This window comes from Cyprinus carpio, chromosome B16, assembly GCF_018340385.1.
Source record: "Cyprinus carpio isolate SPL01 chromosome B16, ASM1834038v1, whole genome shotgun sequence".
In the NCBI taxonomy this organism is placed as follows: domain Eukaryota; kingdom Metazoa; phylum Chordata; class Actinopteri; order Cypriniformes; family Cyprinidae; genus Cyprinus; species Cyprinus carpio.
In genome coordinates this window covers 20917105-21034270 of record NC_056612.1, presented here as the reverse complement: position 1 = coordinate 21034270, position 117166 = coordinate 20917105, and the positions used below count along the sequence as shown (strand labels likewise).

The 117166-nt window shown below is 36.3% G+C and overlaps 1 protein-coding gene across 13 annotated transcripts; it reads left to right on the top strand.

Moving 5' to 3' along the window:
• The first annotated feature begins 16650 nt into the window (after window positions 1-16650).
• LOC109105974 (adhesion G protein-coupled receptor B1-like) lies at window positions 16651-103805 on the top strand. Of its 13 annotated transcripts, none has more exons than XM_042741457.1 (32): window positions 16651-17231; window positions 41796-42726; window positions 56089-56247; window positions 56483-56557; window positions 57030-57134; window positions 58486-58653; window positions 60010-60189; window positions 60547-60876; window positions 61997-62098; window positions 62307-62413; window positions 62501-62695; window positions 62791-62859; window positions 63298-63406; window positions 66765-66908; window positions 70326-70401; window positions 71179-71281; window positions 72130-72173; window positions 78500-78626; window positions 83745-83848; window positions 85039-85141; window positions 85295-85445; window positions 85648-85717; window positions 87203-87269; window positions 88109-88194; window positions 89333-89413; window positions 94193-94364; window positions 94465-94560; window positions 94648-94687; window positions 96444-97099; window positions 100914-100949; window positions 101048-101206; window positions 102184-103805. In XM_042741457.1, the coding sequence occupies exons 2-32, from the start codon at window positions 42009-42011 to the stop codon at window positions 102376-102378; spliced, it is 4827 nt and encodes a 1608-aa protein (XP_042597391.1). In that variant the 5' UTR covers window positions 16651-17231; window positions 41796-42008; the 3' UTR covers window positions 102379-103805. The 13 variants fall into 13 exon arrangements, with proteins under 13 accessions (XP_042597391.1, XP_042597390.1, XP_042597387.1 ...); XM_042741456.1 differs by lacking the exon at window positions 89333-89413 and adding an exon at window positions 91596-91694 and having other exon boundaries at window positions 16652-17231; window positions 60025-60189; window positions 102184-103804; XM_042741453.1 differs by lacking the exon at window positions 89333-89413 and adding an exon at window positions 91596-91694 and having other exon boundaries at window positions 16652-17231; window positions 102184-103804.
• Window positions 103806-117166: the final 13361 nt, after the last annotated feature.

Genomic DNA, 117166 nt, shown 5'->3' with positions numbered 1-117166 from the left:
ATGACACTTCCACTTAGTGAAACAGTCACACTCGATCTCATGGTGATTTGATTATAGTGCAAAGACACTGAATGTAATAACATTCTTGTTGTTTATGGCGCCTATATAATTAAACACTATTAAAAATAAACATACTAAAATGGGGAATTTGCAACAGAACATAGGTTTTTAACCCTGCTCCTGCAGACCCACTATCTTGCTAAGTGTAGTTCCAACCTGCTCCAACGCACCTGCCTGCATGAAGACCTTTGCAGTGAAAAAAAAAAAAAAATACTTCCCTACTATATTGTATGCGCTTCACATTATGCCAAAAGAGTAATATTATGAAATATGAAATCAAATATTTATGAAATCATAGTATATGAAAAAAATAAAAATAAATAAATTGATGGTCACAAAGTTCAAATTAAAATGTGTATGTGTACCCTATCAGTATGCAATTTCAGACGCACCACTTGAGTAACTGGTTCACCTTCCAGTGAACAGGTCATTTGTGTGTGTGTGTGTGTGTGTGTGTGTGTGTGTGTGTGTGTGTGTGTGTGTGTGTGTGTGTGAAAAGTCTTTTTTTCACTATAAAGAACCTTTTGTGGAATGGAATGGTTCCATGGATGTTAAAGGTTCTTTATGGAAGCATATATATGCAAATAAAACAACTTTATTTTTTAAGAGTGAAGCAACATTTAACTAATTTCCAGGTTTTCCATTTTTAGAAGAAATCTCTCATAGAAATTCCAGATCCAGAGTCACAGGGTATTTTTTTTTTTAAATGCCTAAAATAAGGACTGTGATTAGCACATGCTCAATAGCCTATAAGCCACTTGCTAACAAGAGGTTGTCAGAGACATTAGACATTATCCTCCTGACCAGGGGTGTGTTTCCCAAAAGCAACTATTGTTGCAAGTTCCATTGTTGCCAGTGGAGTTCACTAGTACACTTTTACAGCCTTGTATTATACATGTGCTCTTTTAACTATTCTTACTCAAACTTTTCAACTTGTAGATAAAAATAAATAAATAAATAAATAAATACACTTTCAGAAACTTAGTGATGGTGATGTTGAAGTCATGTGACTGAGTTGTAGTTTGTTTACAGACTAACTTCAGCTTTTTACTTCAGGCAATATATGCTTCCAAATTCATAAAAGTTGAGTTTATTTGTGAAGAATATCATGATGAACAAAACATGTAAGAACTATTTTAGTGTTCATGTAATGGCCAATTCACACTGCACAGACAAATGCCAGCAAACACATTTGTTGGGTTTTGTTGGGTCAGTGTGTTACTCCTGTTGGTGTATGTTGGCATTGGTCAGAGTTTGTTTTCACCTATACTGGACTGAACATGTTCAATCAGTGTTTGTTGTTGTTTTTTTTTTTTGTTTTTAACATTTTTGTTATTTTTCATAAAATCCTAAATCCAATGGCCAACTTGTTTCTTGGTGTTTTTTGGCATTTGTCTGTGTGATGTGAATTGGCCTTAAGAAACATTTGTTGGTGATAAAGCTTATTTCCTGCAGTAATCCAAAAGCAAGTGGAAAAATTCTATTGGCTTGTTGTCAGGGGAACCAGGGTCTACAAAAATACATCATCCCTGCAGCAGTCTATTAGATCCATTATCACTGCAATTTTTTTTTAAACTATGCAAGTTGGACACAATATGTACAGTACTGTTGCAAGAAGTCAAAAGAGTAGTTGAAAAAAATCAAGGAACAAGGAACCAAAATAAAAACAGGAATAAACACTGGAACAAAATAACATAATACAAACTAAAAGTTCATGGGAAAAACTTCAAACAAATCGTCCTTGAAAATGTGACATTACTATGTAAAGTCATGTGAAATCATCTTTGCACAATTTCTGTACAGTTGTGAAGCAAATCAATGACACATTACACACTTTAAATATTATATTATGTATGAAAAGAAACTATGTCATTTTTGGTCAGCTTGTGTCAACTCTATTTGTCATTAACTGTCACTAAAAATTAGTATTTAAAAAATGTAATCTTTCAAAAAAAATTATTTTGTATTGAATTTTAATTGTATTTTATTAGTCATATCTGACTTATAGTATGATATTGCATATACACAGTTGTTACATCAAATAACCTGCCTTTCATATCAGTTGTGCTTAGAAGACCGTTTTTCCTTTTTTTTTTCTTTTTTTCAACTTTGCTCAACTCTATCATTCTTCTGTTTTCACTGTGGTCATGTTTTATACATAAGTACTTTTTGAGAGACACAGACTAATTAAATTCTTCTCTGACTATCCCAATAATAATAATAATAATAATTTATAAATTCCTCGCCCAAAAGAATCACAAAGAAGGCCAAATCTTGCTCCACCCCCAATCTGCACCTCTCACATACAATGGTGTGTGTGTCTGCACAGGTGTGTGCATTTGCAGAGAACCTTTTGTGTATTGTGCTCATGTATATATCTGTACTTTAGGTTCAAGTGCATTAGCCTGATCAGTACGGTAATCATCCCATTTACACAAAGAGAAGTGAATAATTATGCAGATATCTCTTATTCTCTCATCAGTGGGACTGATGCTCAGCCTGCCAGTTCTTTCAAAGCATTCTTCTTTATTAGAGAGGGAGAATTCAGCATAATTATCCTGTATTAAGTAGTGAAAGATTTCAGGCTACAAGCAAAGAGGCTTTACTGACACGGTACATTAATTAGGCTGTGTGGATTTTTTCCTGCTTCTGTTCTGGCAAACCAGGTGCAATCGGTAACAAGAGGCCGTGCACATAAAACATGGTCAGCAAGTGAGACTATTGTGTGCACAACACAAAATCCATTTATGATAAATCCATATAATTGATACATCCCTCCCTCAGCTGTATTACATGTTAATGATAATGCTGCATCGTATTCAGTGCAACAGTCTCCCTGTCTACGGGTGTATGTGAGAGAGGGACAAATGTGTGTGTGTGTGTGTGTGTGTGTGTGTGTATGAAAATAAGCGTATATAATCATTTGGTACTGCTCCAGCTCCTGTGTGCCAGAGGCAGTGCTGGCGTGGTGGTGTGTGACTAACCGGGAGGGGGGTTGGCAAAGGAACGGGGGAAAATATATGTCATCTGGGCTGTTTTCTGCTTCCTGCTCGGCATGGAATCCGCCCGGGCGGGGGTACAGTCTTGAGTTAAACAAGATGACTTCATGATTCAGCCTAGGCAGTATGTGTTACTATTACAAAGATAATTTACCATTTAAGACAATTTAACATATATACTATGATAATTTAACATGAGCTTAACTATAAATAGTCTGGTCCCACTTTATATTAGGTGGCCTTAACTACGATGTGCTTACATTTTAATTAATCATTTGATACAACACACTTATTGTGTACATACATGTTTTTACATTGTAATTATATTGTATTTTTAAAAATACCTGTACTATAAAGTATTATACAAATACATTGTACTTATTTTGGATGCAAGTACATATAAGTTAAGGGCACCTTATATAAAGTGGGACCAATAGTCTTAACAAGGAAATAGAGTATAATCTGTGTTTAGTTTGTTTAACGTGGCTATTACCTTTTTAAAGGTGATATAAGTAATTATTTTCGATGATAAAAGCTTTTTCCTTTTTTCTTTCCAATTTAATATGCAGAAACAGCTATAAGCCAACTTGAAGTAAGCCATTTTTAGATTGATTCCCCTGAATAGTGTAAACACTGTGATACTATCAAATTGACTCAGTTTGGAACCACATGCCTCACTATGTCTCATCCTCAAAGTTAAATAAAATAATATTCAATAGGCTATAATTATTTATAATCATGCTTCAAAAATTACTGATATAATTTATTTATATTATTTATAATCATTTTGTTAGTCATTTTGTCTGATTTGTCTAATTTAAGGCCGGAGACACAAGAAAAATGTTTGATTCTCAGCTTCAAATTTAAATTGAATAAAATGTATTATTATAATTATTTACATACATAAAATAAATAAAATAGAATAAAATAATATATAAGTGTTTCTGAACAAACATTTACTGAATGATTCAATGACTCACTCATAAAGACTTGTTTCATTCCTGAATGAACCAGTTGACTGTCTTTATGAGTGTTCCTAAATGAATACGCATTTTTGAGTGAATGACTCAGTGACTCATTCATAAACAGAGTTACTTGTTTCATTCCGCAATAAATCATTGTGTTCAAATGAATCAGTTTATTCACTCATTCATAAAGACAGTCACTTGCCACTTCCTATTATTAGTGAAATGATGTAATCTGCAGAAAGAGTCATTGAACTCCAAACAATCTACACTGTTTCCAATTATTGCAATTATTGTAAAAACTTAGTTTGATCCAAAAGGATCATAAAAGCATCGTAAAATAAATTCATATGAAGAGTATTGTGAAGAGATACAATTGCTTTATATAATGAATAGATTAAAATTAGGCGTTTATTCACTTATAAACACACATACACACTCAAACGACATGAGGGTGAGTAAATGATGACAAAATTTTTATTTTTTTGTTGAACTGTATATTTGCTTCATGATTAAATAGCTTTAGACAGGCAAATTTAACCATAATATAATTAGCCAATATCACCACAGGGGCTGTAGGAGTGTGTCGTGTGCCAGTGAGTTACACAAGATTTTGAGTTCTTCCTTATAATTTAATTTTAATATGCACCCTTGACCAGATTGTGTGTGCGTGCATGATTGTTTAGAAACAGCTTATATTTATGTCTTCCTTGTGACAGTGAGGATACTGTATGTGGGTTTCTGTGTACAAATACAGTATGAGCACACTATTGTGAAGGTGTCACCGTGTTGCTGTGCTTCACTGAAAAACAATTGGATTGCCCCGTGAACCTGGCTGTCAGGGTATGGCCCACCTCAGTTCTTCCACGGCCTTGATGATAAATAAAAAAGGAGCTTTTTTTCACCGAATCAGCATGGCTGTAATTGCATGCGACAGAAATGGATTTCCTGTCACTCCTTGGCTTTATGAAGAGGCTCTGGGAATCCTGTCCAGGTTTTTTTTTTTTTTTTTTCACATCACAGCATGTGCCCATACACCACAATCTATGCACCTGATCAATCTGGATGGGCCTTTGTAATTATTATCACTAAACAAAGCACAAAACACCCATCTAATCAGTCCCAAGTCACAGTCCCACACACACATACACACTCATACACACACTTGCAAAGTAAAGTGAACTCAAAGGCTGAAATTACACATTGGCAGCCTTACACATAAATTGGCCAATAAAAACTTGAATAATAGTTATTCAATAATAATTCTGTTAGTTTTTGTGTGCAGAACGCACTATGTATGCCAATAATTTGTTTCCTTTGGACAGATTATAATGTAATTAGTTGCTAAATTAATGCAAGCCTTACCTCTCTTGGATCGGAGTGTTGATGAGCACAGCAATTATTAAGAAACATTAAAACATTAGTGAAGCGACCAAGCAAGGAAATGAGAACAAGCGAATATATCAATACAAATTGCAAATGACGCTCATGGGACAATTTTCATAAATACATTTGTGTGTATACAAACTCACAATTTTTTAGTGTTGCAGCACAAAAATTGGCCTTAAATTATATACAAAATGTAAAAAATAAATAAACTATGCAGTAACATTTTATGGGATAGTTCACCCAAAAATGAAAATTCTGTCATTAATTACTCGCCCTCATGTTGTTCCAAACTCGTAAAACCTTTGTTCATCTTTAGAACACAAATTGAGATATTTTTGATGAAATTCGAGAGCGTTCTGACCCTGCATAGACAGCAAAGCAACTACCACGTTCAAGGCCCAGAAGGGTAGTAAGGACATTCTTAGAATTATCCATGTAACATCAGTGGTTCAACCATAATTTTATGAAGCTATGAGAATACTTTTTGTGTGCAAAGAAAATAAAAATACAAATTTTATTCAACAATTCTTCTCTAGAATATATCCAGACCCCACCCCCCATCTTCGTTTAAACCACCACGACTTAAAACTTAACTACATCAATGCTCCTGTTAGTTCTATATTTTTCTGTGCCAACCTCTTATGCTGTGACACTATGAAGGAATCATCCTTTTCAGTTATATTTGGGAAGTCGTGGCCTAATGGTTAGAGAGTCGGACTCCCAATCGAAGGGTTGTGAGTTCGAGTCTCGGGCCGGCAGGAATTGTGGGTGGGGGGGAGTGCATGTATAGTTCTCTCTCCACCTTCAATACCATGACTTAGGGGCCCTTGAGCAAGGCATCGAACCCCCAACTGCTCCCCGGGCGCCGCAGCGTTAAATGGCTGCTCACTGCTCCGGGTGTGTGTTCACAGTGTGTGTGTGCACTTCGGATGGGTTAAATGCAGAGCACGAATTCTGAGTGTGGGGCACCATACTTGGCTGAATGTCACGTCACTTTCACTTTTTTTTTTTTTTTGGAACATTCTTGTTGGAAGTGTTTACTGAATCATGTCTATAAAATTAGAGTGCCTGTGATGTAGCAAAATGGCTTGCTGTGGAATTGCACAGGTAGATGATTTCATTAGTGTGAGGATCATTAGTGGGGGGGCTCTGATTGGCGTGTCAGGAAAGGGGAGGGGGTTGAGCTGCAGGCGAGGCATGTCTGATTTGTAGCTTATAAACATGGTCTGCTGAGCTGCCTGATTGGTTTGATGATGCCCAGGGCCACAAAGCCGAATCTTATGCATTTATGAATGGGACTCACTGCAGAGGTTTCGATTGGCTATTAGGATTATATGCTGTCTATTTCTCATAAAACATCCCTTTGATTCTAGCAGCAAGGATGCTACTAAAAAGATATTGATGTGTTTGTTTTATTGTGTTTTCTGTTTTTTATTTATCTATTTGTTTTTTATCGACTGCTGTGTTTCTAAAATCATGATCCTCCAACATTACCATGTAAGAAAAAAAAAATTCTCAATTGTTTCTTCTGGTTTAGTCATACTTTTCAGGTCTTATTTCTTATCAAATTCTCTATGTGAACTATGTTATGCAAATTTCATAATACTATACTTACTGTACTGTATGATCACAATTATATAATTTGTTTTTAACATATTTTTGAAGAAAAATCTCATATGCATTGACAGAACAACATTTAAGTGCTAAAATGGTCTTCTGAGTCTTTTCATACTAGGTAATCTGTGTTCCAAATCTAAGTCTACACTTTTCTTTTGACGTCACTCCTTTTTGTTTGCCTTCACAAAGACTCTATAAGCATTAATCTTTTATCAGTTTAGAGCATCTTGTGGTGAATTATGCAATGTGCAGTCCAATTCTCCCCAGGCGGCTTCACCTTGCCTGTATGGATGACATCTCAAACTGGCCCTACTCGTCATCTACCGAGAAGCAGAAAGTAGTGTGTGTGTGTGTGTGTGTGTGTGTGTGTGTGTGTGTGTGTGTGTGTGTGTGTGTGTGTGTGTGTGTGTGCGCGTTGGTTTTGTGTGTGTGTGTGTGTGCGCGTGCGTGTCATCCACTTTAGTGACATTGAGAAAGCAACAGTTCTAATCGTGACAAATTCATTTATAAGTATTAATGCTATTTCAGTTCACCTTGACAAAATTATGGTCTGTGTTTGTTCCACATAAAGCAAATAGTATTATTTATTTTAAAATAAAATGTTAATATTGATTTTATTGTAATATTAAAAATGTATATCTAAATATTATTTTGCTGAAAATGTGTTAACTTCTTAGGCAGTTCAGGGTGAGTTTGTTTCTTCATCAAAACAGATTTAGAGAAATTCAGCACTGCATAATTTGCTTAACAATGAATCCTCTGCTGTGAATGGGTGCCATCAGAATGAGAGTTCAAACAGCTGATTAAAACATCACAATAATCCACAATACACCAGGATAGAAATATACACAGTTCAAGCACTGTTTATGTGGGAAAACGGTCAAAAGCAGTTCTAAACTAATATGTTGGTGTATTTTGATGTGAGAGGAAAACAGGTCTTAGATTATGGACTCCAGAAGTGATGGTTTAAAGTTAAAAAGTATTAATGATGGATTTGTTTCTTACAAACACACAGTTTTTAATTAAACACACAGACTATAATTGATGGATAGTAGTTGTGTGGATTACTTGTGGATTATTGTGATGTTTTAATCAGTTGTTTGAACTCCCATGCTGACGGCACCCATTCACTGCAGAGGATACACTGACAAAAAAAGTGATGCAATGCTAATTTTCTCCAAATCTATTCCAATAAAGAAACAAACTCATCTTTATCTTGAATGGCCTGAGGGTGAGTCAATGTTAAGCAAATTTTCATTTTTCGGTTAAATATGTTTTATTTGAATCAATTATTAAGTATTCATTTATATGTAAAACCAATACATTTTTTAAACAGTGGATATCTTTTGGAGACCTGTTTAAAGTTATTGTTCTGTGTTGCAAACCCATAGATACCTGAACCAACTCATACTGCTCTCACATTGGACTCACTGGAGAGAGTGGCAGAGATACATCTGTACCTTTAACAGCTGATTTACCCTACCACAGTGTTGTAAGAAACCCTCCTGGAGATTTTTCCACCTGCTGCTATCAGACAACATTGCTTCCTTGTCTTCTTCCTCATCCTGCTGTGCACAACTGCTCGTAACCTCTGACTGTTGTCCTCATCAGGAGTGACTTGAATGCATTTGTTTTCCTCACTCATGAACCCAGTTAACCTGAATCAACAAAAACACAAAGTTCCAAAGTCAAATGTTTAAATCAATATGAAAGAATTCTCTTATGTTCAGCAATTAGGTAGCATGTATTTGATAACATTGTGACACACTGTGACAACATTGTGAAATATTATTACAGTTTAAAACTTCTATATTTTTATATTTTTAAATCTAATACATTTCTGTAATGGCTAATACTAATAACCCTGATACTTTAGGGATTTTTTTTTTTTTTTTTTTTTTTTTTTTTTTTTTTGAAGAAAAAAATGTAGTTCAAAGGGGCAGCATTTTTTTTTAAAATAGAAATATTTTACATGATACAGTTTAATACAAATTATTATAAATATTTACTGTTCACCTTTGATCAATTTAATTGAATAAAAAAAATTTTTTACTCCAAACATTTGAATGGTATATAAACATAAGGACTGTCAATTTATTTAATATGATTAATTTTAAGAAAACTGCTGAAAAACAGTGAAATATGACACAACTTGCAAACAATGACTATCTAACATGAGACAAATAAAGAGGTTTTTTTTTCCCACCATGTGGCTTCAGATGACTTAATAAAGTGCACAAATTGTAGGTGCTGTACTGTATGTAGGATTGACACCGTGGTTGAACTCGGTATTGCATTCCAAATTCAAAATATTAGAGAGGGTTTTTTCACCCGGCCCCTCCTCAGATTCAACACACGCAGGTTGCCAGATTGACGACACAAACAGGAACGAACGCACTTGACGAATAATGAAATGAAATATGCTGTGGTTTCTGCCAACTGGCAACCCGGGGTGCCGAAAAACAATTGGGTATACTGGCAGTGGGCGGTTTCACAAACCAACATTCTGGCCCAGAACGCACATTTTCAAAGGAGAATAACTGACTGTCACATTGTTTTTCAGATAAACAAGTATGTTAACTTAGCATGTTTCTTAAATATCTACAAACATATTATGGTATTTTAAGCTTTAGTAGAATCAAAATCTTACATACAGCACCTTTAATGATTCGATGTGAACTTTCCCTTCAATATGTTTTTTTTTTTTTTTTAATCCATTGATCTTTATTTCTCTTAATTTCTGTGCTTCTGGACAACAGCCTACTTAATTTCCCTTGGACTGCTGCATTAAAGCAGGATGAACCTGATATCATCACACAGTTTCACTCAGCTATATCTCTACCCAAATTCTCTCAATGAACAGACCAATTTCCATTAAGAGCTTGGAGAATTGCGGACTAGCTTCTCATTAGATAAAACGTCTACAGCTGTAAACCAAAAGCGCAGGTCACAGTAAAATAACCTTACACAGAGACACAAGAAATGATCAAATTTAGAAAAGCATGAAAAGTTCTCTTCTTTTACTGTGTGTCTGTAAGATTGAAGTGGATGTGAAAATGTGAGAGGTGCTAAAGCTTGTGTCTTGAAGCTTTAGGAATTGCACAGCAGCAAAATGGCAGTGTCCTGTGAATAAGCTTTGGCTGACTGATCCTGTTTAAGATCTGTTGTTAATTAAAGGTGTGGAAGGGTTCCGTACCAGCCTCTCACTGCATCCATCACTCACCCAACTCCAAGAATAGGAAAGAACAGGGCGAGAAAATCCCTCCTGAAGAGCTAAAGAGAGACAGAACAGATTTTTTTTAAAAAGAGTCTCCTTGTTCTCACATTTATCGAGCTGTTTTATAGTCAAATGAAACAGCAGTACTCTTCTCCATAAAAAAGTGGAATCAGTAATTAGATATTTTTAATGTTTCGTCTAAATGGCAGTGAGCTAAATGGAGACTTATTTAATGTAATAGTTAAGGCAAAAATTAAAATTCTGTCATTGTTTACTCATGCTATTCCAATTTGTGTCAAGTAGAACCCAATTACAGAGGCATAGCAAAAAAATATTTATACTGCATTAATTTATGCCACATAATTAAAATGCACAGAGACAGGTGCTGTTGAAAATGGCAAAAAGTTTTAATAAAAAAAGTCTTATTGACTCATGACTTAATGACTTCATTAAGCCTCATTAAGTTGTATTATTTTTATTTAGCAAGGATGCATCAAATTTATCAAGTGTCAGTAAAGACTTTTCAACTGCTAGAAAAAAAAAATCTATTTAAAATAAATGTTGTTCTTTTGAGCTGTATATTTATCAAAGAATCCTGAAAAAAAAATGGTTTCCACAAAAATATTATCCCGCACAAGTGTTTTCAACACTGATAAAAACAAGAAATGATACATGATTGGCAGCATTTTAGAATGATTTCTGGAAGATCATGTGATCATGTGACTGAAGACTTACATAATGCTGAAAATTAATCTTTTCAATCTGAATTGCATTTTAAAATATATTAAAAATATATTAAGTGGTTTTAAGCTGTACTAACATTTTACAATATTACTGCTTTCACTTAAAAAATATAGCCTTGGTGAGAAAAATCCATTCTAATTGAATAAATTTATAAATCACATATCAAATTAGTTCAACTAAACAGTATCTCTATTCTATTTACCAAAGCAAACCAATCAGCTGGTTTTACAGAAAAGGGTTAAAAATGAACTCCAAATCTCCTGCTTCCATCATGAAAGGCCAAAGGTACAGTACGCAGATGAGGAACAAGTCAATGAAGGAGATTAGAGACTCCAAATGAAAGGAGATAAAGTGAGCAAAGAGAGGAAACAATTATTAACATCAAGCACTGTTCCTCCCATCAGAGCTAAAGGTAGATGTGTCTACTTTCTGAATTTAGTGCCAACATATGGTTGCCATTTCAAGTCTGCAAGTTCATCTCATCTGGATTATTCTAATATTCAAAGCTATCAGATTGTTTCATGTGGAACTGATTCGTTGAGTCTGTTTAAATTGCAGGATGTCTTTCATGTGAAATATGCTAGCTTTTGACGTTTTCTTGTTGGGAATAGTAGATCAGCAAGATTAATAATATCCATCCATAAAAAGGAAGTCCGGTGGGTTTAACCCTGAGAACCGTCCATATGCATGGTGTGAAAGTGTTTGTTATTTTCAGCTGTGACAGCATATGCTCCGGCTGTTTGTTTATATCTGTGTGAATATATACAGGTTTTCCCTGAGAGCGAGGATTGTAATGACCTCCAGGCTTTCACAATCGCACACGAAATGCTTACTCTGTTTCCACATCCATGACCTTTCTAGCCTGAGGTCAAACTGTCTGACACTCATCCGAACAAGGAGATTCTCTTCTCTCGCTCTCTTTGGAGGGAAAACAGTCAGAAAGGGATGCTGAAGCAAATAGAGCAGAGCGAGCATTCAGCTGAATGACTAGCACAGCACATTTCAGCACAGGAACAGAGCTACACCCTGCCAAGTTGCATCTGACCCTTTCATAACGTGCTGGACTCTGAAAGAAGATTTTTTCCTCTTTAGAGATTATTTTTTCTTTTTTTGTTGCATCAGATCAGGGCTGCAGTCATCATTTCTTGGCCCCGGACAAAACCGTCATCACGACCCCCACTTAAATCTTGCCCTCTAGGTTGAACGAATCAGTTTGTTCAGTCAAATTGCTCAATCACTTTCTGAACCATATAAACCAGTTCAGTGAATCAGAGACTTGAACTTGGACTCTTGAACAAATCCATCCGTTCTACTGAATTGTTCAATCCAATTTGTGAACTAAATAAATGATTCATTGAGTCAGTGAGCTGATTTCTGATTCTTGAACAAATCCGATCATTTAATTGAGCTGTTGTATCCCAGTTGAAAGTGAAAAGAAAAAGTGGGAAAAAAAAACAACAACAACAAAAAACAGTTCATTGAATCAATTATAATTTTTTTAACAAATCCGTCCATTCATTTAAACAGTTTAATCCATTTTTAACCAAATCATTGATTCATCGAGACTAAAATTTGATTCTTGAACTAATTAACAAACCAAATCAACTGATTACATGAGCCAATGAGCTAAATTCTGATACTTGAACAAATGAGACAGTTCAATTGAGCTGTTCAATCCAATTTACAAACCAAATCAACCAATTCATTAGACAGTGAACTGAACTCAAAATTTACAAATCAGTCAGTTAAATGAATTGAATCAATCAATCCCATTTGTGAACCATTTCACTAGTCAGTAAGCTGAATTCTGATTCTTGAACAAATTCATTTGAACAGTACAATGCAGTCTGTAAACCAAATCATCTGATTCATTAAATCAGTGAGCTGAACTCTAAATCCTGAACAAATCAATCCATTCAAATTAACTTTTCAATCTAATTTGCAAACCAAATATTGGGTCAGTGAGCTGAACTATGATTTCTGAACTAATCATCACATTCAACTGAATAGTTTAATGCAATTCTTTAACCAAATCAAATGGTTTATTGAATCAGTGAACTGAACTCCGCTTCTTGAACAAATCAGTCAGTTCAATCCAATTTGTGAACTGGATCAATTTGTTTATTTGAAATAATGATTCACAAGGATGATTCATACAAGATACAAAACTGATTCAATAACCTGACTGTGTTTATAAGTGCAAATACTATTTTAATAAAGCTATTATGTGGCTTCAAGACTTAGCACTTTTTTTGTAGAACAAAATTTTTAAACTATTCTTTTAACTACTTCTCTAAGAATTTGTTCTTTTTTTGTAGAACACATCTGACGGTCCATATACGAGATGTGCATGCAAACACTCACAGGCAGAGGCAGATGGTTGCATTACTCATCTGAGACTCTAAAACTGACACATATTTTCATCCCCCTCTCCTTCTTCCTTTCTCAGCAGAAACGCAGCCCACAGTGCTGTGCGTTCACACGTCCAAACCTCCCCCGTATTCCAGCAAGACGAGACGCTTAGATAGAACAGGGACTGCTGTCCTAAAGCCTCACCATCTTTGCAACAGCCACACCAGTGAAAAAAACAAACACCTTGGGTATAAGACAAACAAACAAACATGCCAGCAAACCAACAAAGCCACTTGCTTCATAAATAAGGCATGATTAAAACACATTTTTGATAAAGACCGAGCCATGTTGTACATGAAGGTTGTGGTATTTTGACAGCATTTTGTGTTGCAGTTGTATTTTGTATTTGTTTATCCTCACGTATCACTGGAGTTTTTATGCACTCTAATCTGAATCCAAATGATTGAAAAACCTCAGGGTATGGCTGAGGGATTTTTATGCTAACAGATGTGCCTTTAATATCTATAATAGGATTTCTAACAGGATGTGAAAATGGCAAGTTAGATGGTAATAACACAGATAAGACATAATTCACAACTGATGCCCTTTCTACATTCCTGACTCATGCAGGCCTTAGTTATCTCTCTACTAGAGTATTGCAACTAACTCATTTCTGGTCGGTCTGCATCTGTCATTTGCCCCCTTGAGCACAACCGAAACACTAACTGCTGCCCGACTTGTATTCAATCTGCAGACATTTTCACATGCTATGCCTTTGTGGCAGGAATAAGACTCAAGACAGCTTTTCTGGCCTCTAGTGCTGCAGTCTCTTGTTGCCTGTAAGCTGTGATTCACTGAAAGTTGCTTTTCAATGTGAGAATGACCCCCAAAAACTACCCACTTTCAACTCACTGGCAAAAGGTCTGGGCTATCCTTTCAAAGCATACTGTTGAAAATAACAGCTAAAACAGAATTAATCTCTGCTGAAGCAGCACATGTTTTGGTTTTCGGAAGCTGGTATGCCACCAACAGGATTGTGTGTCATTCAGAATTGAATTGAGAAAGTTGAATTGAGGATGAGGAATTACATCTTGTATAATTCATATAACATGCAGAGTTTCGGTTTGAATTGAAAAAAAAAAAAAAGTATAATTTAGACAAACTGATATTCAAAGAAATGCATATAACCATATAGCAAGAGTTTTGAGAAAAGTATAAAAAAAAGTCTTGAATTAATTTCTAGATAGATAGATACTTGTCATCCAACATTAGATCCATTTACAGGCACAAGAAACCTTGCCAAAGTGTATGTTTTTCACAGTACACTTCTATTTTTAGCTCAGACTAAATAAGGAGCCACACAATAACTATCTGAAAGTGTTGGCATGATGCGAGGATAGAGGTTTATTGCGGAAGCACGACATCAGCAGCACCTTTTACTTTAAGCTATTTTAGGCATCGCTCATTCAGATGGACATTGTTTTTTCTTTCTATCTACAAATCAGAATATGCACATGAAAGAGTAAGACACTGACATAAGATGCTGTGTTTGGATTCATCTGCTTTGTTAAATATTTTAACAAAGACAAATTTATGGCAATATGGTGAATAAATCATAGCTATAAAGGTTGATAATGCAGATGCTGTAAGCTGAAAGTGTATATAGATTTGTGTGGGTTGGGGCAGGGGATTGAAGTTGACATTGCAAATGTATGCATTTCAGTGTATCTCTCTATTTCATGAAAAGATCTAGAAAACTTTACTCATGCTCCTGCTCACGGAAACACATTTTTCTCCTTCAGTCTCACATCAGAGGGTTTTCCCAGCTGTGATGTCCAAGCCAAGGGCGAAACTTAAATAAATAAAAAAAGTTATTTAAACATAAAGCAACACATTTGTACCTGACATCTGAACACAAGGTGGAAAAGTAGATAGCAGTGGAATAGATCTATATCTGAAACGTAAAGCAGATCAGTAAATCCCAAAGGGTTATTTGGGGGTGATCCCAAAGGGATTTGGGATTTGTATAAAATTATCCACCCCAAAATGAAAATTCTATCAATATTTAATCATCCTCATGCTATTCCAAACCGTTGTGACATTTCCTCTGTGAAACACAAAAAGAAGAATGCTCTAAACAGAGACAACTCTGAGTATTTTATTGTAGCTATACCACAAGAGAAAATAATAGCAAACCTTGTTTCCGCAAGCTGTTCTTTTCACATCAGAGTGCTTTCCCAGCTATGATGCTTTAACCCAGGGCGAAACTCAAATAAATAAGAGTTATTGGAATATGAAGACATGAAACGTTAATGTTGATGACTGGACAAAAAGACAACAGTGTTACATATAATCGCTTGTTTCTTTGAAAAACAAACTTGCAAGGTACTACAGAGCACGTGGTTTAGAAATGCACATAATTCATCATTTCTATATTGCACAATTTTGGTATTATACAGATTATTTTGCAAAGAGTTCACGCTTTACATTGCACAGGTTGTCCTGAATGCCAGCTGATCATTTGCATCCTTTGCATAACAGGAAAGCGGCGTCATGTTTTTGCGTAATATTGCTCTCCCCGCTTCTGTCAGATTCCGATCGGTTCCATGAGGAGCAGCTTTAGCATCAGAAGCCTCCCACTCCCCGCCCTCGAGATGGAGAACCCATAGTCTCCAGCTCGAGCGCGCGCGGTGAGCAGGTGGCCGCCCACGAGCCAAAAGCTGGAGAAACAGCGTTTTCCAAGCGCACCTCCGGTGGTTTGGCGCCAAAATATCTCTTGCGAACACAATTTACATTGAATTGACGTCGCATGTTGCTCACTATAATTTCATAAATATTCATAGAATTGCATTTTTGTAATTCTTAAGTGAGGTAGAACCCGTCTTCTTTAAAGGATGTCTCACATACTCACTCACTAAAACATAATAAATAAACGAATTGAAAATAAAAAATACTATATATATATATATAAATTTCAATAGAAATAAAAGTACTATATACATTATATATATATATATATATATATATATATATATATATATATATATATATATATATATATATATATATATATATATATATATATAGTATATAGTACTTTTATTTCTATTGAAATTTATATATACACACAAATGTATTCAATTTTTATCTAAATTTAATATATTTTCGAACTAAATATATAAATTATTTACATATAAATTATAGTAATTATTTTGATAATCGGTTCTGAATGGGTTAAACAACTGCCTCCGTGCGCTCTCTCTCCCTCTCTCCGTCTTTCTCTCCGTGCGCTTCATTTTCACTTTCTCATCGTTGTGTCTCCTTCATTCTGGCGTGACCCACGCAATGCTGTTGCTCCACAAGGGGGGGCTGCTGGATATATGCTTTAGTGCCCAACTGCCTGCCTTCAAACACTGAATTCAGTTTGTGTGGACAGAGCGGGCGAGTAGAGGAAGACTCCCACTGCCTCGACACGCACCGAGAGACCACCCGACCCGAGCCTGGGCTACGCTCACTGCACACCTCCCTGGAGCCTTCACACACCACTTCAGGACTTTTTATCCGGAAAACGGGACAACCATTACGACTTGCGGGCTGGATTAAATAATAAACATTTGGGAAACAGAGTAACATTATCAGAGGTGACAGAACAGAAACACACATTAACAGGATCCGCTGTGAATTTATGGGTGCTTGTTGCTTTTTTTTTTCGGTCTTGTGAGTACCTCTCTTCCACTGGAGCAAACAGACCTTCTTTTGTGTCATTGATCAAGCAGATATTGCCTGTTGAAAGAATGAATACACCGAACTTATTCTGAACAAGTTGGAGGAATAGTCGAAGGCTTTTTATGTGCAGCCAAACCGATGGGACATGCCAACTTTTTCGAGGTAAACCCTCATTATGATCTATTTAGAATGTGATTAGAGACCCTACGTTTGCCCCATTTCAGCCCCACTTGACATGGTAATTAAATGAAATGCTTTTGCTTACACGTAATAATATATTCAGTAATTTAATCACAGCCTCATATCAATTATGCCTTGTCTACAATAATTGAGTGATATCTGTTTTTACGCACGCTTTGATGTAGACTAGGGTCATTCTCATCAACTCAGTTGGATCTTTTGTACTCTTTATAAGTGTTACATCAGAGAATGACACGACAAATCTGTGTAGGCTAATTCAGTTTGTAGAGGATTCCTGAACTCATATTTGCATTTATCTGTGCTTGTCGTTCTCGTCAGACAGCTTTCGCTCTCCAAGGTACCAAACTGCGGTGTTGACCAGGCTAATGTCCAGTGGACAAAACAGTTTTGGCATAAGAACATGATCTCAGAACAAACATATTTGACAATTTTAGCTTCCCTGGATGCAGCTAAGCATGTGTTTTTTTTTTTTTTTTTTTTTTTTTACATTGGTTATACATTGTGCGCAATAGTTGCTGCTCGGATCTCCCTTGTGGAATGGGAATACACCTTCCCGTCTCGTGTCTCCTATCCTTCCCCGTCACAACATCAAATCCTAATACTCGCAAAACGGGTTGCAACATAAACCTGGAACAAAGTTTTTGTTGTTGTTGTTTTTTCACAACTTTTGTCTCCGTTTTTTATTCGTGTTTTTCACTTAAATCGATTTACCATACAACACGTTACCTATATCACAATGCCGATGAGATGGGAATCTTGTATTTGGGTATATTGATGCGTTTGGAGCATTTTTATGGGATATGACACACTTTAAATATTATTACAGAACCTGTCATTTGTTATTAAGAGCAAACCACTTGTGATGATGAGCCAGTGCAGCGTTCAGCAGCACATGGAAAGAAAGAAAAGGTTGAGAGCTCGTGTTTTGTCCGGTCCAGTGATGATGTCTTTCTTTAACAATGTGAATAAAAGGCAAACTCCCATTTCTCTTTCCCTCTTTCAGTTGCAAAGTACTTGATTTGCACGTTCTTAAATGCAAAATCACCATTAAACAAATACAAATAATTTAAATTAAAGTAAAAAATAAAATGAAATTAAAAAAAAAAAATCTATAAATGATAACATAGATGCCAGTATAATCTTACTAAAATTGTACTTGTCTTGCAGTATATGCAACATAAAATCATGAACAATGACTCCACTGCTGGCTCTCTTTTCGACTCTCTCTCTTTCTGTTAAACTGTCTTACCATATGCTGCTTGCAAAGTCTAAAGCAAGCTGCATGCGCCATTACACACCAACAGTATGGAAACTTCTCGTTTGGTAATAATAGATGTGGTTTGCTGGTGTTTGGCGGAGAGTTACTGATGGTGAGTGAGTAGAAGTTCCGTGTTTGTACAGTAGGGGGGACTGTGCCAGCGCTCAATTCCCTCCGTGGGAATAGGGGAATAAACAGCGATCACGGAGCAGGAGATGCCTCACTGCGCACTTTCATACTCACCAGAGCCTCTGACTGCAGCACACGCGACCTCAGCCCGTCTGAAGCGCACAGACGAGCTCCTCAACAACAGGTTATGATGCTGCTCGACCTGTGTGCTCTACTCAAAACCATATAAATACCTGAAAAAATATGTATAATATATATTCTCACAGCATTAATAATAGGAAAGATGAGCGGCATAATAATTATAATAATAAGGGATGAAATAATATTAGTGAAACTCGCTGCCAAAATGTCATCAAATGCCTTTCTATGGTATTGCCAGGGTCCACGGTTCATTGGCCCCAGTCAAAAGAGCCCACCTCATTGTCTCTGTGATATTCTGGTGCAAAGATATGGCTGTTGCTCATTGCTATATGGTTGCTAGGGTGTTCTGGCTGGTTGCTAGGGTGTGGTTGGTAAGTTGATAATGTGTTATGGAATGGCCTGAGTTAAAAGACCCACCTCTAAGTCTTTATGACGCTATGATCTGAAGATATGTCCCCTCTGACCTCCATTTTCGAATGTAAGTCTGGGATTTTTAGCCTTTTTTCTGATTCCTGATCACCTTCTTCCATAAGCCACATGATGTTAGCTAAAATTATATGATTTCAATAAAAAAAACGTTATCAACTTCAACAACAACAATAATATAAGCCATACAAGTTGAGCTCTCGATAACATTAATAATTTTAATAATAAAAAAAAAAACAATAAAATAAGCCATATGAATTGAGCACTCAAAATTCTTGCTATATATAGAAGTTTATTAACAAAAGCAACGTTTCGGTCCACTGACCTTCATCAGTGGACCGAAACATTGCTTTTGTTAATAAACTTCAATATTTTTTGTGGACCTTTTTTCCTATGCACCTATAGTTTTTTTCAGGTGTGCTGAGTTTGTGTTGATTTAATAATAAAAAACAAACAACAACAAAAAAAATATCATTTGAGCTCTCAATAATATTAATAATAGTAAATAATAAAATAAGCCATATGATTTGAGCTCTTAATAATTTTAATAATAAAACACAACAAGCCATATGATTTGAGTTCTCAATAACATTGATAATTTTAATAACAGAAACAAAAAACAGGATTTGAGGTCTCAATAATATTAATAATTTAAAACATAAAAATTATAAAATATGCCATTTGATTTGAGCTCTCAATAGTATTAATAATTTTTAGACATGTGGTATGAGCATTCAATAATAGTGATAATTTGGAAAAATAAGAAAAATAACAAAATAAACCATATAATTTGAGATCGCAATAATATTAATAATAATAAAAAGTAATACAAATATTATTTATATATTTATAATATTAAATATATATATATATATATATATATATATATATATATATATATATATATATATATATATATATATATATATAATATTTCTTTTTGTATAATCATCACAGAAAACAGGTCATGATTTTGACTGAATTCGGTGAAATATGCATGTCACAATCTTTGTGTTAAATCTAAATGGCACAGTCATATCAGTTCCGCCCGACTGCCTCTTTTAGATACACGCCTTCCGTGAGTCTCCAGGGAGTTTTGAGCTTAAAAGGCAAACATAGAATGCAGCGCTTGCCCTGTGGTCACAGATATTTGAACGCCTGTGTTTTCTTCATCTGAGGAAAGGAGTAGGGATGATACATTGAGAATAAAAATAGATCATGCCGGAGCAGGCTGACAGCATAGTTCTGAATCATGAGCTGGGGTGAAATTAGGCAAGCTGGCACTATTGGTTTTTGGAGGGCAGCCATCCATGCCTTTTAACCTAGATGTCCCCTTTTTGTCTTTCTCCTGTACATCCTTATTCTGTCATTCACTTCCTCTTCTCTTATAGGTTATGCCTTTCTCAACTACCATTCCTCGTCAAGCCAACATGCATCAGAAGTCACAAAGCACATTTCATTAAGCACAATCACAGAATGTTTATGCATGCATAAGTCTCTTGACTAGTCTGTTTGTGACAGGTTTCTGTTCCCAACATACACAGAAACATTTCACACGCTCTCTGCTTTGGTTTACACAACACCTCATGTACTGAAAATACTGTTTGCGGTTTTTGTATAGAGAAACTTGGAAGGGAATTCAATACACAGTTTGACGACAGTCAGTCAACAATGAAAAAATGCAATCATCACTGGCGTCTTCTGATGTCTCACTCATTAAGCTACAATAAACTTTTTTGGTCACACTTTATTTTAAAATTAACAAACCATTTACTACTACTTTTGTCTTGATAAACTCATAATTTGTTGCTTATTAATAGTTAGTAAGGTAGTTGATAAGTTTAGGTATTGGGTAGGATTAGGGATGTAGAATATGGTCATGCAGAATGTGTGCTTATTTGTACAAATAAACAGCCAATATGTTAATTATGGGCATGCTAATAAGCAACTATTTCATATCGTGAGAATTGGTCCATATACAAAAGTGTTACCACTTTTTTTTAATACACTACAAAAGTTGTAATTTTTTTTAAAGAAAAATATCTTGTGATCACCAAGGCTGGATTTCTTTGATCAAAAATACAGTAAAATATTGTGAAATATTAATACAATTTAACTATTTTCAGTTTGAATCTATTTTAACATTAAATTATTCCCATGATGGTGAAGCTGAATTTTCAACAGTCATTATTATAGTCATTGTCACATGATTCTTCGGAAATCCTTCTAATATGCTGATATGGTGCTCAAGAAAGATATTTGTTGTTATTATTATTTTTGATGCTGAAAAAAAATTTGTTGCCTAATATTAAGAATAAAATCTGTGATACACTACCATTGAATTGTTTGGGGCAAGTAAAGTTTTTTTTTTTTTTTTTTTTAAGTCCTTTCAACATTGAAAATAACAAGAACCATTAATAACTGAGCATTCATAAATGATAATAATTGAGCACCAAATCGGCATATTAGAATGATTTCTGAAGGATCATGTGATGCTGAAGACTGGAGTAATGGCTGCTGAAAATCTGTGAATAAATTACATTAACATTTAAAAAAATATATATATTTCACAATGTTACTGTTTTAACTGTATATTTGATCAAATAAATGCAGCCTTGGACCATAAAACCATAAATAATTCCAAACTTTTGACCAATGCAGGAGAGAACAGGAAATATTTGGAAAATGGGGAATAGAATTGGGACACTTTACAGGCCAAACTTGAACCTGCTCCACCCACATGAGCACCACACTCAATGCATCCAATGCTATGAGTCCAATCAAGGCTAGATCCCTTAAACTAGGATGCTGAATATTTTGAGCTCCTGTGATGGAGTTGGTTTGGAGAGGGGGACAGGTGTTGAGGGAATGAGGTCGGTATGTTTGCAAGGTGCTAAGCGATTAGTGATGTAATTGTGCACAGGAGCCTGTGGCCCCTGGCCATCCTCGTTGAGCACAATGATCAGGGTTGGAACATCGCGCATTTGACCAAGCACTCTCTAATTAGGGTCTAAATCAGAGCCTGTGCTCCTGCCTAATGAATCTTTGACAGAGAGCTGAGAGACAGCAAGAGCAGGCTTAGAATGAGGTGGCGAGAAGGACACAGTTCCCAGCATCCCATCTGAGGTCCATGCCATGAAAGTGTATTAATGGCTGGCTTTTCAAACGCTGCACAGATGGCTTTGCAAATGTGTGTGTTTGTTTTGGTGTGGGTGTGTCGCATGATGCAACTTTTGTCGCTTAAGAGTAAAAGAGTAATAGTGTGTTTACTATGGATGCAAAGTAAAGCCATTTTGTATTTATTGCCATTTTGTATTATTATGACAAAATGATCTTTATGAGATTTAGATATGAGCGAGGCTTCAACTGGAAGTGTGTCGAAAAAAAATTAAAAGAGAAATAATTCAGCCTCATTGGTCAAAAAATACATGCTGCATGCTAGACATTTATAATTTTACAAAAGATTTCTATTCAAATAAATGCTGTTCATTGAACTTCCTATTCATAAAACAAACAAATAAATAAATAAAAATGCATCACAATTTTACTTTTTTATTTGATCAAATGTTACCATTTTACTTTTCACAATATTCATAAATTACTGTTTTACTGTATTTTAATCAAATAAACAAAAGCCCAGTTTTAAATGTCACTTTTTTAATTAACAGATTTTTTTTTTTTTTATTAAAATTGTATTAAATAAATAAAGAATAAAGAGAAATTGCCCTTATTGGCCATAAAATACATGATGAGTGCTAGAAAAGCGAGCAAAACATGCTATTGTGTATCTCACACTGAATATTATAAACATTAACAGATATTTTAAAAACAAACCAAAAAATACATTTGATATCGTATATTGTATGTATGTTGTATGTATCTTGTATAGTTCAATGTCATTCTTGGCAAGTTCAAGACATGCACATGCACACACACACAAAAAAGGAGAATAAAACACGGTCATTTGATTTCAACTTGAGATCAAAATGTGCACATTTCCAATTACTGGCTTTACAGACTCACCCTTGCTTTGTGATGATAAATATGTTCATTAAAATCACTTTATCATTTTTTATTAAAATAATATATATATATATATATATATATATATATATATATATATATATATATATATATTAATTATTATTTCCAGTTAAGAATAAATATTTGTAATAATTTAAATTAATTTACATAAATTATTTTAAGGTCATTTTTGTCTTTCTGAATAGGGCATATTGTACATGGCAGACCTTGTAAAAAAATCACCCAACTCATCTTCTCAGATCCAACAAAATATCCTCTTCTGTGATTTTAGGGAATCTGCTCTATCTAGGACGAACAGCTATTGGTACTAAATTCAACATTCTCATTGACTCATTCACTGGCCATCGGCCCACATAAAGGTGAAGAATATGGAAAACTGGTGAGGCCTTTGTGTCTTGACTGAGTGCAAAGTCAGGGAGGCCGGATGGTGTTTCTCCATGAAGCAGCGATCTCACAGATCTGACCTCAAAATAAATCTGTGATCGCTTTAGAGAGGGAAACACCTTGTTTGAGAACACTTTTCTCACACACACATACACACATCTCTCTGTGCATTGGGTTTTATTATTATTATTTTTTTTTTTACCTAAATTATGCAGTGAAACTCCAGTGGTGGAAGGATGGCAGATGACACGATGTGTGAGGACACCGGAGCTGTATGGCACCTTTGTCAGCTAATTATAGAGGGCAGAGTACGACTAGAGCATGATGACGGAAAGCTTTTTCTTGGCTATGCACATATTCATATTTTTAAATGTCAAGTTCACAGAGGCGTTTCATTGTTTCAGTGGCATCCATATGGATGTCACAATCAAACCACCCCTACACACTGTAAATCTTATTTGTCTCCTCTCCTCTCAGCAAAGCATCAAATAAGGCCACTGTTCTTCTAATATGAAGATAATGTAGCATGTGTCCTTTCAGCACATGCTTAGCAAATAAGATGTGATAGCTTCCTCACTATTTATGAAGTGAAAATAAGCCTGGCAGACATTCGACACTCTGAGATTTTTGTTGTTGTTGTTGATGATCTGATACATAATTGAATTGGATCACCTTCCAATGCCATGTTGTTAAGCATGAGATAGTGAAGTTCCATTCAAATATTCAGTGGGTTTAAAAGTAAACAGTTCAATAAAAAATATCAAACCAAGTGGTTTTCGCAGGACTAGCTTGTCTTTTCCAAGGTATTTTTGCAATTACTTTTAACCAACAGGTTCTAAGGTGATTTCTAGTGGATATATGAAGTCAGTGTCTTGAGTTCACATAGTAATCACAATCAGATTTATAATTAAAATGGTCAGAAATTACAGAATTCCTTTGCTTGGAAAGTATCTTTGTTCAACCTTTCAAAAAGAAATGCTACACACACACACACACACACACACACAAACAGTCGCATATCTATATACTATACTATATATATATAAATGAACATATAAATGAAAATCTGAATAATACTGCAGATATTTTACTCTATTAATTTTTGATACTTTATTTGTTTATTTATTATTTATTTATTTTTGTTTATTTGTATTTATTTATTTATTTATTTGGACAAAATCAAGTCCTGTCCTATTTTTCTTGTTTAGGAAGCTGTTTCACATGCATATGCATAACTATATCACAATAGACAAAAGAAGACAATTGCAATTTCCATTTCATGCTGACTTTAAAAAGATAAAATGAGTCAGTTAAACAAAGGTTAAAAGAGAGAAAGATACACTACAGAGACAGGGAGAAAGCTATGATACATATCACAGATGGCAAGCGTTCTGCTCCTTTGTGATTTCATTTCAAATATTCGTTTGACCCTTCATTTACAGCAACCAAGAACGTTTAAAATAAAAAAAAAAAACAATAGAAGGCAAAGCGACTTGCTTTTATCTCTGGCTCACTTTTTATCATTCTTTTTTCCTTCACTCTTCAGTCGTTTGTTTTCTGAAAAGACAGAGTGTTATTCATGCTAAAACTGTTTACACAAAGGGAGTCCCTGTCTACAGCAATGGGTGCAAAACTGCATAGCTCAAAATCGTTACATCCTGGAGTGCCTACGCAATTTCGAACAAGAAATCTCTTTTAAAGACTTTTCAGGGCTTTGTGCCGCATCAGTTTAAGGCCATTTTGTGTACAAACTTCAATCAAAGGGAGCTGTAATAGCGAATGAATGAATATAGTCGCTCTTTTTCCACCAGTCTATGTTCACTTGTGAGAACAAAGCTGTCTTTGATGTGAAGTGCATGCATAATCCTCAGTATCTGACATTGCATCTCTGTCGCGGTGTAAAGCCCCCTCAAACCTCAGAAGGCCTGCGTCTCCGGAGCAGTGTCGTTAACTCCCCCACTGCGCCGGTGTGTCACTCTCGGCACCGTTATAGCGCTTGAATAGCTGTCAGCACTGTGTGTTTGCTATTGTGATATACCTGACTCCATCACTGTAACTGTTTGTTACCTGAAGACATGTTTGTGACTTTGAGTCACTGTGCGTCAGTGTTCTGAGGGCGCAGTGTTCATTTTTTTTTCTCTGTTCCGTCGTCATTCGTTTTTCTATTCCGAGTTCATTGTGGCCTTTCAACATATTGCAGCAGATGTCCTTTCTCTTGTTGCTTTTTGTGTCTGTGTAGACATAAAAAGCAACAAGAACAGATGAACCCTAGTGTTTCTCATCTGTGATTCTTTTTACTGGCTAAATGCTATAACTGAATCAGTCTTTTGAACAAAATACATCTGCAAGTAATTAGACTTGCTTTTTTCTTTGTGTTTATGGTAAAAGTATTTTGTATTTTTCCCCTTCGATAAACAAGTAGAAGGATGAGAAAAGCAGAAGAAAAGTGAAAACATCTGCTCTCGGAAGTGCAGACTGTCCAATCTGGCCATGTCAGCCTTTCTGTAGACTCTGGTGAAGTAGAGCGTTGATCTGTGGCGTGAAAACTCTTTCTTTCCATCCCATTAATTTCCAAATTCTGCACAAATGTGGTTTTCCTCGGGCAAACGGCAGCTGCATTACTGTTTACTTCACATATGATTCAGTGTGTGTGAATGTACAGGCTCAAATTTAAGGGGCCATGTGTCTTTTCAAAAGTCAACGTTAAAAATAATTTAACAATTTTAACAAATTTAATGATGACAACTGCAGTGTTTCTGAGAAATTGTAGAAAAGTTGTGAATGTGAGTTTGTACAATTTGATGCAACTAAAAGATTGTGTACTGCAAAATAATGGACATCTTTCTAGTTTTTTTCTTATGAGCTGCACACAAAAACAAACATAAAACACATTGATTTATGAACAAATGACTTTTAAAGGGATACTACACCCCAAAATGAAAATTTTGTCATTAAACACTTACCCTCATGTTATTCCAAACCTATAAAAGCTTTGTTCATCTTTGGAACACAATTTAAGACATTCTGGATGAAAACCGGGAGGCTTGAGACAGTCTCATAGACTGACAAGTAAAATACAAGGCCAAGGTCCTGAAAAGTATGAAAAGCATCGTCAGAATAATCCATCTGCCATCAGTGGTTCAACGGCAACGTTATGAAGTGACAAGAATACTTTTTGTACACGAAGAAAACAAAAATAACGACTTTATTTAACAACTCCTCTGTTTCTCCCCACATCACCGTAGCGCCATTTTGGAGAATTTGAACTGTACGTAGGCGGCGTACACTATATTGTGTCAGCCGTGCCACAAGGATACGTTTTCTACATATATTTACGATTTGGTTTAAAAGAAAACAGCGTATCAGTGCAGCGCGACTGACTCAGAAGAGCGTACGCCATCTATATATCGGTTTGTGATTGCACCATACTTGAAGAATTCAGATTAACCAGGTTGGCTAAAACGCACCTTTTTTATAGACAATTTCTTCTGTGTGTGGCTTGCTTCTAAAGGGCTTATTCCCCACTTCACTCTGTCTTGCAAATGTCAATCTGTCCACATTGTCCATACAGATTGTTATAATAGGACTATATATCTTTTCTAATGAGAGAGAACGGGGGAGATTAAACAGGCTGTAATCTCTCTTCGTCTTTCTCTCGCTCTCAGGTCGGGACAGTTTGATGGATGGAGCAGGTCATCTCTCAGGTGCTGACAGTGATAGCCTGTGTCAGCCCTCAGATAGTGACATGGCTCAATTGCTCTCGTTCCCTCCCCTTGTCATTCTCCTGCTCTTTTAGTATTATCATTACTGCACTGAGGACAGATGGGGTGGAGTTACCTTAGAAAGAGGTTTGGATTGCTCTGTATGTCTTTGCTGGCAAGAAATAGTGTCCCACCGGTACCGTCAATGCGTGTAATCATCCATATCCCCCGGTGGAGTCTGCGTGACTTGGCTTCTCACTCACAGCCCTGCTGGGAAAACCAGGTCATACAGCATAAGGTGGTCAAGCTGGTTTTTGGAACATGGTAAATAGTTTTCTTGCTGGTTCAAGATGGTCTACCAGCCTAGCCAGGTCTTCACCAGCTGGTAGTGCAGCTGGTCAACCACCTAAACCAGTTTGAACCAACAAATGACCAGCTAGTAACCAGCTGCTCAGTTCCAAAACACTGATACTACACAAAGCTGGTTATAGCTTCAAATTACATTACCATGATGCTTCAAATTAACAAAACATGTTTTTGCATTGAAAAATGGCAGTGCAATGGGAAAACATGCTAGGTTTTTACGTTTTTTTATTTTTTAAGTTGAACTTGTTTTAACCTAAATGCTGCATTTACGTGTGAAATGATGTAAAAGACACAAGACGCAAGCAGTCAAACTCATCTTGTCACAAGTTTACATAGAAAAACGTAGGAAAAGCAGTGCAACGGAATACAAAATGTGTTCAGTGTGAACAGCATTGCAAACCTTTATTCTTAACATTCCTTTTTTTATTTTATCAAATTTCAAATGGCTTTTATGGGTAGATTTTATTCATTAAGCCATGTCGAGACTTTTAATCTTTAATCAATAAAATAAAATAAAATAAACATTTTAAACTATGATTGTCTTAAAAAAAAAAAAAAAACTTGGAAAAAAATCTAGATATATTTTGATTTAAAAAGTATTTTAAAAAATCATTTCCACAGTCATTTCCACAGCAGTTTTGGCCCTAATAAAGTTTTTAGGGTACTTGGTTAATATGGAGTCTCAGTGAAGAGAATAAAAATATATTTTTTATTTATTTATTTATTTATTTTATCATGCAACATTTTTTTAATTTTATTAAATTGTGTGTATTTGGGAAACATAAAATGTTAGCTTTAACAAGAAAAGGTCTTGGCCATTTTATTTCAAAATAAAAAAATTCCAATACAAAATTTCATATATATAGAACTGTCATGTGATGCATGTACAATACATACAATGTTGAACAATGTTCACAGACAGATCAAAGTAGGGAAGATTTTGTTGTTTGGAAATAAACTCTCTTAAAAATCCATCTATCCACAGAGTTGAAGAAACACCAATATATCATGGCAATGAATTATCATATTAATTAAACATGGCACATACATGATACCAAAAAAAAAATAAAAAAAAATGCATGGCATTTTTTAAGTGAGGTTAAGGATACAAGATCCTTGGGGCTCCATATGGACGAGTGGATGCCTTCAGAGACCCCTCTGTGAAGTGTCTGCACTGAGAGCTAATTGTTGACATTGGGTAATTGTGCCCTGAAGGTCTGTCGTGTTTTATTTAGTTTCATGATGAGCAACCACGGCAGGCCCCTCAGGCTGCACAGGGCAGAATGGAGACAAATAGCAAAAGAGATACAGAGAAAGACAACCCAGGGATAATTCCTTAAACTTTTATTGCTTCGATGGCACCGCGATCAACTCAGCAAGCGTTTAATGTAATTATCTAGTGAGCGTAATGTTAACACGCTCATCGACTTTTTGTTTGTTTGTAAGACATCTGCATGCCAGTGCCATTGACCCCATGACAGAGCTCACTCCTTGCCTAAGTATCCGTCATTCGCTTCTTGATATCCATCCGCCTTGTTTATGTATTCATTTATTCATGCCTGTGTAGTGAGATGTTAGCCACCGTTGGCCTGTAGGTAAAGCTCGTAAATTTCCTGCCATTGATTTGTAGTAGATATGGATTTCCTCTCTCTCTCTCTCTCTCTCTCTCTCTCTCTCTCTCTCTCAAGTGGTGAAGTGAAATAAGCTTTGTTTGGTGGGCTGGCCTTGAGTAAATCTGCCTGTGACATTTTGATAGCTGAGATGTACTGAAAAAAAAGCAAATATCATTAGAGAGGGGGCCGGATTAAAAGCTGTCACTCAAACGCTCCACTATCAAACCAAACGAGAGCATCGCGCTCAGAATGGATGAGCGAAGAGAAGCTCAGTTATCTGCACAGATAACTTGAAGACAAAGAGAAACAGTGAGGGACGGACTCGTGGGCTAGTCAGTCCGAGAGTCTTTCAGTAAACAGCGAGTCGTAAATATTTCAGCCGTCACAGCAAAGTGTCGACAGCTGTTCCCATCTGCATGTTAATGAAGGCAGAGGCGAGGGACCCCGGCTCAATGGGTCCCTTCAGCTCCCACACTCTCTCTCACGCACACACACTCCCACACCCAAACTCTTTCTCTCTCTCGAGGCCCGCTACGGCTCTCTATCACTGGATGGGCATTGTACCCCCAGAGCACCCTCAGTCCCACGTATCTACAAACACACTCGTGCGCTTGTTTCTCTAGAGCAGCCGTGAGGTCAGTAGGCTATAGAGAAAGAGAGACACAAAGAATGGAATGGATCACAGGTGTGGTTGAGTATGAGGTCAAGTCAAGGTGAGTTGAAGATACACAATATTCCTTATTACACACAAAAATCTAAATTTTTAAAAAAAGATTTATGTATTTGAAATGCATGTACAATTTGTATTACACATTCTAACATAAATGTGATGCATATTTGTCAGTAATACTTAAATTAAACAGGTAAGATTTCTGTAATTAAAAAAAAAAAACCTGAATGTTTTTTTTTTTTAAGTTTTATTTATCATCAGTATTTTTTTTTTTTTTTTTTTTTTTTTAACTCATGCATTGTAACTAATTAAACATTGCTTCGTCCACAGCTAGCCTTTTCGGAACTATGTTTGTACATGTTAACTGAATAAATTTAATAGTTTTAATCCATTTAATTGAACAGATCTATGCTATATCTAAGCATTTAAAGTAATGCACTTTGAAAATATGAACATTTAAATTAAATCAAATACATGGAAATAGTTAATAAATAATTTATGCTATGATTGCAGAAATCTTACATGTTTTTTCAACTGGAAGAGGAAATGTCATTTTGACTTTATTTTAGTTACTGAAATGTGGAAAAATAAATAAATATTTGAATCTTCATACAGTGATTCAATGAACCTCCACTTTTAATTTTCCTCCTTGAATGTAGATGGCAGTAAATTCCATCCCATAACATGAATTCTAATTTGTTCTTATATTAAAATTTAATCTAAACGTACATTTTTTTTAAAGGTTGTATAATATAATATAATATAATATAATATAATATAATATAATATAATATAATATAATATAATATAATATAATATAATAGTGTATTTATGATATTAAAATTTTGGGGTAATTTTATTTAGATTAATCTGGTACAAATATTTTTTAAATAATTAAAATAATAATTTTTTTGATTCCAAGAAGTTATCTAAATAATCAACACTTTACACTGAATATTACTTTTAATATTGTACATTACATAAAACAATACAATACAAGTACATTACAAATATATTTATTTATTTGTATTTTTATTTATTTGTTGTGTGTGTGTGTGTTTGTGTGTGTGTATGTGTGTGTGTGTGTGTGTGTGTGTGTGTGTGTGTGTGTGTGTGTGTGTGTGTGTGTGTGTGTGTGTGTGTTGAACTCATATCTAAATACATTGTGGTTTATCAGTGAACAATATTTGTATGTGGACGTCTTCTCCTGTCTTTACTTTTATAATAGGTTGAAGTAAAGGAACCTGGAAAAATATGGAATGATAATACAGTATTTGACAAAAGCATTAACAAAGGCTATTATCTGCAACATTAAAGCCTGATTTTGTGTGACAGCTCCCCCTTTCTCCCTAAAAGAGTGGCATTTAAACGTAGGACATGTTATACAGGATAAACAAAAACAGTCATCCATCTAAGACACAAAAACTGTTCAGATATCTTTTTTGTGTGTCATAGAACCATGATGCAACACTCCTAGTTACGGCTGTCCTTAGGAAACTGACACCCCCTTTTGTCTCCCGCCGCAGATGTCCCCTATAGTCATTGGGTGAGAACTGTCTCAAGCTAACAGAGTGGGATTGTTAGTTCTGTTATGGAGCTGATGAGAGTCATACTGTGTCTGTGTGTATAAGAAAAAGCATGCAATGTTTGGCCTCAATGTCACCCGGAGCATAATGTGAGGTCATTTAGTTTCTCAGCTGCTGAGGTCAAGACCTCAGTCTTGCGACTCCTATGTGCTATCAGAGCTATGTACAATAATACTGACAGAGTTGATGCTTTTAATTTTTAATTAGCTAGAGCATGTCTTTTGGGGCTCTTTCCCAAATGACAACCTCAGCCCTTGCGGTCCTCCTCTGAGTCTAAACATTGTCGCATGAGCTACTGAGTAATAGTCTGCTGTAGAGGAAGGAATGAAAAAAAATGTTGGAAAGGAGGTATGTCAAGCAGAAGTAATTATATACAAAGAAAAAGAAATAAAATGAAAGAAAGGAAGGAAATTAATTTAAAAATAAAAGAAAACTAAGAAAATTGAAAGAAACCATAAAGAAAGAAAGAAAGAAAGAAAGAAAGAAAGAAAGAAAGAAAGAAAGAAAGAAAGAAAGAAAGAAAGGATGAATGGATGGATGGATGGATGGATGGGTAATAAAAGGTAAACTATAGATAAAGAGAAAGATAATGAACTGATGGATATACCAATAGATGGATGGACAGAATGACAAACAAACAAACAAAATATATACATATAGATGAGTGGATAGATACTGTATATACATGTTAAATGAGGATGGATGGATTGATGGATGAATGGATGATAATAGGAAACCTATAGAAAAAGAGATAGAAAATGGATGGATGGATAGATGGATGCATAATGATAGGTAACAAATATAAAGAGAGATAAATAATGGATGTATGATGGGTAACTTACAGATGGATGGATGGATAGATGGATGGATGGATGATGATAGGTAACCTATAGAGAGACAGATAAATATTGGATGGATGGATATAACAATAGATGGATGGACAGATTGGCAAACCCACAGATATACTTAAAGATGAGTGGATAGATATATACATGTTAAATGATGATGGCTATATTATGGATGGATGGCTTAACAAATCTACATATATACAGATGGATGGAAGGATGGATAGATGTCAAATGGTGGATATATCTATAGATGGATGAATGAATGGATTAGCAAAACTATACTGTATGTATATACAGATGGATGGATGGATGGATGGATGGAGGATTGGATGGACCTATAGACAGAGATCAATGGATGAATGAAGGATAAATGGATGGATGGATGGATGGATGGATGGATGGATGGATGGATGGAATGACAGACAGACAGACAAAAAGATAAAGATGGATAGATAAAAAACATGAAAGAAGATGATATCAAACCCTCGAAATGTGGTTCCTGCAAAAGTGGGTTCAGTCTGACAGCATAAGGCCTCAGGGTACAAATCCTTTATCCCTGCTCTTAAAGCCCAAATATGCTGTCTGGCTCATTTGCAGTGGACGTGATATGGCTTGATTGGATTTGATGCTCACTACAATTCCCTTTCATATGTATCTGATTATGTTCAGGCACAAAGCACTCATTATCTGTGGGATTGATTCTGATGGAGAGAAAAGAGGACAGTCTCGACGCCATCTGCAACAGCCCCACTGTGAGATGTGTGAATTATGAGCGATTAGCCATTTCATCTCCCGAACTCTTCCAAACACTCTCTGCACACTAAAATGCACTCATACACACACACACACAGAGGCCAGTGTTTTTCACAGGCACGCTTGATTCATTTTGTCACCCTGCTTCCGGAAATAAAGGACCCCTTTTAAGCTAACTGAGCCCGTGATTGTAAATGTTTGTGATGAACTACCACCGCAATGAATGTGTTTATCATTAATAGCCCATAAAAGTGTTTGTAAAGCCACTTTTGTAATTTTCTTTGTTTGGCACCACTATAATCCGAGTTACAGATGTTGTAAATTCTGCCGGCATGAAACCCAATTAGGGTAGTATTCAGCGGCGTATCCTTTCCAAGCCCCTGCTCGGGTGTTGTGTACGGGAGGAGATAATTGCTTTCTTTCATGTGAGGAGATGATGCCACTGGGTATCTTCTGGACGGATGGACAAAGAGCACCCAGATGTGGAAGCTGGATAAGAGGACAAATTATTTCTTTAATGAACTGTTGGTTCACACATCTAATCAATCGGGGAAGGTAATGAAGGGGCTGAGGCATCAAATCTGCACATGTTAGCCAGAAATGAAAAGAGCTTAAAATAGATTCATTAGAGACACTGGGTTTCATTCACTAAGCCTTCTGCACACAAAAATGATTCTTATGCAAAATTTTCACCAGATTCACAACACACAATTCAGTTTGTTCTTATCCTCATTTTAATTTTGATTAATCTAGATTATTATAAACAAAGAAGTCCACAGTTGTAGCAATAAGCATAATATAAGCCCAGAACACCTCCATAACTTTCCACAGAATTACTCACAATTATGCTTATATGCATATATGCATATCCTTTGGTCTAAAACGTACTTTACACAAGTGAACGAATGCAAATGACCGGTACTGTACTCTAGGAGGCAATAGACTTACTTTTGAACGTTAATAATAGGATAGAAAAATAAAACGGGGGGAAATGAATTGGCAGATATTTGTTCTTTTTTTAAGCATAAACGTTATGTTCAGTTTCTTTTTATGTCTTTATTTTGCATCTTAAGTAAATGTATCCTGATTTAAGAATCTTTATTTCCACTGGAAAACAAGACAAAAATAAAGAGGAAGGTTTTTTTTCTTTCTTTTTTTCAGTGCACATGACATTTATGAATTTAAGACTTCCTGATAAGATTTAAGACATTTTGAGGCCCTTTTGAGTGAATTAAGACTTTTTAAGACTTTTTTAAGAACCCCAGAAACATTTGTGTTAGGCATCTCAATAAAATAAAATGTTGCGTAAAAGTTCATTTATTTCAGTAATTCAACTCAAATTGTGTAGTTTAAGTCTTTGGTTCTATTAACTGTGATGATTTTTGCTCACATTTAACAAAAACCCACTAATTCATTCATCTCAACAAATTAGAATAATTATGGTGACATGCCAATCAGCTAATCAACTCAAAACACCTGCAAATATTTCCTGAGCCTTCAAAATGGTCTCTCAGTTTGGTTCACTAGGGTACACAATCATGGGGAAGACTTCTGATCTGACAGTTGCCCAGAAGACAATCATTGACACCCTTCACAAGGAGGGTAAGCCACAAACATTCATTGCCAAAGAAGCTGGCTGTTCACAGAGTGCTGTATCCAAGCATGTTAACAGAAAGTTGAGTGGAAGGACAAAGTGTTGAAGAAAAAGATGCACAACCAACCGAAAGAACCGCAGCCTTATGAGGACTGTCAAGCAAAATCAATTCAAGAATTTGAGTGAACTTCACAAGGAATGGACTGAGGCTGGGGTCAAGGCATCAAGAGCCACACAGACGTGTCAATGAATTTGTCTACAGTTGTCGTATTCCTCTTGTTAAGCCACTCCAGAACCACAGATTATGTCAGAAGCATCTTACCTGGGCTAAGGAAAAGAAGAACTGGGCTGTTGCCCAGTGGTCCAAAGTCCTCTTTTCAGATGAGAGCAAGTTTTGTATTTCATTTGGAAACCAAGGTCCTAGAGTCTGGAGGAAGGGTGGAGAAGCTCATAGCCCAAGTTGCTTGAAGTCCAGTGTTTTTTGAAAACAAAGTCACTGCATCCGCTTACCAAGAAATTTTGGAGCACTTCATGCTTCCTTCTGCTGACCAGCTTTTTTAAGATGCTGATTTCATTTTCCAGCAGGATTTGGCACCTGCCCACACTGCCAAAAGCACCAAAAGTTGGTTAAATGACCATGGTGTTGGTGTGCTTGACTGGCCAGCAAACTCACCAGGCCTAAACCCCATAGAGAATCTAGAGAGCAAAAAAAAATGCAGATGAGCGAAGGCCACTGTCAAAGAAAACTGGGCTTCCATACCACCTCAGCAGTGCCACAAACTGATCACCTCCATGCCACGCCGAATTGAGGCAGTAATTAAAGCAAAAGGAGCCCCTACCAAGTAATAGAGTACATGTACAGTAAATGAACATACTTTCCAGAAGGCCAACAATTCACTAAAAATGTTTTTTTTTTTTTTTTTTTTTTTTTTGGGGGGGGGGGGGGGGGGGGGGGGTCTTATACATGAGTTTCCCTCTAATACATGAGTTTCACAATTTGAATTGAATTACTGAAATAAATGAACTTTCCCACGACATTCTAATTTATTGAGATGCACCTGTGTGTGTGTGTGTGTGTGTGTGTGTGTGTTTCTCTAAAAAAAAAAATTTTTTTTATCATATATACATTTTGGTTTAACACATTCCATGTTTTTTTTTCATCAGGATGTTTGTTGGCATGTGTGGTTTGAATTGGTTCAGAAATGTTTATTTATACCTTAAAAGCATCCAAAGATATATTGCATAATCTGACAAAAAAAAAAAAAAAACATGTCAGCCTTGGCTTTTATAAAAGATCCCACGGGGCTCATATCATACAATTTAAACTGCAACAATTGTAAAGGACATTTTAAAAAAGCACATTGTGTACTTGGTTCAAGAGAAATACTAAATATTTGATGTCAGCTTCCTAGCCATGGACATGTCCATTTGTTTATATTTTATCTGTCTCCTACAGTCTGTAGCATTGTTGTCTCTGATGTGGCTCTTCAGCTTTATTCATTTCTTTAGACAGTTAGAGTCCTAATTGAAATTAGCACCAGGTAAGGCTAGTCTGTGGCAGAGATGACAGAGAAAACAAACAGCAGGCATGCCAGGGGAAAAAGAGCATGCAGACGCAGCCTGTTAGATCATCACACAAACAGATGTTCAGTTTTCTCTTTTCCCCCTCAACAGTTGTGCTTTAACACTCTCTCCATCCCCTGTCAGTTTGTCCATCTCCTCCTCTTTGTCTCTTTAAATCATGATGTCGACCTTTGATCAACCTCTGAGAGATTTATGTCAATCTGAGTTTTGCATAAGGAAAAAAAAGGTTTGGCTTAGGTCAAGTAGGTTTATAACACCTGGAGAAGCGGTCTTTCAGCATTCACAATCATCTCAATGGTTCATCTGGTGCAGGACTTCTTGGAAGTACGTCATTTGAAATCACTTGAAATCTTGAAACCACAGAAGCTTCTGAGCCAAACACATAAATGCCATGAGACTAATCACTTTGGAGCCACAGGAAATTATGTCATGACAACAATGACTGACTGCTGGCAGTGATACAAACAGTGACAAAGGCAAGAAACTGAAAAAAATATAGTGTGTTTTTAAGGGTGTGAAGATCTCTTTCAATATCCACTCTCCTAATTTTTAATTCAAAGACCATTTTAGCTTCGTTCAGTAAATCTCCCTTGCAAGCTCTGATCTTATAGCTCACAGAAAGCTTGAGACAGAAAAGATAAGTCTGCTCTGCACCTCTTTTAAGAGCAAGAATACTGCTACCTCTGATCTGTTTACCTAGCTTAAAGTTAACCCAGGAAGAACTGAATGTTAAAATTAAAGCGATAGTTCACACAAAAGTCTATTCAACCTCACATAATTTGGAAACCATATGATTCTTTTTTCTTGTATGGAACAAAAAAGGGACATTTTGCAGAATAAGCGGCTCTTTTCCACACAACAAAGACATGATTCAAACAACTCAAAATGTGCTTCTAAAGTTGCTGAGGAACAGCATTTGTTCTAATGCAAATACAAATTTGTTGTATGATTTTAGGTGCCTGTTGTATTATACAATTTTGTCAGAATTGATTCACCCTCAAGGTGTATTACAAATCTGTTTTCCAAATCAAACAACTTTTTTTGTGGAATATTTTATTTTATTTATTTATTTATTTTTATTATTATTATTATTATTTTTTTTTTATATATATATATACAATGAAAGTCAATGGGGTCCAGTGTTGTTAGAACCACATTCGTCAAAATATCTTCTTTAGTGTTTTGCAGAAGAAATAAATTCATACAGGTTTGGGTTGACATGAGGATGGTAAATAATCATTTTTGGGTGAACTATCATTGTAGGAGGACTCAAAAACACTTTTCGAGAACAAAAGCACCTCCACCTGACATTAACTGTTTTCTGATGCAAGATCCCTCCACATCCTGTACTTTGGCTGATAGGAAAAGCAACGGTTTATAAGTTGATGAAAGAAGGCTTGGCATTTAGCACGGTAAACACATTCATCAACAGAGACAGATAATTATCTCTTTAATTCCATGACCGCGTGAGGCCTAGCGCTTGTTGTCACAGACGCTAGAGTGCAAATAGAGGAGAATGAGGTTGGTCTTGAAAGAGGCAGCAGTGCCTGTTGCCTTCTGTTTGCTCAAATAACCTTGTTCACTGGGGTGTCATTGTAGCTCTTTAATTTGAGAGGAAGAAAAAATAAATAAGGGGCGGAGCGTGGAAAGAGACGCAGATGAACGAGAGCACGCATGAGAAACGACAGCCTGTCTTCTCTCCCTTCTCCTTCTCTCTATCTTTCTCATCCACTTGTCCTCTAACTCCTGCATCTTTTTCTCCCCACCCAATGTTTTTATACAAACCACCAGCAATATTTTAGGTACTATTTCCAGGGACATACTATGATTACATGCTGTCCCTGACAGACAGTGAAAAAGATAATGAAACCACAAGTACCAGGGTAAAAGCTTAATTGAACGAAGGTGGTCTTCATCTTCCAAGAGGTTGGTGAAATCATGATTACCCTCAATGGTTTCTTTTCTGTCTAATGAATGTGAAAAACAGGCTCCATCATGGGCCCTGTAATCATGGTGTAATCCTGCTTTGAGAAAAGACCTGTCTCTCTTTTCCTTCTCTCAGAAGTCAGTGCCAGTATGTGAGCCCTGTCTGCTCCAGCATATTCAGAATCCGAGGCTGCTAACAGTATGTAAGAAGCAGTCAGTGTTTCCACAATGCCTTGACAACACGGAACTGATCACAGCACACTTGACACGCACATGTGAGAGTGACATATTAGGAAATGATTTTGACTGAATGCCGATGACTTACAGGGATAGTTCACTCAATCAAAAAAAAAAAAAAAAGAATAATACAATTTTGCGATTTATTCAACCTCATCTTGGTTCAAATCTGTGTGACTATCTTTTTTTAAGATGATATTAAGAAGAAACACTCTGTTGCCCATACACTGAAAGTCAATGGCACCCAGTGTTGTTTTGGAAATCATTGACTTTAATTATATGTGGGGGAAAAATAGTTCAGTTTAATGACCTGTGGGTGAGCAAATTATGTTAATTTAATTTCTGGCTGAACTATCCCTTTAAATCTAATTTAGTCACACTTATCTGTTTTCTCACCTGGCTCTAGCCTACAGCATTATTTTTCATCCAATATGTATTTCATCCATTTTCTAGCTATTCTTTTCTTCCAGAGTGACATAGTGTGTAAAAGCAAGGGCTCAATTAACTGAATAGCAGTTTTCGGTTTGTCACTGCTGCTGATCAATAAACAAGACATGTCTGTAATGAGCTGGCCACTGTGCAACACTCACAAACCCCATCCAGTGCATGCTGGGAGAGCTAAATTTCTTGGGGCAGAAAGAAAGGATGAGCGATCATCCCTGCATCAGTCGAAGCGTTTCTTGAGGTTCAGCCTTGAGAATGTCCCAGTTATTGTCAAGGCTAAGTTAAGACACGGATTAGATGATTACATCCTCCAGCTTCATTATGGATACCACTGGCATGAAAAGCAGTGTTTATTCTGTTTAAAAAACGCCCACACTTTCACTTAAAGACTTATGCTTTAAGCATCCTGAACAGAGCTTATCTGGGACCAAGCAGATATGTGCCATTGTGTGTGTGTGTGTGTGTGTGTGTGTGTGTGTGTGTGTGTGTGTGTGTGTGTGTGTGTGTGTGTGTGTGTGTGTGTAAGGCAATGTTTGAGGTCATGCTGAGATCAATTGGAGCTTTTTTTTATATTATCTGCCTGTAAAAAAACGGAACCACCTGTGCAGTCAGCCGCATCCATGTATTCTGGTCTGCTTTTCACACCAAGCTGTGCTACTAGGACTCCAGGATGCAGTTAAGAGTTGGGTCAGTTTAGTTGCTTTAGTTAATCTTAATTTTTATCTCATATAAGAAATTACTCGTCAAAATATTTGTGTTTTCTGCACCACTTTGCCGCTGTTGAATACATGCAGATTTTAATGTGATGAGATCAAAATAATTTGCAACGTAAAATAATGTCAAGAAAACATATCTTTGTGTTGAGTTCTTGTGTAGTCTAATTAAAAAAAAAAAAACGAATTATTCATGTTAACCAAATCACAAGCAAAAAAGATATTTTAAAGAATTGATAAAAAAATTGAATAATAATAATAATCAAATGTTTTATAGATTGACCAGCTTGAATCAGTCTGACAATTTTTTTTACTGAATGACATTACTGAATCAATCAGAGATGATTTCCCTAAAAGCAACGCAGGTTTCATTGTTACCAACAGAGTTCAATGGAACTTGCAACCATAGTTAGCTAACAATGTTTTTTGGAAATACACCCCAGGATGATTACTGAACAGGAAATTAACATTACTTAAGTGATATATAATGTTTATGAAACAGGATTAAGAAATTTGAATAAATATCAATAATTACTGTGTGTTTATAAGACAATGTGCGTCATTATATGTTTTAATATACACAACGGCAATGTTCTATAGGAAACAATGATTCAAGACAAGAACAATGCATGAAGAAAGTTTTAAGAGAAGAAAAATATCAATAATTAATTCAAATAATCCAGTCATAGTATGGTTGTGATCGCCCTGCTTGAGCTGCGAGAACACAGTTAAATGAACGGATTTGCTAACGGGTATTTTAGCTCACTCAAAATTATTTCAGTCAACTAAAATTATATGCCATTTCAGTCAACGTAAAATGGACTAAAATGAATTAATAAAGCATGACCAAAAACTGACTTAAATGACACTTTCATCGAAAGAAATAGTATGACAAACAAAATATGGTGCAAAAAATAACACTGACTCACACACTCATTCTTGCACATTCACAAAACTGCATTCAGTGCTGTGGTTGAAATACACACACACACACACACACACACACACACACACAAACACATCTATTGGTTTCATTCTTTTTCTAAAGAATGCACACTCTCATAGACACACACATAGATCTCACCCACACACATTCATAACAGCATTATCCAGCATCTTTGTGGAAACTACTAATCTCTAACAATACCCAGCTATATACGCCGATAGCGACTGCTGTATTTATTAACAATACCGAGAGGAAGGAGTTGCTGAACAGATTCATTACACATATTAAAGTAGTAATGATTATTATAAATATCACATCACTTCATGTGAATGAAGTGCCCCATTTTTCTTCATCCATTTCCAGAACCCACCAGTATTTAGAATCTATATGACTCAGTGCACTTTTTTCCCCTGTCTGGGTTTGTCTCATTTCTTAGCACGCTGAATATGAGGAACAAAGCTAATGCCTTTAGATAAGGATGATTAACCTAGAATAAAATCTGCATGGTATATTCTAGTATAGTTTATGGCTCTCAGGGTGAGTCTGGTGCCGGGGCGCTCACTTTGTTAAATGACTAATGGCACATGGAAATTTTGTGATTACATCAGAATAGTCTCCAAGATGTCTGTCTACTGCTCTTGCATGTGACCTCACATATTTCTTATCTTTAAGTGCTGTAAAACTGCATGAGACATTGAATTGTCAGGGAAAAGAATGACAATCAGGCCCGTCTGAGAGATGATCCAGCCGCTTTTAGCCTAATGATTCGCAGAGGACTGAGGCTATTGATCATTTTGGCATGGAGCAAATGCACTGGAAATAATGAATGACAGCAGGTGTTCATATTTTTGTAATTGATCGCCCTATAATTGGACAAATTATTGTGCTCACTGATGAAATACAAGATTGAGGGTGGCGTTTTTGCAGAAAGTGACTGCTTCACAGGGAACAAAGAGTTCTTTTTAAATGTGAAGCACAGGTGCGGCACTTTTGGATCGATATAGCCCAGCGTAGTAATTTCTAAGTACCAAAGTCAGTCATGTCGGTGTCTACACACTTTTGAAGTTATTATGTTCACTCTTATCTGGTCAATGGATAATTGCTGTTGTTTTTTCCATCTGGCTTATGCAGTCTTTTTTTTCTGTCTTCTCTAATCCTGCAGATCTCTCTGAGGGCGTCTGACATCATGGACAGCAAACTGGATCAATGAGCCAGAGTTCCCTCTCATCCTGAGCTGTCAGTTCAGACGGTTCTGCAAACATCTGAGAATATCGGCTGGTAAACAAAACGAGGCTGTTGATCCTACATTAACAAGAAGAGGTTCCCAGTAAGAGATATCTTCAGCCTTGCACTTTTCTGCACACAGTTTACAGCCATGATATCAAAATTCTTACGGAATTGTTCATCGTTGGTCCTGCTTTTCCCTCTTCTCCAACTGCTGCGGCTGGACATGCTCAACGCTGCCCCCTCTGGTCCGGAGTCTGACACCTGCTCCACACTGGTCCAGAGCCGCTTCTTTGGATTCTTTCTCTCGTCCTCGGTATTTCCAAGCATGCCCTGCACCTGGACACTGCAGAACCCCGACCCAAGGCGCTACACCATCTTCATCAAGGTCACAAAACCAACCAGAGACTGCATTCCCCGACAGCACCGGACCTTCCAGTTTGACTCCTTCTTGGAGACGACACGAACCTTCCTCGGGATGGAGAGCTTTGACGAGGTGGTGAAGCTGTGTGATACCTCTACCCACGTTGCCTTCCTGGAAGCCGGGAAACAATTCCTGCAGATCCGAAAAGGGCTGCCCAGAGCGGTCGCCGGGTCTAGGAATGGTGATGGGGAATTTAAGGTGGAGTATCTTGTGGTTGGGAAGCGTAACCCCAGCATGGCTGCCTGTCAAATGCTGTGCCAATGGTTGGAGGACTGCCTGACCTACAGTACCTCCAACCGGCCCTGTGGCATTATGCAGACACCATGCCAATGTTGGGACCAGCCCCCACCAGACAAAGAAACCAGTGGATGCTACCGGGACGGAGTCTTCTTAGAGAACTGCATCCCTGTTGTGAAAGAAGGAACAGCTGACACTGACACTAGCGGTAAGCTGACAGTTTTTGTCTAGTTTTAACTCAGCATGGTTCAATTGTTATTGAATTAAAAAATGTTGTTCTCTGTTCCCACTGTGGGTTTGGTAGCTTGTCTTATTTAGTAGCAAAGCAACAGAACAATCGAAGTTGAAGAAACAAGAGTTCAGAGAGAACTGATGGAGGTTTAAAAAAACAAGGTTTTAGGTTTCAGCTGATGTGTCCTAGCTGGGTGACCTTGACTTCTTGGCGCCATGTGTGATCCGGTGAGGGTTCAGATAGGGATATCGGATCGGCCCGTGGGAGAGTTAATGCGGCAGACATGCTCTGGGAGTGGCACGGGATAGCAGTGGTGATGCACTTGGAGATTGATTATTAGGAAGGGAACGGGGCCGGTTACTGAATTCAGAGCTATGATGTGATCTCTTCTCCAAGAGTGGATGTGGCACAGAAACTCAACCCCGGGGAGAGGCTGCAGCCATTGGACTGGAAGATCACTCACCCCATTGCACTGTGTGACCTTTCTGTGGACTTTCTGTTCCTTCTTCTCTTTTATGCATTACTTTTTTCTGCCTGTTAAAAAACACAAAGGTGTGATGGATCTCCACAACACACAGTGTTCAAAACTATCTGTAAAAGAGCACTAAATGTGTGTAATTAATAATATGTGTGATTGTTATACAGCTGAACCAAGTGATAAGGGGCCATTTTCACAGAACATGTTCTTGCCTCCAAAAACAGCTAAAAATGGAGATTATTATAATAATTTAGCATATTCTGGGTATAATGTACATTTCACTTTCAAATACTTATAGAACATGTAAGAAAAAATGGAAATATTATAGAATATATAGAAGGAACCTTCTAACTAGAAATTAGTTCTAATTATTTAGTTGCCCTGTCAACATTTCCAACTGGCCTCACAACAGATTTCTAAAGGATCATATGACACTGAAGCATGAAGTAATGGCTCCAGAAAATTCAGTTTTGCCATCACATGAATAAATGACATTTTAAAATACATTTTATTAGAAAAGACTTATATTTAAACTGTAACAATGTTTAACAATATTACTATTTTTACTGTGTTCTTTATAAAGTGAATGCAGCCTAGATGAGCATAAGAGACTTGTTTTAAAAAAAACATTAAATAAACCTTATGGGCCCAAAACATTTGAATGTTAGTGTATATATTTGCTAGAAATACTTTATATATTTATCATAAAATGAAGTGTTCAAATTATGCAGTTATAATGTAACTCCATAATTTCATAAATCATACTTTTGAAAATTATGGCTTCTTATGGAAAGCATTACTGGTTGGTTTCTAGTTTTCAACAAAACATTGTAAATGATGCTTCCAAATCACAAATTATGTTCGCAAATTCAACAAAACATCATCTATGTTAACCAGCTACTGTATATAACATATGTTGTGGATGACTCAGCACTATTTACATTGTAGACAATGTAGAATACATAAAAGAAAACCAATTGTTTAAGTTTGCAAGGCATAAAAATGAGCACAATCAATTCATATAAAATGTTCACCAGCCAGTGGCCCATCCTTAATGCCGATGCATCACAAAAGTCAAAGACACCCATCTAATGTAAGCATATACAGCAAGAACTTATATGTGAACGGCCCCTTAGACAAGCAAGGCAGATAGAATAGATGTACGGAGGGCGTGATAAAGAGAGAACATCTCATGAATTGATCGCGAGCTTGGGAGGCGAGCCAGGAATGCCCATGGCCCATTGGATGGAGCCAGAGCAGAAAGGCAAATGAAAGATGACTTTTGAAAGACAGGCTGTGCATCATTACAATGCTACTCTACAAGACCTATCGCTCCGTGGATATCCCTAGCTCAGTCTTAATGGCACTCTGTCCATTTTATTTGTGGCCAATTTGGAGATGTGCCTCCTCCCACATCCCCCGTAGGTGGAAATAGCCCACCTCCCTCTGATTCCTAAAAGAGAAATTGGAGAGTTAAATAGAGGGACATGGTGAGTGTGCATTCCATCTTAAAATGCTAAAGGCGTGTCTATTGTGTGAATGTGACACATTGCTCAGAGGCAAGGCATCATGGGAGATGAGTAGATTCATCTCTCGCAGCTCAGAGCAGTGACAGATAACGGGCTGGATTTGAGAGACAGGATGGAAGGGGAGTCGAGTGAGAAAAAGCAGGGGAGAGAATTTCAGGTGTGAGGTGATGACAGCAGAAAATACTGTCCTCATGACTTGCACTTTTTCGTTATTCGGGACGATGTGTCTCAGAGAGCTTTGGTTAAACTAGATGAAAGCACATACTTTTTATTTCTCAGCGAGGCGCTTTGAATTGAGAGTGGAGCCGATAATAGCTTGGCTGTGATGTTGCTAAATGATGAAATTTAAATTGAATGCCCCCATAGTCCTCAGTTCTTCATCTTTAGGCGCAATAACGAGATTTAACTTATCACTGTTTTGTTGTAGTCATGTCTCTTTTCTGTTTCTCACACACACACAGTCTCACACGCTAGTGTGCTGATTCATTGTGGATGGCTGAAACCGGTTGTGCAGGCAGCACTCTATCACTGTGTGTGGGGGTGTGTGTGTTATGAGCATGTTTGGCCACCAGAGGCACACACGTTTTTTAGCGTAAAGCTTATAAAATTGCTCCCACTGCTCTGGGAAGGATGAGCACAGCGCTTATCTCTGCTGGACGGATGGTCTGTGTCTGTATCTTTTTCTCTCTCTAGCTCTCTTTCTCCTACCGTTGCCAGTGCTAGCTCATGGCCCTTCCATGGCTCTCGAGAGCTCATAAAATATTCATGTTTTAATTAAGCAGTTTTACTGCCTATATGCTTGATAATAAAAAAATGCCCCAAGTTGGGTGTGCATTAGGGTGTGTATATGTGTTTTAAGAACGTATGTTAGCCGTGAGACTGTACTAGTCCGTTGTAAACATACACAGGGGATGGGGGGGGCTAAACTTTACAGACGTCTGTCTTGCTTTAGGGGTGCATCGCTATTTCATGCACACTTTCAATGAGGGATTTTTGAGGGTGTTTGTTCCAAGAGGGTGTACATTGTTGTTCAAGAGGATATCAGTTTTTCAGTGTTTACTTTGCTGTTTCAGTTTTATCATCTCTATTTACAATTCATGTTAAATAGATCATGCTGTCTTAATAGCTCTAGATCTGTAGGAACCCCCAGAGAGGTGTTTTGTGGAAATTAAAAAAAAAAAAATACTGTATTATAATAATGAGAATAAGCATTAAGAATAATGGAAATGAAAAAAGTTAAATGTCCAAGCACGTTACTGTAATAGAAATTTATTAATTATCAAAGAAAACAATAAGGACATAAAAAAAAAAAAATTAATGACTGAATCACACAACTGCACTGAATAGGGACGAGGCTTTCAAACATTAAAAATAATGTAAAAGTATCATAAAAGATGTTTATATGACTCGCGTTCTAAATTTCAACCATAGACAGCCCGAAAACTTTGGCGTGCTTATGAGATAATATTTCCGCTCTTTTGAGACCAATGTTTACAATGATTTACTGAACTTCATCCGGTTCACAACTCCGGTCTTAATAACGAATCGTGTTTTGAGTTCTATCCAACACAGACTTCAGACATTATACATTTCTGTTCGATGAAAGAACGAAAGCCACGGGTCTGGAATAATGTGAGAATGAGTAAATTACCTATTTTTCTTTATACAAAATATAGTATTTATTAAACCTTTTGTTGTTGTTGTTTGATATTGTGACTTACATGTCTAGGTGAGCTGACGTGTATGAGCATCACGCAGGGCGACCATTCCCCGCTCAAGCCGAATGATTCAGCCTAAACTTGTATGTCTGGAACTGCATAGAATTTGAGTGAGACTTGTTTGGTAAAATTTGGTTATTGTAACTCAACTGCTGTAACCGTTAGATGAGGATTGACTGGCTATTAATGTGTTACGGGCTAATTTCGTTCTCGTTTTGAACACTTTTTGTCTGGAAATCCCCACGCTACAATTGCACAAATGATTGGCCCCGCCCACTTCGATGTCCAATCCTCGAAAATGATTGGTTGTGCGCTTCAAAGCGAAGCAACATGTATGTAGCATGGATTGGATAGCAGCAAGCTTGTTTGTTCACTCGGTCTGAGTGTTCGGCATTTGTAAAATTGAACAGCACTGACTGAACTTGAACTTGTTGGAAGCAGTGAGCGATTTGCTGCTTCTTTAAATTCCCCCTCAAGCCCCGTTCAGCGACAGAGTGACATAATCCCATTCATTTTCAATGGAGAGCTGGCGACTTCCAGTGACAGGAGCGACAGTTACCATTGGCGAAGGAATGTGGGCGAGTCAAGCGATGTGAGTCAAGCGACAAAAGTTCAGAATTCTTCAACTTTATGCAAATAAGCAGCAAATTTCACGAGAGACAACCAATGGGAGTGAAGTCACGTTATTCATCTGCTGTAGTGGAGTGTTACGGGGTAACTACGCAACCAGTAGTGGGAACGCCCAGTAGCAACCTCAATAATTGCCAGCCACAAGCGACAAGCAGCGAAAAAGTCGCTGGCGGTGTGAACGGGGCTTCAGAATTCTTATTACAAAGCTCCTTTGGAAGTCAGACACCCAATCTATTTTAAAGGGGTGGTTCACTGTTTTTTTCTAGGCTTGATTGTGTTATAGGGTGCAGTCTAACATGTATTAATGCTTTGTTTTAATTTTTTTTTTCACATAATTTACCTGTAATCCACACCAATCTGTCCCTTCTTTGAGAAATATGCTGATCATTTCCTGCTTTTATGAAGCCCCTCCCTCAGAAATAGGCGAAGGGCTCTGATTGGTTAGCTAGCTACACTGTCATTTAGGCCTATATTTACATTTATTCGTTTAGCAGACACTTTAACCAGAGCAACTTACCAGTGAGACATGCAAAAGAGAAATGCAACAAACGATTTTTAAGATGCTAAGACGATTTTAAGTAATGTTGAAATTGTGCCATAATGTCATATTAAAGGGATAGTTCACCCAAAAATGAAAATTTGATGTCAATCTGCTTACCCCCAGATCATACAAGATGTAAGCGACTTTGCGGATCGCAGACTTACAAGTGCATTACCACCACCTATCTCTCAAGTGGACCATTGACACATAAATTTACAATCTCAATTAGGAGTGTCAATGGTCCACTTGAGAGACAGGTGGCAGTAATGCACTTATAAGTCTGCGATCCACCATAAAGCAAGAAGAAGAAGACGCCTCACGTGCCTGGCCACCTGCTGCTGAGAACACGCACAAGAGGACACGTTTTGTTTTGTTTGTGTATGGTTTTTTTTTTTTTTTTTTTTTTTTTTAGCAGTTATTCCCATTCACTTCCATTATAAGACTGATAGACTGCAGCGGTTTGAGCTAAAAAATCTTGGTTTGTGTTCTACTGAAGAAACAAAGTCACCTACATCTTGGATGCCCTGGGGGTAAGCAGATAAACATCAAATTTTCATTTTTGGGTGAACTATCCCTTTAAGTTTTTCACGTTCTCTTTCTTAAATTGCTTGAAATAAAAATAAAGTCCAGGAGAAGTCAGGACTTATCCAAGTCAGAGGGTCACTGCAGTCACCCGGATCCAGTCTGTATCCAGCCCAGATGGTGGATCAGCACCTAGAAAGGACCTCTACAGCCCTGAAAGACAGCGGAGACCAGGACAACTAGGGCCCCAGAGACAGATCCCCTGTAAAGACCTTGTCTCAGATGACCACCGGGACAAGACCACAGGAAACAGATGATTCTTCTGCACAATCTGACTTTGCTGCAGCCTGGAATTGAACTGCTGGTTTCGTCTGGCCAGAGGAGAACTGGCCCCCCAACTGAGTCTGGTTTCTTCCAAAGGTTTTTTTCTCTATTCTTTCACTGATGGTGTTTTGGTTCCTTGCCGCTGTCGCCTCTGGCTTGCTTAGTTGAGGACACTTCATTTACAGCGATATCGTTGACTTGATTGCAAATTATTGCACAGATACTATTTAAACTGAACTGAGCTGCATGATGACATCACTGAATTCAATGATAAACTGCCTTTAACTGTCATTTTGCATTACTGACACACTGTTTTCCTAATTAATGTTGTTCAGTTGCTTTGACGCAATCTTTTTTGTTTAAAGCGCTATATAAATAAAGATGACTTGACTTGACTTGAGAACAGGTAGAAGGCACCAATAAGTAATGATGACTCAACCAGTCATATTATTTTTTTAAGTTAGTCCACCAAAAAATGAAAATTCTGTCATCATTTACATCATTTATGTCATGTCCTTCCAAACCTGTATGACTTACTTTCTTTCGTAAAACACAAAAGAAGATATTTTGAAGAATGTTGGCCAACCATTTTCAGTTCCCATTGGCTTCCATTGTATGGTCAAAAAAAAAAAAAAAAAAACATTATGGAAGTCAATGGGAACTGAAAGTGATGTGACATACAGCCAAGTATGGCTCTGCATTTAACCCATCCAAAGTGCACAAACACACACCCGGAGCAGTGGGCAGCCATTTATGCTGCGGCACCCAGGGAGCAGTTGGGAGTTCGGTGCCTTGCTCAAGGGCACCTCAGTCATGGTACTGAGGGTGGAGAGAGCGCTGTGCATTCACTCCCCCCACCTACAATTCCTGCTGGCCCAAGACTCGAATTCGTAACCTTTGGATTACGAGTCTGACTCTTTAACCATTAGGCCACGACTTCCCTGTGTAAACTGTTTTGGTTTACAATGTTACATTTTTTGTTGTTGTTTGTTTTTTAGAATTTTCAGTTTTGGGTGGACTATCTATAAAGAACAAGATTGATCTAAACTGGGATATCAAAAAACTAAGCAAACATACACAGATTTGTGTCTGGCCCTGGTTGAGCTTTAAAAAGTCCTAGGGAGCTGCTTATTAGTGAACACATGCTCCTGCAGATAGACCTGTTGTGTTTGTGCGTGGGTGTATGTGTGTGTCTGCAATGGAGAGTGAAAGACAACAGTGCTGTAAAGAGCTCCCCAACCTATCTGTATGATTACCCCCTCTCACATCTCTAGAGTCACATCTAACCCACAGTCCATACTAAATAGAATCTATAAAAGATAGAAAATCTCTTCTAACATGCTGAGATCGACCCAGTGAAAGCGAGCAGGAGATATTGAGAGAGCAGCGATGAAAGGTTTGATTAGGGGGATTAGGGGTTATTTGTACGATAAAGCCTCATACTTTTGAGAGGCACCACAGATGGGCATCTAGGAATGTCTAATGCACCTAAGGCTCTGCAACATACATGTGCCACCTTAGTGGTTTCCATAGGAACACTGAGACAGTCAGTATGAACACTGTCAATTCCCAATCTGAAGGCTGTTTTAATCAAGTTTACTAACCATATGGGGTCTAATGCATATTCTCTCCTTCGCTCTTACTCTCTCGCTCTCTCTCATTCTTCCCCAACCTGATGCTGTTGCAGTAAAAAAAAAAAAAAGGCTAGTTTAGAGTAGTTAAACATGTGGAGCATTCAAAAGAAGTTCTGGTGTTAAAATCAATTAAACACATTCTATTTGCATATATAAATGCACAGAGAATTAAAAGATGATTTCAGTTTTTCCGGCCACAGACCAGTAATGAGCTAGATTTATTGTAATTGTCAAAAGTTCTATATATAAAAAATTAAATTCATAGCAAGCCATTTATGATGTTTATAAAATAATTGTATTTTAGTCCTCATGTCAAAAATAGAAAAGCTGCATTCATCAACCAAAGGCACATTGCAATGGGCAATTGCAAAGTAGACAGCTCTGATTTAGTTTTGTCATTCAGTGTAGTGGTATTCATATTCATTTTGCCATATACCATTATGACATATATTGTGTTTTAGCTGAGATTAAATAATAGACTTTGCATTCCACATACCATAATATCTGGCTATGAATAGTATCATCGTTAAAAGTCTGCCTGTATGTTTAATGGTGGACAGCTGCCAGTTTGGAGAATTCAATTAAACTAGCTTGCTGCAATAATAAGGCTTGTTTACTAGATGTACCCACTGAAATTCACAAAGTAAATAACTCATAAGTAGCATTTTTAAGTAAAACAATTTCTCACAGTTGACTGCTGGAATGATTATGCTATTATTCATTATTTGTCTTTTAATCACCCTCAATATATAGTAAATATATGTAATATCACTACAAATTACAATTCCATATGCAGCTTATTTAGTACTAGACAGGGTGCTTTCTTGCTTCTTAGCATTTAAAATTAGATTAATTTATTTCTTTGTAAAGGTCTTGGAGTTTTGGAGAGTTTGATGCTGTTCCGGTTAGTTCAGCCCCAGTGTGATGATCCGTTTTGGCGGTCACTGATCCGAGAGCTGAAAGTGCATGGAAGTGAAGGCAATACGTGTTTTTTTTTTTTTTGTCTGTTTGTGTGTGTGTTCACATGTGCACCCATGTCCTTTTGGTCTTATGAGCAGATGTTTCTCTGCTGAAGATTGATGTGCAAGAGGAAAATAAAAAAACCTGTTATTTTTCCACTCATCTGTGGGCCTGTGAAAAGTGGGAGGCCCATCTGATCCTTTTAGTGAAGGTGTTTTTGATTCGAGCTAGATTTTTCCCCTTTTGTTCCTGCTGAGGAGAGGCATCCATCTTCGGAATTGAAACGTCGACTTCTCTGACCTGCACCTGCAACCAAAGAACATTCAACCAAACCCCTATTCATATCTCTGTCGTACTTTTGATCTGTTTATGTACTTGCTCATCGGTAAACAGTACAGACTCTGAGCTCCCCACCTGACACAGGCTGTAATCTTGTATGCACTCTGCTGATGAGAAATCACTGGTTTTGTCATTGTGTGACCATTGAAAGACAGAACAGAAGTAGTGATCATCACTTAATACGAATCACAATCACCAGGATGAACCTATGAGATAGAAAAAGACCCAGGCCCAGTGATCATTAATGTGCCAAAGAGAGAGAATGTGGTTGATCACATCATCAGAGAAGAAACAACAGAACAAAATGTTTAATTGTGTTAGGAACTGACACAAAGCAAGTCTAAATCTGCCAACAACCTTGGATGATAGACAGTTGACAGCTGTTTTTGTGAATATTATACATTTGTACTATTAGAAAATAAAAACATTCATAATTGTGTTTTAATTGAGATTAATAGACATATAATGACATCTGACTCTGAATTAGTAGTGTCATCAACTTCCACCTGCATTTTTGTCAGTGAACTGGTTTGCTGCAGCACTCAAATATTACCTGGGAAGACATCCCTTATCGGTTGGAAACAATAGAATAATTACTGCATACTTTTTTTTCTAGAAACTACATTGTATTTTGAATATTGCTGGATAACAAAAAAGCTGAATTTTTCATTAAAGTAATGATGTTTCTGAGGAAATTCTTTATCCACATATGTAAGTGTATGGGGGAAACATACAGATTTTTTGTAACCATTTGTAACCAATGAAAATACCTCCCTTTGTTTATTTTTAATTTTTCTTTCTAATTGTATTGGTGTTCATTGCTTTATTGTTTATTTATTTGCACTTATAGCTAGTTTACTACCACTACTATTCATTTGAAGTGAATCATTAATAAATTATGTTAATTATTAATTATCATTTTTTTATTATTACATCTGGTGACATGATCAGTCACACTCTCATTGGCTCATTGATTAAAAAAAGCATTTAATAAATAGTAGCAGGATACACTTATGTATCATTAAATCATATGCAATGTATAATGTTAACAATATTGTTAATATTATTCATTAAAATTAATTCTAAAAACTGCTTATCATCTCTTGCAGGGATGCTGGAGTTTATAATATTTTAATACTGTATAAATACAATTTATTTTATTAGTGAAAAAAAATGTTGATGTCTTTTCAGCAATTTTTCTTTCAATCTCATTTGCTGCCCTTGTTTTATTCATTTATGTCATATCTGCATTAAATACACATCAAAAGGTTTAATTAAGAGCCAAATGCTGTACATCACCTGCTGCCTGAATGTCTCCGATAAATCTGTCAAAATATGATAGAATAACATTATTCCAAAGTTTGAAGTCACTAAAATCTCAAAGGATAATTGTGCAATTATTAGAAACTGTTGGTCAATATAATCCCCACATATTGACTGAAACCATGTTAAAATTCATGCGTAGGAAATGTGTGGTCATTTAATTGAGAGATGGTTTGCGTGGGCCATTTTGAGCACTGCGGCGCAAAACGGGAGAGATGATGCGAAGCGGCAAGGGTGCAAACCGAGGTTGTTTCCTGCCCCTGGAGTGAGGTTAATCAATGAGATGTGTAAGCACAGCTGTTCAAATATTTATTCTAGGCAGGATACTGACAGCAGAAATGCACACACACACACAGAACAGTGGATTAGACCTGTGAGCTACAGCCAGCAGAGGGACAGACAGAGACGGACAGAGAGAAAAGGGTACGAGAATATAGATGGCTCATTTCTTTTTGCTCAAAAACTTCCAGAAATCAATTTCATTCCTACATTAATTAAAAAAGAATCTTTTTTAAAAGATCAGACAACATGATATTTTTTTTATCATTATTCAAATCCTCTTCTATTTTGCTTGCACACTCTTTTGTTGCCGGCATGGATGACAATGACCTGTAGCATCCTCTGGGTGTCAGCACTTCCCATGTTTCGCTTTCCATCACTGACCCACGGTCTGTGTTTTAATGCACGAAAGCAACCAGAACCCAATGCATGAAGTTGAATGTGGGGTGTAATTTAGATGTACTGACTGACCTTGGTTTCGTAGGAGATACGTAGTGGGCTGTGGCGGGTGAGATTATGGTGAAATCATGTATTGATGAATTCAGATCACTGTCACTTGAGCCGTTATTAGACCTTCTGCTCACCATTGAGGGAAAGTGAAGGTCACTGAGGCTTTCGTAAGCCAAGATGATATTTGCTAATGGGCAGAATGATGTATATCCACACACTCATCCTTTGAAAAGCAGGTGCGTGCTACAGCTGCAATCTGAAAAACGGGCGAAAAGACAGAATGATAGAGGAAGGGCTGATGAATAGAAAGAAACATCCGAGCAGAGGACGAATATGAGAGTTTAAAGATGATATAGCGTCTGCTGCAAAGAGTCTGGGTGTAAGGGAGCAACCACTGTACAAGAGAAGCACATTAAATTATTGAAAGCATAATAAAATGTCCTTGGGGACAGAGAAAGAAAACACTATATTATTCTGCCCCCCACCACCCCCTTTCTCCTTCAGCCCGTGATTATTGAGCCAAAAAAAGGTCATTCTCTACCATCGTTTTTCACAGAGAGAAGAAAATCGTATCTCCAAATGGAGTATTATTTTTTCCTATCTGGACTTTGCTTTTCTAAAGATTGTTTGCTTTACGAATATTCTCACCCTACTCATTTCACTGTTCCTTACTTGCATTTGTTTTAAATAAGGTTGAAGTTATACAACACAGAAGCTGAGAAACTTATTTAAGACTGATTTTTACCACTTATGGTCCCCTGTGGAGCGGGGATTGGCTGTGCATGCTGTTTATGCCACGTGCGATTGGTTGATGAAGCCATCTGACTTGAAGCGTGATTGGTGGATGGGATTAATCAGGGCAGCGCGCTGAGAGCCGTCCCGGTTCATTTTGCATGCGATTGTCACTTGCTGTGCAAGGAGGACATTTGATTGTATATTCAAGACCAAGGCATTGAAGATTAGAATCTGTTATGTTTTATCAGGTGAATGTGTCTCGCACAACATGCGGCAAAGCCAATCTCAGCACCCCAAGTAAACAATTTGCCATTAATCGCTCATCCTGCTCAAACAAATAGATATTGATTCTGCTTTTCAGAACTCGCTTGCCAGCAGATTTGTATCAGTGCTGCAGAAAAGGCATAAATTGTTTTTATATCTGGCCTTTATGTGGCGTAGGCCTAATGTATTAACTCAGGCTTTGCATGAGGAATGCTTTGAATGTAACGGTCGGCAGGGTTCAGTTGATATTAGGGTCAATGGCGTGACACCCATGTTCTTTTTCTCTGGGTTTATTAAGGTATTCAGAAATACATTAAATATATAATTCATACATATTATTACACTTCTTATGATCATGCTTTCAGTTTCTGAATTAAATTGTATGTGTGTGTCGTCTACTTTTGTCTGCTACTTTTAAAAAATCTTAATAAAATATAGCCTAAATTGTACACTGTAAAAAGGATTTTTCACAGTTGTAAATTAAAACGAACATTTTGTGGAGTACAATTTACTTGAAAATGTCATGTTTAATTTAATGTGTTACTCGTCATTTTTTCATAAATATTTGTGAAATAATAACAATTATTAGAATTTTCTGAGTGAAAATTGTAGTGAAAAGTAAATCCTACACCTTTTTTAGTGTATACATGCAATAAATATTCTTTAAATAAATAATACAAAGGCTATAATTCTTACTAAACCTTTGACATGCATTTATTGTGATTTAAAATGTTATAAACATAATGATATTCATAATCCAAATAATTTTAAAGAAAAGAAAAGAAAAGAAAAGAAAAGAAAAGAAAAGAAAAGAAAAGAAAAGAAAAGAAAAGAAAACATAATATTTGACTTTTTTTTACCTTCTAAAAAACTGATATGGTTTATACGGAAATATTTTATTTTTTGGTGATACATACACACACCACTTGATATTTATAGATTTAGATATTTAAAAAAATGTACTGATGTAATTGATGTTGGTTTCATCCCAACTGGTTTAACTATTAACTATTAACAAACTACTAACTATTAACTGGTTTGTTGAGATTTCTTCTTTTATTATAATCTCTGATATGTAGCTAATATTGGTTCCATTAACGGATCTTTACATTGTCTGCATGGACCATCCTCATGTAATATATGCTAAAATCTTTCGATGGACATTATAAATATAGGCTGTATCTGATTCTTTCTCACTTTCATTTCAGTTCTCATTTTCCGGGTAGAGCGGCACTGAGTGTAGAATTACATACCCTCCCCCGTACAATTGATTTGTGAGTAATTAAAAATGTCTGCAGCTGGACATGGTCCAGCTTCATGTTCTATTCATGCAGATTAATACATATTTGTCGGGGCCTCCGGGATCAGACAGGCAGCAATGTCTGCTATTAAACATTCAAGAGGGAGCAGAACACAGGGACTCATATCCTACTGGTATTTATGGGTCCATTTCTACACAGTGCCATCATAATGGATTACGAAATCAGAACATTATTGCTTAGCAGGGATGGAAATTTAATTTGTGTCACAAAAAATGTATTAATAAATGGCTTTTTCTTGGGAATTACGCTCACATGGACTGTGCTCGTGTCTGTGTGTGGGTTTAATACAGGTGGCTGGAGTGGATGGGGCAACTGGGTGGAGTGCAGCAGTGAATGTGGAGGCGGAGTCCAGATGCGCACGCGCACCTGTCAATCACCAGCTGAGGAGGCATACCTGTGCGAGGGTGTTCTAGAAGAAGGTCGTCCCTGCAACTCTCAGCCGTGCATCGGTAAGTTGCATTCTAGGCTCATGCACGTTGCACGTGACCATTCACACATACACTTCTTCTGTAGCTTTCTCTCTCTATCACTATCTGACACCTCATATTTTACATTCTTCACATTTCACTGTAAAAAAAAGATGTTCTGCTTCCTGTGTGACACAATGATAGAGCAATAACGATAATAAAATGCTAGACTGATGATAGAATGAGCGTTTTTGTGTGCTTTTCATTGGACCCATAGGCTACAGGCAGTATTCCTCTAAAGGCAAGGGTTTAAGTCCAGTGAAATACAAGGGAATGCAAGAGGCCATGCTTGGTAAGGGCGTCACTGACCAAGTCAGTTTGAATGTGACTGTAGTGAGTAGATCTTCACTCAGTTTGGATGGAGGCCATGAGTAAATAACCCACTCCATGGTCAAGGCCATCGGCTGCAGATGTCTTCACCTCGATTGTCTGTGTCTCCGTTCCGCATGGTCTGCTTATTTTTCATCCGTCATCCACTGCTCGCTCCATCTCGCCCTCTTTCTGCACACTTCCTGCCGTTTTTTGGTGTTCAAAGCACACGTTTCGAGGTCACGCAAGCCTAGAAGTGTCCAAACTCTCACAGAGTCTCGCGTTCGCATGGAGAGTAGTATCAAACCAAACATAGGTTCACTTCTTCTCAGCTATGTAACCTTAAACTTCACACAAAATCCCAAGCATGGCTGATGCTGGTCTAGATGTTCAGGTCGCACAGCACTGGCCAATCAGAACTCGACTGTAGTTTCTAACCCCACCCCATCCTGCAGGCAGAGGCCGACATGGCACTCGTAGCCAATCCCTGCGCTCGGTGGACAGCCGTAAACGAGAGGACTCTGATAAGACCCGCAGCGGACAGCAGTCTTCCCAAACAGGTAAGATGACAGGTGGCATCAGCCTCCTCTGCAGCTTGGGGTCACACACACACATACACACATTTGCAACCGTATCACTCACTAGTACACATACAGGGGAGTAGACTGGATGCGTATGTGGCTATGGCCTTGTTTTTTTATGCTCCTGTCAGTTGTGATGTATGTTTTGTTTGTCTTTGTCATGTGTATTATGGCATGGTTCATGGAGGAACATCGAGATATCCATGAATCATGGACACCATTGCTTACAAGGAAGTTAAAAGCATTTTGAAAGGGTTGTAACCTCTTATTATGAAACAAACGAGGAAAAGGCACACCTTGCTTGGGGGTGGTGATGTATGATTTGCATGCTTCGGTATAAAAGACATATTGGACTAATATAGCTGTTCCCCAGTATTTTGTCTTTTATTTGTGAGCACTGCATGAATTTGTCTTTCATTTTTACAGTTACACCGATATGAGCCTGTCACTTCAAAATAAATACAAATTTCCGCTATTTCATTCCAATGTGTTACAAATCAGAAATCACAGTGAATCCATAAATAGATGCTGTGGCTTCATACTTAAGTTGTAAATCAAAAAGAAAAAATCTGTTTTTATATGAATCAGAAAGTAAATTTTAAAAATGCTGTGTATGATTTTACTAATTTTTATGTTACTTTCGGAAGAAGCATTAATAATATGTACACAATTTTATGCAAATTGCTAAATTAAATGGTACACAAACAAATTGTGTACTGATGGTTTCACAGATTAAATAAAATGCTCAAGTATATGCATATTATTAAATATGCTTATGCACGGTTTTAGTATGAAAACTAAAACGTTTATTGCCCCTAATGTTGTCAGAATGAGGTGAAATCCTTCCCTCCTTATCACTTTTCATTTTGACATTCAATATCATTTTATTGGACATTCTTGATTCTCAATTTCATTCCACTTGATGGGTGTGATAGCCTAACTCTTTCTATTGGACAGCCATGTCAGCCCATATTATCTATTGGACTGTCAAGATAACCAAGTGCTTCCTCATGGACATTTCCTATGTTCCCATTCTTTGGGATTACACATGATTCCTTGGCTTTCCCAGTTGCTCAGATAGTAAAATCTGATCTGTTGGGTAGCCTTGTGAAATCCTTGTAGAGATGGCTGACTTACATATCCCAAAAATGAAAGCATGAACTTCTATTATGGGTAAATGCTGAGGATATGGAGTCAGCGATGAAACGATCTTCCCCTGTTAAATTAGGTGGCTAATCCTGCATGCTAATTAGTTTTGGCCCTTTTCCTACCCTTTCCTCTGCTCCCTACCCTACCCCATCCCATCCCCACTTCCCCCCGTCCCTCTCAGTGGATCCTCCGTCGGGTGGGGAGTGGTCTGCGTGGAGCGTGTGTTCGACCACGTGCGGTGAGGGCTGGCAGAGCCGCACACGATTATGCGTCTCGGTGCCGTACAGCACGCAGTGCAGCGGGCCGCTGCGAGAACAGAGACCCTGCAATAACACTGTTGTGTGTCCAGGTAAGCACAGCCCAGCTCAGGCCTCTCCTCACCCCCACCATCTTCCTTATCCACTTCCCATCACCCGTCCCACCTCCACTCAGGTCCATTAGCTTTACCCACTCACCCTCCAGCTGTGGCCCACCTGAGGCTAACTCTTCCTGGGCCTCCATGTACGGCTGCTCCCCCCTCAACCCTGGATGCTGGAGAGCCGTGGTAAGATGTTAATGGATTTAAGCGCAGCATTGTCAGCAAACTCCCTATAGTTCCCACTGCATGTAGGATGGTCTCTCTCTCAATCTCTTTTCATTCTACTATTTCAGCATCTCAGGGAGCTAGACAAATGTGTTACCTAGATAAAAACGTGTCTTGCCAAGAACAATGTTGTATTAAGTGCTAATCACTTTATGCATATAAAAGAATGATTTGCTCTTTAACATTCAGAACTTGCAGCCAAAAATTTCACTGTTTGCACACTAAATGTTCCAGGCAAATTTGAGTTTTACACTACCAGTAGATCTCTGTTCACACTGACAGCTGTTTTTGCTGTATTTTTAGGTAGCTAGTACAAAAGCCTGGTGGCACAAAAGTCAGTTCACATGGCGGCTATATTTGTAATGTATATCCTGGCATGTAAGATCTAATCGAATAGGGAAAATCTGAAATCTCAAAAACTGGTTGACTGGTTGATCAAAAAATTTCTGGTTGATCAATACCAATGCACATGCGCAGTCCTAAGCACAAGTCTCAGGTCTGGTTTCTGTGGGAAGCGGTGTGTCTAACAATAGCTGCAGTGCAAAATGATTAACAACTCTTTTATTTCGATGGCGTCACTCCTATTACTAGACCCGCCATATTGTGTGTTGCAGTTTTTTCAATTTATAGCAAAACAAGCGAACCGTCTTGGGTATCATACAGTCTTTAGGCATTCCTGTCATAACATTATTTGTAGGTTATATGGCTATAGGTTCTGAACATCTGGTCGCAAATATGAGGTATTGCAGGTAAAAATAAAATGTTCTTTTGTTTGGACGGGGAATTAGTTTTCTTGATGCTAAAAATGGAGTGGAAAATGCTCGTAAAATTGCAGTAATACATCATATCATGAACAAGATTAACAATGATCAATGTAGACTGCTCAATGTGCTCCAATACCTTCTCTCCTATTTGTAGTTTTCCCATTATGTCGCATCTCATTAAACTTTTCTCAACTTTTTAACATCCCGAAAAGTTGCTTATGCCATCAGGAAATCGGCAACTCCCATTAAAAATAAATTAATTCAGATCGTTGTCTGTGTGAACTCCTCTATAGTTTTACCCTAGTGCGTGTGTTTGTGTTGTCAATGTGCGTTTTTCTCTCTATAAATCATACCCTAGCCGCTCTGATTACAGTGCACGGGTCATGGGATGAGTGGACTCCATGGAGCTTGTGTTCTTCAACATGCGGCCGTGGGTACAGGGACCGCACTCGCTCCTGCAAGCAGCCGCAGTTTGGAGGAAACCCCTGCGATGGTCCAGAGAAACAGACCAAATTCTGCAACATTGCTGTATGCCCAGGTGATCTTTGGGTCTTTAAATACAGACTGTCTCATACAAATTTAATGACTTTCATCAAGCAGCACAATTGAAGCCTAGTGTGAGGCACTGTAGAGAAAGAGATTGAAAGGAACGATTGTGAAGTTCACAGCAAATGATGGTGATTAAGTGAGACTTTAAATCACTGTGGACTTGACTAGACTTGACTTGACTAACAACCCAAAGCTCCTCTCTCTTTCTCCTGCAATATATCTTTTAATAATGTCCCCTTATCATGCTCCACTTTAAGTTCCTCTCTTTTGTTAACCTAATGTTGTTTTGTATCCTCTATCCGCACATTTAAAAAAATTCTCAGAAACTTTGTCTTTTACCTTGAAGTGGATGGTGTGTGGAATGAGTGGTCCAGCTGGAGTTACTGTTCCTCGTCCTGTTCAAACGGAACAATGCAGCGCACTCGGGAGTGTAATGGGCCCTCGTACGGGGGTCTGGAGTGTCAGGGCGAGTGGCGTCAGACAAGAGACTGCTTCATCCAAGAGTGTCCTGTGGATGGCCAATGGCAGCTCTGGAGCTCTTGGGCTGGTTGTACCAAGACATGTGGTGGAGGAAGCCAGCAAAGACAGAGGGTGTGTTACGGTCCCTTTTTTGGGGGGGTGTCATGCCCAGGGGACAGAGAGGAAGTTAGACGTTGCAATGAGAAGAGATGTCCAGGTGAGACAATCACATGTATGTAGCCAAAACTCATTCTTTGCTAGGGGTGACTGATATACTGGTAGACAAAGTAAACTGGTTGAAATTTGAAAACTGGTATACATTTTAAATTTCCATCTCTATCACTGCAGCGTTGCATGTTTTTATCTTTTTCATGTGTTTTTACATTTTGACACTTTAAACTTTGGAAAGATTTTAAACCAATATCGCACAGTAATATGTGAAATAAGTCTCAATTCGGTACTTGCACACTGTTCTGACAGATTGTTTTATTTCTGAGAGACAGTTTAATTAAAACCGTCTGTCAGAACAATGCACATATATTTAATTGAGATGTCTTTCGCAACTTATTGTGCTGCCTGTCACACAGCATGAGTATGGAGTTATTTTTGCAGTTTATTTCACTAAAACAGTCGAATATACACAAAGTTATATCAAAATGCCTGTCTTAAGTTAAAACATTAGACCCATGTATTAGGTCTTAAAGTGACAGCAGCCTAATATACCTGCTTCATGTCTTCAGTAGGCATGAGAACCTTTTACTTGTATTAGGGTTGGGCCGATAGATGATGCCATCGTCCATTGCCGATGGCTGACAGACATCACGATGTTGAGCCGGCATCGTGATTTCCTCGCCACCACCTCTCCCACAATCCGCTGCATCCCAATTCAGTTTTCGGAAAGGAAATGTAATGTAACAGGCTACTGCTATCAAGCGACTAACTGTGTCCTTTTAGTAACTCCGTAGAACACGTTTTTGAATACGGATTCATGCTTCAGGCACACCCCTAATTTGGTAGACATCGCCCAACCCTAACTTGTATTAGTTAGGCTAGTATTTGTTTCTGTTATGGCATTGAAATAAAAAAAAAAAAAAAAAAAAAAAAATGAATGGAATCTAAAATGTTGCCATTTTCACAACCTTATTTGCAGCAAAAATAACTATATATTATGATATATACAATTATTGTAAAATACAGATACTCTTTTGGTTATATCACCTACCCCTATTTAAATTAAATTATTATTCTGTACCTTATTTGTTTCTTTGTTCACATTTTGTGGCATTGGTCAGGTTTTTGCATTTTTTTTTTTTTTTTACTTCTTCGGTTTTATGCAGAGCCGCATGAGATCTGTGATGAGGAGAATTTCTCTAACGTAGTTTGGAAGAAAACTCCTGCAGGGGACACTGCAGCTGTCCGCTGCCCTCCGAATGCTGTAGGTAAGACATGACTCATGCAAACAGGAACACGCCGCAATAACTTCCTAAACAGTCATCACCCTTTAAGCTATACTGAGACATTTTCAGGACCATGGACAGCACAACAAGCTTGGTTTAAAGAAAAAACCAACAAGACAACATGCAGTATACAGTTTTTAACCAATCCTTGTACAAAATCTGGTAATGACGACCGATTTCTGTGATGCAGGACTAATTCTTCGGCGATGTTCGTTGGATGATGAAGGCATTGCATACTGGGAGAACCCAACCTACATTAAATGCATCTCAAATGATTACCGAAGTATCCAAACATTGGTAGGTGATGTCCAAACTAAGCTCTAGCTAGGTTAAAAGTATCTGCAAAGCTAAGGTTTTTTTTTTTTTTTTTTTTACCTACTCCAGACCAGAGATCATCTGTCCAAGGCTCAACGAGGGCTTGTGGGAGATGGGGTCTCTGAAGTCATGACCAAGCTGAGGGTGACGTCAAGTGATGGAACAAGCTACAGCGGAGACCTTCTGGCTATCATAGACATACTGAAAAACATGACAGAGATATTTAGGAGGTCCTACTACAGCCCCAGTAATGCAGACATGAGGGTTGGTGAAGCATTATTTGCTTAGTTCTAAGTAAAAAAACTGTTTTGACCCAGAATGCCCCTAAATGTTTCTCTGGCATGTGGTTTTGTTCACAGAATTTTGTGCAATCAGTGAGTAACTTACTAATGGAGGAAAATAGGGAGAGGTGGGAGGAAGCACAGCTGGTGAGTCATTCTCTCTCTCTCTCCATGTCTGTGTGTTTATTCATTCACTCATTCATTCTTCCACTCACTCATTCATCATTCTCTCATTCCTTCTTTTAATGTTGGCATCATCTAACTCTCTTTCATTTAGTAATTATGCAAGTTTCAGCTGGTTTTAAAGGTGATTAATTGGCTAATTCTCTTCTCTTCGCTGCACATCTTTCTTTCAGCTGTTTGTCTCCTGCTGTTTAGTTAGATCATTAGTTAGTTTACAGTTTATGTCTTAACGCAAGCTTCAGTCTACATTCTGAAGCAAGGATATCATTAACCTTGAGCAGCAGCAGCAGTTATTTTTAGAAAAATCTAATATTTATTACAATAACATTTAAAATCCACTTACAGAATCGCATATTGAAAGAAGAACTAACAAACTTGAAGCTGTGTTTTTCTTTCTGGCAGCTTGGGCCCAATGTTAAGGAGCTTTTTCGTCTAGTGGAGGACTTTGTGGATGTCATCAGTCTCCGCATGAAGGACTTCCAGGATACTTATGAGGTCACCGACAATCTGGGTCAGTTTCCACTGACATTTAGTTCGGTTTACACCTCTGCAATAATGTCAGAGGATGATGGTCATGTACTTAAGTAGTTGAATATTTGACAGGCAGCCTAGAAGTTGAAGATACAAATCCAAAAAAGAACTGGAGAACATGAAGAAAATTGTTTTGAAATGTAATTAACCATCTGATGAATGATGTCCAATACTGTGGAAAGGTCTTTTAAAAGGCATTTTTAATCATTCAAGATGTGGTGATGTATATAAATCTTCATGGGTGATTTCCAATGACCCTTTCTCATAGTTTTAAATGGCTGTCATCTTTTTTGTGTCAATCTTTTAATTACAACACCACAAAATCACCTATATATATTTACATTTACATATATACTGTATACACACAAAATGGCATTGAAAAGTTTGGGATCAGTAAGATTTTTAATGTCTCTTACATAAAGGCTGTATTTATTTGATCAAAAATACTGAAAAAACAATAATATTGTGAAATATTATGTCAATTTTTAATATCGTGTTTTCTGTTTCAATATACTTCAAAATACAATTTATTTCTGTGATGCAAAGCTGAATTTTCATCAGCCATCACTCCAGTTTTCGGTGTCACCTGATCCTTCAGAAATCTTGATATGCTTATGTATTATCATTGTTGAACACAGTCATGCCACTTAATATTTTTTTATAAACTGTGATACTTTTTTTCAGGATTCTTTGATGAATAAAAAGTTAAAAAGAACAGCATTTATTTAAAATAGAAATCTTTTTAACAATATAAGTCTTTACCATTTTTTTTTCAGATCCATTTAACACATCCTTGCTGAATAAAAGTATTCACAAAAGAAAGAAACAAATTTTGACCCCAAACTTTTGAATGGTAGTGTATATTGTAACACAAGATTTCTATTTGAATAAATGTTGTTCTTTTTCATTTTCTATCCATAAAAGTATCCAATATTGATTATACATTAGCATATTAGAGTGATTTCTGAAGGATCATGTGACACTGAAGACTGGAGTAATGGATTATGAAAATGAATTTTCATTGCAGGAATAAATTATATTTTTAAGTATATTAAAATAGAAAGTATTATTTTAAATTGCAATAATATTTCACAAAATTACAGAGTTTTTTTCTGTATTTTTAATCAAATAAATACAGCCTTGATGAGCATAAGAAACTTTGTTTAAAAACATTAAAAATCTTACTGATCCAAAACTTTTGAATGATAGTGTATATAATTTGTTTAATTAAAATCAATTTAGGATTTTGATGGTGCTGAAACAGATGACCAGTTGAAATCACCATCAACACTATTACTCACACACACTTTCACACACCTTGAACATTTTCATATTAATCAGAAAGCAGTAACAGACAATATCTCTTTGGAAATCATGACCGATCCCTGAGCTATGAATCTGATATGCTGCTCACACAGATTTCCAAATATGTATAGCTCTAGGCATTTTTATAGCTTTGGAATCACACTCTAAACCACGCACTCTCTCATGCACACAGAACGGACTATGGTTTATTCAGCACCCAGGTTCACAATAACAGAGGGAAGATGAACCTTTATGGTCATACGTTGTGGGCCGCAGCTGGCAGAGTTTAAAAGGGGGTGTGAGAGGTTCTGTTTACCTCTGAATCACTGAGCTGCCCATGAGTTTAGATTCTCTCATTGTGACAACACCTGTCCTACAGCAATGACCTATCAGTCCCACACAAAGCTTTGAGACGCAAATGTATATGTAACACCACACATTCATCAATAGATGGAAAATAATGCACAAGAACTTGAACTTAAGAACATGAATAGTACTGTACAGAGTTAATAACAATTAGCACACGTGTACATTGATCAAATCTGGCCTGTCAGTTCCCTTCTTTTTCACCAAGTAATTGAATGTCTCTGCTCCAACCTAGATTTCGATGCAAAAATGTGACCCAGGACCACAAAACCAATCATAAGGGTCAATTTACTGATTAGCATAAAGCAATGTGTTAGCAGTGCAAAAGGTCGTGAGTTGAATTCCTAGGGAACACGCATACTGGTTAAAAAATGTATAGACTGAATGCACTATAAGTTGCTTTGGATTAAAGTGTCTGCTAAATGCATACATGTAAATGTAAAGCTGAATAAATAAGCTTTCCACTGATGTATGGTTGTTAGGATAGAACAATATTTGGTCTAGATGCGACTATTTGAAAATCTGGAATCTGAGGATGCAAAAAATCCAAATATTGAAAAAAATCCCCTTGTAAGTTGTCCAAATTAAGTTTAAAGCAATGCATATTGCTAATCAAAAATTAAGTTTTGATATATTTATGATAGGTTATTTACAAAATATCTTCATGGAACATGATCTTTATTTAATATTCAAATTTTTTTTCAGCATAAAAGTAAAACTGATCATTTTGATCCAATTTGTGTTGTTGGCTATTGCTACAAAAATATTTGTGCTACTTATGAGTGGTTTATTGGTCCAGGGTCACAAATGTGATGACAGGGCCATGGCCTAGTGGTTAAAACAATAATTTTGTGAAATATTACAATTTAAAAGAGCTATTTTCTAATTTAATACATTTTAAAATTCCTGTGATGGCAAAGCTGAATTTTCAGCACATGATCCTTCAGAAAACATTATTAAATGCCGATTTGTTGCTCAATAAAGCATTTCTGGTTATTATCAGTGTTGAAAACAGTTGAGCTGCTTAATATTTTTGTGGATACTGTGTTAACATTTTTAGTATTTTTTAATGAATAGAAAGTTTAAAAGAATTTTTTTTTTTTTTTTTTTTTTTTTAGATTTTTCCTCTACTGTCCGTCAAAAAAGTGAAACTACTCAGTTATTGTATTTAATTAGTAGAAGAAAAACATGATGTCTAACATTTTGTAGGCCCTGTATCTTGTAAACACAAGTTCTGAAGCTGAGATTAATTAGTTGGTTACTTAGTTTGAAAGTCTTGAAACAGGCAGTGCAAATTTCTGCATAAATCATAAGTCAAACCATTGGTATGTAAATTGTTTCATTTACATTGATGCGAAAAGTACGAATGGCTTTATAAAAGATTTGCACAGATTTATTTTTCGAGTTTCATAAATAAAAATGGGTCTTTTGTGAGTTTCGGGAATTCATTCAGTGATTAAAATGCTGTCGTCGTGAAGTGAGAATATGGCTGGCAGCAAAAGGCTGGGATCATAAGAGAATGAAAGCATTTGATCTGAGAGAGTTTCTATGGGGGGAGTCATCTGACAGCATGACACTTTCTCTAGTTGAGATGTGATCGCTGTGCAGTGAGTCAGGATATTGGTGTTGCCATGGATCTTACAGTTCTCTCTGGATTCTCTCTCCAGTGTTGAGTATTCACAAGCGGCCTGTCGCAGGAAATGCAGATATCACTTTCCCCATGAAGGGGTGGAGGGGGATGGTGGACTGGGCTCGCAACTCAGAGGACAAAGTCAGAGTGGCTAAAAACATCCTGGTCACAGGAAAACCAGGTAAGAAACACAAAGTCTCACACAACTGCACACATTAATGCTTGTAAGCACTAGTGGCCTAGTGGTACATATGCACCAGACACACTGAGCCTTGGTGCTCATATCGGAAGCACAGGTTTGAATCTCGCCTCGCTGATCTAGGACACTATGAAATCTGTTTAATTTTTTTCCCGAATTCATAAAATGTAGCAATTTAATCAGTAAATTCCATTTTTATACCTGGATTCTACTCATCCCATTCCCTTTTTTCTCTCTGAATAATTGAATGTCTCTTCTGTGCTGTTTACTGTAGTAAAACAGTAGAAAACTGTATTCTTAACAAATTTCTGTTTGTTTGACGGATTTTATCTCCTTCGCTAGAGAGCAGATTGCTGTAGGCTGTTTAATCCTTGCCATGTCCGACGTTACAGGTCATTTAAGATGCTTCTTCCCCCGTGAATATGCTAATAGAGGAGTTGCTACTTAATCAGGAGTCGGCAGGAGCCAATCAGGCGCAATTAGGTTTAATTCCCTTTCCCACTGGGAGATCTGTTGCCATGTCACCAGTGCTGGATTGACAGGGTGTCAAGCTTTGGACATGCTGAGATGAGCTTTTATATTAAAGATTATTTAGAATGAGGCAAGTGCAAGAGGAATTTAATAGACTGAATCCAATTAAACACACTGTAAAAGAACAAAACACTTTCATTCTTACAAAGGATCTGCTCTTGAAAAGAACACTCTATGACTCTTTCACCTACATGATTCCTTCACAAACAAAACACCACTATTAAAGTTGGCATGAAATTAAAACTCTATTAAAACCTGATTTATTTTCTAAATGCATGTGACAGATCTTATTGTTACATTTAACAATTCATCTGTTCAGGTTGTTGTTTGAAGTCATGGTTAAAATAAAAATGATTAAAAGTAAAAAAAAAAAAATGGTAAATTATGGTAAAACTATATATACATTTAGGTAAATAAAGTACATTTTACTTCTTACGAGGTCTTAAAATATTAAGCAACACATGGAACATGATAGGTAAAAATTGATAGCCTGAATCCACTGTAAGTCGCTTTGGATAAAAGCATCTGCTAAATGCATAAATTTAATTTTAATTTAATTTAATTAAAAGATTATTGAAGTAAGTTATATTATAAAATATTATTTCAGTCTTTCTACTTCAAAAGTTCAAGTTTCATTCAGTGTGTTACTTGCTATTTGTTTGTAATTATTTGTAAAATTTACTAGCAATTTCTGAGTAAAAATTGTTTCTAAGTAAATCCTACACCATTTTTTTAAGTAAATGTAAAAAAGAATTCTTGAGGAAATGTAAAATTTCAATGCATCTTGATATATATTCAAAATTAAGGTTCTTTAATTGTATTTTAACTGTTATAGACTAGTCAGAACCTCATTTTGGGGAATTCTGTTGGTCTAACAATGGGTTTTTATGCAGTTTCAAGTAATTCACATTTCGTTGTGGCTTAAAGGTCCCATAAAATGGAAAATATTTAGTGTGTACTTCAAAGACTCAAACTCAATTTTTTAAAGTTATAAACTGTTGTTTTTAAACAATGTACATTCCTTTAGTACCTTGTGTTGTCCATAAATGCCCTCTCGGGTCTCATCTGTTAGCATCATTGTGGCTTTGGCATATTAATAGGAGGGGAAGAGGGGTGGGCAAGCAGAAACCCGATTACCCCGAGGGAGCTCAAAACTGTCATGCCCCCAGCCCCCGCCCCCCTCCATCAGTCTGTGTTCTTGCCCATGGGACCTCAGCTGCAGCCCTGGAGCTGTGGCCTCTGCCTGCCGCCTGGCACCCCCCTACAGACTCTCACTCTTTCTCTCCCTTACAGCGCATGCCAGTCTGCCACAGGTTTTGGCATGATTTAGAGCAGTGTAGCATGAAGACCAGATGGACTTTGTGTGTGTGGGGGGGGGGGTGCATTGTTTCAGGTGGTTCTGCTGACAGTAATGCAGTATGAGTGTGACAGCGGCTGGACCGCTGCCCTTTCCCCTCACTCACACTTTTTAAACTGTGTTGCTCTCTTCATTAGCACAAGAAATATCACCTAGTCATTTCAAACCAACAGGCCAATTATGTGTATCTGTTTATACTTGTGTGAGTGATATCTGCAAGTTAAGTTGCATCATATATATGCATTACCATTCAAAGGTTTGGGTCAGTAAGATTATTTTAATGTTTTTGAAAGAAGTCTCTTGTATGCTCACCAAAGCTGCATTTGTTTGATCAAAAATACAGTAAAACAGTAATTTTGGTGAATATTATTACAATTTGCTGTTTTTTTATTTGAATATATTTTAAAATGTAATTTATTCCTGTGATGGCAAAGCTGAATTTTCAGCAGCCATTACTCTAGAGTCACATGATCCTTCGGAAATCATTCTAATATGCTGATTTGCTGCTCAAATAATATTTTCTTATTTTTATCAATATTGAAAACAGTTGTACTGCTTAGTATTTTTGTGGAAACCATGAAAAACAAATGTCTTTACTGTAACTTTTAAACAATTTAATGCATTCTTGTTGAATAAAGGAATTATTTTAATATTTTTGTGTAAACCATGATGTATATATTTTCTTCAGGATTCTTTAATGAATAGAAAGTACAAAAGAACAGCTTTTATTTAAAATATCTATATTTTTGTTTATCTTTACTGTCACTTTTGATATATTTAATGCATTTTTGCTTTTAATTGTTAATCATTAAAATCATTCTGACCTCAATCTTTTGAACACTAGTGTGTGTGTGTGTGTGTGTGAGTGTGTGTGTGTGTGTGTGTGTACACCTGGTATTCCCTACATTATGAGTACTAAATGTCCCTTCAAGGATAGTAATACCAGTAAATTTTGATTTTGTGGGGACATTTCTGGTCCCCATGAGGAAACAAGCTTATAAATCATACAGAATGAAGTTTTTTGAAAATCTAAAATAGCAGAAAGTTTTGTGTGAGGGGTAGGTTTAGGGAGTTCGGTAAGGGGAAAGAAAATGCAGTTTGTACAGCATAAAACCAATACCCCTATGAAAATGTCCCCATAAAACACGGAAACCTGTGTGTGTTCATTAAAAAAGGATAATTCTTGGAACACGCTGTGTGTGTGTAATGAAGGTCTGTGCAAGCATATGTTAAGTGATTAGTCATGTTGCCCAACTCATAGGTGAGAAGCTGCAGGGTAAAATAGCGAGGAACAGAAAGAGAGAGAGCAACCTGCAATCTCACCTCCAGTTACATTACAGAGCTCTAAATAAAGGGTTTGATTACACACCAATCAAGTCTGTATCTCAATGACCTCTTATAGCATTTCTTTTCCTCATCGCTTTGCTTTATGCCTTTTTATCTAACAGGAACTGAGGTGATACTGTATATCTGTTAAACATTATGTGTGTGTATGTGTGCTTGTGTTATAGATGAAGATGAGGCCTCAGCATTTGTGACTGGTATCGTACTGTACAGAAACTTGGGCAGTATTCTCTCTCTACAGAGGTGAGACTTTGCTTTCATTTTATGTTGAGACTTTGTGCATTTCAATTGGTTTCTCTCTATCTTGCTGCTTTCTTGGCTTTAAAGAAAGACCAACCTGCTACGCTTTTTCAAGTTTTAGCATTATTTGAGCTTAAGTAGTGATAGATTTCATAACATTATTGTCAGATTTTATATTTATCTTGGCAAACATTTTCAGAGCTATATGTGTATGCCTAATCATTAACACTGACTGATGAACAGAAATGTCTTTTATGCCCATAGAAGAAAGAAAATTATAAAGATTTGGAATGACATGACAGTGAGTAAATGAAATTTTAATTTTTGGGTAAAATGTTCATTTAAAGGGACTTTTAAAAAGGACACTCTCACACACAATATCAGAAAGAATTACATAAAAACAAAGACTTGCCTTTTAATATTTTTATAGCCTTTCTGAATAGTTGTCTAAATGTATTGAAAGGTCTTTAGGGCTCAACAGAAAGGTTGGTCATTTTTGTTCTGTCTGTTTTCGGTCTTTCTCACTTTTCTCTTTTTCTTGGAATGTGGTGATTTTGAAACAGATATCTGGTGACACAAAAAGTGTCAAAAAAGAATATACTCTATGAGAAAATTTACATGCACATTTACCACAGCACAAAGTGAAGTGTCTCATACTATATTTGTCATATGGGAATGTGGCAGCTTCTTTGAAAGTCGTGACCTCCTCACTTCTAACCCCTTTCTGTTTTTTTGCAGTGCTCCTCATGTTTTCTCTCATCTCTCTCTGTATTTTCACAGAAATAGCACAGTGCTGAACTCCAAGGTGATCTCTGTGACAATCAAACCCACTCCCAGCTCCCTCTCAACTCCACTAGAGATTGAGTTCTCACACCTTTACAATGTAAGTCAGTCTGCCCTTTAAACCCATATGTGGCATCAAACGCGATATGTGTACAGTCTTGTTCCAGTATTATTCAAACTATGGCTATGTCACTTTGACACATTAAAATGAATTCAGTTTTAATTTTCTTCTTTTAGAAGAATTCTTCAAGCATGGGACTTTTTCTCTCACATACTGTAGGATGATTTTTTAATTGTAATTTAATTAGAATTAATTACTTTTAATTTAATTTTAATTATCATATTCTATTTTTATGAGTGTTTAGCCATTTTCCACAATTTCACTATTTTTTTATTTTTATTTTTTTTTGGGGGGGGGGGTGTTTTAATTATTTTCATTTTTATTTTATTTTTAAATTAATTATTATTATTATTATTCCATTAATTATTTTCAATTAAGTTTGTGTTTATATGTACATCTATTTTATTTTTTTTAATTTTTTTTTTATTGTTAGTGTCCTCAATATTGCTGTTATTCTTGTCCTTCTTACCTTTTTCCCCCAACTTAATTGACTGTTAGCAAATCCAAGATTTCAACTTTTTTGCAAAAAAAAAAAAAAAAAAAAAAAAGTAAAAAATAAAGATTAACATCAGTTATCATTACTACCACACACAGCATCAAAAACCACTTGAAAAAGTCCACTTAAAAGCCGATGGCTATGATCGTAACTTTTTTCCAGGACATGAAAAAACTGCTTTAAATAAAATAATGTTTTGAAGAAGTTTCATATTTTAAGATTTTGGCAAGTCAAAAGTGCCCCTAATTGAAGAATCAACAATACATATTTGCAAGGCAAAATCACAAGGTGACATCCTTCTCTGCCTCTCGCCCTCTTACTCTCTCCACAGGGTACCACAAACCAAACCTGCATTTCCTGGGATGAGAATGACAGGTGAGAAGCCATTTATTGATTTAAATCTGTTTTTGCTCTCTGCTGAGTTTTGCAGGAAATCTTCAGTCACACAGTAGGGTGTATTTTCCAAGGCTTAAGGAGAGGTGTGTTGATAAAGGGTTAGAGACAACATGCTGTAGTATGTTAAATGCATGTTACATTGATGCAAGGTCGGTGACAGGAGATATTGAATCCTGCAGATAGCTGCCTTGATCTTCACTTGACCCAGCACTGACTCCACTTTGACACTGGATGATTTTTGCATGCCACATTCCTCCTGTACTGTACACACATCAGCAACAGTTATGGAAAACACACTTCCAATTAAAGCAGAGATGAGACACACAAAGCAGGCTACAAGAGAAAACAGTTAGAAAGAGCAGAGAGAGGGAAAGAGACAAGAAGGTTCTGGCTGCAGACATTTACTCTCTGTAGAAGAACTGAAATATGTTGCAAGGATAATGTTGTATAAGTGTTTTAGCTTGTCTTACCATGACGAGGTATACTTTGGTGGCTGTAGACATTTTATTTTTATATTTATGTTGGTTTATATATTCAAAATACAATGAGTATTGGTAAAAGCCAAATGTGCATCACAAATATTTACACTGACTGCTGTGATACCAGCCTTGCAAACTGAGATGCAATAGACCAAATGCTTTTGAGGGCCACCAGTACTGTTGGCTCATTTTTAACTAGTTTGGCTGCAGTTTGTATGTATTTTTGAGCATGTAAGAGAAATACCAGTTACACAGATGTAGAATTAATCAAATGTTTCCTTTATATGTTTCTATTCATCATTAAAAAAACAGGCCTCCTGTGAGCTGCATTCAGATCTCAGGATGTTTTATGCACTATAAAGTATAAAGGTTTAAATCTATGAGTAAAGGATTGGAACCTGACATTCAAATGGAAATCCATCCTGTCATCTCAATAATCATCTCAATCATCTAAATGAATGAATGCTTGGCACAGACATGATTGGTACGTCTTTACTAGTGCCGAGAAACATAACAGGTAAATCCTGACAGCGTCACTCTAAGTGCTTCAGCTGTGGAATTTACATCTGAATTATTATTGTCACATTCAAAATACACACTGAAGAGCTGAAATAGGAGAATCATTATGTATTACCATGAGAATAAGTTCAGTTTCATTAGCAAACATGAACAGAAACTTATTTCTTCTTTTTCCTCTGCAAAGAGAGCAAGCAAATTGAGACTGCGTCTCTGAAGCCAGATATTGAAAGAGGCAGACAGACAATCAGACAGACGAGCACCAGCATTATGTTGTACTTTAACAAAGAACCGTGGGCCTCCTGGTCATGCTTGTACTTTCACTCCCTATACATCCATCTGTTTGCGCTCTCTTTTGTCTTTTAAAACTGCAAAAGACTAGTTTGTGCCCATAGCGCTTAATGCAGTTTGGGTGGAACATTTGCATTTAGATGGATACGTATAGATATGTTAAAGATATAAAGTTTTCTGCCGTTGCCTCAAGGGAAAACAGACTTAGAACAATAGAATTTAAAAATCCTTTTAAAAAATATGAAAAAAGTGCAAAACTCGCTGGTGTTGTTATTGGTTATCAAGGCATTGCTGTGCCAGTGCTAAAGTGCTTCATATGTTTTTTATTGCATTGCTGGAGTGTCATGTGCTTTCTTACTGGTGAAAAGTCACTACTCTCTTTTCCTAAGATAAATTAATACTTTTATACAACAAGGATCTATTAAATTGATCAAAAGTGACAGTAAAGACTTAAATTGCTTTAAAAATATTTTTTGAATAAATAATGTTATTCTTTTGAACTTTATATTTGTCAAAGAATCCTGGAGGGGGGAATATGATGACAGAAATATTAAGCAGCAGAACCATTTTTAACATAATTAGAAGAATTGGATTTATTGAACACCAAATCAGCATATAATGATTTTTTAAGGACCATGTGACAATGAAGCCTAGAATAAATCAGCTTTGCATCACAGGAATAAATTACATTTTATACTTTATTTAAATAAACACTGTTATTTTATATTCTAATAATATTTGACAATTTTATTGCTTTGCTGTATTTTTGATCAAATAAATGCAGCCTCATTAAAAATGTGTATATTATTTTAGTCCTTATAAATAGTATATACAGTTAATAAGACTATGAACAATCTTTTTGGACAAAATAAAAATTATGCATACGATTTCTTAGAAAAGTAATAGTACACCAAGCACCACTTATAACATAAGAATATAACACAATAATGCAGAGAAATGAGAAGAAAAGAAAAGACAAGGAGAATGGTGACAGAGAGGCAGGAGTGAGATAAAGGGAGCGAAAGAGAGAGGCTGAGAGACAGGAAGAGGACAGTGAAATGTAATCTGCCCGCATTGAGCGAAGGGGAGCCGGGGCTGGTGTGTGTTCGGTGCGAAATTAAAATCCATCTTGGACAGCAGCAATGATTAATGAGTTCATATTTGGGAGAGAAATTGGAATGTGAGGAGGCGTCCTTGTCACTGACTGTCTTTTAGTTAACAGCTTTAAAGAGTGTGGGCTTTCTGTTGACTCGCACTTCAATCACACGGTAGTGATACAAGGCTTTTTTTTTTTTTTTTTTTTTTTTTTTGCCGGTTTTACATGATCTTTCTCATTCATGGATTTACTTGAGGCATTTTGCATGCATTTACTGTGTAAAAAAATAAATAAATAAAAGTCTTTGGAATTTATCATTTAAAAAAAAAAATCAGCAGCTGTGGTTGCCAGAATTTACAATAAAAATACGGTAGCAACATTTTAGGTCGATTTTTGAAGTGTGAATCCATGCAAACTCTAATGGCTAATATTACCCGCAATCCATTGCGCTTTGGGTGAGAACTACAAACACAAATAAGGTTTAGAGATCTATATATATATATATTTATTTAATTAATTATTTATTTATTTATTTATTTATGTTATCTGTGTTATATTTAATCTGCAACAGGAATTAACTTTAACTTTTACATGCATCATTATACAGAAAACATGAGCATAGTTCTCTGCATGAAGACCCACGGCTCGCAGATCAATGTGCTACTTCTTTTCTCTCTGATATGGTAGGAAGTTAAATGAAATGAAATGTGGAGGATGTTAACTGTTACAAGATGATTGACAGGTCAGTTTACAGAGTAACCATGTGACAGAGCAGTCCGTTAAAGACACAACTGTATGACGTGATAGTATGTCCCAAAGCTTGCCTACTCCTCCACTACTCACTCAAAAGTGTGTACGTTTTTTGAAACTTTGGCCATGTTGAGCCTGAGAATCCAACTCTTTAACAGTGTAAATAACTCAGCATGCATAAAACAGCATTGGATTCCCCTTTTAACTGAAATAAAGGTGAAATGAAATCATACAAAAATTAGATTAAATATTTTTTGTAACTTGCTAAGACAATATTTCAAATTATATTTAATCAATATTTTATTAAATAAAATAAAATAAAATAACTAAAATTGAAATAAAATAAATTAAACAGAAATAGCAATACTACAAAGTCAAAAAATTAAAATGACAAAAGCACATAACAAAATTACTAAAAATCTAACAAAAAATTTAATGAAACCTATAAAAATAAAAGTTAATTCAAAATGTGGATAAAAGTATAATAGCATATAAATAATACTAAAATATGCTAAAATATTCATTTTTGCAGACTTTTACCATTAAAATTACAATATATACAGTATACTGCACTTGGCATGTTCTCTGCAAACATACACACTACAGCTGGACTGGAAGCCCATGATCAAATTACACAGCTGTGCTGCGCTGTCTTTATATTTGTGTGGTCGACACAAAGTCTAAATCGTATCACGCGCAGTGTCTGTGCAGTGGGTGATAATATATTGAGTTTCAGGTTTATGTGCTAATGTTAACACTGAGCCCTCCCCTGGCGCTGCAACACACTGTGCTTCCAGCACTATACTGTTTGGCCCTCAGCGCTCTTCAAGCCCCAGTGCATTATGGGTATCCCAGACTGCAGAGCTCTACCGCACAGTGGGTTTGGAATGGTGCCGGTAACCCCGGGTTTATGTGTGTGTGCGTGTGTGTGTGTGTGTGTGTGAGTATATTGACTTCACGTTGCAGCTGCATGAAGAGGATGCTACATGATTGATGGCTCGCTATTAGGATCAGTTGTGCATGGAGTGGGTATGTTTTGATATGACTTTCATATCACTTTCATTGATGTCATTATGAGGTCTTTGTTACAATTATTTGTGCGTTAGATCAGACAAAGCCGAATCATGCTGTCAAGAGGGTTTCTCATCAAGATTATGAGATTCAAATTTGTGTAGGTGGCGGAATGGACTAATTATTGAGTGGCTTTGGGCACCGGCACTAACCGCAACCTCAAGGTTCACTTGTATTTATGATATTCATGCTTTTATTGTCATCTGCTTTGGTGCATGCAAGTTTCATGGGAAGCATAAAACAGAGTAAATTTCTTGCAAAGAACAGAAAGATGTGGATTAATGTTCCTATGGGTCTCATGAAAAGTCAGCTTTTGACATTTATTTTCAGAGTTTGGCTTAGTGTGTGTAATCTCTCCATATATTATAACATTCTGTGATATTTTAATATCATTCATAGTTTTCTTTCACAGTCAAACCAATACTGATTCAGAAATTCAGAACATTACTGTATCTGAACATGTGAGACATCATCTGCATATCTGACGTTCACAAGATAAGACACTTTGCTCTGTTCATAAGTCTTTTTTTTTCTTCATGTTGTGCTCCAGGTCTCAATGTCCCAGTGTAATATCCGTCCTCTGCTCCATTGCACTTTTCCTCCACACTTGATAAACTTACAAAGTTTTGACAGGTAAAAGAGACTGTTCTTTACTCCACTTGGAAGGCTTGCTGCAGGCTAAACACGGTGTGAAAAGGCTACCCCAAACTGTCCTTTGGGAGCTTTTATTTGAAAGTGATTCTGTGTAGTTTGGTGCTATTGTGTGTTTTGGAATGCAAGAAACTAGTAATACTGCTGCAACCACAACTGCAATACAGCATTTGCAGCATTGTAAATCCTCAAGTTGTTTAATATTTTGATTTATTATTATTATTATTATTATTATTATTATTATTATTATTATTATTATGTGCATTTATAACATTATACTTTGTATTATATCAACTTTGCATCAAATAATAATACATAAAAAAAATAAAATAAAAAAAAACTTTGGTATAATGCAACGTCTATGGGAGGGACGGTAAATTTGACATAGTTCTCTCTTCTGACAGGCATTATCAGTCTTTCTCAGTTTTATTCCTTTGATTGAAAGTTGTGAAAACACTATCATGGGAGATTTTCTTTTGCTATTTGAGCAAATGGGAATGTAAAACATATATATGTGGTACTCGCTGTGGTCACTGCACTCAAAGTTTACCCAACTATGACGACTTCCGCTGCTGAGAAACCCGGAGATGTGAAAAAGTTTGTGTTGTTCATCAACAGACCAATCATGAGTCAGCGCTTTCCTCATTAATTATTCATGCTCTTTTTACAGTGCGAAGAAACTTTGGCGCGTTTTTTTATTTTTATTTATTTATTTTTTTTATTTTTTTTCAGCGTTGAACGTTGAAAATGGCGTTGAGCTGTAATGATAACGTATAGGCCTAATCGGCAGTTAATAAATTTTGTCATTTTGTTTGTGATTTTTTACGCTTCAGTAGGATAGACTTAAAACAACCACAGAATTTATTTGCTGACATCTATAATTAGCGCGTGCTAGTCGCATCCTGCCATTAAATGTTTTTAGTTTCATAAATATGCTGGGTTTAAATTAAGGATTTACAAATGTATCCTACCATGTGAAAATCGAAACCTGCATGGCTACCCAAGATTGATTACTAACAGGATAAAATGTGACCAGTGTGAAACAGGAACGATAACCCAGGATTATATTTACCCAGGGTTACAATTTTCCAGACATGCACTCTGTGTGTATGGCTGGCTGCATATTTAATAATAATAATAATTTAATTTAAAAAACATTTAAAACAAAAATACAGTTATTATAAACTATTTTTAACTTAAATAGTAAGGTTTACAGTTTTTTTTTTTTCAGGACATGATTATTTTTTACATTTTTGTATGTTTTTACATCAGCTAACCTGGCCATGCAGAAAGCAGAGGTGTGCGCTGCATCACATCGTCCATTCATCTGTCTTTTCTCGCTCTCCGGCTCTCATACGGCGGGCTCAGTGTGCGCTGGATTAGAGAAATAGCTGTTTTATCGCGCAGGGGTTTGATCTCATTCCGCGCTCTTGTCTGTCTCCGCTCCGCAGCTCGTCGTTGCTGGGCTCCTGGTCTGCGCGAGGCTGTAGAGCCGTGCCTGTCGACTCCAGCACAACCAAATGCTTGTGTGATAGACTCTCCACCTTCGCCATTTTAGCACGCCTCAATCCCGATGTGGTAAGTCGAGCCATTTCTATTGTTTCCTTTAACGCCGAAGAACGTCAAAAGACGCGTTTGTGACATTGTGTGATTTAATGTTCCGCTTTTATTTTTTCTTCTTTTTTTTTTTTTTTTGTCATAGGCGTCCTTGTCATTGTGTATCAACAGATCCCTCTCTCTCACTCCCCCCTCTCCTCTCCACGGCATGCCAGAGCCATACAGCAGATTTAATGCAAACAATTTAAGACATGTTTTTTTTTCTTTGATGTGTTCTGAGTATATAGATACAAATATCTGTGACAAAAAGGAACGTTTTGCTAGCTTTGTTTAATGCTAAAAACATGAAACATGCTGGCTTTCATTTTTTATTTGCATACATTAAATGTTTGTACAGAGAAAATGCATGCGATTAATAACATAATAGTTCAAAATAGCTGTCTTAACTGCCTATATTACAATAGCTATTATTTGTAAAGAAATGTATTTTGTTTAAAACACACCAACATACAAATTCCCATATATATTCTGTTGGATTTTGCTGTGTGGACACCTTAGATACATTTTTTTTTGTTGGTTCATTTGTGTGTGGGTGGTTTGTTTGCTTTTCTTTGAATGTATGTAAATATTTTTTATTGATGAAACATGATTCATTTGGGCCTTAGAGGGTTATCTTTGTGTAAATCTATATGTCTTCCTTTAAAATAGCATCTTTATTTAAAATGATGGGATTTGGTTTGGTTTAATGCAAGGAAGGGCCATGTCTTTGTTTGAAATTTTCATTCAGTGTAATTAGTTATTATTAGACTGGAAACTGCCTCTGAAGCAGTTTATTCACCAGTTGCCGTGGAAACAGCATGGGCAGTGGAAGTTCTTAAAGCTATAGAACACCCTATAACGCTCTCTTTGTGCAGCTTGGCCCAGATATGAGCCAGAGATCTCCAAAAAAAAAAAAAAAAGAGGAGGAAGAGGAAGCTTGACACCCTACTGGCCAAAACAATGGCGACGTCTTCTTTCATTTGCTCTGCCAAGATGTTTCAGATTGGCTGCTTTAGGAACAGAAGTCGCTGTTGTGACACTGTTTTGATTTGGGAAACCAAGTGAAAAAGTGACATCATAACAAAGCATAGTTAGGATCACAGAATTACATACAGGCTACTGTGCACAAAGCTGCAAATATGGGGTACAAAAAGTGTACAACAAACATGAATTGCTTTTTGTTGCACATTTTACTGGCTTAATGTGGTTTGTTGCAATGCAATGCAATGCAAAAAAAAATACTACTTTACACTGGGAATCAGTTGGATTGGAAAATGGAAATATGGAATATCTGTTCAACAAAAACCACAAGTGTGAATTGCCTTTTGCAACAAATTTTATTTTGTTTGAAAGTATAGTTCACCCAAAAATGGACTCACCCTCATGAATTTCTTTCTTCTGCTGAATACAAAAGATGTTTTGAAGAATTTGGGTAACCGAACAGTTGATGGACCCCATTGACTTCCATAGTTTTCCATTGTATATGTTATTGTTAATGTGAAATTCCAAGGTAAACAGGATATTCAAAAAAAAAATGTACTGTAGGATGCTGCTGCTTCACTCTTTGAATCAGTTGGATTTGAAATGTGGGCTTTACGAGCCATAATTAGCTTAAATTCCACCAAAATATCTACTTGGCTATTGTTTAACATTATTAAATTGTTCTTTCGGCCTAAGTTATGTCAACAGAAAAGGAAAGTCATTTCAGAGGAGCTACATTTTGATTAAAGATTAAAAAGACAAACTATTTTTATTTGGAATGATGTGCACTGATTGGTTGTTCACAATAAAACCATTGAATAAAAGTGAATATGGTTATATTTATTTCGTGCTGATAAAGGCTGATGTTACAGTACAGTACATTCAAGCAATGTTTTTAGGATAACCAGTTTAAATTTCTTACATTTTTATCTGTGTTTTAGAGTTTTCCTCCTGTGTGCTGCTATTTGCTTTCATGGATGTGTGTGTAAAGGCCGCATGATCTGCATGTCTCCTCATGGACCCTACCTGGTCAGATGGAAGTGGAATAAGGGAGTGTCGCAGTTAGCTCGTTCCATGCCTCATGGGAAGCATATTGTGGGGATTTCATTTGTGTAGCCGTGTGCCAGCAGAAGGGAGGACCGCTCCTCCCCTTGGCTCCACTCCCTGTCTGTCTCTTTCTCTATCCTTCTCGCTCCAGACCCCCACTGCTATGCTGCTAATTATTCCTGCAGCTCCACTTGCCACCTCAAAATGGCCCATCCAATGGCCCCTCCGCTGGCAACTAGCGTCCTACAGCTTCAGAATGATAAAGAGCCAGAGAAACACTTCCCTTCCACTCTTTCCCTCCCACATTCTGAGTTTGAATATACAGTCAGCTGCAGTGCACATGGAAAGAGAAAAAAGAAATAAAGGGAGATAGTACACTGCAGCTATTTTAATCGCACTCCAGTATTTCTATAGATGTTTCCAGCTTTGAACCAGGCTCTGGTTTACATGGGTCAGATTGTCTTACGCTTTATAAGCAGTTTGATATGAGAAAATTGCTGTGGTTTTGCCCAGACTGAATATTTATGAGCTAAAGCTTGTATAAATGCACAGTAACGCTGCAGTTGTACTTGGATGAAGCTCTGAATACATCATTCCCAAATATAGGTCAGTGAAGATGGCGAGAGAAAGAAACCGCACACTGTGTTGAGATTTTTCATGTTAGTACATTCTTCAGAGGTAGGCCATGGTCTTTTTGCTTGTCATTTGTAAAAAATTCAGGATTGCCTTTACAAGTCTATTATTTATGTTTGTGCAGTCCTACTTAATTTGCATACAGTTTGGCAAGTTTTAAAATATTAATAGACCAATGTCCTTAGTACTTATTGAATGTATTGTTTAGCTTATAGCTTTGTAAATAACCATGCATTTTCAAGTACATTGTGGCTTAGTTATATTTATTTACTCAGTTCTGTCAGGACCACTATTGTCAAAGATGACTGACTATTAGCATATAGTTTAGAATGGTGGTATATGGTTCTGTTCTGGGCAAGAGAGCAGTGATAACTCCTTAGGGTAAACAGAACAGAACCAACATAAATGTATTGCAGATATCATTAATATTCAGTTACATTTTAGAAATTAATCTGATTTAAAGGTGAATCAGAAGGCTGAATCATGACTGGATGAGAGGTGTTTTCCACTAAATTACATTATATTCATCCCAAATGGTTATTAATGTGCATAATAACTTCACCCTAGACCAGGGTTATTCAAATCTTGCCCTGGAGGGCCAATGCGGTGCAGAGTTTGGCTCCAACCCTAGTCAAACACACCTGAGCATGCTAATCAATATTTTTGGGATCATTAGAAAATCACAGGCAGGTGACTTTGATCAGGGTTGGAGCAAAATCTGCACCGCATTGGCCCTCCAGGGCAAGATTTGAATAACCCTGCCCTAGACTGTAACATTGTGTATTGTGCATTTTTTCAGCAATTTTTGTGGCTCTAATAAAGTATACTTCATTTATTGAGCTATAGGCCTATGTATATCGCGATTTCTCTTTCTGTTGGCTCTGTTTTTTTAAACACTGAACTGCAAATTCATCTATGCCGCATTGTTCATTCTTGAAGTGAACTTTTGTCCATTTGGGACCGCCACTTGTTTTAGAACGCCACTTGAAGTGAACGCAACGCGTCGGTGGGTGTGAAAACCTGCGACTCGAGTATGTATTAGACAAGACGCTGCACTCTTCCATGGTGTGTGACCAATGTTTTGTTATTTTGATTAGATAATCAAGTGTTCTAGAATAGAAGCAAATAAAGTGTGAGTATACATACAATATCCATATCTACTGTATGTAATTTCAGTGGTATGGCTTTTGTGTAGATAATTAAAGATGGTCATATATATTATATATATATATATATATATATATATATATATATATATATATATATATATATATATATATATATATACACATACATTTTGTTTTAAATGTTGGTAAATTTCCCTTTTACCTCTTATATTCCTGATACCAATGGCAGTATATAGGCCTAAATTGTTATAAAACTGAACAAATTTCATGCAAATGAAGTGCACCAACTTTCCAGAACTGACTTCATCGTGACTTTCTAAGCCTCCTTTTGCCTACCGTCTCGCAATCAAACGTTTCAAAATTGACGGGACTTGATACTTGATAGTTCCCTTTCCCAACTTGCTATGGCTCACTGTCTGTGCTGATGGACTAAATAATTCACTTGGTTCGATAGCGGTTGTTCTGAGTACTAGCCTGTCTTCCACAGCTTAGGCTTAGTCAAGTGTTTGATTGGGTAGGAGAAGACAAACTTAGTCTCAGAGGATGCATTTCTTTCTTGATTGTCAGTGGGGACCTCACTGCAGTGCAGATTAATCAGAGGGATTTAATTAACCTGGCCCTGTGCGCACATTAAACCTGGAGACAAGACAGGCTATAAACTCAACCAATTATCTTTGTGTGTAAGTGTAAGTCTATGTGTTTTCAACTTAAGGTGAGAAGTGCACACCTAAATATGTAACACCCATGGACTTCCTTAACTCTGCTGTACCATTTTTACAATGTTTAACAGATAATATTTCTAGATGTGTGTTATAGTGGCGTAAGTATTAGGCAAGGAATGCAGATATTCACAAACACACAGGCATGCACTACTCACACCTATGGTACAGTTAATGCTGCGTACACCACTGCAGTGGCCGCTGTTTCTCCACCACATCACCATAGCAACCAAGATAATGGTTGCACAAGCCTGCAGATGTGTTATATTTGAGGCTTTTGGTTCACAATCACTGTATGAGTAATTCACAGCATCAGGCATTTAGCTTTTCCGGTGGTCTGTATGTCATTAGAAGCAGTCATAGGTTGTTATACTATAGCTCTCTGCTGTGCCATCTGGATATCTCAGTCCTCAGTATCAGCTCTTTACCGAGTGACCTTCATCTCACCTTGCTCATAGCCGGAGCCACACGGACAGCAGCCCACTCTCCCCAGCTCTCTTCTGCACAGAATCGCATGAAGGACAGCAGGCGGCTAGCCTGATGCACCGTTAACATCTGTGAGCGCTAACTGAGTCTATTTCTTGTGTTGACAGAACATGGATAAGACCCAGCTTCCATCTGTGACTCTGATCGTGGGCTGCGGGGTCTCGTCCCTCACCCTGCTCCTCCTCATCATCATCTATGTGTCTGTTTGGAGGTAAGCAAGATCTTCCGCTGATGAAACACAATCTGGCTGTTCACCAGTAATAGAAACTTATTGATAGGAAGCAATAGGGATTTCAGCACCATGGACAGCGACATGTATTTGAGTGAAAAGCTTTGGGATGCTTTGGAGTTTGAGATTCAAACCAATTGTTTGACGTGATGTAATTCTAAACAAGTCAGGTTGTTATGTACTGTTCAGCATGGTTATTAGTGAAAGGCTAAACAGTTAGGCCAATTAATGCCAAAAAAAATTCTCAATTGGCTCATTCACAAAAGTGGTCATTCTGTCTAGTGTCAGTTCCAATTACTACCAACAGCCTTGTCCATGGTCGTTGCACAGTTTTAAATTATTTTGTCATTTTTTAAATATTTTATTTTTTATTGTTTTTATTTAGAACTTTCATTTAGCTGGAATGTATTGATTGATCAAAACATGACAGTAAAAACTATTACTTTGTTAAAAAAAAAATCAGCTTCAAATAAATGCTGTTCTTTTGAACTTTGTTCATTGAAGAATCGTGAAAGAAATGGATCACATTTTCCACAAAATTATAAAAGAGCACAGCTGTTTTTTAACATTGTAACATAATGATAAAAATTTTTGAGCACCAAAATAAGCATATCAGAATGATTTCTGAAGGATTATGTGACACTGAAACCTGGAATAATGGCTGCTGAAAATTAAGCTTTGCAACACCGTAATAAATTACATTTTATATATTTTTTTATGGAGAGCAGGTTTTTTTTTTTTTTTTTTTTTAATAATGTTACCCAGTATTCCTGTTTTTACTATTTTTGATCAATTAATGCAACCTTGACTCTGTATATACAGTACATGAGGATCTTTGCTTATAGTTATGATTGCATTGATAAATCCTTTTTTTTTCATACAAAATATATTTGAAATAATTAAAAGTTTGCAAAAATTTCTTTTTTCTTTTTTCTTTTTCTTTTCTTTTTTTTATTTCACCATGCTATTTCCTCCTTTGCATCTTGTGCTTCAATGATCTGTACAGATGCTTTCACTTAGTCAGTGTCACATCTTGGTCGCCACTAGAAATTATACATCAGTTCAGGTTCCATTTATGTGTCCATCTATTGAAAGCATGGTGGCTGAATGATAGCAAGCAATAGACGTCATTCAGATGTATTGGCTCAGTGTTTCCGTGTGTTTTTCTTCAGGTACATCCGCTCAGAACGCTCTGTCATCCTCATCAACTTTTGTCTGTCCATCATCTCTTCCAATGCACTCATACTTATCGGACAAACTCAGACACGGAACAAGGTATGACCAAACAAACACAAATAAATTGATAAAACCCTTGATTTACAACAAAATATTCTTAATCTTCCTCTTTTTCCTTTTTACATTCCATCCTTACCTTTGATGGATGGACTCTCTTTCTTTCTTTCTCTTTTACTATTTTCTTGCTCTTAGGTTGTTTGTACTCTTGTGGCTGCATTTCTGCACTTTTTCTTCCTGTCCTCTTTCTGTTGGGTTCTCACGGAAGCATGGCAGTCCTACATGGCTGTGACTGGCCGTCTTAGAAACCGCATCATACGCAAACGTTTCCTCTGCCTTGGTTGGGGTGAGGCTTGTCTTGTATCTTCTAGGCTTGTATCTTCAATTATAATCTGTTTCTTCTGAAAAAAAAATGACCCAACTGGGTAGTTGATGTAAAATTTAATTTGGTTTTAACAGCATTGTGTGGTAACATTTGTTATAGTCTAAAATCTTAGATGTTTAACTGAATTTAATCAAAGTACTTTCTAATTATTTCCTTTTTATAGGTTTGCCTGCTCTCGTTGTAGCAATTTCTGTTGGATTTACCAAGGCAAAGGGATATGGCACTGTTAACTAGTAAGTGTGATCTAGGGATGCAACGATACCATTTTTTTCAGAACCGATCCAAAAAAAAATTCTGAGTATCAGCCAATTCCAATCCGATCTGATACAACGCAGTTTTTTTTAATCAATGTAGAATTTCTATACTTCTGTGGGTTGACCCGGTCATCACTCTTGTGTGCGATAAACACAATCTGCTTAATATAGACAACTTCAGTTTAATGAAAAATAACAAATGAAAAAATATATAATCTTAATCTATTACAAAAAATATTATTATAAACTATGTTAGTGGATAACTCAGCAGCAAAAGTTATTCTAGAAAAATCATAGCACAATAATTTTATAAAAACTTTTAGTGGAGAACAAATGAAAGTTAATAAGTGTAGGACTAAATCTGGTAAAATGTTACAGATTGCTCTTTGTATTGTAAAATACATTCATGAAAAACAAGAAGCATACATACATATATATATATATATATATATATATATATATATATATATATATATATATATATATATATATATATATATATATATATATATATATATATATATATATATATATATATATATATAATTAATAGACATTTCTTTTAAATGCATAGCACAGTAACCAAGGCAGCAACATATGATAGATAGAACAGAACAAAAAGACTATTGATAATCTTTCATTGCGAAAAATTATAATACGAAAGGGTATGGCTCCATTACAGAGTGGCACAAAGTGGATATGCGTATCCCATGCACAGAATGATGCACTTGAACCAACGCGGAGTCACAGTGCACAGTGCTCTGCATAAAAAAGGGAAGAGATATTGCTGCGTAGTGTATTATATCTGTGCGATATTTTACTGAGCCTTTTCTTTTAACAGTTTTAAATCATTGTGCACTCTTGAAGAAAGTTTCATCGTTTTGACTGTAGTAACCGAACACGATACACAGTTTGAATGCTAAATGGAGGATGACAGACAGACGCAGTGGAGAGAAGAGTTTATGTCAACTTTGATTAAGTATTAATGTATAATCGGGGTTAAGATTTTGAGTGGATTTAGTTAAATTTTAATATATTGTTCAAATTAAACTTGGTGCTTTATAATGTTTTTGTGCCTTTTGTGGAGCTCAACAATAACACAGAATAGTATACGTGCTATATCGGATTTGGATCGGTCTCGTCTGACCGATATCTGATCCGACAGAAAATGCCAGTATCAGAGCCGATACCGATACTGAGTAGTATCGGATCAATGCATCCCTAGTAGGATCATGATGAAATTCATCAATCATCTATTTTTGCCTATATACAGTAATTCCTAGTGCTTTCAATGGCTGGTCGGTCTCTGCATTACATTCTTCAAGTGGACACTTTGAAAATTAATGACAGCCACATTATCTGACAACCCCATCACTGATTTTTCTTTCCCTCTGGTCTCTTTATCCTTTTTCTTCCTTCTGTCTCTCTCGCTCTCACTCCCTCTTTCTTTGTGTTTTGTGTTAGTTGCTGGCTGTCTCTGGAAGGCGGATTGTTGTACGCATTTGTGGGACCAGCTGCTGCTGTCGTCTTGGTACAATTTCTCTCTGTGTTTGATTTATTCACAGAAATCTTCTGTTCCTCATTTCCAGACTCAATGTTTAATGTTACTAGCATCACTGCACACAAACATAGAATTTTACAATGAATAAACCAGCACAAGCTCTTATGAATGAGAATGCAGACAGTTCCAGATTTCAACCTCATAACTCCACAACATAATATCCAACAAACATGTGTTTCAGTAGATCTGTTTAAACACAGCGTATGCTAAGCATGCCAAGTGTGGACATAATAGTCATTACACCGCTGCAGATTAATTAAACGAGATCTGGGTTTACACTATATTAACATGGATTACAGCGATATCTGTTTTATTTCATAACAGGTTTCATTTTGTCAGACAATATAATGGTGAATTTTCTATACAGTCTCATAAGAAATGTAATTCTAATGCAGTTTATCTCTGTTTAACCAAAACATCTCTAAGTAACAATTTATTTAATTGTTCAGAAGATTCTGTACATTTTTAAAATTGTAAGCTAATATTACAATTAAAAATTCCAAGTGTACATTGTGTATTAGTATTTGCTGTAGTGTCAAAATTTGGTATTCAAAATCATAGCTTTTGGAAATTGACTCCTGATATATTGGTATTATCGCAATCCTAGTGCAGAAGTGGCTTGAATAACAACATATTCAGATATTTTTATTGACAGTACTGTTACAACATTTTAAAATAGAAAACAGCAACAACTTAAATGAGCCGAAATAAACATCACATTGGAGACCGTAGGACCATTTTTTTATTGTGAGACTGGGCTGGATCTTATTATATTACATGTGTTCACCTTTCTCCTCTCTCTTCACCAGGTTAACATGGTTATCGGGATTCTGGTTTTTAACAAACTGGTGTCTAAAGATGGCATAACTGATATGAAACTCAAGGAGAGGGCCGGGTATGCCTCACAGCACTCATTCATCTCATTGGCTGACCTCTAACCAGCTCTGAGAAAGAGATTCATTGGCCAGACCTTTCATAACATTTCTCCCCTCTCCAGAAGAACACGTTTATCATGACTGAATTAGAAACACTACCACAAAATTACTTCCTTAAAATAATCATATTAAAATGACCTTAACATCGTTAAAATGGGAAACTAATATGATTGTTTTCAGAAACTATTCCTTGAGTTCTTCTATACCTTGTGTTTTACAGATAAATTGGCAATCAGAATAAGCAAGTAGAAAAAACCTACATTTTTCACCAGAAAAGAGGGGTAGAGATCGCAAAGGACTGGTTATTGGTCCCATCGAAAGCAAGATGCCATTTCTGCTCTCACTCATTGCATTTCCTTTACATTTCCGTTGGTGATTTGCCATGTGTCGCTTAATCATTTCTCCAGCTTCTCTTGATTTTTAGGTGTTGCTGTGCATCTTGATACAAAGCTGTTTAAATCCATGTGTGCCATGTTTCTGTGTGTGAAATGTTTATTTGAGGGGCAGTCATAAAGGAGCCGGCAAAGGAAATCTGACATAACACGTCAGCTTCATGCGTCTGATCGATAGCACTCAGGCTGAGCGAATTTCTTATTTTATATCCATTGATTTTGACGAGTTTTCAGTCGTGCGAGTTAAATGTCATTGAAGCTGAAGTATGAACCGAGAATTGTTATTATAGACCTCATTATAAGGGTTTCACAATCGTATGCTGTCCATCTCCGTGCCATGGACCATCAATTACACACTGGAATTGTTAATCTTCCAAGATTCACATGCCTTCTACCAATCAGGCTTCAGAGCGGAAACATGGCCTGAGATTTATTACCGAGAAGACGAATATTACTCATGTTATGACTCATGATTGACTGTCTGTGTTCCCTTTTCTGGGCTGAGCTCCACTGCCTGCAGGCTGACGCGTGCCCTTACTGGCATCGTTTTTGCATCCGACTGTTTTCTTTCCCTTGTCCTTATCTTTCCTTTGTGTTTTTAGATTATTATTATGAATATTTCATTTCAACTATGTTGTGTTTGCCTCTGCTATGATCTCTCTGATCGACTGTGTTTGTTTTTGTGCTCTTTGAAACATTGTATCAGAGTTACCACAGCATCCCCTCGCTCACACTCAGGGCTCTCCTCTCTGCCCCGCCCACTCGACAATGATTGGCTGAGATGCAGGTCCGTCCAACCTCTAATTTAGCCTCTTCCACAATACACAGTTTTATATTAGTGCTTAAATTTGCCTGATGCCATCATAATGGGCTTTTAGGACTGTCAATTTTCTGAATAATTCTGATGGAAGCATGCTGGTTAGGTGAAATGTGCTTTAGATTACACATTTAGATTTAGAATAGCTTTAGATTCAGTTTTCTGATTCTTGTGTGGATCCATGAATTAGTTTGTGAGTGTGTGTATGTGTTTGGGAGTGTGCGAAAGAATGCTTGCATGTGGACTTCATTGTCTGGACATTTTGGATCGGATTGGATTTTTTTTTTTTTTTTTTTTGAAAGTCAGAGTTCTGTTTGTGCTTAAGTAATAATGGGAAATATTTTTGCAATTCCAAAACTCTTATCAATATGTTTGCTTAAATATTTTCCAGCCACATTGCGTTCTCTGCGGAAACCGATTAACTCAAGGCTGGCTGCCGTTGTTTGGTGCTGATAGATGGGAAGGGTGAATTAGATTTAGAGGGAGGATTCTTTTATTCTTTTTTCCTTTTTCCTCTCTCCCTCGCCCTTGTTCTTAACCACAGCATTTTTTCATTAGCCTAATTAATAAGTGCTGCTGTTAATTCTGCTTAGTGAAGGAGTAGCACTTTGGATAGTCTCTGTTCAGCTGTAAATGTTGGCATTTTCTTCAGTTTTAGAGCATTAAAGTGCATTTTGACAAATTGTTGTGGCTCTCATCAAGAATTTGTGCTTTGCTTTATTACCTGTGGCAAGACAAATCAAAAGATGAACTGTTTCAAAAATGAAAGTTTGTTTCAATATTTGGTAAAGGATCATATCAGCTCTGTCTTTTAAGTCCCTCCACCTCCATGAGGACTAGCATGTAATTCAAAAAATGCTGAATGCTTTTTAATACCACTGACTCTAGTGAGGTTTTATTGGTCACATTGGCCTTTTGCTTGGAATTGAATTTCTTCTGTGGGGTTTAATCTACATGTCTGCCAGTAGCAGAATAAACTTCCTATCCATTCGCGAAGCCATGCCAAGCTGATGGCTTTAATTGTTTTTTTGCAGGTGGCTATTTTGTGTACTACTACAGCATTATATACATTCAGCTTTGCCATCATCGCAGGCATAAATTTTATTTTAAAATATATTAGAAAATAGAAGACTAAATTTAAACTGTAAGAATATTTTTAACCATGTTACTCTTTTTACTGTATTTTGACAGTATTTTTTACTATTTTAAACAATGCGGCTTCTCTTAATATTATTTTTTATTATTATTTTCTGAAAAGGGAATGCATATTTTGCACATTTTTCACATTTCATAAGCAAATATTAAAATGCATTTAAGATCCTCTGTAGAAGCATATTTTTAAAATCTCAAATACGGTTGTGTGTCATTGAACACATGTTTGTGTGCTGCAGTTTATTAAAACAAAACAAGCCACACACGTATATATATATATATATATATATATATATATATATATATATATATATATATATATATATATATATATATATATATATATATATATATATATATATATATATATATATAGTATAGTAGTTCGATATTGACAGTTATGGCTGTGGATGACTTTAATGTGTCTCCTAAAATGACCGTGATTTAGCTCAAGTCTGTGAATGCATGATCTCCGGCTGTCAACACGTATGTTTTCAGCCAGCTTTTTTTGAGTTCCCATGTCTCTCTCCAGAGCCCAAAGACAGATGCAGAGTGGGGCGGATAAACTGCTTGCAGCCTAAATCAAGCAAATTCCATATGGCATATTAATGCAAAAGAAGATGTTGATGTCATTGATATGACAGATTCAGAATCGTATCATGTAGCATTGTACATAGACTGTCAGTGGAAATAAATGATGGTAATCTATACATACATGCACTGCATATAGAGTTTCTCGCTAGCTGTTTGTCCCACATGTTCAATCAGGCCTATTTAGATATGAAACTAACGTGACGGCATCTTTTCTATTATTCCCACACTCTTCCCCAAAGCCTCGACAGAGATCTGCCCTGAGTGAGAGCTAGAAGGGGATTCTGTGGCCGCTAGTTGTGTGTATTTGCGTGGATATAGATGTATGTGTCTGTGTGTGTGCAAGACTGTGTGTGTGGTTATATGTCAGCGTACATGTGTATTTCAGTGTGTTGATTTGACTTTGCAGTCAGATGACAGTGCCACTGTACAATATGACGCTCAAATGTGCCAAGTGCGGAGTTATCTCGTCGGCTGACGTTTCCACCACAGCTACCAGTAACGCCATGTTAGTCCCGCTAATTATTTACCAACTCTTTGATGCTCTGCCTTCGGTTCTGTTTTCCTTTCTTTCTGCATATTTCTTACCTCACCCTTCTTTTTCCTTTTCTGGTTTTCTCCCCCATTCATTTCCCTCACCCTGCTATTGCTCCTTAGCTGTTGTGTCAGAAGTGATCAGCAGAGACAGAGCTTTTATGTTCTCGCAATGCTAAATCATGCAGATGCAATATAGGAGCTCATCTTGAAGCCCTGCTGTGTATGTTTGTGTGAGTCTGCAAGCGTGCTTGACCAGACAGTTCCTTTCTAGAGATTACCATGGTAACCATAATTTTTGTCAAATTAGCCTAGTTTTAGTTGTAAGAAATTACTTTTAGGCATTTGGCAGACGTTTTCATCCAAAACAACTTTCAGTGCATTCAGTTTGTGCATTCCCTGGGATTCAAACCCATGGTTTTGGTGTTGCTAGCATCATTATCTACTAGTTACTGGGTTAGTGAAAGATCAATATATATTTTAGGCATAATCTATCACCTATAAATCAGCCATTTTGAGAATTTTGTCATGCGGTTGATGGATGCACTGGCACTTTCAGCTATTTTAGTAAATTTTGAGTAATATTCAGTGTTGTTGTTGATAGCTAAAACTAATGGGTTTCTGTAATTGAAATAAGGCTTTAAAAAATGAATATAAATATTAGATGAAAAAATTAAAATTTAAAATGTTGCTTTGGCAGCTACATGAAGTAAGTACTAAAATTACTAAATCTAAAACTAAAGCACATTTATACACATCTCAGTTTGTATAATTCAAATGAATTAGATTATTATGTGTGTAGTGTATATCAGAGATTTTAAAACTCATATTGGTCAATCACTATACTAAAAAAAACAAACAAACAAACAAAAAAACATGTAAAAACAGTTTTCACTCAGAAGTTGCTATTTGATGACAAATAAAGTAGAAAGACTAGTATTTTCTTGTAAAATGTCCCCCAATTATCCTTGTTTTACGGTCAACTTTGAAATATAGATTTTTTTATGGCGTAGCCTTAAAACGTTACTGGAATTTTTCTGCATCTCTGCATTTTTTCTTTTTTTTTCTTTCTGTTGCTCTTGTGATGACAGTAGTGGCTAAATATTCTCTAGTGACAGTAACTGTATGGTATGTTGCTTGTACTCTGTGGTATTTTGGTGGAAACTATGGTTGCCATGAGACATTTTTGTAAGGGCTATTAATAGCAGCTATGTCAAGAATGGCTTATCTGACTGTGAGGCTGCAATGAGCTATATTTATCAGGTCTCTGTCATTAGCCTTTTGCTGGAACTGGCTGGGTGTTTCACTCCGCAACGTGAGATAAAGTAGACCAGCCATTTATTAATGTTCGTGAGTATGTGTAGGATGGTGTTGTACGTGGCAGAAGTTAAGAAGCAATTTTAAGCAGGTTAAAATCATGCAACCTAAATTACAAATTCATATACATTTATTTATTTTGCTGGTGAATTGTAGCAATTGGTAAACACCTCAGCAGATGAGTAGAGTTAAAGGTCAATGAGGTTTTACCACATTATGTGTTTGCATACATGTATAGATATCTGAGGTTGACTACATTTGCGGTTAGCAGTGTTTGCGTACAGAATGTCAGATGAAAGCTTTATAGGACTGGGTACTTCATAAAGACAGTTATGTTCATGTCTTTATGGGATCTGTGTATCTTTTGATGAAAGACATCTATTGTAATGTATTTAAAAAAAAATAGTTGTGATTATTTCCCACAACAGTTTAACCACTGCACTCTTTTTTTGTGTTTATATGAGCATCCCTGACGTGTGTATGTGTGATTGGTAGAGTGTGTGTTTGTTGGTGCATTAAAAAGATACAAATGCAGTAAACAGTAGCAGATAAATAATTAAATATTAAAAAATAAAAGGCAGGAATAAAATAGTAAGAATAGTGAGACATAGGACTTGCTGAGCATGCTGACCCTTCCTCCAAATCCATGATCAGGGGAGAGTTCTTCTCTAAAGACCACTGAAATGTCTACATTCCTTCATCTTTCATCCTCTCATTTGTCTTCCTCTTTTTCATTGTCCATTGCTCCTTTTTATTGCTTCTTTTGGTTTATTTTTACCTGTTGCAACTGTTCACATATGTTTTGAACTGTGATTGAACCTACATGTTTTGAGCACCAGTATATTGATATTGTTCAGAGTATAATCAACAAAAAGGGCAACTCTAGCTCATATTGAACAGCGTATTGATCTGTGTATTCATATATTAATGCTCTTTAGTGCAATACCACATTCATATTTGTAAAACACTCCTCAGACTTCCAGGAAATCAATAATATATGTGATAAATATTAATTAGTTTTAGAAGAAATTTCTAAATATCAACCAAAGTCACAATGAAGGAGAGGCTTATCCTTTAGTTTTGCCCTCTTTGTCATTTTGTATGGCAATTGTGATATGTACAGTCACTTAGTGTATTTCTGTTCCTGTCCTGTAGGGCGTCGCTGTGGAGCTCATGTGTTGTACTGCCACTGCTTGCTCTCACTTGGATGTCGGCGGTCCTAGCCATCACTGACCGCCGTTCAGCCTTGTTTCAGATCCTTTTTGCCGTCTTTGACTCCCTCGAGGGCTTCGTTATCGTTATGGTGCATTGCATCCTACGCAGAGAGGTGAGAGAACCTGTCTGATATCTGGTTTCAAATTGGCAGACTTTCTGATTATAAATGCATATTACATAATTAGACATGTTCTTTTTTTACAATCAATTAGGTACAAGAGGCAGTAAAATGTCGTGTTGTTGACCGTCAAGAGGATGGAAACGGTGACTCTAATGGATCTTTCCAGAACGGCCATGCTCAACTGATGGTGAATTGCGACTAACTATCTGTATTTATGTTACACATTAAGCATAAAATTGTGGTTTAAAGCTCTCGTTCTCATTGTTTTCTCCAGACCGACTTTGAAAAGGATGTGGACATGGCTTGTCGATCAGGTGAGTCTCTCACAACATACGCTCTGGTCACTTCAAGTTGTTGTGACATCCCTCTGAGAGGTTAAGACAAGACAAGTGGCATTTTACAGACCACACAATGCATTTTCTTCAAGGAGATTCAGAACACGATCTGATAGCTGGCGTAAAGCAAAATGCAGATAAATAGACTTGTCTGTTCCCCTGTCGTGCCTCAGATCTGCCGGCCTGTCCTAATTAAGTCCCTCACGACATTTCATTATCAGATAGCAGCTTTCTTCTCTGATAACTATCGGAAATGGGATTCTGATTATTTGTCAAGACGACATATCAAGCTAGCATCTGGAAATAGACACTTGTGATGTGATATTTTTTGCTTTTTTGAAGTGTGAAGGACTAAAAATTAAGCCTTCAATCAGCCTTCCTTCAGTTAGTTGCTCTAAAGACTTTTCAAATGTCTCGCTGAAGCTAAAGTTTAATTCGTGGCTGGATTATTGTGCAAAGCATAATGCGACCCTCAAAGTTGAAACAATTTCGCAACTTTGCTTGCTCCCGTTTTCTACTGACCTTTTGTAACGTAGCCAGTTATTACCTGATAAATCACATAATGTATAATTAGCTTACTGGTACTCATGGGAAAATCTAAATAAGAAGAGAAATGCATTTACACCTTTATAAATCCATCTTTGATTATTCTGTTTTTCCGAAACATATCAAAACAATCTTTAGGACTCGTCTGTTGTAAGTTAAAATACGTTATCTGTTTCATTAGAATTGTACTGTCTACTCTTTCAACTTTCTAGCATATAAAATTGCTTTTCTGTGAGGTCCAAGTGTCATCATTAGAGACTTATAAATTCTGAGTTGGGAAACTTGAGTGAACTTGCAGAATCCAGGCATAACAATAGAATTTACTTTGTAGTGTGGAATGACACAGAATTAGCAAAATTTTAGATGAATAAATCAAAAGTAGGGCTGTAAAATTGTGTAAAAGTGTTCACTAGCATTAGTAATTATTAAACAGGGATTTGAAACAGAATCTTCTTGCCTCTGAAAGAATGAGCGCCATGTATTCACCTACTGTACATACTACACACATTTGGTGAAAAAAAAATTATAAAAGTTATGTTAAAATGGAAAATAATCACAAGAACTCAGGTCTTCATGGCAGTCTGCCAAAAAAAATCTGGTTAACTCAAAGAAATTATGATAGAAATATATTACCATTGTGTAGTAAAATAAACTTCTGAAAGGCAAAATAATCATCATCATCAAAAATCAATGTTTTTCATTTTTTTATTATTATTATTAATATTTAGCACTATTATTGTTAATAATGTCATAATCAATAGATTTTTATTTAGTTTTAATTAATGAAGTAAATATATGCTGTGCAAAATTTGAAAACATTTATTGTAAATTAATTATATTTTTATGTGATTTCATTTGTAAATCATTGATTAAATTTAAATGATTAATGTAATGGAACGGTTAAAATGCAAACACAAACACAGATTACTACAGAATACAGAATTATTTTTAAGGCCCTTAGCAATCAGCTGCATTTGTTGGATTTGGTCTTTGTTTTTGTTCTGTACCATGTTAGACCATACACTGTATTATTTCTATGATTCAGCAAAGTTTTATTTAAACTGATTACTTCATAATTCGAGCTGATACAAGAGCAGCAAAATGTAGCACCGCTTTATCAAATCAGCATGTGTTTTCTCTGCTGTGATCTCTTTTCACTTACTAAGGCTTATTCCCTTCTGATTTGCAGGCACCCTAAAGCGTTCCTCCCAACAAGGTGAGGAGAAGGTAGCTTCAAAGCAGATCACGGTACAGAAAGGCTCCAACTTCAACACCCTTCCTGCCAGCATGGCAAAGGTCCACCTGCAAAATGTCGCTGACTACGCCAGCCACACTCTCACCATGCGCCGTGACAAAGGCGGCATTGCCGGGGTCAGTACCGAGCTACCCGGAGCCAAATCTATTTACATCTGTGATGGTGAGCTCTTCAAGCAACTGGATGGAGCCCCGGGAGACAGCGGCGGTCCCGAAGGAGGAGGAGGAGGTGGGTCGGGCCAGGGTTACGTGCTCTTGCCCAACAACAACAACACACTTAGGCCCACAAAGGGCGGCAAGGATGACCAGGCCACCAAGTATAACATCAGCATCGAACAGTTACCCCAGACCAGGCTCATCCACCTGGCCAACCCTGCTGGCACCGATCCCGTGCCAGGCTTCGGGTTGAAGAGCCTGCCCACCGACCGAGTTAGCGTTTCCTGCTCAGAGAGGGACCCCCCAGTGCAGACAGTGCACAACATCTCCAGTGAGTCCCAGATGACAAACACGTGTGAGCAAGGGGACTCTGGGAACTCTGGAATGATGTCTAAGAGTGAGACCGTCTCAACACTGTCTATGAGCTCTTTGGAGGTAAGAAACAATGATAATCCTGAGATCAAACAATGCAACCCTCTACACTGCGAGCAAATCACTCGCATACGTGACAAAATTTTGCGCTAGATGACTAAATTGTGCATATCATCAGCCACTGGCTTACAGTAACTGAAGTAACATTTTTTTTTTTTTTTTTCACTTGCTAATGATTTGAGTTAGAGGACCAAGAACAATAACTATAACAATAACTATATCAGTGTCCACACCAATGCACAATAATGTTCTGTTTATTATTTTGACATTTGCTGCTTTAAATGCTCAAGCTCTTTAAAGCAGGATCGATTCTCATTGGCTTTCAATGTTTTTATCACTGTAAAAGTGATTCCAACAATATTGTTTCTTTGAGTCGTTATCGTTATAGTTTGAATATAGTGCTGTAAACTCTTTTACATTTAGAATGATTTTAAAAACTATATCTTTTGCGTTAACATTATAGTTATCATCTTTGGTGTTATATTTTCACTCACATACACAAACATTCTGAGCATTTGAGAGGTTTTCCACTTGCCGTCTTTCTAGTGCACTGTTCTTACTGATATCATATAAATGGATGCGCAGCGTAGGTGTCCGACTCTCCATTGTTATGCTGAGAATGCTCTTTTTCTCACATGCACTCAAAGTGCCTCATTCATGAAACATTCGGAAATATAGGAGTAAATTCTGAGTAATTTGCACGTAAAACAGACCTCCCCGAAAACTTTCCTCTGGATTCACAAATGCTTCGTAAATGTCCGATTTGTTAGTTATGTTTGTTTATGTTTATGAATTCCAATCATTTGTAAATAGGGCGCTTGTGCACGCTCATTAACAATTAGCATAATCCCCGCATATAAATTACAGCTACGTAAATTGCGTGTCCAGGAACACAGTGGAACATTCTGGTCTACTTTCTCAGGTTTGGCTCCAGTATATTGCATAAGTGCAAAAAAGACTAATAGGCCATATGCCTAACAATAAATATTCAATAACGTGTGTCCACCAAAGAGTTTCTAGCCAGCTGAAAAAATGTCAGGCGCTCTTCTGTAAACGACCAGCTGGTGGCGCTTGAGAATGCTTTGGATGCACAGCGTTTTTCCAGCTGAGAGGCTTTAGTTGCTATGATTTAGAATATCCACGGCGACAACGTATTACTATAGTATCTCATTTTAAAGAATTTTACTAAATATAAAAAAGCAGTAACCAGTAATATTGAATTCTTCATTGTTGTAGGCAGTCGTTGTACAAGCAGGATGGTTGGTCGCTATTTGCTATTTTACGGCTGGGTAAATAGTGACAGTGACGAGCGCTGCGTTTTACAGTTTTCAACTCAAAAAAAAGGGGGGGGGGGTGCAAGGGCATATGAACTTGAAATTATTATGGAAGTGCATCAAAATTCAGTGTCATCAGTTTGCCAAAAAGAACAGAGAACGTTTTATGCACCATTTACACGTGGTAGGGAGCAGGTGTACATTTCTTTCATACCAACTAACATTTTGAAAATACAAACATTTTCATGGATTTGAATGTTTACGGCAGAACAGCTTTATGAATGATTGACACAGAAATTCGTTCTGCTCGTGTTTCATGAATGAGGCCCAAAGAGAGAAAGAGAGAGAGTTCTCCATATACCTTTAAGAAACAATGAGCTCCATGTAAATGATCCTCTTGTTTTTACTTGTCAATATGAGTTTGTGTGGAATTATTGAAGCAGAAGCCACTACCAGTTCCTTCAGTAGTGGGTGGAGCTAATGCACAACCGGCAATGTAATTGGCTAGCGCTCAGGTATTGTCATCTCAGTTTTGATTTCAGCAAATCAGTTTGCGTGAATGCAGACAATGTGATTAATATTCAGAAGCCCAGCAACTCATCATCAGACCTTAGTTCATTTTATACGATTATTAGTATAATTAGTACACTGTAACAAATGATTTTTCAAAGCTGTAGATAAAACAGAATAATGGATTATGTTTTACAGGAAATTGCCATTTAAAGTAGTCTTTATAAGTAGTCTTTCTACTTTAAAATGTAATTTTTATTTCAGTGTTTCTGAGTGAAATTTGTTTTTAAAGTAATTGTTCAATAGTATTACGTTAATATTCTTGTTAGCTTTATTTACAGAAACATTAAATGGCACAGTCTGGCGAGTGAACTAAAAAACTGGCGATTCTTTTGCTAAGCTGTTTGTAGAGGGTTGCAAAGTGCTATACATCCTGCACCTGTTTCCTCATTGTAGACAAGCTTGTTTGACTTCATTTAGTCTAAATAATGAAAACGTTCATCACAGTTTGTATTGAAAGATTTACAGCCTAAATGAATCAGAACCCCAGTGACACAGCAGCTTTCTAAATGACTATTCATTAACGTTTAATGGCTATCAGCGCAAATGTGCTTGCATCTTACAACTCTGTAGGTGCTGGTCTTGTTCTTTTTTTAAATCACAATGTCTTTTCATCCTCATCTTGTACTTTTTTTTCTCAACTGTGATTATTTCTAATAACTGATGGACACTTTGGTTTCTGGTCCAAAGAAACTTGCTGTAGACCCATCTGCCTACAAGGCTGTGAATTCACATCAATGTTTGTCATATCTGCCACAAGGGAGCGAGTGTCCTAATTTATGTGCGGAGTGAAAAAAGCATGTTTGTGGAGAGTGTCTGCGTAGAGGACTGTCATTACGTGGCTCAGAGTTACATTTCAACTGACATCAGTCAATGCACATGCACTCGCTTTCAATAAAAACTGCGTCGAAACACTTAATGGAATAAAAAATATGCAGTTTCAAAAAGGAAGGAATGAAAGAAGGCTACATAAATTATGCCTCATTGCATTTGCAGAAGAAAGTCTATGCAAAGGTCAGATTTTGCTCATGCTTTAAAAGGGAGCAGATGACAAGCGTGGATTCCTCCTCACCTCAGGCCAGACATGCACCCAGAATGCATTGTGGGCACACAGCTGTAGCCACGCACAGCGCAGGCAGAATGTCAGACTGCCCTCAGACGCTCTCCAACAGGCTAAAGAAATGCCATTCGGTCACAAGCTGTTTACCGCACGCTCATGCCAGGAGCTCGGCAGAACCGTGCAATATAAAAGCCGCACAATGCTTTCACAAAATCTGTCCAAAGTGCCCAAAATTTTACAATCGATTTTCTCTACTTATTGCATTTGGGTCATTCTCAAACAGTATTGACTTACAAAATATTACAAAATGTTGAGTGTTTAAATTAAATTCAGTTTATTTTCCCTATATTAATTATTAAAGATTTATTACATTTTATTCATTTATTATCTTAACATTACTACTAATCTCAAGACACACCTTGATTTTGATACTTTCTGTATTTTCAAAATCAAAATAGCTTAAATTTATACTGATGACAATGATATGAAATTATTTATAATCTTAATTGCTTTTATATTAGTTGCTTTAAATGTTAATTTATTTAACATATTTATTTAATATTAAATTATATTTTCTATTGTGCACTAGTGTTTAAACAAAAAAGTTTTATTATATTATGTTCTATTCATAAAATTATATTAGTATTTCATTTTTTTTTTATTTGCTCTAAAGTTAATTGTTTTATTTTAATTAGAAAAACTAAATGAGTATAATAGTAAATATATAAATAATGTATACCAGGAAAAAAAAAAGGATTGTTGAAATTTGAAATATATGAAGTCTTTTCTTATGACTGAAAAGTCTAAGGAGATGTTTGTCACTATATTTTGGGAATGACCCATTTGCTGTTTTCCCCCCAAGACAACTCTGAAAGGACACACAGTAACATCCCTTTCTTATTTGCCCTTTTAGAGACGAAAATCGCGCTATGCAGAGCTGGACTTTGAGGTCAGTGTAATGTAAATCTTTCCACAAATGACAGCAGTCTCGTGTGGTGCAGTTTCATTCATCTCTACAAAGGTTTAAATGCGGGTTTTGTCTTGCAGAAGATCATGCATACACGGAAGCGCCACCAGGACATGTTCCAGGACTTAAACAGGAAGCTGCAGCATGCAGAGAAGGACAGAGATTCTCCCCCAGTGGATGGGAAGACTGGGAAGAGATGGAGCGTGTCGTCAGGAGGCAGCGATAAAACCAATCTTAGTGTACGAACTTATACTTAAACTCCCCCTCCTTTTCTATTTGTCATTAAGAGGATCTCATGAAAAAAATTATATTTCGTACCAAAATCAAAAGAAAATATACACTACCAGTCAAAATTTATTAGAATAACTACGATTGTTTGAAAAAAAAAAAAGACTCTAATGCTCACCAAGGCTGCATTTATTTGATTAAAAATACAGTAAAGACAACAATATTGTGAAATATTATTACAAATAAAAATTTTATATGCAAATATTTAAAAAAAACAAAAATGCTATTTATTCAGGTGACGACAAAGCTAAATTTTCAGCAGCCATTACTCCAGTCTTCAGTATCACATGATCCTTCAGAAATAATTCTAATAAAACATTAAAACATTGAAAATTATTTTAGAATTTTTATCAGTAGTGTAAATTATACGTTGCATTGAGAAATTGGAGTGTGCAGGTTTTGTGAAATTTTCCTGACAAGAGTTTATAATATAATATAATACATGAAAATGTATTTAAAAATAATTCTTGTTAATGCAGGGCAAGAAGCATTTAATTAAATTCAGTTCAGTTTTTCTAAATTAATCTTTTTATTAATCTATTTGATAATGTATTAAATTTGATTAATGTTTTTTATCTTGACATTACTAATTACAAGGCATACTGTAGCTTAAATCTTTTTCTTTTTTTGTTAATTTTATTGTATTATTTTATTTATTTATTTTTTACTTTTTGTATTATCAAAATCAAAATATAACTATTTTTAAGTTGACCCAAAGACATGAAATTAATTACTTATATTTTTTTAATTATTATAAAAATGTTATGATATGTCCTGATAATAATATTAATTTTCATCTAGGTCGATAGCCTCATAGGCAGCACTTAAACAAGTATAGTGCGGTTGCACTTCGGATAACCTGATTTGCACCGAACTAGATATTTGACAAAAAATTCATCCTAAAATATTGTTATTCTTGTAAATGCAGGACAAGCAGCAGACCCCCAGTAAGCGGGCGTGGGAGGGCATCAGGAAGACCCACTCACCACCGTCATGGGTGCGTAAGGAGCTGGAGCCCCTACAGGCCTCTCCTCTGGAAATGCAAGCGGTGGAATGGGAGAAGGCCAGCGCCACCATCCCTCTGGTGGGCCAAGAGATCATGGACCTGCAGACGGAGGTCTGAGAGACCCCAGAGCATTCAGAGAAACAGAACAAACTCTACTCGCAGGGAAAAGGGACAAAGAGAGGGAATGAGATTTGAGAGTGCGGACAAACAAAAGTATGCAAGAAGGAGAGAGAAAGCAACATGGCTGTGCTATTTTTATTTGTGTTGTTTTGTTTTTTTGTAATCCTGGAATGGCCTTTTCCTTAATGTCAAAGCGAATCATAACACTTTCGAAAAACCAGGTCTGAGCCTGTTGCTGTGGTAATGAGGTGGCACTACCAAGAATGGCTGAACTGGGCAAGTTGAATGCTGGGAGTGACTGACTGAAGGGAAGGACTGGAATTCAGAGTAAGAGCAGATGAGCCTTAGTGAGTGGCCTTCAATTTCTTACACATCTGGATACACACACACAACACACGTATTAGTGATCATGTCATATTTATGGAAGAGAGAGAAGTAGCTTTCAAACTGCCCGATAGGAATAAGGTGAGCTACACGTCATTCAAAATCAAATTCTTGAATATAATTAGTCGTATTATCATCATTGTTGATCAGTGTGACACACAACACATGCGTACGCTTGGGGCGCAAGAGGCGACGTGAGTGCCCAAAGCCATTTGACTGTTAATCTGTCTCAAACGCGCTTCTGAGCCAGTACAGCCCACTGCTTCGCCACTGTGCTGTACCATGCACCGTACCGACCTTGGGATCCTTTGAAAGTTGGTCGACGCTGAAACGACTTCAACGTAAGATTCTGCTCTGAAGCGGGTCGGCGGTCCAGCTGGTGGGTTCATGAGAACCGACGCGTCTTCATTCGCTTGATGTTTTCATCAGAATCACTGGAGCTGAGAGACCTGAAACAAACTGCTGAGTCTCAGAATGCGTGCAGAATCGTGTTTGAAAGAGAAACCGGAGATGAATATGAATATATAAATATATATATTATAAATAGTCATATATGAAACTGCAGAGGGGTGTTATTCTCTGGTTAGGTTGTGGTCGCACACAGAGAAAGCACAAGACTCACTCCTCAGAGTCCTGTTGTACAGCATTGTAATTATTTCCAGAAGAGTTCTACTAAATGAATTTTAGCCTCTAAATATCTTTCTTACTGTGCTTGGGGAATATTGTTAACATTATTATAGTTATCATTGATTCTGATTCTGAGACCCCCCCCCCCAATCTCATTGGGTTACTGGACTTTATCAGTGTTCTGTAACATCATGTAACGGTGTGTATTTCGATATCACTGACTGTCACTCCAGATGATATGTACTTGCCTGAATTCTCCACCATCAACCCCTCCTTCTCCTCCTCTCCCTGCCTTTCCACGCTCCCTTTTTTAAGTTCACTGGGGTTTCTTTGTTATTGTACAGTTTTCAGAGCACAAAATGAATGTGTCATATTTCTAATAAAAAAGTATATCTATATAATAAAGGGTTAGATGTCGTATTTATGGCAATGTGAAACTTTTTGATGTCTCGTCAGCTGCAGAGTCCAGATAGATAGATAGATAGATAGATAGATAGATAGATAGATAGATAGATAGATAGATTATGGAAGGATAGATAGATCAATGGATGGATAGATAGATACTTGGATGATAGATAGATAGATAGATAGATAGATAGATAGATAGATAGATAGATAGATAGATAGATAGATAGATAGATAGATAGATAGATAGATAGATAGATAGATAGATAGATAGAACATGTTTATTATGTGTTTTATTGTGTTAGCTGTAATTTTAGTTATTTTTTTAACCTAATCAAAAGTTCGAATGAGATTAATTGGAATGCACAATGAAAAAACATGAATTTTTTAAAACATGAAAAAAAAAACCCCGCAGTAATCTGTTTTGCAAATTAGTCTGTTCTTCAAATATATCAATAAAAGTTCATTCAAAACATTAATACATACTATAGTATATAAATAACACTGTGCTCTTTGCGCTGCATTTTCATCTGATGAGCCTATAAATCCACTGATAAAGATTTAACCAATCATAAATGCTTGTGATAATGAATGTGTGTTATTATTCCATTAAAAGAATACATTAGGATTGGAGTCACGGGAATGTAGTGGGAGGGAAAATGTGGCCATGCTGCAAATGGAGGACATTAATTCCATGTCACCACAGAGCGACCCAGTGTCCTGAACCTAATTATGTCAGCATTAGTTACTCAACACTTTTTTTAATACATTGCTGCTTGCAATAAACCAGAAAGATTAATATTATAGAAAATAGATCCGTAAAATGCATGTTAATAGATCCACTGCTGCTACAATAATAAATAGTATTGATGAATTACATATGAAATAAATTGTAAATGAATAATTAAACATAAGAAAGCGACAAGAAAATATTAGAACTGTTATATGTATTAGTTGCAGTAGTAAAGTGTAATAATAAATAGTACATAATAATATATCACATTGATGTTCTAAACATTGGACAGTTTTATTAACATTATTTGAAATTTAAGGTACGGCCTAAAATTTAATTTGTGAACACGTTCAATTATTCTGTATATATGATTTGTGTAAACAAAACTGTATGACAAACCGGAGACAAACATAAACACAGCTCAGAGGGAAAATAACAGCAGAGGAATATCAAAGTAATAATTAAATGAACATAACCCCACTGGCTTTGTCTCATTGCTGTGTGTTAAATTTTTATAATGGGTTCACTAATGCATGAGGACATCTGTTTTCAAAGTTTCCCCATATACTGAAGCGCAGTAATCAGAACTGTTTAGACCAATAAACAAGCCCATGGAGCCTGTGTAATGCAGCAGTTACAGTACTGCTAAACACCTTTCATATGTTTATGAGGTGTTTGCTATAGGACCTCCGTAACCTGTGTCTGCTAGAAAGATGCGCTGGAGAACACGATATTCTAATTAAACACCTTGAGTTAACGAAGCTTGTTAAGATACGACTGAACCAACAGCTGGATGTTTATTTCATAGGGACATGAAAGAATGTTCTGCCAAGATAATTATGCATTGACCTTTGGTTTGGACAGAACCTTATGGAATGTTTTGATTCCACCGTCTAATTAAATAAGAGGTAGTAAGCTACACTATATGTAATGAAGCTTCAGGTTGTTTAGTTGGAAGTGACTGGTGGATACTTTGATTTGTTTTAGGCTGTTGCAAATGTCAGTCATGCGAGTTAATTTGGCAACTTGCATGACTGACATTTTATAATAAACATCCAATAGGCCAACAGCATTAAAAATCATGATAACCAATGTATACAAACTAAATGCAAGTCTGGATTCATTTTCATGAATTCAGACTACAGCTTATCACCAATCCGTCTGTCAGTCATTGCTTTTGTGTACTGTATCTTTCTCAAACACTTTCCACATATTGCTAAGAGAGAGATTTGCCATTATTTGAAAATACTCTGGTGCTCTGTATAGTGTTTTCTGCAACATTGCATTATTTAAATAATTGACTTTTTGAACTAGTTTATTGTAAACAGTCCTTTAGTTAGACAAATTATTTTAAATGTATATCAGTTAGATGAGGTCATAAAAGACACTGGCATAAAATATGCATATAAATGTTATATAATCGTTTTAGATGGCAAATAGGACTTATTAGTAGAATACATTACCTAATGGATGCAATCCAACAGATTACATTACTACAGTAACTACAAATTTTTACCATTTTTATTTTAATCAGTAATGGACTATAATTTGTAAATTTTTAATTCTATCATTTACTGTAGTATGTCAGTAGAAAATATCAGTTTACATTTCCATTTAAGTCATATTATAACATCTAAATAGCAAATTACCTTCTTTGAAGTCTTAAATGGCATATGTGTGTGTTCCAGGGATGTGCTTTCAGTCATGCCAGATGAGGCCTAATTAAATATAATCTGGATTCAATTATATGGAAATCACCATTCACAGTATTCCAGCCATGCAATTTTGCTCCATATGTGTTTGTTCATAAGGTAAAATTGACAAAATTACTTGGAAAGCACTCACTGCTGTCATTCTCATTAGTTTTCATCTGATGCAGCTCCTTCAATAAATCCATGCAACTTTATATTACACTTTTCATGCAGTGCAATAACAGCACCAAAAGGAATTTCAAATAAATTAATAAATAACGTTTGTCTCATATTCAACATTTATAGTTTCAAATAATTATATGTGTACTACCGTAAGTTAGGGGTCAGTAAGAATTTTTTATTTATTTTTTACTTTTATTTTCATTTTCATCATGAATATAATTAAACGATTTAAAAGTGACAATAAAAAAAATTGTAGCAAAAACTCAGTAACAAAAAAAAATTAAAAATTATGTCCAGGACTGTGGAGGCCTAATTAATCATGCAACATTTCTAAAATAATGAAGTAATTAGATATATGAAATCATTTTAAGTTTAGATCTAATACACTTTCCTCATTGAATCTGGTTTAACAACATTAAAAACTACTAAATTAGCTTCCTTCAGTGGTAAATGATTCATTAACAGTCTCAAATGCACTATTTTCAAATGTTCTGTTTATATCCAGCCTAACTGTTGATACTTTTCTAGGGAACACTGCCAACTTATCACATTTAAAGCCTGGGATTATGTCGGGATGACTTCTAAGAGAGGCGTTTAGAAGCCTGTCAGTGGTCCAGAATAGCACCCTTGGGGTGTTCTGGTTCTCAGAGACCAATTTAGTGAAATGAGCGTACCAGCTCGATCTAATTGCATTATTAAAAATAGATAGGTGCAGTCTGAAGGTATCAAAATTGACTTGCAGCTTCATCTTCCTCTATTTATATGCAGCTCTTCAGCAGTTTCTCCTGAAGTTGATATTATAACTCTTTCATTTCCGGAGTTTGTAAGCAAGAAGCTGGAGAAGCAGTGAGATGGTTTCAGTCAAACAAAATGCTAAAAAGAGTCTGCTTCAAAGTAATAATCGTTAACAAGCCAATTTATACAACTTATCAAAAGCCTCTTATGATCACTAAGGCTGCATTTATTTGATCAAAAATACAGTTAAAAACAGTTATATTGTGAAATATTGCAGTTTAAAAGAACTTCCTGTTCTTTTCAGACAGTCTTTGTAATCTTTCAGAAATCTTTTGTTTATGCGGATTTGGTCAATTATTATTGGTACTCAATTATTAATAATGGTTCTTGCCATTATCAACGTTAAAAACAGTACTGCTGCTTAAAATTTTTGTGAAAACCATGATATATTTTTTTCAGGATTCTTCAGTAACTATAAAGTTCGACATTTATTTGACATAGAAATCTTTTGTAATAAATGTCTTGTATGAATGTCTTTACTGATATTTTAAGTCAAAGGAATGCATAGAATAAAAACTTTGAATTGTGATGTATCAAAAACAGTTATTTTAAATTGTAATAATATTTCTCAGTAGTACTGTTTTTACTCTGTTCAGTCATGCCAGATGAGGCCTAATTGAGACTTGGTGAGACTTCTTCCAAAACATTAACAATTATTAATTATTCCAAATTTTTAACTGGTGGTGTAGAACTTTCACTCAGAAATAATTTTGACAAATAATTACAAATAACGGCAAACAACATTGAATTTGACATGAAATGTAAAAAGCGGAAACAATATATTCTTGTAAAACATACTCCAGTAATTTTGACAATTTACTGATGATCATGTTTTAAAAGAAAATTCATGATGTTCGACCTGTGGAATGCCAGCAATGCGTCACACATCCATTTACAGGTTAGAGGGGATTTTGCATGCTCATTGATTCTTGTTTGTGTACGAGTCTGCTCCCAACCTTTCTAAACCTTTCCAATGAGAGGAAAAATGAGAGCTTTCAAAAGCAATTTTTAAAAATTTCACCCTTGGGATTTCTCCCTCTGTCCCACTCAGCGTTTTTGTCTGTGCTTACTGACCTCCCTCCAGCCTCCTGGTCTGCTCTGGTGGTAAATCTGTCTCAAATCCATCTGCTGTGACAACCACAGACAGGCCCTGATTTAAAGCCTGTCAGTCTCACTCTCAGACACTGAGGTCTGCCAGAGACGCCCGGCCACGGCCCATCCAAACTGATCTGTGTCTGCTTCAGTCAGTGATTAATGTTACCCTATTTTTAACACCTTCCTCAGAAAACACACACTCGCATCCATTCATGCACACTCATTGACAGATGGGAATACACAGACTCGCACGCAACTCTACAGACTCATTCATACTTGACACATGACACAAAAGTCCTTAGTGAAGGATTGTGTATTACAAAATGTAAAAAAACCCACCACAGTAACAAACAATTTTATACAGTACTAAAGGTTTTATCTACAAGGAGTGTGTATAAACAATGATTTACAAATTACTATACCGCCCAAATTTAATTCATTAAAGGAATAATTCACCAGAAATAAAAGTTTGCTGACAATTTACTCACCTGCATGCCATCCAAGATGTAGATGAATTTGTTTCTTCATCAAAACAGTTTTGAAGATATTATTATTACATCACTTGCTCATGAATTTACTTAAGTGAATGGGCCTTGTCTTCATCAGGAGAGAAATATGTACAGATCAAGCACTGTTTACAAGCAAAACAGTCCAAAACAGTTCTTAACAAATATGTTGGGAGAGTTTTCATGCAAGAGGACAATTGAGGATGGACTTTTTCACTGGGAAGCATTATTATGGAACATGGCACAATATTTTGGACTTGTATCATGTATTCGTTTATTACAAAAATGCAGCCTTTCACTTCACAAGACATACACTGATGGACTATTGTGATGTTTTTATCAGCTGTTTGGACTCTCATTCTGACGTCACCTAATCACTGCAAAGGATCCATTGTTGAGCAAGTGATGTAATGCTAAGTTTCTCCAAATCTGTTCCAATGAAGAAACAAACTCTTCTACATTTTGGAAGGCCTGGGAGTGAGTGAATCTTCAGCTTGAACTATTCCTTTGAGATTAGGCGCCAAGTATTTATTAATAAAGGGAGTACAGATGTCAGGACGAAATAAAAACTAACTAGAGCTATTAAAAAAAAATGTGTTGAGTAAGACAATGTCTTTCCGTGCTGGAATTGTCCATATATAGATCAACTAGTCTTGGCTGTACACCAGCAAAGGAGAAAAAAATGGTTTGTGAAATCATCTTCAGCGTAAACTTCAACAATAAACATAAATTTCAACATGAAGTCCAATTGAACCAGGATACACCAGCAATAACTTCAAATGGATATTGTTGCTTGCATAATTGGAAAAGCTATTAAAATAAATGAACAAGAATACTTAGTTTGCATGGTGTTATTAGTCAAACATAAGTCACTTTTTCAAGATACTGTAGCTGAGACAGTCCAAAATAGAAAATGAAACTTTGTGATGTTCATTTTACATAAGAAAAGAAAGTGTCTTTTTCATTTAGTCATTTAAGGAATAAAAGAGGTGGAAATATTCTATGCCCTTTTTATTCAATAATGATAACCTGCCCTTGATGTATGTTGTGTACATGGAAAATTAAAAAAAATAAATAAATAAATACAAATAAACAAAACTAACAATAAATTCCAACGAGATTATCCCTAAATAGATATATTGTTGTTTTGTCGTGCATATATTTCTGGTATCTGTCTTGCCTTATGAACAAACAGAAATGTTTGTGTTTGAGAGAGGCGGTCTCATGAAAATGCGTAGCAAGTACTTTTTTTTTTTTTTTTGTAATTATATTATTATATATATTACATCCTATTTATGCGCAGAAACTTAATTTGGCATGACTATGATGTGCATGTGATACGCACTTTGTTGGCGTGCATATAGGCTACAGGTGCATCTCAATAAATTAGAATGTCATGGAAAAGTTCATTTATTTCAGTTATTCAACTCAAATTGTGAAACTCGTGTATTAAATAAATTCAATGCACACAGACTGAAGTAGTTTAAGTCTTTGGTTGTTTTAATTGTGATGATTTTGGCTCACATTTAACAAAAACCCACCAATTCTCAGCAAATTAGAATATGGAGACATGCCAATCAACTAATCAACTCAAAACACCTGCAAAGGTTTCCTGAGATTGCATACACCAGAAAATTCAAATGTTACGGAAATGGTTTCAGGTAGGCTATGTTCATTCATTTCTATCGTCTGTTTGAACTGCACTGTTCAGGAAACGGTCTGTAAAAAGCATTTCACATGTACGGGGTGAGCAGGGCATAAACGCAGGGTTAATTGTAACACTACAAGATTTAAACATTTCCACATAACAAAATTTCGCAATATTTCCTTGACATATCATCTCTATATAGAGAAAAAAAATGTGCCAAAGTTCAAAAATCTTTTGAAGATATTGCTGACCATTTAACCATTGCAAAAGTAAATTTCTGACTGAAGTAAATTTGTCATCTCATTTTTTTACTGTTTATTAAAAATGGGACTCATCTGTTTATTATTTTTACCTATTTCACAATTATTTTAATCTCCAAACTGTTTTAGATAGTTCTGCTTTTCTTCTTATGCTTTCCTAAAAAAGTGTTGGATTGTGTACCGCTCTCCCTTACATATTTTAACATCTGTAAACAAAGAAAATAAAGAAATTAAAATTTTAATATTTGCACACTAAAATAAAATGGTTATTTTTCTTAAATACTTAATTTCTGTCATATCAAACTTTTAATTAAGATTAGGCTTAAAATAATGTCAATTGTTTTTTTTTTTTGTTTTTTTATCTCATATTTTGGTGGGTCGGGAAATAGATTATACTTGTCTAGGTGGGTCATGGAATGGAAAAGTTTGGGAACCCCTGCACTTGGCTACACAATCATGGGGAAGACTGCTGATCTGACAGTTGTCCAGAAGACAATCATTGACACCCTTCACAAGGAGGGTAAGCCACAAACAGTCATTGCCAAAGAAGCTGGCTGTTCACAGAGTGCTGTATCCAAGCATGTACAGAAAAAAGAAAGTTGAGTGGAAGGAAAAAGTGTGGAAGAAAAAGATGCACAACCAACCAAGAGAACCGCAGCTTTATGAGGATTGTCAAGCAAAATTGATTCAATAATTTGAGTGAACTTCACAAGGAATGGACTGAGGCTGGGGTCAAGGCATCAAGAGCCACCACACACAGACGTGTCAAGGAATTCGGCTACAGTTGTAAAATAGAAACAGAAAATCATGCCACTGAAATGCACATTCATGAGATCGGTTAGTTTGAAAAAATTGTTTTTGCGTCCGAGTTGTTTAGTGTTTACATCTTACAAGTAGCTTTGCCATACACCTTCTGAACTTGAATGAATCTCGATTAATTCATTAATGGCTCACAATATAGACCTATGACCAGAACTCTATTAAAATGCAGTGTGCATTTAAACATTTGCAATATATGAAGCACAAGTGGCACTCTCCTTCCAAGCCAACATTCTTGATCAGCTTACACTAACGCCACAAAATCAAAATAAAATGCACTGCATGAGCAGTCAATTACTAATAACGATGTCTCTACCTTCCCGAGGTGTTCGAATAATGCCGTCACTAAAGCAACAAATGGATGCCTTTGCGACGGGAGCTCTTCAGAAAGTGCGATCTGCCAGAAAAGCTTTCATGCTAATAAAGGAGAGTGGAGCGGTGGCGTTCGTTCACTCACTGTAGAAATGAGTCACAGGGATGCGGTCGGACTAGCACAGCTAGGCTCTGGCAGTAATGAGGAGCAGCAGAGCCAGCCTATTCCCAGTACATTTTGTTACCGTCAAAGCACAATTTCTACCTGGAAAAGGGGAGTTGACTTAAAAGGGACTTAATAAAGACACAACGATATTCCATTACCGCACTCCGTTAGTCAACAGAGTGGAGATATGGCCAATAATCAGCCGCACATGCCTGTAAAATCCTGTTTACATGGGGAACAAGGGTCGTCCTTATTGCTTTTAGAAACGGACGTGGACATTGTTTTTAAAATATGAAGGTTGAAACGTAATCTTTGAGGGTACATTTTTCATCTTTTGTGTTGTGAGTTTTTCATTTCCTGTAAAACACAATATCCTGTCTAAAGGGCAATTATTCAACCGCCTGAATGTCTGCTTTCTAGCATTCAACACACATAGATGTAAGGAAAATTACTATGTGATGTACCTTAGAAAGGATGTTTAAATCTGGAAATACACACAGATGTAGTTATGTATTCATACAATATTTAGATTTATAGTTTCAAACACATCTCGGGTGCTGTTTTGAAGAGGACGTTTTTACCTGAGGAGTAAAAAGCAGTTTTAGGTGAGTGTCTAATTGAGCTCATTTCATCATAATTATACTTTTAAGGAACAAGAACACCACACACCAGTTTTTTAAAGCACAAGTGACAGGAAGTAAATTGCATGTACACACACTTTATGTATTTAATGCTTAATAATTTCAGACTGCAATAAATCCTAATGACTGGAATTGAAGTGCAGAGATTACAGATGATAGCTAGTAGCACGATCATTAATTTTAATAAATGCATTATGGAACTTTTCGTCTCAACGATTAAGCATTGTAAATTCAGGGTGAGGAAGCTGTTGATAATGTTATGACATCTAAAGAAAGGGTCATCATTTCAAAGGTGGAGTATCACCAAACAGTACTGCTAAAAAATTACTGTTTTCAAACAGTTCTCTATTGGTCAGACAAACAGGTTGTTGCACCAGTTGTTTTTGAGGAAAATCAACCCTTGAAATTACTTGTCTCTGGGTATTAAACGCAAGGGAAAGTATTCTAATATCTAAAAATGGCACAGCATTTAATCTACAAAAATGGCACTTCATCAAATGCATTCTAGAAAGCTATAACAAATTAGTTTGCATGTGTTCCTCTTGGGCGTACATAAAATTACTGTTGTCACTGTATGCATTAAAGAGATTTATCCTTGCCATGTCATATGAAGACATTTGTCAGCTCACAACAGAAATTTTAATTGCATTTTAAATGGCTGAAAGACATGTGAGCAATACAAAGAGCAATCTTGCAGAGAAATGACGGAAAACAATGTTACAACTATAATATTCTCTGCCATAAAATGGCAAAAAAAAAAAAAAAATGCATTTGTTGCATCCTTTTACCTACAGACAGCAATTTTTATTGTGCACTGCCCTTGTATTTAGGATACAGTATATTGAGGCAGTGTAGGAATGTTTTGTAGTACCGGCTCAGTCGTTGTTCTTTGAAAGTCATTTTTATTGTCCTACCTTACAGTAATTCTCTTTTTATTGTCTTTCCTTTTACCTTGTTTTACACAGAACAGTATAAGAGAAGCATCTTGTAAAATGAAAGCTTTTTTATTTTATAAAAGAAGTTAAAGTCATATATAATTCATATTGCATAATTGTATTTTTATGCACTTATAATTATATCATTAATTATTAAAATGTGAAAGTGATATATTATTTAAATCATTTTATCTTTTAAACAATTAAATATAATTATATCATTAATTATTAACTAAATAGGTCCAATTGATGTATAATTGATATTATATAACTCGTTGTTATTTTGTGTAATTAATTATAATATATATTTTTTTATAATATAGTTTATTTAGATAAATATTTTTTATGCTAAATCTGGCTTTTGGATTACTTTGGCAAGTTATTGTTGTGGAAAATACTGTTTTTTTTCTTCTTCCTTTTCTTCTTCTTTTTCTTCTTTAAAAACAATTTTAAAGCCTCAAAACCTTCATGCAGGTATCATCTGTCATGAATCAGCACTACCTCTGTGCTTTTAAACCTTCCTGCTGGGATCACACTCCTGAATGATTTTATCTAGATCAAAATAGTCAAAATTTCACATTAACGGCTCATTGTATAACCATTATCTTTATAACCTCTCAGTCTCAACTCAAATAATGAAAAACACTTCCCACTAGTTCATTTATTTCTTCCTTACTCTCAGAGTTGTCTGGTGGGCTTAGAATGGTGTTTTGACAGTGGTACTGAAAGTTAAGTATGTGTTGACACACTCTTCATTGGAGGAAGGTCTCAGGCTGACGCTGAGGGCGAATGACAGTCTGGGGGTGGAACGGATGTTCTTGCGTAAAGCTGGTGTTAGTGAGTGGCGTTGCAGCTAGGTGTTTTCTACAGTTCAGTCATTAAAGCTGTTTAATCACTTTGGCACCTCCCACTCAACAGATGGCTACAGTTCAGGAAATCACGTTATTTCCAAGAATAACAGTAGACTGACGCCACTCTTGCATTACATTATCTCCATTAACTTTTGTGGAGAAAGTTACTAATTACCCAAGAAAGCCAAAAAATGGACCATATACACTCAAGTTGTATAGCTAAATTATTCATTTACATAATTTGATATTATATTCCAAGCCAAAAAGTAGACCTGCTTGGCAACAGAGGCACACTGCTGGGATCTTAGTAATTCTCAGCTTTACAAAGGTTTGAACCTGCAACCTTTTGCTTGGCAGACAGAATCCTTAAAGAAATAGTTCACATAAAAATGAATCAGTTAAAACATTTTCAGTGAGTAATAACTTACATTTGATCTATACAACACATGAAGTGATCACGAGGCTTCAGTTAAGTATGGACTAGTTTATGGTACGTTTTGGAGCCCAGCTCTTCATTCACTTTCATTATATAGAAAAGAGAGGTAAGGATATTCTTCAAAAATCAAAAGAATTAGCTATTTTTAGATAGAAAAGCAGCATAAAATTGCATCACCATATTGAGCCCTGATGGATTTAACTGATAGTGTATCATAGTTTCTAAATTTGCACACGTCGGAATGTTTCACGCATCTTTGTAAGCTGGGGATAAACAGATTTCTTTTCCCATTATGTCAAATTGAGTTTGTCTTTAAAATGAATTGCATTGTAATTCAGGTCCTTACTACAGGAGAGTCTCTTTCAGAGCAGGTGATGAGGGATCTCAGACTAGAATGGACTGAATAAATGGAATAATTACATCGACAAAGTGTTGAAGAAACCATGCAGAGGGAAAATGGCAGGGGAAAAAAGTGTTTCTACCGCTCAATACACAGAGTCTCTCTCACAAACAAAGAGGACACATTACTGCCAGCTAAATTCTGTGTATTGGACACATAGTCAATCTTTGAAATCCCCTTACTTAGAGTAAATCTCATGAATGACCCAACTCCCTTGGGGTTTTTCTAAATTTTTATGAGTGTATCCTGCACAAAGAAAGAGATCAAAAGTTTATTATGCATATCTCAATGCCACTGATGTGGGGTGGTGAATCTCACAAAATCTGACAAAGATTTATTTATAAGAAATTATATTTTTCTCATGCACTACAAACACTATTTCTTTTTTTTTTTTTATGGGTGTATCCTGCACAAATTCGGAGATCAAGAAAGTTTATAATTTTTTTTCAAATCTTATTCCATGTCTGTTGTGTTGATGTGAGTTGGTGAATCTCACAAAACAATATGTCACACCAAAATAATAACGATAAAAATAAGATATTATATTTTCCTTATACAATAGGAAGTCTATTTTAGGACCATGACCAATTTGTTTAGGGCTATGTCCATCTGTTTCAGGAAATGCACATTTTTACAGTTCAAAATAATAATTGTCATAATATATATTTGTTAAATACATAAATATTAATATAATTAGCATTTTATTTTACTTTATTTTGTTTTATTTTATTTAGCACAGAATAATAGTCTAGAGGGAAATCTTTTTTAATCTCTTATTTAGATTCAGTGATAATGTCGTCCATGGTCTTTTGCCTCTCAGACATCAAGTAAGGTCACAACGTTCAGTGTTAAATGCAAATGGGTCTGTGAGTGCCATTGACCTATCAGCACTACTCAGAGAATAACCTCTCCTTGTACGACACTGAATATTTCACTGGGACCTGCAGAATGGTGCCAGAAGAAAAGCATCCAATGGGAACACTGTGACCAGGGAATTATATGCAGCAGGCATCATAAGCAGGCATTCATCAATCACAGCTTTCTGGATTCAGATCTGGTTGAAGCAACAAGTAAGAGGAATATGTCCCAGGATTCCATGTAGCATTGTGTATGGCTTAAAAATATATATATATAAGGTCTTCATGTCAGACTGTGGGGTTTATTGTATACGTCTGTAGACATGAATGCAAGTGAACACAACTGACAGACATGCAGCCCAATTGATCAGAGACAGTGGATGACAGGTGAGAGGGAAATGCCATAGATAAAGAAGGAAGAAAAATGCACAGAAGAGTTTGATTCTCTGTGAAGAGTTCCAGCCAGACCAATGAAGAGGCGTATTGATCAAGTCTATTGTCTGCAACAACTTAGCAGGATAAATCATTTCTTATTATGCCCACCTGAAAAGAGAGACTTTTCAGCATTGTAGCAGTGTGCATTAATAATAATGAAAAATAATAATTGTAATTCAATAATAATTCAAAAATGAATGAAAGCAATCCCAGAATGCATTACAAAGAATTCTGAGGGAAAAAAGTAATCCAGGGTAGAAGAAAGCACAAAAAATCTTGACCTGTAATATTTTGTTCAATATTTAAAAAAATAAATAAATAAAATGAAATGAAAAATAATCTATAGAAATGTATTTTATCTCAAAATAAATTAATAATAATAATACAATTATTATTAATTCTTTAAAAAACAACAACAACAACAACAATTCTTCTTCTTCTTAATAAAAAGAATAATAATACAACAACTATTTTTAGATAACATGAAGACATTAAAAATAAAAATGATACTATGTATCATATACGGCTTATTTATTTATTTCCTATAATTATTATTGTTTTTCTGAAACAAATTAGACCTAAACTTGGCTTTGTATTGTATTTGTG

What these genes read in the sequence shown, in the direction of transcription:
- LOC109105974 (XM_042741453.1), top strand. Translation starts at nt 42,009, where the DNA reads ATGATATCAAAATTCTTACGGAATTGTTCATCGTTGGTCCTGCTTTTC. An exon ending in CAATGAGAAGAGATGTCCAG is followed by an intron (nt 60,877 to 61,996) that starts GTGAGACAATCA and finishes GGTTTTATGCAG; the next exon opens with AGCCGCATGAGATCTGTGAT. An exon ending in ATGCAGAGCTGGACTTTGAG is followed by an intron (nt 100,950 to 101,047) that starts GTCAGTGTAATG and finishes TTTGTCTTGCAG; the next exon opens with AAGATCATGCATACACGGAA.